General features: G+C 44.6%; 2 protein-coding genes and 1 long non-coding RNA gene across 3 annotated transcripts; 1 reads left to right on the top strand and 2 right to left on the bottom strand.

Moving 5' to 3' along the window:
• Positions 1 to 23182: 23182 nt before the first annotated feature.
• Positions 23183 to 24365, bottom strand: LOC113836998 (histone H1.10-like). The gene has a single exon (XM_027428692.2). It carries the CDS (start codon positions 24089 to 24091, stop codon positions 23531 to 23533), a length of 561 nt encoding a protein of 186 aa, XP_027284493.1. The 5' UTR covers positions 24092 to 24365; the 3' UTR covers positions 23183 to 23530.
• A 14687-nt stretch (positions 24366 to 39052) lies between these two features.
• On the top strand, positions 39053 to 54294 carry LOC118239272. Its single transcript, XR_004771108.1, has 2 exons — positions 39053 to 44989; positions 51909 to 54294. It is a non-coding gene; the product is annotated as an uncharacterized LOC118239272 (long non-coding RNA).
• Rab7a (RAB7A, member RAS oncogene family) lies at positions 46696 to 104370 on the bottom strand. Its single transcript, XM_027428691.2, has 6 exons — positions 104239 to 104370; positions 65776 to 65836; positions 62232 to 62358; positions 53221 to 53439; positions 52175 to 52303; positions 46696 to 48101 (listed from the first exon to the last, which is right to left on the bottom strand). The coding sequence occupies exons 2-6, from the start codon at positions 65826 to 65828 to the stop codon at positions 48006 to 48008; spliced, it is 624 nt and encodes a 207-aa protein (XP_027284492.1). The 5' UTR covers positions 65829 to 65836; positions 104239 to 104370; the 3' UTR covers positions 46696 to 48005.
• Positions 104371 to 119532: the final 15162 nt, after the last annotated feature.

Raw genomic sequence — 119532 nt, 5'->3', positions numbered from 1 at the left:
GCAGGTTGGCTCTCTGCAGCCTGGAATTCCCCTGTCTTTTCTATTACCTAAAAGATGGTCTATTATAGTTATTGATTTAAAAGACTGTTTCTTCACTAAACCTTTACAAGAAAAGGATAGAGAAAAAATTGCCTTCATGGTGCCTTATAATAACTCTCAGCCTGTTAAAAAGATATCAGTGAGGGGCTGGAGAGATGGCTCAGAGGTTAAGAGCACCGACTGCTCTTCCAGAGGTCCTGAGTTCAATTCCCAGCAACCACATGGTGGCTCACAACCATCCATTATAAGATCTTGTGCCCTCTTCTGGTGTGCAGATGTACATGGAAGCAGAATGTTGTATACATAATAAATAAATAAATAAAAAGATATCAGTGAAAGATTCTCCAACAAGGGACGTTAAACAGCCCCACCCTGTGCCAGTATTTTGAATGCCAGCTATTGGAAATAATTTGTGTATGGTGTCCTCATCTATAAGTTACCATTATATGGATGATATCTCACTTGCTGATTCAAATGTAGATACTTTAGAGAAAATGTTCGAAGAAGTAAAGAAAAAATTGCCTTGTTGGGAATTACAAGTTGCTCCTTAAAAAATACAAAGAGGAGATTCTATTAATTACCTAGGATATAAAATAGGTTTACAAAAAATTCAACCCCAAATGTCATAAATCAGGACTCTTAATGACTTTCAAAAATTGCTGGGAGACATTAACTGACTATGGCCCATAATTGTATTAACAACTCAAGATCTAAGTAATTTATTTCAAAGCTTACTAGGTGACAAGGACTTAAATAGTCCAAGAAAATTATCAGCTGAGGCTGAGAAAATTGACTTTGGTAGAAAAGAAATTACAGGATGCACATGTGGATCATTTGGATCCAGAACCAGATTGGACTCTGGTTATTTTACCTTCTGCACATTCCCCTACAGGAATTTTAAAGCTGAGAGAAGATAGTATTTTAGAATGGATATTTTTGCCACACAAACAGAATTAAAAGTTAAAGACCTATATATAAAAGGTTTCTGAGTTGATTCTAAAAGGAAAACTGAGACTTCATTAATTAGCAGGAATAGACCCAGTACCTTTTACTAATGCTGAAATTTCCTCTTTATAGGAGAATATAAACATTGGCAAAGAGCTTGCAGTAATTTTTTAGGAGAGATTAACAACAAATATTCCCAAAGCATGAGAATTTGATTTATAAAGAGAAATAACTAGATTCTTCCTCATATTGTATGGGAAACACCAATTTCTGGAGCCCCTAAATACTATACTGCTGCAAACAAATCAGGAAGACAGGATATAAGTCAGGTAATTTGAAAAAAGTGGCTCAAAGCCCTTACGATTCTGTTCAAAAGTCAGAATTATATGATATTCTCATGGTATTATTAGATTTTCCAGAACCTCTTAGTATAGTCACTGACTCTGTATATGCAGAAAGAGTTGTTTTATATATTGAAACTGCTGCATTTATTCCAGATGATACTGAATTGACTATTAGTTTTTCAGTTACAAGAAATAATCAGGCCGGGCGTTGGTGGTGCACACCTTTAGTCCCAGCACTTGGAAGGCAGAGGCAGGAGAATCTCTGTGAGCTAGAGACTAACCTGGTCTACAAGAGCTAGTGCCAGGATAGGCTTCAAAGCCACAGAGAAACCCTGACTCAAAAAAACTTAAAAAAAAAAAAAAAAAGAAAAAGAAAAATCAGAAATAGAAATCATCCCTTATATATAACACATATTAGGTCCCATACAGGTCTACCAGGCTCTCTAGCACAAGGTAATGATGAAATTTATCAGTTATTGGTAGGGAATGTACTAGAAGCCTCAAATTTCATAAAAAAAACCACCATGTCAATAGCAAGAATTTGAAAAGGTTTTTTTTCCATCATTTGGCAACAAGCCAAGGAAATTATAAAGAAATGTCCTACTTGTTCCTTGTATAACCAAACTCCACCACCTGCAGGAAGTAACCCAAAGGGTACTCAAAGAAATGAAATTGGCAGATGGGTGTGTTTCATTTTGCAGAATTTGGAAAATTAAAAAATGTGTACCATACCATAGAGACATTCAGGATTTCAATGGGCAACTGCCTTGAGTTCTAAAAAGGCTAATTCTGAAGTCACACATTTGTTAGAAGTCATGGCCATCATGGGGATAACTATACAAATTAGGCCTGACAATGCTCCAGCATATGTCTCCAGTAAAATCAAACAGTTTTTGTGTATTACAATATAAAGCATATTGCAGGCATACCACAAAATCCTACAGGGCAAACAGTGACAGAACTATCTAATCAAACTCAAAAGATACGCTTAAGAAACAGATATGAGTAATAAAGACCTCTAGAAATAGATTTCATAATGCTTTATTAACTTTAAAATTTAAACTTATTAACTTTAAAATTTCTAAATGCTAGTGAGAAGGGAACAGCAGCTGTGGACACAGTTTCTGTACTTTCTGGTCCTGGGGTCATATAATACACAATAAATAAATACACAGAGGCTTATATTAATTATAAACTGTTTGGCCAATGGTTCAGTCTTCTATTGGCTAGATCTCTTTCAATTATTAAACCATTTCCATTAATCTGTGTATCTCCATGTGGTCTTGGCTTACCAGAGAATGCCAAGGTAGCCTACCTTCCCGGTAGCTATGGTATCTCCCTGACTCCACCTATTACCTGTCTCTGTCCCTGTTTGAATTTCATGTCTGGCTAAATCCTGCATGTCTGTTGGCTGAAACAGCTTTATTCATCAACCAATAATAGCATACAATCACATCATACAGAAGGACACGCCCCATCAAACAGCTTCGGAGAGGCATGGAATAATAGAAAAAAAACTACTGAATTAAATCAGCCTGTATTCTTTAAAGATGTGTTGATCTCAGAATGGAAACGAGGATAGGTGTTACATTGGGGAAGGGGTTTTGCTGTTGTTTCCATGGGAGAAGAAAAGCTATGGATACCATCAAAATTGATAAAGATTCAATTTGAACAAGAGAGGCCTCTTAATTACAAGAAATGATAGTTCATCAAACAGTGTGACCATTTAAACTAACTTATAACACTAAAAAATGCTTTTCATTTGATCAGATATAACTTGCCAAAGGGGAAACTTCCCAAAGTTAGGTTTTGGGCAGGGTTTTATTTTTGTCTTTCTGGAGAATGAAGGCATCCAACTAAGGAATCTGAAGACCATTGAACAAATGAGACATCTAAAGAAAAAGGACGAATCATTCAGAAAACATGTCCCACTAAAAAGAGTAAATTGGGCTATTAATATATCACTTCTCCAACAGGATAAAATTTCATCAATCTAACCAAATGTTTGTTTCTGCTGTTCTCTATAGACATGTAATGCAAATCGTCTTGTAGTTCCAGTTCAATTAAAAATTAAAGCTGGCTTTGAAGTTGGAGCATGGCTCTCTTCTTCTCTAAACACAAGCATGCTTGTTAAAACACAATCCAAAATCTCTGTATCATGTTTGAAGAGTCATCTGATATGAGACAGAAGAAAAACCAAAATTAGGGATGATTCTATTGCCACTAATCTCATAATCCTTTGGTGTTATTTTGACGCTTTAAAACTTTTCTTAAGATAATTAGGAATTAAGTTTTTGTACTCTGGACATATATAACAATTTATGGTACTTTAACCTCTTTGAGATCTGCTGTGTATGACATTTAAAATGTTTAAGTTTCCTGCAGTGAACCATGACCATGACTAACAGTGACCTTTGAAGTCTCTAAAAGGAGGATGGGGCCCCACAATGACAATTCCACCAGGAGTATGGTAGTATCACTAAGCTGAATAACATTACCCAAAGATTGACTTTGGACTACAAACTGCTCAGGACAATTTCAAGGTGGCCAGCTGAGATGGTCCAGACTCAGACTGCTCAAACCAGGACTTGAGACAAGCTCTGCACTTTCCCATTACACAGAGACTGGACCACAAATGACACAGCTACCTCTTCCAGGACGTGACAATTATCTCAAAAATTTTTTCAGGGTCGTCTAAAGGTGCCATTGCCCTCAGACAATAGGAAGTAAATTTAAGAACACAACATCCACATTCCCAAGAGTTGGGTCACGCATTTTGTTGTTATTGTTGTTGTTACTCATTGTGTTTTGTATATTTGTCATAGTTTAGGGGGGTTGGTCACAAGTTGTTACTGGTAATTGTCAGGGAAAAAAGCTGAATAAAGGAGATTAGATTCAGGAGTTTTGTTCTAGAAAAGAAAAACGGGGATATTGATATGATAAGATACAAAGGCAGACTATTGAATCTACTTTTAAACCAAAAAAGTAAATACTAGTCTTAAATATTTTTACATTGGTATGGATTCTTGTATATTGATACAAAATTGAGGTTATTTTTGTTATAATGTATATATGTTTCTACTCTTGTTTAAGATATTTCTGTATTTTGATACAAATTTGAAGTTATTTGTTATAACATAATGAACATACATTTCTACTCTTCTTCAATGTATTGTACCTATACAGCTCATTTAGCTTTGTAATGCAAATTTCTAGTCCTTGAAAATTATTAATACAAACTATTTAGGATAATAAGGAAATGCAGGTTAGCCATAAGTCACTTATTACAACCAAACTTGTAGCTATATTAGGTATGTTTTCGAGGTAAACACTTCAAACACTTCAGAGATCTTCAGAATATAGTATTTAAGATATTTTCATAACAAAGGTGATATTTTTATGGCAATGATACATGTCTGCTCCTGGCAGCACCAATCTACTTCAGAGAAGATGATGGGCATCAAAGAAACTCCACATGGAGTTTACTTTCTTTGTGGCAAAAGTAAGCTACTGGGCAAGAAAGTACCTTTACCTTATCTGCTGATAGTGTGCTGTCCAAACTGGACAAGCAGGACACAAAAGACTGCCAAACTTTGCCAAGACATAGTAGGACAGCCCTTCAGAATATCCTCTTCACAGAAATGTTTGTCAGATATTCTAGGCCTGTATGCCAAAATTGGATGTCCCAACATTACAGAAGACCCTCGGGTGACTGTCCTGGCAGCCAGCGGTTTCTGTCATTTCTCACATTTTTGGGAAGTTGCTTGTTTCCGCCTTCTGCTTACTCAGGTTATTTATCTCCTCCTCATGTCTCTGATGGAGTTGAAGACCAGATAGTTATATAGTCTTCCTTGTTTACCAGACTCAGAAAAGAAACTCACTAAAGAGGTGTAAAGTGTATAAGGTTGAGAGATATGAAAAGATAGTTCAAGGTTGATGATAATACAAGTGAAGATAGAAAGTGAATTAGGTGTAACACTTTAGACTCAGCAAGATAGGATAGATCCTGGAATATTGTCCCTGAATTTGTCAAATGCAAATGTACTAGACATTGTTAATGTAATTACTGGTTATATATATTTATATATTTGCATATAGTTATTGTACCTATTATATATAGTTTTTCTATGTTAGTTAATATCTTTGCTTTTTATTTAGACAATGTGTGATATCTTGTTTGTGTTCTGATAAATAAAGCTTGCCTGGAGATCAGAGGCTGGAACTGGCCACTAGTTAACCATAGAAGATGGGCAGTGTTGGCTCACACTGTTAATCCCAACACTCTCCTGGTGCCTGTGCTTCCCCTCAGGGTCAGAGATGCATCAAACTCTATCCCTCATCTCCAGTCCACCCTTAACAGCTCCACCTTCCAGCTCACTGCTCACTCAGCACCCCATCCACCAGAGGCAATGAGGTAAGTTTCCCCTTTGGTCAGTGTAAACACTTCTCTGAGTCTGAGGAAGTGACTTTTGAGGGTCCAGCACTCCTCTGGTACTGTTGGAGGGGAAGGTACCCACCCCACCCCCACCCCTGCCACAGTCTTTAAGGCTGTAGCTGGCGCTCTTCACCTGACCCTGCCTCCCCCACACTCAGAGCTGTAACCCTACAGTTTCTTTAGGGTTCCATCTTATCTTCCCATAATCCCACAGTTACTCTAGACCTTTATGATCCCATTCCTAACCCCTTTCCGTGAATAAGATCCCCCACTCCTAAAGCATGGTTTTCATCCTTGCCTTCTGCCTCCACAAATGTCCTGATACAAGGTACTGAGTCTCATTACTGGCTTAACCAGACTAAGACACTGAACCCGCTAAGTGTGGTGATGATCCACTGATCAGCTTGGTCCTTGTTTGGTCCTCCCTGAGTCGAGGTCTGGCAATGCCCATGGGGATGCAACTACAGGTTGCAGTGACATTTTTCCTTCCCTTTCTTATCCATTGGATTGCTGTCTTCCATAGTCTCTCATTCCCACTTGGGATGCCTTTTAGAAAGCCTCCAGTCTCTACACCTGGCACCCTACCTGAAGGACCCTAAAGGCTTTTGCAATCGAATTTGGCCTCGATATATACTCCTTTTAGGCAATCAATCCAAACAGCCGCCTAAGGGCACCCTAGATGCAATATTATTTACAACTTTACAGCTACTGCCAGTAAATGGAAAGAGATTCCTTCCATTCGCTATGTTAAATCTTCTATTTTTCTCCACTCCAAGCCCCATTTGTTTTTGTCTGCTCTCCCCTGCTACACTGTGTAAATGTCCTACCTTTTAAGTTACAGTTGATGGGTCTGTATGTTTGCTGCAAAGTGGGAGCCAGAGCTGGCCAGCTGTAGCTTTTTTCTCAGCTTCCTGGATTCAGTGTCTTTTAGGTAAAAGTCCAATTAGACTGTTGTCCCACTTCAAACTATAAAATAATGTTTCTGAAAGAAATATTAAAAGGTATTATCAAGGACAGTCACAGATTGTTCAGGTTGTACAAAAGCAAAGCCACAACAGCTGGTGGTCTTTCAAAGGTAATAAACAACAGCCCTACCTTTGAAATGGTTAAATGACAAACCTGTCTGGGGGGAACAATGGCCTTTGACATCAGAAAAATTACAGGCACTGGAACAGCTAGTACAGGAGCTGTGCATATTGAAGAATCAACCAGTCCTTGACATTCTCCTATATTTGTCATTCAAAGAAATCCAGAAAATGGGAAATGTTAACGGATTTAAGAGCCTTATTTATATAAGGTGATTCAGCCAATGGGCTCTTTACAACCTGGAGTTCCCTTGCCTTCTCTGTTACCTAAAAGATCATCTACTCTAGTGATTGATTTTAAAAGACTGCTTTTTTACTATACCTTTACAAGAACAGGATAGAGAAAAATTTGCCTTCACGGTTCCTCTTATAATAGTTCTAAGCCTGTTATAAGGTATCAATGGAGCTGGGTTGTGGTGGCTCACGTCTCTAATCCCAGCACTTGGGAGGCAGAGGAAGGCAGATCTTTGAGAGTTCAAGGCCAGCCTGGTGTACAAAGTGAGTTCTAGGACAGCCAGGACTATACAAAGAAATCGTGTTTGAAAAACAAAACAACAAAAATATCAATGGAATATTCTTCCCCAAGGGATGTTAAACATCCCCACCTTGTGTCAATATTATGCACAACAACCGTTGGAAATAATTTGTAAATAGTTTAATCTATAAATTATAATTATACAGATGATCTCTTACTAGTTGAGTCAGACTCAGATACCTTAGAAAAATGTTTGAAGAGGTAAAGAAAATTTTGTCCTCTTGAGGATTATAAATTGCTCCTGAAAAAATACAGAGTGGAGATTCTGTTAATTACCTAGGATATAAAATGGATTTGCAAAAATGTCAACCACAGAAAGTACAAACCAGGAGACATTAATTACAAACTCGGAATTATTTTCAAAAATTGCTGGGAGACTTTAACTGGCTAATGCCCACAATTGGATTGACTCAAGATCTAAGTAATTTATTTCAAACCTTATAAGATAAGGCCCTAAATAGGACAAGAAATGTATCAGCTGGGCCTGAGAGAGAATTGGCTTTGGTAGAGAAGACATTACAAGATGTGCATGTCAATTGTCTGGTTCCAGAGTTTGATTGCATTTTGGTTATTTTACCTTCTATAGGAATTCTTATGCAGAGAGAAGACAATATTTTAGAATGGATGTTTTTGCCACACAGAGTTAAAAATTAAAGATCTATTTAGAAAAATTTTCTGAATTGACTCTGAAAGGAAAATTGAGACTTCATCAATCAATAGAAATAGACCCAGCAGAAATTGCGGTACCTTTTACTAATGCTTCAATTTTCCCTTTATGGGCAGAAAATGAACATTGACAAAGAGCTTGCAATAGTTTCTTGGGAGAGATTAGTGACAAATATCCCCAAAATAGGAGACTACAGTTTATAAAAAGAACTAATTGTATTCTTCCTTTATTGTACAAGGAACACCAGTTTCTAGAGTAGTTACATTCTATACTGATGCAAATAAATCAGGGAAGGCAAGTTATAAGTAAAAAAAAAATTAAGTAAAATGAGTAAAATGGCTCAAAGCCTTTATGATTCTGTTCAAAAGTCAAAATATGCTCTCTTCATGGTATTAGATATTTCAGAACCTCTTAATATAATTACTAACTCTCAATATATAGAAACTGCTGAACTTATTTCAGTTGATTAAAAATTAACTTTGTTATTTATTCAGTTATAAAAATAACGAGGTAGGAGAAAGAGGAGGGGAGAAGGAGAGAGTGGAAGAGAACATGAGGAATCAGGACGATTGAGTCAGGGGAAGAATAGAGGAGAAAAAGAAAAGAGATACCCTAATAGAGGAAGCCATTATAGGTTTAGAGAGAAATGTGTCATTAGGGAAATGTCCAGGGATCTACAAGGATGACCCCAACTAAGAATCTAAGCAGTAGTGGAGAGGCTACCTTAAATGCCCTTCGCCTATAATGAGATTGATGACTACCTTAAATGCCATCATAGAGCCTTCATCCATTAGCTGATGGAAGCAGAAGCAGAGATTGACAGCTAAGCACTGAGCCCAACACCTGGAATCCAGATGCAGAGAGGGAGGAGTGATGAGCAAAGGGGTCAAGACCATGCTGGGAAAACCCCAGAAACAGCCAACTGAGCAAGTGGAAGTCCACGGGGCTGAAACGTGGAACTGAGAACGGGGGACAGAAGTGATGGACACCACAGAGGAAAGACACCGCAGGTGTTGAAAAGTTAGCTTAGAGGTGAGTGGCATCGAGCTATGCTCCACCCCCTAACATTCTTCATTACAGAGGCTAATAGCCAAGGACAGAAAGAATCTTCTTGCCTCCAGGCAATCTAAAACAGGTCACACATGACGGAATGTGTGGTCCAAGGACGGGTAAGCACTGGTAGGTTGAAGGAGGTGACCTAAGACAGGTACAGTCATCTGTCCTGTTGCAGAAGCACAGGTATTATTTTATTAATTTAAGAAGAGGGAATTGTTGGGACCTGTATATGGAAGTCCATTCCATCTTGCCACGAGTTCAGAGAGTTCAAAATCACTTCTATTGTCTAAGATATTAGCTTAACGGCTACAGGATGCCCTGGCTCCTATCTAAATAGCAATAGACTTGGGCCCAGGTGAGTTTACACTCACCCTGAAGGCTGAGTGATATGTGCAGCTATGAAGCGCCTTATGGCCGAGTGATCTGTGCAGCTATGAAGCGCCTTATGGCCGAGTGATCTGTGCAGCTATGAAGCGCCTTATGGCAAAGTAGTACGTGCAGCTACGGAGTGTCTTTAGGATTAAGGGAAGTAATTGCTATTTGCCCTTTATACAAGATAATAGAAGTCTTCTGCCATTGCCCCCACCTTTGGTTGGTTACTTAAGATGATGTGTGAATAAACAGTATGGACTGAAACTGCCCTCCTGTCATTATCCTATGTCTCTGTTTTTCCTTTAATGTCTATAGCTAGCCTTCCCTCATCGGTACTCCCCCACTCAGTAATGGACCCGGGGCTGCTCGGCTAGTTCTGACGGCAGTCGCACAAACACCAGTCTGCAACAGCCTTATGTCAACCTGACAGGCTTGAGTCATTTAAGAGATGGGGACCTAAATTAAGAAAGTGCCTTCTGAGCTGTGGCAAGCTTGTAGGGCATTTCTTAGTGATTGATGTGGACGGTCAAGGACATTCTGTGTGGTGGTCCTAGGTTCTATAAGAAAGCAGGCTGAGCAAGCCATGAGAGTAAGCCAGTAAGCAGTAATACTCTTCCATGGCCTCTATCAGCTCTTCCATCCAGTTTCCTGACTGTTAGCTCCTGTCCTGACCTCCTTCAATAATGAGCAGTGATTTGGAAGCATAAGCCAAATGAGCCATTTCCTCCCCAAGTTGCTATTGGTCATGGTGTTTCATCCTAGCAGTGACAACCCTAACTAGGTTGTCCTCCACATGCACACGTTGGAGACTCTTGAAGAAATGTTCTAGCCCCTAACCATCCCCCTTTTGGGGATTTCAGAAGAGACCTAATTAATGGATGTTAGTGCAGTGAGGCTGGGGTTGCCCTTCATTCACTCACTAAGTGATACCATCTCCATCCTCTCCTCAGTTCCCATGGAGGCAAATTACTGTCTTGTCTTGGATTTAAAGGACACCTTTTTCTGTGTTCCCTGCATCCTAGCAGTCAGACCTTATTTGCCTTGGAAGATCCAACTTGAAGGCAGGACAAGCCCTTTAGACAGTCCTACCCTAGGGATTCAGAGACAGCCTCTGTCCATTTGGATTGGCATTAGCCTAGGACCTCATGAACTGGCCAAGCCTCCATGCGATCTTACTCCAGTGTGTTGATGACATTACTTTGTGAGCCATCTGAGTAAGGAAATTCCCAGGGAATTGAGTCCTTCTTCAACTTCTTATCTAAAAGGGGATATAAAGTCTCAGGAAAATAAACTCTGTTCAAATTGCACAGCTGGGGATTTTAGTGGCAAAACATAGCCTGAGTCTGAATGGATCCAGTCTATTCCAGTGCACACCCTTCCTCAGACTGTGAAGCAAGGGAGGGATTTCTTTGTGGTGACAGGGGAGCTGGATTCCTGGATTGTAGAGCTGTTATGCCCCTCTGCCACTACTTGGAGAGAGCTTGTACCCATGCCCAATATGGTCTACTAGACATCCTATTTGAGTGGAATCTTAGTTGTTCATGATGAACCCATGGCTTCCCTCCTGAAATCGGAGGCAAGGTCTCACCATGTTTTTGCTGGTGATGGTACCCCTCCCCTCTGGAAAACAGTAGTATGGCATCCAGTGTTCTAACTCTCCCTTGTTCCCGATGAAGTGAAATTAAGTTCTCAGTCATCAAGCTCACAGGATTATATTCTGTCATCCAGAATACTAGTCTTGTGCCCATGGGATATCACTGGGCAATTATATAAAATAAAACCCAAGGGAATTTTATTTCTGTCCTAGGCTGTAAGTTAGATAATGACATCTGACTTCTGCCCTTGATGAGAATGGGACCCAGACCTCACCCAGACATGGCCAATGGTGTCCATTCCCATTGAAGAGTCCACCTGATACTTGGAATGTGGCATTTACTGCTGGAGGGAAGGCTGGCGCTACCATTGCACTCACTGATCTCTCATGTGAGCACTAAGCATTTCCTGTGCACTACAGGGCCTTGGTGTATGGCTCAGCCTACTACACGGGTGCACTTCACCTCAGTGAGCAAGGTGTTAGCTGTGATCTCTCTCTCTCTCTCTCTCTCTCTCTCTCTCTCTCTCTCTCTCTCTGGTTTATCTATTATGTATACATTGTTCTGCCTGCATGTCTGCCTGCACACCAGAAGAGGGCATCTGATTTCATTATAGATGATTGTGAGCCACCATGTGGTTGCTGGGAATTGAACTCAGGACCTCGGAAAGGGCAGCCTGTGCTCTTAACCTCTGAGCCATCTCTCCAGCCCCTAATATTTCCCACCTTTCTGGTGGTGGGAGTTGACACAGGGTTTCTCTATGTAGCCTTGGCAGTCCTGAAACTTGCTCATTCTGTAAACCAGGCTGACCTAGAACTCACAGACATCCACCTGCCTCTGCCTCCTGAGTGCTGGGATTAAATGTGCATGATACCACTGTCTGGCCTAACCTTTTCTCTTAATGTCCCCCATGAGGTAGTGATTAAAGAGACATGGCGGCCCACCCCTAAACCTGAGCTGGCTGGTAAGCAGCTTCCCCTGGGTGTTCACCTTGCAATGAGCACAAGCATCTAGGAAACCACCAGCCTGGCTGACACTTGTGACAAAGCCCACATGCTGAGGAATAATCCTTCTGTTCACTGTGAGGACACTTGCTCTCATTGGTTAATTAAGAACTGACTGATAGCTAGGTAGGTTTTTCAGGACAGAGAGAAGGCTGGAGAGAAGGATAGAGTTGGAGGAGATGCCAACAGATGTAGAGAGAGCAGGACGGGAAGTACGTACATGAGGTAAACTGGCCTTGGGGAAGCACATAGATTAATACAAATGGGCTAATTTAAGTTATAAGAGCTAGCTAAAAACAACCCTAAGCTATCGACCAAGCATTTATAATTAATATTAAGTCTCTGTGTGGTTATTTGGGAGCTGGCTGGTGGGACAGAAACGTCTGCTACACTTACAGAAGGATTTGTTTTACATGGTTTTCTTGCTTGTCCTCCTCTAATAAGGGTGAAGTTACTGCACTTTAGGTTTTTTGTTTGTTTGGTTTGGTTTTGTTAAGACAGGGTCTCTCTACATAACCCTAGCTGTCCTGGAACTTACTATATAGACCAGGCTGGCCTCAAACTCACAGAGATCCACCTGCCTCTGCCTCCCAAGTGCTGGGATTAAACAACTGTGCTACCATGTTCCACTGTGACTGTTTTTAGTCACATTTTTGGTAGGATTATAGGGACTCTAACAGTTTCACTTTATATGTTACAAATGTCACTACACCTGCATAGCACCCTGTCACCAAAAGGCTGTCCTGCACCCTAGATCTACATAGTCAGCTGAGTTCTGTTGCAGCCCTCTGGATTTGTCCAAGAAACCCTTCCCTGAGAACCCTTCTCTCCAGCCAACAGCCTAAAACACTATCTCCTCTCATCAGGAAACAGCCAGAGTAGTCATCATCCCAATACTTCCATTCCCAAAGGCAGTCAGTCTTTGAAATAGGGGGTCAGGGGAATTTAGGCCAATCAGGAAAGTATGAACAGGTCCTGTAAGAGGGTGTGTTTCTTGCCGGGTATTGGTGGCGCACGTCTTTAATCCCAGCACTCGGGAGGCAGAGGCAGGCGCATCTCTGTGAGTTCAAGGTCAGCCTGGTCTACATAGCTACACAGAGAAACCCTGTCTCGAATTTCCCTCCATCATTCTCCTGGATGTTGTAATTGGCCAGCTGAAAGAAAAGCCTACAGGTGGGAGGAAAAGAACCTCCCCCTAAGGAAGGATATTCCAAGCCTAGACAAAAGAGAGAAAATGGGGCAGGATTCTATAAAACAGACTGAGTTTTCCCTGTAGACGCACATCTCTGGGGCCCCTCCTATCCCTGTGTTGTTAGTTTGCACATTTCCATACAGTTTGCTGGCCTTTGAGCTCCTTTCCCCTTCTCTGTGGCTGTTACTTCTCTGTTACCTGTCCCTCTGGACCTTGGACTCACACTATCATTTTTTCTTTCCCGGTCACAATTACTTTCGAATGCCTCTCATGTGGAGGCCTATCTTGGTTGCCAACTTGACTACATCTGGAATTAACTAAATGCCAAGCTTGCTGGGCATGCCTGTGAGGAGTTTTCTTGATCAGATTATTTGAAGCAGGAAGACAGACCTGAAGTCTGACCAGTACCATGTGTCAGCTCAGATAAAAGGACACAGAAGATGGCATTTGCCTGCTTGCCATCACTCACTGGCAAGTCCATCCTTCCTGCTGCTGCTGCAGGACCAGCTTCTCTGGGATTCTACTGTAGACTGAAGACCAACAGTTCTTCAGGCATCCCATAGGCTTCCAGTGCTAGTCTAGAATTGCTCAGACATCTAGCCTCACCGACTGAATAGCTGCTGGGTTACCGGTCTCTCCAGTGTGAGTCAGCTTTTGCTGGAAGTGCTGGCTACTTGTATGTGAATTTGACACAAGTTATTTTAGAAGGAGGAATTAAGAGAATACCCCCACTGGATTAGCCTGTGGAGTGTTTTCTTGATTGATGATTGATATGGGCCTTTGTTTCCACAGGACACAAAAAGTTATGGTTCTCTTCAAAATTGGAGAAGATCAGATTTGATCAGAAGGGACCTCCTAAAAATCTTGACTACAGATATGAAAAAAAGAAACCAAGAAAGACCACATGTCAAGTGACATATATGCTAATCCTTTGCCAATGGGAGCAGCTCTGAGACTGGATGAGACATGATAAATCTTGTTGGTTACAGAGTCCTCATGACTTATTATTATATGACATCCTTTCATATGGATGGATAGCGATTTATGTTACAGCTTGGTTATAAGTCTAAATGGATTTACAATGATGACAGGTGCGTTTTCCTGTTCAAACATAGGAAAAAATATCTTTAGCTTAGCCCAAGTGGTACAGGCTCAAAATGCCTCTGTTGCAGTTTTCTCAAAACACTGCGTCCAGAACAGCTTCGAAGCTGCTAGCTGAGATGGTCCAGCCTCACACATTACTCCAGCCAGGACTGTAGATAAGTCCTGCACTTTCCCCATTACACAGAGACTAGAGCAGAAATTGATATAGCTAGCTCTCCCAGGACTTGACCATTATCTCAATTTTCTTCAGGTCCCCTAAAGATGCCATTGCCCCGAAACTGCATGATGTAATTTTAAGAATACGATGCCCACATTCTCAAGATATAGGATTGGTGGTTTTTGGTTGTTTGGTGGGTTATGGACGTTTGTCATCATTTAGTAGGGTTGGTTACAAGTTGTTACTAGTTATGGTAAGAGAGGAAACTATTCAAGGGAGTGCTGTGGGGTGATCTTCCTGTACAATGTGAATATGTATTCCTCTCATTGGTTAATAAAGTGTTTGACCAAAAGCCAGGCAGGATAAGGCTAGGACGAACAATCAAATTGAGAACTCAGATGAGAAGGGATAAAGTTGAGAGATGCCAGCCAGCTGCTGAACAAGCAGGTGATATAGAAAATGAGGTAAAAAGCCTTGAGCCATATGGCTAAACATAGATAGAAATATGGGTTAACTTAAATGTAAGAGTTAGCTAGTAATAAGCCTGAGCTATTGGCTGAGCATTAATAATATAAGCCTCTGATTATTTAAAAACAGCTGTGGGATGGGGCAAGACAGAGAAACCTCTGATTACAAGAGTGGTTAAATTCAAAGATCTCTTTCTGAAAAGAAAAAAGGAGATATAGGAATTATAGGATAAATGGGTAGATATTGAATCTACTTTAAACTAAAAAGCAACTGTTAATTTCAAATATTTTACATTGGTATAGATTTTTGTATATTTATACAAATTTAAAGCATTGTACCTATGCAGTTCATTTAACAATATAATGTAAATTTCTATTCCTTGAAAGTTATTATTACAGATTGTTTAGGATAATTAAGGAATACAGGTTAGTGGTTAGTCATCTAACAATCAAATTTGTTGCCATGTTAGGTATGCTTTGAAGGTCAAACAGATATATTTGTAGAAAGACAGATGGTCTTCAAACACTTCAGAGACCTACAGAATATGGCATTTAAGATGTTTTAATAACCTGAGGCTTTTCATGACAGTGAGACATGTCTGTTCCTGGCAGCACCAATTTACTTTAAAAAAGGATGATGGGCATTGAACCATCCAAATGGAGTTTGCTTTCTTTGTGACAAAGTTAGCCACTGGACAGGAAACTGTTATTGTCCCAACTGCTGACAGAATGCTATCCAAACTGGACAAGCAGGACATAAAAGAAAGCAGTTGCCAAAATTTGCCAAGACAAAGTAGGACAGTCCTTTAAAATTGCTGCTTCACAGAAATGTCTGTCAGATATCCTCGCCCTGTAGGCCAAAGACGGTTGCCCCAACATTACAGAGGAACCTTAGGTGACTGTCCAGGCAGCCAGCGGTTTCTGTCATTTCTATAGTTTTGGAATTCTCTTGCTCTATACTTCTTGTTTACTCAGGTAATATTATATACTTCTTGACTCTCTTCTGGTGATTGAAAACTAGATAATATACAGGTTTTCTTGTTACCAAATTCAGAAAAAAAAACCTTACTTACGAGATATAAATTTATAAGGTTGAGAAACATAAAAGCTTAAGTTGTTTATCTAAAAAGATATTTTTAGGTCTAAAAAGATATTTTTAGGATGGCAATACAAGTTATGTTAGAAAGTGCTTTAGGTAAATAAAGTTTCAGACTCAATAAGGTAGGATAGATAATACAGTACTTTCTCCAAATCTGCCAAATACATATGGACTAAGCATTGTGAATGTAATTCTTACTTGATAATTGTTCTTATTGTATATAATTATAGTCAGAGTTAAGACCTTTCCTTTTTATTTAGACAAAAAGTGGGAAATGTTGTGGGATATTTGTACACTGTGTGAAGGTATATTGTGAGTGGTGCAATGAAAAGCCAAATGGCCAAAAGCTAAGCAGGGTTAAGCAGGCTTTCCAGGGAGAGAAAGGAAGAAAAGGAGGAATCTAGGCACCCAGGAGACACCAGGAGACATTGAGAGTCAACGGATGCAAAATGGAAGAGAGGAGTTACCACATGATAGAATGTAGATTAATATAAATGGGTTAATTTAAGTTATAAGAGCTAGTTAGGAACAAGCCTAAGATATAGGCCAAGCTTTAATAATTAAGAAGTCTCTGCATCGGCGGGTCTCTGTGAGTTTGAGGCCAGCCTGGTCTCCAGAGCGAGTGCCAGGATAGGCTCCAAAGCTACACAGAGAAACCCTGTCTCAAAAAACCAAAACCAACCCCCCCCCCCAAAAAAAGTCTCTGCATCATTATTTGGGAGCTGGCTGGTGGGTCAGAGAGAGACTTGTTACACAGTTTGTGGGTGCTCTCACTCTGTTTGTCCCACACCTTTAGAGAACCTGGATGAATGCACCATGCCTGCAGCTTGTGCAGCTTGTGGGTTCTTTGCCTCTGTCACTTTTCTTTCTTGGTACCTGCTGCTGTTGCTCCTTTCACAGCTCAGCCTCTGCCTTTCCTGGGCATCCCAAGACTTTGTCCCATGGAATGGACTCAGCAGATCTCCTGGACAACTATTCCTTACCCCAAGAACCCCCGAACAGAAGAAGACTAAGACGTTTTTAGGAGATGCTTCTAACATTTTTTTTAAATGGCCCACACCTGTAATTCCAGCATTAAGGCTGAGGCAGGAGGCTTGCTGTGAGTTTGAGGTCAACTTGGTCTACACAGTCAGTTCCAGACAAGTCAGAGCTACATAGTGACACTATATCTGAGGTGTGGGGTAGTGCAACATTGGCTGGCAGAGCTGGGCTATTTCATGGACTATAAGATAAGTCAGTTTGGTTGTACTATCTGGCCTACTGCCTGTGCAGACCACCTCTGTAATGGCTATTTTTGGTTGTCAACTCGACTACATCTGGAATTAACTAAAACCCAAATGGCTGGGCACACTTGTGAAAGGTTTTTGTTAAATTTAATCATTTGAAGTGGCAAGATCTACTTCCAATCTGGACTTTGGAGGTGAGAAGATCCACCTTACATATAGGCCACTGTAAGGTCACTCTCTTCTGCGGAGAGCCGTATGAATGAGATGAAGAATGAAACCTGCTCTATGCCTGCTTGTTTTTACTCTTGCTGGCCAGTCCACCCCTTCACTGGCTTTACAGCATACTGCAATATTCTAGCATATATTGGAGACCAGCTGAGACATCCAGCCTTGTGGACTGAACTACTACTAGATTCTTGGGCCTTCCATTGGTAGACGGCCATTGTTGGACTAGCTGGACCACAGCCTGAAAGTCATTTTAATAAATCTCCGTTCTCTCTCTATAGATTTATTCTATAAATTCTGTTGCTCTAGAGAATCCTCGCCTTCCCCTCATTCCACATCCTTTTTAGTCCCCAGAGCAACCATGTTTGCCTATTTCCTGTCTGGGTGGGCTAGTAGGCAGATTCCTGCCAGATTCAGAAGGAAGTAGCCATGTCATATGCTTATCTGCTTACTTGCCCGAGGTCCAGAGCCTGACACCATTCTCCCCAGTCTGTAACTAGGAATAGTCAACAAGGGTCTTAAACTTCTCCAACATGCTCTCATAACATGACAGGTTTCACTCTGTGCTGGAGACCCATCTCAGGGAATGGGATTGTTGCCTGCTGTGGCTTCAAGTTCCAGTTGTCATGAAAACATCCTTACAGAATGTCCATAATATGTCAGACTCCTACATTTGCTCCTGGATCCTCTCAGCTTCTACTGTTGAGCTCTGGTTGACTCAGGAACCTGGGTTCTGCTGGCTTCTGCTGTTGCTACTCACTCTCCAAAAGCATCTTCCAGACCTCAGGTCTGGGTTAGTCTTGAGTCTCTGGGCTTCACAGTCCCTATCAAGAAGTTGCTTGTTTCTCTGTCCCGTCCCCAGCCTCACACTGTCCAGAAGAGTCATCCAGTAAGTGCTGAGTGAGGGACTACAGATGAGGCTCTTGACACATGAGATCTTATTTTGTTTTTAAATACCTCTTCCAGCCTCCATCTTGAGGCAAGTGGCTAGAATGACAGTTGCTGTTAAGAATCAGAGCCACAGGCAGGCCTGTGGTGGCACAGGCCTTTAATTCTAGAACTTGGGAGACAGAGGCAGGCTGATCTCATTGAGTTCAAGGCCAGCCTGGTCTCCAAAGGGAGTTCCAGAACAGCCAGGATTATTACACAGAGAAATCCTGTCTCAAACAAACAAACAAACAAACAGACAAACAAACAGACAGACTTACAGCCACACTGTTGCCTCAGGAGTGGTGGGAAGGCCTGAATGTCTAATGTGCACTGGGCTACATCATACAGAATTCATTTTCTGGGCGTATGATACAAAGTCTTCAGCACCACCCCTCCCAAAGCCCATGTTCAGCTCTGAGACGTGGCAGAGGAACAAGTCTAGGCAGACTGGTCCAGACATGGAATGCTACAGGCTCATCACACAACGAGATCTCAGTGTACAAAATCACTAGGCTGAACCATTGGGATTGTGCATTCCTTTGCAGGAAACCCCATTTGCAAAGCCTTGGGGATACCTGCCTTTTGAATAGTCACTGTCATCTCTGTAGAACCTTTATGAAGTCACAGCACTTCCCTTTTCCATAGTGGGATTCCTCCCAAAAAACCCAGCAGTGTATTAATCAATTATCTACATTAAGCCATCTTCAGACTTTTATTTATCCAGTTTATGCTGCCCAAGGATAGAGATCTACACACTTTTTAGGAATAAACTAAAAAAGGCTGAGATGGTGAGAGCCTTTATCATTTATTACAGAAGGGGCAATTAATATTCTAGGTATCAACCCACCAGAATTAACTTCTGAGGGAGAAAATATACTGGGTAATTTAAATTTTCAAAAAGGCCCCAGAGAAAGGAAATTCCTTCTCACTGGGTGTCAGTGGTGAGAGCTGCAGCCTCTGATCTCACATAGCTCCTCCCTTTGATCTAGTGCTGGTAGAAAATGCTAATACAGATCAAGGGTCCATTTTCCTTCCACAGCTTGTGCAAGTTGCCATGACTACCTTGATGCTGTGTTTCCAGCTACCACAAAAGCAAAACAAAACCGAGTGCATAAATTTTTACATCTATCAATTATAGGCCGGGCGTTGGTGGCACACGCCTTTAATCCCAGCACTCAGGAGACAGAGGCAGGCGGATCTCTGTGAGTTCGAGGCCAGCCTGGTCTCCAGAGCGAGAGCCAGGATAGGCTCCAAAGCTACACAGAGAAACCCTGTCTCAAAAAACCAAAAAAAAAAACCAAAACAAAACAAAAACAAAAAACAAAAAAAAGCAAAACAACAACAACAACAAAAAAAACCAACCAACCAACAAAAAAAACATCTATCAATTATAAACTTCTAGTGTTTCTTCCTTTTTTTATGTTTATCAATTATTGGCTTCTAGTTTAACTAGCCACATAAATGTAGTTTTACGTACTAACCCCTTACTCCATTTAACCCTCCCCCACCTCCTAAGTTTGCCCACTTTTGAATAGTCACTGTATGATGTGTTTTACAAGTCATGTCCCCTCTAAGACTTAAGTGTGCCCAATGTTTTACAAGTTACATCTCCTCGCTTTCACCAAGACCTTATCTGCCTTCCTGGCTCTGAGAGATATGGATGCCTGGTATCTTTGCTATTGTCAGAGAATTGCTAATTATGTCTGTGGGTATATAAACTTGAAGCCTTGTGGGATAAAAAAGAACTTTTAGAGAATTTTTAAGGAGAACGTCTAAAAACTTTAAGAGACAGCTTTTAGAGAAAGAACTTTTGAGGTGAAGTCTTAGAGTCTTTTGAGAGAGAACTTTTGGGAAGAACCCCCATTCTTGAAGAATAGAAAGACATGAGGAGAAAGACAGGTGTATGAACTGATTCATTCACCCTCAGACCTTTTTAAGCCAAGCCCTACCCACCTGCTGTAAGCCTCCTGCCTGAACCCTGCTTAATGGAGACCCAGCCTGTAGTCACAATGGTTGCAGTACCCAGGATAAGGGTTTAGTAGTGTCTGCAGGGCTGGCACAAGGCCAGGAAAAAGGCAGACCTAGAGACCCCCAAAGCAGACCTGAGATCTGGGAGCTCAAAAGGTGGTAGCCTGTTTGCAGGGGCATGGTTACAAATAAATCAGGCTTAACTCAATAAGTTAGGAACTTTGGCTTGAATTGAATAATCTTTGTTCTTCAACCCAAAGCCCCAGGAAGTCAGGCCCAGCACCCTGATTCTCAGCTTCCACCCAGCGCTTCCCATTAGTAGGTGCAGAAAGGCAGCACTCAGACCTGGAGTGCTTTATGACTAAGTCCTCTGCCTCGTGGCTGTATTGGGCTACCTCTCCCAGAAAGCCCCTTTCCTTAGCCAACTGTCCTCGGAGTTCAACTAGAATCCAGGGTCATTGAGGCCAAGATCAGGATATAGATTCCTTAACTCAGTTCAGGAGCCGAATATAATGTCAAGAGGAACCAGGGTTCCAGCCTGGCCATTGGCTGGCTGTGTCACCTCCCAGTGGCTCAACTGTTGCATCAGTTAAGTTCTTTGCCCACATTCTTCTGAGATGGAGGAGACCAGAGAAGCCCTCCTCCCAGCTCCTGGCCCATGCAAATAGTCAAGAGTGGCTGACTAGGAAGGACCAGAAAGTCTTTTTTTTTTTTTTTTTTCAAGTTTACTTGGGTGAACTCACCATGGAGCTAACAAAGTCAGCAAGCCCAAGAGGTGACTCTGGATGATCAGGCAGGGAGGGATTAGGGATTCTGGGCAGATGGTTTGGAGGAACACCATTTGAAGAACAGACAAAGCCCAGGGATGCAGAAGGAAAGTGTAACCAAGGAGTTTGAAGGCCAGGATGCAGCTGACAGAGACCCAACTCCAATAGGCTTCTTCACTGAGCAATGCAGCAGCCCTAGGCTGTCAGGCCCCAGAGCTCCATCCAGGGCTTTAGGCAGGTACCCATTTTCTACCCCCCAACTCCTCAGTCTTGATTCCTTTCCAGGCAGCCTCTCCCACTAGCAACTCTGGCCTTTTATTCCTACCACTTAGTGATTCTGAGGAAAGAGCAGCTGTTCCTCAGTAGTGCCCAGAGAAGCCAAGTTGTTTGGCATTGAACCCATCTCTGTCTCAACCACTGAAGCTAACTTGCAAGTTAACTGACTTAAGCATTCATTGGCCAGTTCTTAGGTCATATGACTCCCCCAGCCCAGTAACCCAACAGTAGGGTGGGCTTGGTCCCCAAATGACAAAATGTACAGGGACCCTGACCTACTGTGCTGGATAGTTTTATATCAACTTGACAGGAACTAAAGTCATCAGAGAGGAGGACTCAAGGGAGGAAATGCCTCCATAAGATCAGGTTGTAGGCAGGCCTATAAGACATTTTCTTAATTATTAATTGATGGGGAAGGCCCAGCCCTTGAGAGTGGTATCATCCCTGGCTAGCAGTACTGGGTTCTATTAGAAAGCAGACTGAGCAAGCCATGAGGAGTAAGACAGAAAGCAGCACTCCTTCGTGGCCTCTGCATCTAGGTTCCTGCTCTAAGTTGCTGCCTTGACTTCCTTAATACATTGTGACTTAGGATATGGAAGTCAAATAAACCTTTTCCTCCCCAAATTGCTTTGATCATGGTGTTCATTACAGCAATAGAAAACCTAAGACACCTATTGAGTATTCTGTGTGCTTCAGCGTCTAGGGGGCCTACGCTTGGGCATGGGGTAGAAGTGATAAGCCAAGAACCAACATCTCCAAGGAAAGGGATGAGTTTACAGGGGATGGACAATAGGTAGCAGCATGTGAGGGGTAACACCCTGGAAGGCAGTTGTGCAGAGTTAGGAGGTATGGAAAGACAATGACAACTTGGAAGACACCAAGGGGCAGGCAGGAGACAGGCTAAAGATTTCACCAGGCATTTGGATAAAAGCTGGCTGTGGAGTACTGGGAACACTCAGGCAAGCAAGTCAATCCATAGCCTGCAGGAAACCTCAAAAATACCCATGGAGCTGGGCAGGGCGGCTGTTCCTGAGGCCTAGCCCCAGTCATGACCCTGTGGACAGGGGTTGTGCCATCTGGGAGTCATTACCTTAATTCACTGGCCAGCTTGGGGATAGTAGAGCCCAATTCAGCATGGTAGCCAGCCATGCCTTTTTCAGGGAACCTTCAGCCAGGTACTAGACTTCAAGAGGCAGTCAAGTGACCCCTTTTGTCAGGTGGCTGAGTCTGCCTCATGATCACACCTGCCAAGTAAAGCTGTTTCCTTCCCACCCTCAGCCACTGCCCCAAGGCCCTTCACTACTTTTAAAAAGTGATCCAGGGAAACAGCACCCTGTATCCCTCCACCTAACCCTGGCCCCAGCTCACCTCCGCCTTCTGTGTGTACATACTGTTCTAGAACTTTACAGGTCTTCCACTTGGCAAAATTGTCCTTTGTTAGACTACTAGATCTTGAGGTCTAATCCCCAACATGATGGACAGTGCAGTGACCCAAGGCTGAGAACCCATTCTCTTAACCTTTCTTGTAGGTGCTGTGCGCTTTCTGTACTGGCCAGCTGTCTCAGGACACACCTGTCCCACCACTTCTGCCAATCGCAGCCTGCGAGTTGCCTAGCGGAGATTAGGAACCTCGACTCCCCACGCAGCAGCCCCTCCCCTCCCCACAGCCTCAAGCGCCCACAAGACAACGACAGGGGTCTAGGTTGGAACCGTTTATTGCGCCCCAGGAGGGCGGCGGGCGGAGCAAAGCGCCGCGCAACCGGAGGAGCGCGGGGTGGCCAGCGGCGGGCATGGCAGGCAGGCGCCGCCAGGCCATTGGCGCCGCCGGGCCGGTAACCATGACGACGGCCGTTGCCAAGGGTGAGAGCCAATGGAGGCGTCGCCAGGGCCGTTTCAAAAACCTAAAGCAAACAGAACGCAGCATCGCTGGGGGAGGGGCGGGAAAGGGGCAGGGAGTGGGGACCTGGGCCAGGCCGAACCGTACGGAACCGGTACACCGCAGGGTTGAGATGGAAAATTTGACAACGTCGCCGGACCGTGGGGCGTCATTTGCGGCCCTTGAGCACCTTGGGCACGCTGGGTTTGGCCGCCTTCTTCACCTTCTTCGCGCCGGCAGCCGCCGCCGCCTTGGCCTTGTGCGCACGCCGCTCGGGCTGCGGCCTGGCCGGCGTCCTGTCCGCCGCCGTGCGCGCCTTGGGCGCGGGGCTGCAGGCCGCCGAGGCTCCGCGCCGCTCCGCGCCGCCCTCCAGTTTCTTGCGGTTCAGCTTGAAGGAGCCGTTGGCGCCGGTGCCCTTCACCTGCAGCAGCGTATCGTTCTGCACCAGCGCCCGGATCGAGTATTTGAGGTAGGTGCGCCCGTTCTGCTGGTCGAACCACGCCACCTTCCTGGCCTCGGCGTAGATGCGCGCCAAGGAGGAGCCGCCGCGCTCACCCAGCCTGCGGATGGTCTCCACCACCAGCTGGCTGTACTTGCCCGGCTGGTTCTTCTTGCGGTTCTTCCTTCTCTTGGGCTGCGCGGGCGCCGCAGGGCCGCTCGCCTTGGCCGTCTTGCGGGCCTTCCCGTCGGCGCTCGTCGGCGGCAGGGCCTCCTCAAGCTCCACAGACATGGTGGCCAGGGGGTTAGTGGCAGGCGGCGCGCGGTAGCCTGGGGGCCGCGCCGGGAAGAGGAAGGCGAGGGGCCTCGGCGGCGCCGGGGGCTGGGGGCGCGCGGCGGCTCCAGGCGGGAGCGGCCGCGGCCGGGTCTAGGACCGGGCGGCAGGGCTGGGGCGCGGGTGGGGCCGGGCCGGCCGCGGCGAGGCTCGGGGGTGGGATGCGGAGAGCCTGCGGGGAGCGCGGCGGGGCTACGCCGGCTCCGGAGCTCTGGGCGTGCGCGCTGCGCTCTGGCGGAGAGCGCGCCTCGCTCCTCTTTTATTTCCCCGCGGCGGACCACGTTGAGAACAACAACAGCCTGGGCCCAGGCCAGCGCCAACTTGTGCTTCTTGGAGTGCCTTCCGCGGCCGCTGGCTCCTCCGCCCGGGGCTTCCGGGCGCGGGTGCACCCTCAGCAGTGTACCCTGGCCGGGGTCCGAGCCCGCTGCGCGGCACAGAGGCAGCCTGCACCCAGGAGGGGCTCGGCGAAGGGGCACAGAAGTGTGTACCCCAGGCTACAGGAGCGTGGAGGAGGGGGGCGCCCGGTTTGGGAACGATTATCGCTGGCCCGGGGCGAGACCTCAAGGCCCAGAGCTTTGCAAACGACAGCCAAAGGTGCTCCTCAGGCACCCGAGTTAGGTCTGGGCCCAGGGGACCACAGGTCTACCCGCAGGAGGGGCTTTCATTTATCCGAACTAACACAGGGTACGCCCTCACGCGGCCGACAGAAGCAATGCGAAGAACTAGACGGTTCTGGGGTGAGGGTCTCCTGGATCCTGAGGGAATAGCAGAAGGGAGGTGCCCTGAGGTGGCATGCTCGGGCTTTGGGCGCCAGACATCCCAAGAATCTGTCAGCAGAGGCAAGACCATAGGGCCTCTCCCAGACATTGCCTCACTGCTCCCTGGCTCCAAGCACACCATTTTGTGTTGCCTAAGTAGCTGTCCCTGGTGCCCTAAAAACCAAATGGGGGGTCCAGGATAGGTAAGTGTGTGATTATGAGCCCATGGGGCATGTCCCTGAAAGGTGTGGCAGGGGAGTGGCTTTTGGGAGTCGAACACTGCAACACTTGGTAAGGGAGGGCTTGAAGGAGGTGAGGTGGCACTCAAGAGACAGAGGCAGGCAGATCTCTGCGAGTTCTAGCCCAGCCTGGTCTACAGAGCGAGTTCCAGGACAAGTTCCAAAGCTACACAGAGAAACCCTATCACGAAAAACAACAAACAAAAAAATCCCAAGGATGACAGTGGAGAAGGGGATCCGCTCAGGCAGTGGCCAGTCTGTGAAGGACACAGTAGATATCACTTAAGTCCATGCCAGCTTTTGGGACAGGTGTCTAGCAGTGCCCTAGCCTCCAGTGAAGGGAGCCTTTGCCTGTAGATCAGGAAGGCCCTGACTCACTCCACAGACCTCCTCACAAACGGGGAAGGGAGACCCAAGATTCCCAGCCATTAGAGATGCCTTTCAAATAACTGGGACCACCTGCCTCCCTCCCTCACCCCTGTAATCAGATCTTTTCTTTGGGCCTCCAGCTCACAAATAAAGACACAGAGACTTACTAAAAATGAAAGCTTGGCCTTAGCTTGGGCTTGTTATTAACTAGCTCTTATAACTTAAATTAACCCATTTCTACTCATCTACATTCTGTCACATACCACCCATCCTGCTTCCTGTGTATCTCACACCTCAATTCTCTCTACTTCCTCCCTCTCTCCTGAAGTCCCACCTCTATCCCCTGCCTAGCAATTGGATGTTCAGTTTTTAATTCACCAACCACAGCAATATACAAATGTACAAATATCCCACAACACACCTCATTCAAACGGGGAGTGGTAAGGAGCATCAGGAAGTTGGCAGGGGTTTAGCAGAGATCAGAGCCTGAGTTGCCCCACAGTCATTGAGGCACAGTCTCTGTGTGTGGGGAGCTCTCCTGGACTCACTACCTTATGTTTCCAAAGCAGCTCATCCTGGTGATGACACCCACTCCTATCTGCCCCCAAGCAGAAGTGCTTCCTGCACTCCTGTGTACTATCATGCTGCCCACAGGCTCACTTAGAGCTTCAGGCAGGACTGATTTGTCTTTCACCCCATCCCATCCAGTCTATTGGTTCCTGTCCATCTGAGGTAGGATAGGCAGGGAAAGGAAAGGTAACAGAGAAGAGCCCCTCACTCTTGTTTTTCTTTTTCCTTTTTTTTTTTTTAAATTTTATTTATTTATTATGCATGCAACATTCTGCTTCCATGTATATCTGCACACCAGAAGAGGGCACCAGATCTCATAATGGATGGTTGTGAGCCACCATGTGGTTGTTGGGAATTGAACTCAGGACCTCTGGAAGAGCAGTCAGTGCTCTTAACCTCTGAGCCATCTCTCCAGCCCTTTATTTGTTTTTCTTGCTAAGAGCCAAGAAACATCAACTGTTGAATCCAAAGTTGCTTACAGAAATACGGTTTTCATAAGACATCAGAACATGAAATGAACTGGAATTAGTTTGGGACAGGATGCTTGTAACTGAGTTCTTATCATGTTAGCGCTTCTCTCATCCCTAACATTTAAGAATGCACCTCATAAAAACACTATTTCTTTTACAAAAGGATTTTTGTTTGTTTGGTTTTTGAGACAGGGTTTCTCCTTGTAGCCCTGGCTGTCCTGGAACTCGCTTTGTAGACCAGGCTGGCCTTGAACTCACAGAAATCCACCTGCCTCTGCCTCCCAAGTACTGGGATTAAAGGCGTGTGCCACCTCCGCTTGGCACAAAAAGAAAATTATTTAAGATTTTAAAAAGTGAGCCAGATCATATATTTTTACCCCACTTTTAAACTTTACTTGCATTTTTATGCTTTGCTTAAATCTTTAAACTGTATTGTAAATTATATCCTCTGAGGGATGTAACTTAGTTGTTATAAAGATACTTTAGTGTGATTTCATGTGTGCGTGTACATGGCTTAGTCACTCTGTACCTTTTTTTCCTAGACATGGTCTCCCACTGAAACTTGAGCTCCCCAATTCAGCTAGCCTGGCTGGCCTGCAGGCCCCAGGCATCTGCTTTTCTTTCTGCCTTGGCAGTACTTGACTTACAGATGTGCACAGACAGACCCACCTGGGCACCAGAGATTCCCACTCAGCTACTCCTGCTTGAGTAGCAGAGGCCTCTCACCCAGACATCTCCCTCCCCTTTTCCTCCCCCCTTCCCCTTTCTTGTTCCTTTCCCTTCCCTCTTCTTTCCTTCACACACCCTTGTCGTGGAATTGTGTATTAATTACCCTTAGTTTAGTGGTGAAGGGACACAGACACAGCTCCACACCATCACACTCCTCTTAATTTTAGGGCCCTCTACTCAGGCCCAACTCATTTGTGGTTTTGATGTAAAAGAGAATTTCAAGATTAGCCACTGTGAAGTAGAATTGGAGATTGTTAGAAGAATGCTCAAGACAATGAAAACACGCCTGAGATTGGGATATGGGCTTCGGTAAGGGAGCCAAGATGAGTTCTCTTAGTAATCATTAGCTGGGTATATCATTTGGTGACTCTCAAGTTACATCTCAAAAGATTGCTAAGAAACCCTTTTCTTTCCCTTCCTCCATGCATAAAGTATATGAGAACACGCTCAGCCAGCCATGTGTCTGCAGAGGAAGAAGTGGGTATCTTCCTCGATCACTCTGCACCTTATTTTTTAAAGATATTTTACTTTGTGTATATCAGTGTTTGTAACACGAATAATAAAAACCCAGAGACAGATATTGGGGTTCAAACCTAAGATCAGAGACGCAAAGCAGCCAGTCACTAGCTCTTATCTCTACCTCAGACTGAAATGGGTGATTCTTTCTCCACCAATTCTCAGAGCGCAATGCAGACTGCACTGTTCACCACCAAACAAGCCTCAAACTGCAATCCTCTCAGACCCTGCCTCCTCCTCCTTATATTCCTATCTCCAGCAGCCATATCACTCCTGTCTTCACCCTCCTAGTGCCGGGACTAAAGGCATGTGATCCCAAGTGCTGAGATCACCTTTGTGTGAGCTGTTTCTCTTTTAGACTGGATCAATTTTGTGTAGCTCAGGATAGCCTTGAACTAACAGAGAACTGCCTCTGCCTCCTGAGTCCTGGCATTAAAGGTGTGTGCCACCACTGCCTGGCCTCTATGGCTAGCTAGTATGGATGCTGGGATTAAAGGTGTGTATCACCACTGCCTGGCTCTATGGCTGTGGCTAGCTTTGCATTTTGATCTCCAGTAGCTTTATTAAATCATAAATAATATATCACCACAAATGTTTTGCCTGCGTGTATGTTTGTGCACCACATGTGTGCAGACATCAGAAGAAAGTATTGGATCTCTAGGAACTGCAGTTACAGATGGCTGGGAGCCACCCTGTGGGTTCTGGGAACTAACTTGGGTTCTCTGCAAGAACTTAACTGAGTTAACTCAGTGCTCCTAACCAACTGAGCCATCTCTCCAGCACCACCATTTTTTGAGATGGTTTCTCACTGAACCTAGAGCTATTGCACTAGACTGGCTGGCCAGTGATAGTCCAGGGTCTGCCTGTTGCCATTATTGGGATTTTAGAGGCATGCTGTCTTACTGGGCTTATATGGGGGTGCTGGGCATTTGAACTCAGATCCTCATAATTTTCACAATAGGAAGCACTTTACCCACTGGGCCTTTTTTTTTTTTTTTTTTTTTAAAGTGAGATTATAGGGTGGCTCCAAAAGGGGTGCAGTGTGTGTTTTCCCTGTAAATGGGGTTTCTGGTAAGATTCCTAGAAAATTGCAGGCTTATGTAGCTGGGGAAAGAGAATTGCCATAATCAGTTACTTGTGTTGGAATTCTTGTTTCTCTGCTGATGAGAGGCTTCAACCAGTTTACGGGGAGAGGGGCTCCCCTCTTTTCTCATGTCCCACACTTTCCCCTGTCTTTGTCTCCTGCCTCACTTTTACTCTCTGAATATTGAAACTCACTAGCTTTGCTCCATTCTGACTTGTTCTGAAAGATTTTCTGAGAAGCAGATGAGGACCTTGCTTCACCTAAATAGAGGTCCAAGGGCAAAGGGAATCCCTTAGGTGGCTGGTATCTGTGTATTCCTGATGCTGCTGACAAGTCTACCCCCAAACTAACTAACCTGCCCCACATCTGTCCAAACCCCCACCATCACCCCACCCCACCCCTTGTCTGTGAGAGGGGCTTGGTGCCAGCCGCTGCTAATAGATTCCAGTACTGTTCAAAGGTAGAGTGAGCTCTGCAGCAGCTGAGTTCAGGCCTCACCCTGGCTCCAGCTTCAGCCACTGGCCATTTTCTTCCCTATACTCCTGGAGGGCTTCTGCCTCAAGGCCTCTGCTCCTCAGTCTTTGCTGCCTCCCAGTATTATTGCCTTCATAGCTCTTCCTCACCAGATGCCGCTTCTCTGTTTACTTGTGGGCTTGGCCCTGGCTAGTGTTTTTTGTTGTTGTTGCTGCTGCTTTTGCGTCTGTTTTTTTTTTTTTTTTCTAGACAGGGACTTGATGTTTAGTTTTTTAAAATTATATTTAGTGGGGTGGGAAGGGTGGGTCTACATGCTACCACATGCCTATGCAAAGGACAGCGGGTGAGAGCCAGTTCTTTCCTTCCACCATGTATGTCCTAGGGATCAGACTCAGTTCGGCAGGCTTGACAGCAATCCCAGGACCTGATATTTCTCCTGGTCTCTTCAGAGCAGAGCTATGACTGCAGCACCTCCCACGTCCAGTCAGATGGCATCTGAAAGTAACCCTTCTCTTTGGCATTCTTGTAACTGAAAGTTTTGGGGGACTGGGCACAAGGGAGACACTGAGTCAGATTGCCATTTGGGGTAGGGCATTTATTTGGATATTAACACCACGGAAAGAGCATGATGGGGGCTCTGAGCCCATGAGGCAGAGTGGGAGTCCCTTCTTAGGGGAGGTTTTCTACCTAACAGTTGAGTAGGCACATCAGCGGCTTGCACTCCAGGGAAGGAATGTTTGACTCCAAAGCTATAGGGAAAGTTGGAAGGGATGACCTATCTGATTGGGTGGAGCTCACTATACTCGGAGCGCTCTCATGTGCTGGAGGCGGCTGTCTGAGGTCTGTAAACCTCCTTCGGGGAATAATTAGTGTGCCTACATTCCCTTGGAAACAGGGCACCTGAGTCTACCCAAGGTCTACAGATATGCGGGCTCTTGTAGAGAGCTTGCTCTTCCTTCCCAGCAGCTGCAGCGGCTGCTGCAGGGGCACATCCTAATTGAAACCTAATAGTGCCATCATGGCAAGAGTGAAGCCGGTCTACAGCAGTGCTCTCCCCTCCTAACGCTGCAGCTCTTTAATACAGGCCTTCACTTTGTGGTGACCCCAGCCATAAAACTAGTTTCGTTGTTACTTCATAACTGTAATTTTGTGATGTAAATATCTGTGTTTTCCAATGGTGTTAGCCCATCCCTGAAAAAGAATTAATAAATCCTACAGGGGGTGCGGCCCACAGGTAGAGAACCACTCAGATGCCCCTGTTGCTAGCTCTCAACATGTTCTAATACACTGGAATGTTCCCAAGAGTCTCCTCTTCGGGCAAGGAAAAGGCTGAGGGCCGAAGGGGAGCTTGTTTTCTGGAACAAGATTTCACAGGGTTCTGACAACTTGTCTGACCTCCATGCTGGAGAAGATGACAGGGAGGTTAGTGCTGAGGGGTGGTCCTGAACCTCTTTATTGTTCCTGTTCCCTGTGTGGCCACTAAATCTTTTTTTCTCTACTTATTGTTTGATAGACCTGTTGAGGATTGGTGGCAGAACTTCTTGGGCTGCTAAGGCCCAGGCCCTGCTCCTAACAGCTGGAGTGCCACTCTCATTTTCATGTGAGAAAGTAGTTTCAGTGATTGACAGAAACCAAAGTGCAGCCTGGCTGAAGCAGCACACACAGACTCAGGGAAGAAGAACCAGCCTGGCTGAGTGGTGGGGACACCTGTTCCCTACAAGCTGAAAGGTCTCTAATAGTGGGGTTCAAGGAGGACAGTGAGATGGATTGTGGGGGTAAGGAGTTCATTAGAAGAGTTATTAATGCCATAGACAGACAGACAGACAGCAGCATGACTGTCTGTCTGAGGAGAGGTCAAGTCTGCAGACAGAGTCAGGGTCCCTTACATCTTCTGAAGGATGGATGGGGTTTCACAGCCTGAAGCCAGGCTTTCTCATTTTGCAGCAAGCAGCAGGGAAGGGGGGAAGAGGATGGGGGATATGTGACCTCAGTAGCCACAACTAGTTCTCCAAGTGAAAGTCTGGGCACTTGGAAGTCTGTTAGCTGAAGATTCACAGGCAGTGCCCTCAGTGGGATGCCCATCAGTATCTGGGGGGTGGGGGGTGGGAAGAGGGGAGCTGCTGCAGGTATGATGTCTGAGCAGCAGTCTGGTTTGGATTCTAACAGGCCTCCAGCCAGATACCTCACAGAGTCTGGCAAATGGTAAGAGGGCATTCAGTGTTCTGAAGTCCTGGGTCAGAGTCTGAGCTGGAGGCTGTGCCCTTGCCTTTGGGAGTGGCCAGCAAGATGGGTTGAGGGAAGGGAGCTCTCCCTTTAGGAAAGTCAAGTGGCTTTAGGCCTGGAAGGGAGCACAAAGGAAAAGTCTTAGCCGCTTGGATGGTGGGGGAAGGTGATTTAAGATGCAAATGAGTATTGCGGAGCCAGGATGAGGTGTTTTTATTGGGCTGGGACACCTTTTGTCTTCACCCTCCAGTTTGAGCAATGAGCTGTCAGGGGAGCCTAGCTGGTCAGTGGAGCCTGGGGGCCCCCAGTTACAGACAGTCCTGGCAGTGTTAGAACCTTGTAGAAGGCTTTGATGTCCTGAGAAAACATGTCCTCAAGAGGCCCCCGTGGAAAGGACTGAGCCAGCAGGCCAGGGGTTCACTTGGGAGACCCTTGCAGCCTAGGTATAGAGTTCTCATTCTAGGATGCTGGCTGTATCAGAGCAACTGCTCCACCCCCACCTGCCCTCCTCCAGAAGCTGTGCTGGGCCATGCAGAGATTTGAGGATGGACATGGAGGCACTCCTTTGCTATGCTTGATGTCTTGGACATCAACACACCACCACCTAGGCCAGGTCTCAGATTCCTTTTTCATCACCTTCTGGTTTTCTTTGTGTGCCTTGAGCCCCATTTTAGTTTCTGGTGTTGTAAAGTACACAGATCTGTTTGGAGGGCACCTGTGAACTGGGCTTAAGTAGAGAGGGAGGGACAAATGGTTAGGGGGGATTAGTGGCTGAAGAAGTGGACTCTAGAATTTGGAATCAAATTTGGTGGGTGACAGCAGCCAGCAGAAACAAATGATCCCTACAACACTTAGGAAAGTCAGATCAGCAGCTCGGTTCCGAGAGGCCGAGCTTCTTGGAAGGGAGCTCATTTATGCCACTCATTCAGCACCAAATGAATGAAAAAATAAGAGGAGGATGACACAACTATTCCTAAAGTATGAAGAAGATTTTTATTGTAGATATAAGGGAGAAAGCAGGCAGAGGGAAGGGTCCAGGCTGAGTATGGCCGGCAGACTAAACTGGGCTACAAGAGGAGAGGAGGAGAAGAGAGCAAGAGAGGAGCCACGAACCAAGAGGGGCAGCCAGAGCCAAGAGACCAAACGGCTACTGTAGCCAAAATGACGGGGGGGGTGGGGGGGTGGGGGCACAGGAGCACAGAAGCCAAGCCCCTGGGAGGGAGCCATTTAGGGTAGGGGGCGGGGTAAGAAGTGCTGGGAGGAGCCACAGGTACTGCATGATGATGGGGGAGGGGCCAGTGTCTGCTTTGATATGTTAATGGACACCTCAGCCATTCGTCTGGAGTGTGAGATAGTGATAGAAACAGAGGCAGTTTATTAAGAAAGAAAAGGGCACTCCTGAGGTTGTCACCACACACTTCTGAACCTTTATGTTATCGACATAGCAACTGCCTTCTGCACTTGTATATTGTGGGCTTTTCTTTAGCATGGCAGGGTAGGCTTTCCAGCTTTCTTGCTAAATGACTTACACACATCAGTCTTGATGCCTCTTTCTCCATCTTCCTACTGTACTGGCACAGCACCACCCATTTGCCACCCTCCTCGGGCTCTTGGGAAGAGTGAGCAGCTCTGCTGAACCCTGATGTAATTTCATTTCCTGTTTTCTGTTCTCACTGGAAGCTCCTGCTTCTTGCCTCTTGCTGTCCCTGCTGACTGCCTTGTGTGCCTGCTTTCTGCCCTGGGCCCTGCTACCTGCCCTATATGACCCTTAGCTAGGACTTGAATTACTGTTTCCTGTATTTTGGCTCAAAAAGGGCTGATCAGGGGTGTGTTAATGAAGACCTGTTGCTAGGCTTCATCCAGATGATCTGTGCTCAGTGACAGAGCTGGAAGCCCTCCAGCCTTCCTATTAAAGCCTTGGGACATCCAGTTGCTTCCAGGACAAGGGTCCCTCTTCACTTGGTGCCAGTTTCCAGTCTTGGTGGGGGCTGTTAGCCTTGCTTGGACTCTCCCAATGGACACCCCCCCAGTCACACCTTGTTTTTGTCCCTGAAGAAGTGGTGGCCCCTGAGGAGCTGGGATGGGCTGAGAGGCCACTGTGGAAGGGCCTAGGTATCAGAATGAAACAAGCAAGACCTGTCAGCTAGGTTCCCCATGTTGCTGGACCACTGACCTCACTTGAGTGGGGGAAGGAGTCAAAAACTTCAATCTAGGACAGCAGAGCAGGCCCTGGCAGGGGTTCCTGAGAACAGCATCAGAAGGCTGGGAGAAGGGGACTAAAGCTTGAGAGACTGGCTAGTGATAGATAGCAAATCTTTACTGTTGGGTCCATGTAAGCAGTTGCTCACTTGCCCACCACTTTCTGGGATCCTGTCATTAGCTAGAGGAAGACTCTGTAGCTCACTACTACACTGCCCGGCACATAGTAGGCCCTCAATAAATATTTGTTGAATGAATGAGATGCAATTCAAAGCCAAGAACAGATTTTGAGTGTCTCTGAATCTTTCATGTCACATCTCTGCAGGGGACCCAGGGCCAAGAGCTTTATGGGGTCTAAGCCACTTGACAGGGCAGGTGGTGGGACCTCACTCAAAGCCTAACAGAAAGCTAACAGTGTCTCTGTGAGGGACACAGAACTTCCCTGTAATACAGAGAGCTCCTTGTCCCATTAGATCCTGGGGATCCTGAGCTCCCCCACTCAGGAGCCAATCAGCAGCTACTGGGGCCCTTCCATTGCTTCTTTGCTGCCATCACAGACACAGACATGGGCAGTGTCCCAGACTTGGCACTCTGCAGCATCTGACTGTGCAAGGAGTCGGCCATGCTGCATTCTGTCTAGATGCCAGTGCTCTGGATCCTGGTCCCTGCTCACCGCTTGGACTTTATCTCCTGTCCCCATGCCCCTTCTTTGCCATTCCTCAACAGGCCATCCTGATTCCTTTTCATTTAAGCTTTTTCTGGCTAAATTATCTTTAATTGACTGCAGTACCCATGCCCCAGTCACAGAGACTTGGCCTTTACAACACCGAGTGATAGAAATCTAGAAATGCCATTCTGTCTTGGACTTATACTTATGAAAGATTAAAAAGCAAAGCAAACCTCACCAAGCCCGCCCCTCCTAGCACTGCTGGGAAGTTCCCCTAGGACACGAGTGTCATTCATGGACAGGTGGCCCTTAGGAGGTGGCCAGGGCCCTTAGCATGCCTGCACCTTGTCCCAGCCTCCATCATACATGAAGAAGCTGAGGTCCAGCAAAGAGACAGGGCCTGGGAGGCAGATATGGAATACAGTCCAAGCACATTGCCAGATCCTGCCCTCGCCCTTGCAGGGGTCAGATAGAAGCACTTGGTAGGTCACCTCATGGGGGATGCAAAGCTGCAGGGTTGGACAGGGGTTACAGAAGAGGTTCACTCAGCTTCCTGGGTCTCTGGCTCAAAGACACCCTTAGGTGTCCCAAGGGGGCTCAGCATATGTGCAACAGTCCCAGAAACTGTCTTGCCTCAGGGAGCCTGGGTGGGGGCGGTGCATGCTATTTGTTGGTTAAGGAACATACTGGCTCCAAACCCCTATGCACTGCCCATACTGTGAAAGGTTCATAAGGCTGCCAGACTCCCGCCCTCCAGCTTATCATTATTGACATAACAGAAAAATCAAATTAATTTTTCTGATAATTCTAGACTTTGGGTCTTTTCTATATAAGGTCAACTCCTATGTAAACATTGCCCAATAAAACCCAGCAAGTATTTGAGATGTGTCTACCATGAGAAACAAAAAGGCCATTTCTGTCCTTTTCTCAGTGAGGGCTGCATAAGGCATAAAGCATATTTGGTGGAAAACATTCATTCCACAAACATTTTGAATTCTGTGTGTCCCACCCTCCCCTACCCCCACCCTGGAAGTTTCAGGCCCTGACCTGGATAAAGAAAATTTCAGTTCTGTAACCCATACTTTTTACTCTAAAAACTGTACTATACATTGTCTTTACTTAAAGGGAACTGAACCAACTCAGCGGTGAGCGCTTGCCTAGTAGTCTTGAGGGCCTAGGTTCCATCCTGCCACCAAAAAAAGAAAAACTATCAAAATCAGTAGACTCGGTTTTTCTCCCTTAGAAGTTTTCAAATTAGATTTAGGCAAGTTTTATTTAGGCAAGTTTTATTTAAAGTTCAGGAAAGGATATATATATATATATTCCGCATGTAAAAGCAACAAACAGTACTAGCCAGAGCCATAATCTGGCTGTGGGGTCACCTAGTCCCTTAGACAGACCCAGAGAGTGAGGAGCCCCTAACTGACAAGGACAGAGCACAGCATGACACAGCAGAGAGGCGGGAGCATTCCTGTCTCTGGGTCATGCTGTTACTGAGCATGAGGCTTGTAGTTTCAGAGTAGTGTTAGCTATTCATCTGGAAGCAAGGACCAAAGTTCTTGTGTGGGATAAATGGTATAAGTAGTGAGTCCTCAAACTTTTAGGCAGTACAAGGACGTGCTTTTCACTAATGTTGCACACACACACACAAAATCAGTCCTGCCTCCCCACCCCAGCCTCAAATTAAAAGATGTTCTTGATTTTGTTGCTTTTTAATGGCATCATTCCCGTGCTATAGCTAACGACACGTGATCAGCAGAGCACAGAAAGCCAGTGACTGTTATAAGGATTCAGGCTTTATTCTGGCCTGCCCCATCACCTGGCAGAATGCACTCAGGCAGTACCCTGGTCAGCCCAGGGTTCCATGAAGGTGCAAAGGACCTTTAAGAGAAAGACCCCACCCACTTAATGGTCTTTCTGCCTGCTCGTCTCTTTCCCGCTCCTCCCTTTCCACTTTCTCTCCCGCTCTCCTCTCTTTCCTGCTGTTCCCCTAGGGCAGACCGGACTTTTCCTGTCTCCCTCTTCTCTCCTGTCCTGTCTGTCTCTGTCTCTGTGTCTCTTTAGCTCTTTTCTCTTCCCTTCCATCTCTGTTCCTGGTTGGCCAACACATAGCCCTCCCTTTGCTCCCTTTCCCAGTAAACTCCATGTGGGTTTGTTGAAGTTTTGTGTTTCATCCTGAAGCTGCAGCAAAACACCATTTTTGGTGATTTGGACAGGCTCTCCCAGTGCCTGCATTTCCCCTCACGGTCTAAGCTGCACTGGGCCCCTAGGCCTCATCTCTAGTCCACTCACAACAGACTCATCTTCCGGCTCACCATCACTCAGCACCCTGTTCACCACCAGCAATTAGCTGCTGTAGCAAAGCAACAACCGTGGGTTCTAGGTGGTGACTCCTTTTATTCTTGGGTGGCCTGGGCCAGGACCAGCACCATGGGCAAAGGCTTTGGGCACTATTGTAGGCATGAATGACAAGACCTCAAGAATCAGACTTCCGAGAGCCAGGCATGATGGCACTGGGGAGGCAGAGGCAGGAGGAGGCCAGCCTGGTCTACATAGTGAGTTCCAGGACAGCCAGGACTATGTAGAGAGACCCTCCACCCTCACCTGGGAAAAAGGGAGAGAATCAGACTCCTGGGAGTATCTTAGTTCACAGAGGCATTGATCCGATGAGTTTCCGGCCTTGCCCCATCCAAGTGGGTCTACTGCTACCAAATATAGAGGCCCTGTTTTTTTGTTTTTTGGTTTTTTTTTTGTTTGTTTGTTTTGTTTTTTCTTAAGCTTCCATAGGTCCTTCCCCCATGTGGGGATGAATCCAATGTCTCTGGAGCGAGGTGTCAGGGACCCCCGGTTTTCCTTGAACACCCATTTCTACTTGGGGGCCCCTTCCGTTGTTTCTGCTTTGCACTAGTGTTCCCAAACACTTCCCCCTGCCATGCCCCTCCACAGAAAGGCCCTCTCCAAACACCCCATCTGAAGTAGGGTTGCCCGGCCCCATTTCTGTGACTTTTACATGTCTTTCTTTCAGGGCACTTCAAATTTTCTACGTTTCTGTGCTAGCTAGTCTCTTCTGGTCCTATCCGCTAGTCTGTGTAACCAAGTCCTCTATAACATGCTCACAAATGTTCATTTGTTTAAGTGAGCTAGGAGGGGCCTTGGCCCTGGTGCTGGGTACCCTAGGTGCCACCAGGGGTGTGTCAGGCGACTCACAAGGCCCAGCCTAGGCTAGGGGACGAAGGAAGGGCTTGTTTCTAAGTTTATCCTGGCCTGCAGACGGCCCAGCTCTTAAAAAGGGGCAAGCCACCTCCCCAGCTCTCAGGCCCTGCTGCGGGAAGCAGGGGCACCCAGTGCCCGACTGCCTTGAAGCTCAGCAGTTGGCGGTTGGGGAAGCGTTGGAAGCGAAGTGCCCAGCCCCCCTCTCCACCCCATCTCCATGGATACCCATACTCCCCCACCCACCAGTAACGGAGGCGGCCTCTGGCGTCCTCCAGTGCAGACCGTGTGCAGCAGCCACTCACTAACCCACCCCACCCCACCCCACCGTGTCTACTCACAGACCCTTCTCCAGAGAAGCGGTCAGTAGGACTGGGGGGGCGGTATTGGGGGTTGGAATGTTTGCTGCCTGGTCAGCCCTGCCCTAGTATTTTTTTGCAGCCCCGCCCTCCTCCTCCAGTGGCTGCCTAGCAGAAGCCAGAGAGGGCCCAGAGGTTCCCCCTTGGACCATATTCCAGGTAACCTGAGGTCATTGCTTTGGGGACTGCTTCCCTCCCGCACATCAGGTTAAGGTGCCTCCTTTTACTCTTTGCCTAGAAAACTGAAAGAACATTGCACAGACCTCTACTTACCACCTACCGCAGGCTAGACCAGGCTTACGAGTGTCAGAGAGGCTGAGGGTGTGAGACCCGCTGTACAGGTCTGTAATTGTCCAGAGTCCCAGAGTCCCAGAGTCCCAGTGTCTTCGTGCTTAGGCTGACCAACCTGCAAGCAGACCTCCGGGGAGCCTGCCAGCTAAGACCACCCGGCAGAGCTGGCTTCTCCAGTGACCACAGGATGGGGGTGCATTCCTATTCCTGTGTCTTGTAGCATCCGTGGCTCATTATCTCAAATCCAGACCACTGATCCCTTCCAGGGACACTGGGACCAGTGGTTCTAATACTTGCCTGGGACACATAAGCAGCCACACTCACAACACTGGTCTGGAATATTGTATTTCTGATAAATTTTTGTCCCAGAAAAAAAATGATAAAACACGAAGACAACAAACCAAAAAACAAAGCAAAACACAGAGCACAGCTCAAATCCCTCGCAGGGCTGCTCAGATTCTCCGGCTGGGAGAGAATACAAGCGAATGAAAGCACTTCATGAGGGTTAGAGCTGGAGGGAACAAAGGTTCTACTGCTGTGTGAAGCACAGTGTGGACCCAGGCTACATGACACGCTCGAGTGTGTGTGTGTGTGTGTGTGTGAGAGAGAGAGAGAGAGAGAGAGAGAGAGAGAGAGGAGAGAGAGGGAGAGGAGAGAGAGGGAGGAGAGAGAGAGAGAGAGAGAGAGAGGAGAGAGAGAGAGAGAGGGAGGGAGGGAGGGAGAGAGGGAGGAAAGGAGGGAGGAGAGAGAGAGGGGGGGGGTGTCTTTTTTTTCCCTAAAGGGGAGCATGCCAGAAGAGGGCACCACACTGCCTGCCCCTGGAGTTATGGCAGTTGTGAACAGCCAGTGAAAATTAAACACTGAGCCTCTGGAAGAGCAGCAAGTGCAGTCATGCTTTAAAAAAAAACAACAACAAAAAAAAAAACCAAATCCACACTGATCCTTGCTCAGCCTGATAGATAGTACATGCTTGCCATTCTAACACCTAGGAGGCTAAGGCCTTGTTTCAAAACAAACTCCTCAGATGAAAGCACAACCGAAGACAGTCCTGTGGTGACAACCCGTGGCCCAGCGCTCAGGCAGATTTGCTATTCCCAGGTCAGAGGGTATCTAGACAGGATGGGCAGGGTAAGAGGAGGACCTAGGGGCTTATAACACACCTAAGCCAGTGTGAGTGTAGCAAACTGGGTCCCAGATGCTCCCTTATGAGTGTTTAAAGTTATTACTTTTCTTTTCTCAGGGCCTCATCTGCCTTTACCAGTTCAATGTTTTGTTTCTGTCAGAAGGAACTCAGCAACTTTCTAGACGCCTGCCTTCTCTGGTTCTATTTCTTAGGGGTTCACCAAGATTTGAGAAGGACCTACAAGATGTATTATATACTTGACTGAAAATCTCGAAATAGGTCTGAGTTGGCTGCAACCCAGCTGGTACTCCAAGGCCCCTACTGAGCAAGGGGACACAGCCAGCATAGCTAGCCTGGCGAAACCCCAGTGAGCTCCAGCCTCCATTAGGACTGGGGCTCTGATGGAGTGAGGTGATCTGACCTTTTGTTTTGTTTTGTTTTTTCGAGACAGGGTTTCTCTGTGTAGTTTTGGAGCCTATCCTGGCTCTCGCTCTGGAGACCAGGCTGGCCTCCAACTCACAGAGATCTGCCTGCCTCTGCTTCCCGAGTGCTGGGATTAAAGGTGTGCGCCACCAACGCCCGGCTTGATCTGACCTTTTATGACTGGAAGGAGATTGCTCCCTTGAGAACCAAGGTGGGCACTTAGGCTGCCATTCCTAAGCCAAGAGGCTGGGCAAACTGGACCTCAAGGAATGGACACCAAGGAATGGATAGTTTTCCCAATGAGGAAGAGGCAGAGAGGGCAGGTTCCCCACTCAGGTTCAGAGAGAGGTGCACTCCTCTGCCAGGGAGCTACCTCTCTCCGTGCCTGGCTCTGGGCCCTCCTGTGAGCTTTGAATAGCTAGGCGCAGGCACTTGGGGGTAGGAGGCTGTGGAAGACTTGCCCAGCTGCTGCTTGCATCTAGTATGCAGGCAAAAGCTGGAGTTGTCATCTTCCTATGTAGACGCCAGTGGAGTTCAGAGGCTGCTGACAGAGCTAGGAGGGAAAGTTCCATTTCCTTGTAAGGAATCACCCATGGGTGCTGGCAGTGCTGAAGGGCTGTCTGTCTGGAACCTATGTGGCTACCAGAGGCTTGGCCTTGGTCTTCCTTGTAACTCTCAAAAGAAGTATGAGTGATCCATATGTTAATTTTGAGACGGGGACTATGGTGGCAGGAACAGCATCAGGTTGACAAACTGCTGAGACCTTTATCATTTATTACAGAAGTAGTAATTAATATTCTAGGTATTAACCCACCAGAATTAACTTCTGATGGAGAAAATACTCTGGGTGCTTTATATTCTCAAGAAGGCCCCAGAGAAAGGAAATTTCTTGTCACTGGGTGTCAGTGGTGAGAGCTGCAGCCTCCAATCTCACATAGCCCCTGGCTCCATTAGCCCTCCCCCGCCCCCCACCTCTTGAGTTTGCTTCACAAGTCACATCTCCCCTCTGAGACATGAGGTGTCCCCGATTTTCTCAAGATCTTATCTGCCTTCCTGGCTCTGAGGGATATCCATGCCTGATACCCTTAATACTAGTAGAAAGTTAATTGTTTGTGTATTGGGTATATAAGCTGGAGGCCTTGTGGGAAAAAAATAACTTTTATTTATTTATTTATTTATTTTTCGAGACAGGGTTTCTCTGTGGCTTTGGAGGCTGTCCTGGAACTAGCTCTTGTAGACCAGGCTGGTCTCGAGCTCACAGAGATCCTTTTGGAGAGAACTTAAGGAGAATAGCCTTTTTGAAGAATGAAAAGCCATGAGAATAATACACGTATGAACTGATTCATTCACACTCAGATCTTATTAGTCAGCCTCAACCGGCCTGCTGTAAGCCTCCTGCTTGAACCCCTGCTAATCCCTCCCCCCAATCCCTTCCTCTACCTTGGGCCTCCCTTGTGTCTGCAGTATGAGTGAAGAGCTCTGTGCTGGCCTTGCAGCAGGCACTGGCTGTGGGGCTCAGAGGGAGAATGCTTTAGGAGCACACCTGAGTCCCTGGTTCCTATCCCCAGCACTTGGAACAGTCAGTCCGTGGGGAAAAGAAAAAGGACCTTTCATTCACATTCACAGTTTTCCAGATGCCAGTATCAGCTAATGGCGGTTGCCTGGGAAGGAGTCTGGAGGTAAAGGCTTTGCTGGCTCTTGATGCCTGTCCACACCGCCAAGCCTCATTGTCTCTTTCCTCCTTGCTGCTTGTTTTTCTTTTGCTTTGTCATGCTCTGGGCATCCATGCTTTCATATTTACTTTTCAATCACTGTGACATAAACAAGCTGAGGAAAAAGGGCATTGCCCGCTCTCTAAATACAGATACCTGTGGAAAGTTATTTCCTCTGGGTACTTACGCTTGCTTACAAACTTGAGAAGTGCATTTACTCCAGAGTTTTTCTTGAATGTTGGGTCTTATAAGATTAAGGATTCATTAAGGCCACGGGGCATATAAAAGGTCATACTTAGCAACGATTCTGAACAGGCTTGCCCTTCTTTTATGGAAGCTAAAGAGGAAGAGAGGCTACAGGTACCCACACCCAGAGGACGCCCTGCAGAGGGAGACAGGGATCTGGATGATGCTCCCATATGATGGGTAGTCACCAGCAAAGCCCAGACTGTGTCCTTCCCACTGGATCTCTCGATCATGGGCCTAGGAAGGGAATTCGGATACTTTTCTGCACACTGGTTAACTGAATCACTGCTGTGCGCAGACTCTGCATGGGTTCAGAGATCAGGCTGGTCTCTTAGTGGGGGGAGTTTTGGAGGCAGGTTCCTGTGCTGCTTAAGTACTTCACAGTTTCTGCCGAGAGCTGTCAATATAAGGATCTCAGGAGAGCCCCCAGAAGCCAAGAGTTTTACTAGGTGTAGCAGAAAACCCTTGCTGCTGTAGAGTCTAGAGAACAAGGGGTTAAACGTGAGGACTCTGAAGGCAGAGTGGCATGTCCTGAGTACCTGGGGTGATTGTCCTCGTTAGTCTGGCCTCCCATGGTTAAGGGTGACACTGCCATGGTTATGTCACAGGAACTTCTGCAGGACAGAAAATACTGCTCCCAATTAGATATCCCTACCCACCTGGGGTAGCTTTAGGCCATTAAAGAGTTGCCCTCTCTGTGAGGACACTGTCACGGGTGCTACTTGTTGCAACCTTGAGAGCTTGTCCTGATGGCTGTGTCGAGAAGTCCAAGAGGAGAGGTGATATGAAGAGCCACCGTTGGACAGTGGGCAGACTAGTTGGCAAATGGCAGGACAGCAGGTGTCTGGAGCCTTGCTGGCCAAGGCTGAAAGGAACCATGAGCTGTATGAAACCTGTTTCAGGAGCACACCTTTAATCCCTGCCATTCTCCTTTCCTCATCTGGCTGTGTCTCCAACTCTGCGACCAATCATGTGAGGCGGGGGTGGAGCAGCACCCATCAGATATGCAAATGGACCTTCTGGTTCCTCTCAGGCCTTCTGTGGTCTATTAAAGGAGGACACGACAGACAGTAGGGGAACTGAGCCATGGATAAGGTGTGGAAATCCTAGTTTAGTCTGGGGAGACCAGACTAGACCTCACTGGTCACTTGCTGCTCACAGACTTGACAAGCTCATCCGGGTGGACTGAGGAATTATGGAAGCAAGAAGGCAACTCGGACCCAAGACTTCTTCTCTGTCCTTCTCCATCTCCTTGCAAGGTTCCGGGAAAGGTACATTCAGCTAGCTGTCCCTCAAACATGTGGCACAATTAGATCCCTGTCTCTTTCCTGGTCAAGAGGCATAGCCCCAATATTCCCTGGGACCCACACATATACACAGTAGAGGGTATTATACTTCTCATCACTTGTCACCCCAAGTCTAGCCGAAGCTTCAGGTTGGACCACATGTCCCAGTAGGTAAGACACATCTGGACAAAATAAAGAGGTCAGGTACTCTAGTCTAACCAATTGTCCCTGGACTCAACAGTGTGTTTCTTGTTCAGTGCAAACCACTAGGTTCAGTGTTAGAGAGGAAGAAATGCTTTTGTGTATACATTACGTCACGTGCTGTTTGGGCTCACTGAGAAGTTGGCTTTGGAGGTGGGATTTGGCCCTCCTTCCCACCATGTTTTGTCTCAAAATGTCTTCCAATGTACTCTTTCCTAAGTCAGTCTGGCCCTGACACTGTGACAGGAAGAAAGGGCAGCAAAATGACCAGAGTAAAGGCCTCTATTATTCATCTCACAAATAATAAAGCTATGTCTCTGCTACATAATGTCCATTCAAAACCAAAAGCAGTTACAGGCGATCACTCCATGTACTATATGAAGTCTGTCCTGTGTATGTGGGAACCTACAAGCCCCATAGTTTACCAGCATGTACACAGGTAATGATTTATTATGTATGCAGTTTGGGTTTAATGTTATTTTATTAAGGTGTTGATGTTATTATGTTCCATAAGATGGCTAGATGTGTTTCCAAAAATGAAAAAGCTATAAAGTGACAAGGACCTGAGCAAGTTATATAAGATATGTAGGCCAGAGTTCAATATACTGATGTCAGACCTTGGCTTAAGTCGATGGTTACTGGTCTATTTTCTGTACAAGAACTGGCTTAAAAAACAAAAATGTACATATCTAATCAAAGAAGTGCTTGGATTTTGCACAAGCTGTATCTAATATTCCACAGTTGTTACAGTAGCAGATGCCTTCTGGGTGTTCAATAACCACATTCAGAGGCTATGCTAATGTGGTCAGAGGGATGAGATGGCCGAATCTCTCCACCTTGCCCTCCAAAGTCAATTAGGTTTTGGGGAACTGTAGGGCATCTCTCAAATGTTAACTGTGGGGGAATCTCCTATTCCTTTGTTCAGGGCCACAGATACACCACATGGTGAACTCTACCTAGTGTACAGTCTACAAAGCAAAGGGTCAATACAGAAGAAAAATGTGCTCCATGTTTCCAAGCAAAGCCCAGGTCAAGCAAGGCCTTTGACTTGTTCTCACTCAGGTGGAAAATCTGGTACAAGGAGTCTAGAGGAGCCCACGGTTCTCAAGTGTGTGACCCCTGAGGACCAGATCTTCAAATGGCCTTGACAGTGAAAAAACATAAGGCCACATCTATGGTCTTGAACACCCAGGAGGAAAGTATAGCCAAGCAGTTTAAGGCAGTGGTTCTCAACCTGTAGGTTGTAACCACTGGAAAACACTTATTTCTGATGGTCTTAGGCACTGAGACACCTCTCAGTAGCAAAATTAGTTATGAAGTAGTGATGAAAATAAATTTATGATTGGGGGTTCCTAAGACCATTGGGAATGGAATGTGTTTTCTGGTGTTTGAGATCCAGAGGTTGAGAACCACTGGTTTAAGGGCATCATATTCCCTGTACATTAGGCTTAGAACCATGAGATGTTTACACTGCCTCTAACAATTTTTTACTGAGAAAAATGCTGCCATGATAGGGCACTAAGCCCTTGCCTGAAGTTCTCCAACACTGCAGCACCCACCTGCAGCCAAAAGAGGCAGACTTAAAAAAAAACAAAAACCCAAAACTAGGAAAATGAAAGTTAAATTTCTTCTCTTTCTGCCTCTCTAGAAGCTGCCTGGGAGGGACCTCGAAGTGAGTCTATGCACTCCAACAGCCCTGAAATGCCTGTAAGCAGATCCCGAGCTTACCACTCAGAGCCAGCCGTGCATGTGGGACTTTCCTGGGAATGGTTACAAGTGCAGGGATGCTAGCCCCCCCTCCCCCCCGCCGCCCCCCCCCATTCCAATGCACACACTGATGAAACAGGGTCCTCTCCAGAACCACTGGACTGAAGGTAGGGCCTGGTATCAGAGGTGCTTTATGGACCAAGGTGCCCAAACCTTTCTGCCTCCACGTCCCAGGTTTTGGAATTAGAGGGGTAAAGTTATTCTGTCCAGCTATTTTAACTTCTGGAATTTTAATTTTTTTTTTTCTTTTTCGAGACAGGGTTTCTCTGTGTAGCTTTGGAGCCTATCCTCTATCCTGGCACTCGCTCTGGAGACCAGGCTGGCCTCGAACTCACAGAGATCTGCCTGCCTCTGCCTCCCGAGTGCTGGGATTAAAGGCGTGCGCCACCAACATCCGGCTCCATTTTCAGCTTTTCTATCATGGGGATGTGCTGTGTTTTAAACCTTTCTAAAGGAGAAACAGTTGAACTCCAGGTGGTGTGGTGCTCGGTCAGTGGTGCTTGCCTAGCAATGAGAACATTCTGAATCCTGTAAACTAAAGCATTTACGTTCCACTAGAGTGAAGGTACACAGAGGCAATGTGAAGGGACAGTGAGCCCCCCTAAAGGAGGGGGGCAGGAACAGACTCCCCAGTAACCTTCCAGCCCTCAGCATATCCTGCTTGGCAGAGGCCATACTCACAAACCAGGTTTTGGAAAACAGCGCTCACAGTTGCTGCTGGTGGTGGGTGTTTCTGTGTGCAATCCAGGGCCTCACCAGGCAAGTGTGAGCCTCCAAGTCAAATCCTAAGCCCTGGAATTTGGCTGAGGTGGGCCCTTATTCACTACTAGAAACTCAGGAATGTGTCATTGAAGTATTCCAGGTTTTTAAAAGGTAGAAAGCTGGATGTATGTAGGAGAATGTATTCAACTTTTTTTTGGAGACAGAGTCTCTCTGTAGCCCAGGCTGTCCCAGAGCGTCACCTACCTCTACCCCCCAGAGATTAAAAACATGTATCACCTTCCCCAGCTTTATATTTGAATTTTTTGACACAGGTTTCACAAAACTATGTAGCCCAGGCTACCCCTGAACTCTCATTCCTCCTGTCCTAGTCTCCCCGGTATATTGTCAAGTCTGTCTTGGGAATCAGATCTGGCTAGATTTCTGACAGAGGGCTGACCCTAAATGCCTAGGCTCAAGAGATACTCCTGCCTCAGCCTCCTTCTGTTTCATCTGCCTGCAAGTATATCACAATGCCCAGGAAAATGTAATTTTTAACAATGAAGCCTGTGCCAAGCGGCAGGAGAAGGAAGGAAAGCAACAGGAGCAGGTCAATAAAACCTCAGTGGACACACTAAATCATTACTGTTTAAAGTGGACAGTAGGGGGCAGTCTTTCAGGCTTATGTATGCTGGGTTAACACGTTCTGACACCAGAAGAGAAAAGCTGCGAAAAGTGATTTGGGCTGCTGCTCTTAGGGAACATGTTTTCCATTCCATGTCCACCTTTCCCAATACTGTGGTTAAGGAAAAGATCACACTAGGGCAGGTATTCTAGGGTTAGGCATGAAGGCACCCCTGCCTCTAAGTACCATGAGGGTCCAATGAACACAGAGAATATCCCCACACAGCCAAGGTCTGCAAGAAAAAGAAAAGACAGGGCAGCTGTTCTTTGTTCCTGTTAAATTTTATTGGCATCACGTTCGTCTCTTTACAGAAGAACTCGGCCTACACCCTAGAATGTAGACTTGTGGAGGGAAAGTGCTCTGGGAAGCAAGCCATGATGCAGGGCAGGACCTCGGGAGGGGACAGAACTGCCAGGGCTCAACCCAAGAGACGGGTGGGTTAGTGCTGGGCCACACTTGGGTGGAGTGGGGAAAGGAGGAGGGGTCTGCTAACTACAGGTACCACAACCCTGAAAGGAGCGCCTTCTAGAACAAAGGTAGAGTCACTAGGACAGGTCTGGTGGGGGTCTCCTTTTCTCTTAGAGTAGGATATCGATCTAAAGGGCATAGTGAACTGTAGAACGGAAGGGGGAAAAAACAAAAGGGAAAAAATTTAATTTTTGAAATAACAGCAATTTATCCATTGTACACACTACTGTATTATGCAAATCAACCTTTTGGAAAATTTAGACACAGAAGAGAACTGTCTAGTTCAGTTTTCCCTCTGGAGAGATGAAAAGCTTTTTGGCTCGTAAGTCTTTGATAAAAGGCGTACATAATTCTTTTGTCTACTGTACAGAATACTGCCGCTAGCTGGACTTCCAAATTTGAGTCTCTAACACTCTTGTAATCCAGACAGGGTTCAACCCTCCACCTTGCACGCCTGCATTAGAGGACTTAAACACACAATCCAGGAATTCCTTACACTAATTTATACATTTTAATTGGTTGCATATATTAACATGTACTATAAGATTCTTTTCTAAGAAGCATTACATAATAAATGGATACTGTAAAAAGATCTGATTAGTTAAAAGTAACAAGCATTAACAGATACATACAAAACAGCCTGTTCAGAATGGAGCGGGGGCACCAGCCTTCCCACAGGACCTTCAAGGTGGGGTAGGGGTAAAAGACCACAAGACCGTTAAAAAAAAAATCAGATAATTAGACACAGATGAACTGTGAACAGTTCTCTCACTCTCCAGTGGACAAAAAAAGTAAGCGTTCCATGCCCACTGTACCCCAGAGCACCCAGGGTCTCTGCCATATGCCATACACAGAGCTCATGGTGGGTAACTGCCCCAAGAGCCTATCAGGCACAGGCTAGAGTTTGCTTGCTGTGTGTTTGTGTGTGTGTGTGTGTGTGTGTACGCACGCACATGTGGTGGATAACTGTTTGGTGGAGTTTCTTTTGGCAGCTGGATGTGAGAGACCACGTTCTGTTCTGTTTAGAGGAGGAGGGACGCATGTTGAAGGCCTACGTGTGTTCTTGGTCTGTGAAGGACTCTGTGCTCTGTGCTCACTGCCCCTTCAACAACTGCAGCTCTCTGCAGAGGCCTTGACCCGGTCATTCTTGTCCAGTTTGATGGGTTCAGGGAATTCATTGTATAGCTCCACTTCTGTTTCCTGGTCAGGGGAAGAGAGAGAGAGGGTGACAGCGTGGGACATAAGGAAATTCCAGTCTTCAGATTTGTCCTATGTGTACACACAGAAGGGTGGCAGACTGTAAGGTGGTTTGGTCAGCAGGAGCCATCCCACACCATCAGCCAAGGGAGCACACTGATATTTTGAGCACATGGAGCACACGGCTACTGTGCTTCCTCTCCAGTGTCTCAGGATGCTTCCCATGCTACCACATCCCACAGAATTTTCCAAGGCTTGTTTCCCACATGTTGTGGCCTCAGGGGCAGAGCTGTGGGTAATGTCATCACCTATGCTGAGTGCCCACACACCAAGCCTTGGGGCCCACCTCTCAGCACTGTACCCAAGAAGGAAAGTTTAGTACCAGTGTGTAACACAGTAGTCAGTTTTAGTGTACTTACAAAACTGGACCACCATCACATCATCTCTGAACACTCATCACCCCAAAAGAAACTCTGTCCCCTCCAAATGTAGGAGTGGAAGCCAGGGCTTCACATATGCTAAGTAGGCACTCTTCCTATGAGCCATGTCTCCTTTCTGTAGTTATACACACAGGGCCATCCCTATCTTCTTTTTTTTCTTACTCTGTAGATTAGCCTGGCCCTGTATTTGTGTGCAATCTTCCTACTTCTATAAGGATAACAAGCAAGCATAATTTACTCCACTTTAGAAAAGTTCCCTTTTAACGGACTTCTAAGATACAGGGTCTTATTGAGACAGGCTTCATTTCAGCCTCTGTGTTAGAGCCTTGCTCCGCTCCACTGCTCTTGTGGCCGAATAGCATCCATCTGTACATTTGTGTTGTTTTGACTGTCAGTACTGATATGTGCATGGTGTCAGCCCAAAGTTTGTATGTAGAAACCCTAGCCTCCAGTGTGCCTATGCCTGGAGTATACAGATTAGACAAGGTTATCTATGGCATCTGGTCTCATAGAGCTTTCACGTTTCTTTTTCATCCAAGGCTGGCTTTGAACTCGCTATGTATCAGAACTTGAACTCTAAATCCTCCTGCCTCTACCTGGTACTGGGATTACAAGGCATGTATTACCATGCAGGTTTATGTCATACTGAAGCTGGATCCCAGGGTCTCATGAACTCAGGAGAGCACTCTATACCCACTGAGCTCAAGTTCCAGAGCTTACTAGAGATGTTGTTACTGAGACACCTCACAGGGCTTATCACTCTTGCTCCCTCAGCAAAGCAGCCCTGTTTGGACACAGCATGAAGACAGCCATCTGCATAACAGGAGAATCCCCTATCTGAAACCCAGTGAGTCAGCACCTTGGTCCCAGACTCTAAAATTGTGACAACAAAATAAAATGTCATATGTATAAGCTGTCCGATATGTGGTATTTTGTTATGGCCCACCCAAGTATTCCAACAAAAATCTCAACAGGCTTTCTCTTAGCTGGGAGAGAGTTGGAAGGTAGTTACAGGTAAGCAGAACCACATACTAAAGATAGTGAAATAGAGATGGTCCAGGTAAAGCAGTGGCCTCCAACATGTGGGCTGGGATCCCTTTTGGGGTCACACATCAGATATTTACAATTCGTGAAGCAGCAATGAAATACTTTTATGGTTGGGGGGGCAATGAAATACTTTTATGGTTGGGGGGTGTCACCACAATTTGAGGAACTATAATTAAAGGGCTGACGTAAAGGAACCCAGACACTGCCAAGACAGTCCAGGAATTCTGGAGGAAGAGCATGAGTGCTTTAACAACTGGTCACACTTCAAGGGGACAACAGCTATTTCCCAGCACTCACTCCCACTAGGAATGTGGGTTCTCAGGAGGGAAAAGTGACCAAAGCTGAGTTATACCCAGACCTTTAAAATGTATCTGACAGGAAGAGGACTTTTTCTTGTTGCTGAAGCTGGCCTTCAACTCCTGATCCTCCTGCCTCCACTTCCCAATGTTCTACCACATCTGGTCTCTACTTTCAATGCAGCCCAGGCAGTCCTGGATCTTGCCATCCTCCTCTCTTCTTATTTCAGCTCCCTAAGTGCTGAAATGCCAAGCAGACCCTACCACACCAGCTAAGAGCCCTTTTCCCCTAGGGCCAAAGTCTATCAAAAACAAGAGTTGGGAGATGGGACGGAAGATGGATGGAAGGTAGGCAGAGGTGTAGTATCTACTCACAAAGAGTTGATAAGGTCACTCTGGGCACATTCCCGAGGACCACCTGTGAAAGGACCATGTGTTGGTGTGGTCAGGACTCTTGGTGAGTCAGGGAACTAAAAAGCCCCATACTAAAGGTTTGGAGAATTCAAAAGGAGACCTAGGTTCCTCTTTCCAGGAAAGAGAAGATGAAATATTAAAAAGGATAACAAACCTCATGAGAAAGAGCAAGGGGTCAGCCAAGATTCTGTGCTGGCCATTCAAAGACCACTGTTGTGGGATATTTTGATAGCACTTACTGATTGGTTTGAGCTCTCTTGGTTCTGGAATAAGGGAAGAGACGTGTTTCTTAGGGTGTATCCAGCCAAAAAGGAAGGTCAGCTAGTTGCTACTCAACCTCTCTGAGCTAGCAGGTTTTCACCCCAGCCTTTGACTTCCTAGTCTTATTGGTAAATAGAATGATAGAGACTCAATTTAAAACTACTGGGGGGGGGGGCGCACTGACAGAGGGGCTGTGGGGTGGCATACAATGATGAGAGGCTCAGAGGGACAGTGCTATGAAGATGGCAACTGACAGAGCCAGCAGTTAAGTGTTGTGGTACCACCCACAGCTGGGGAGCTTCCCTAGGTGAACTACCCAGCCTCATCCAAACAGTGGGTCACCTCACAGAAAGAGGAGCGGCAGGTGGAGGGAGCCTGACAGTGGTGCCAGTCAACACAACAGAAACGGGAGACACTTCCATGTGTTTGGATTTCACATGGATACATGCATGCTAAGAAAAATCCAGGTGGGAGGGGAGATTGGGGTGGTGGTGGAGGACACCAGAAGAAAGCATATTTTTGGGGGGGGCTTTCTTGGCATTTGGATGAACTGTCCTACCTGGGTAGGCCCACCACTGTCATGAAGCACTTTGTATAGCCCCTCTAAGCCAGGACTCCCACCTCTGGAACAATTCATAGCAAATCTCTGCCACCCACACAGCCACTAGTTCTGGTCTGCTGGGAATCAATGCATTATCAACCCAGCTTCCTAGAGATGGGAGACCCTGTCTTGACTTTCAAATTACCACCTACCTCATGTATCACTGCAGACCCATGCTGTTTTCTATATCGTGCATGATGACACCTTGTGGCCTGCTTTAATTTTCCATGGCCCTCAAAAATGCTGGTAGCCCAAGCTTACATTTTTAAAAAACTTCCCCCATACTATAACAAGCCCCAGGATCTTGCATATGCTAAGCAAACTCTCTAGATTGGCCACACTTCCAGCACTACTATGTTGTCCTAGCTAGCCTTGAATTTGCCATGCTGTCTCAGCTTCCTCCCCTGGCACACAGTATCTTCTCTAGAGGAGGGTAGCTGAAAGCTCTGAGTTCCCTGACGGTTTTCTTTTTATTTCTTATTTGTGTATATAAGTAACTACTCTCAGGAAAGTGCCACTTCATGGTTTGAGAGCTGAGTCAGGGGACCACCATCACGCTACATATGGCCTTGCTTGAGGTGGGGGGCAGAAGCTCAGACACGGCTAGATGGCAGCTGGGATCTGACTGAAGTTCATCTCATTAACTAGAAGCATTGCTTGGCAAGAGGCCTCAGGTGGCTTGATCTCCTAAAAGTCCAGGAGCAAACAAGCCCACACCTCTTTCACCATGTGTCTGTTTTGTTCCCCCAAGGTCTTCCATGTCTGAGACCAGGCTGCCTGGAAGGCTCTGTATCTTAGGTAAGTGTTTTATCACCAAGCCATACCCTAGCTCTGCCCTGTCTTTTAGATGACTAACAAAGCTGTGATCTCCTAAGGACGGAGGCAGAATATGTTATGACCTACCCATCTGGAGAAGCACCTTACGTTTTCCCAGGTGCAGCTTGGGAAGAAAAACATCTAGGAAAGAACACAGGACATCACCAGAGTGTGCCTGCAGCTGCAGAGCCCTGCACCCACCTGTTTAAGGGCATTCCGAGCAATTGTCTGGAAGGCCTGCTCCACATTGATGGCTTCCTTGGCACTGGTCTCAAAGTAGGGAATGTTGTTTTTGCTGTAGCACCAAGCCTGTGCCCTCTTTGTGGCCACCTACAGGAGGGAGGACATTACTGCCATGAACAGCTCCAAGACAAGTACACTGGTGAGAACAGATCTGGGGGTGAGGATGAGTGTGGCCTATAGACCCAAAGGTCGGGTCACTCTGTTGTCCATGTGAGGGATCCAAGCTTGAGCTATTTTGGTCCACAGCCAGACCTTATGGCCCTTAGCAGTGTGCCACAGGCCAGGAGCCAATCCCAGGAGGTGGAAGGTGGGTCCATGACAATCTCTGGTATATACCCCTTTCCACTTGCTCATCTTGAGCCACCTAAAGAAATGGCAAGTGGCACGGATTTTGCAGCGCTCACCCTTAGATCTTTCCTTCCCTTGCCCCAGCCAAGAAACAGAGACAAAATCTGGAAAGGGGAAGAGATAGTCAGAAATAAGCTGACCTAAAAATTAACAAAACCGTGCCGGGTGTTGGTGGCGCATGCCTTTAATCCCAGCACTTGGGAGGCAGAGGCAGGAGGATCTCTGTGAGTTCAAGACCAGTCTGGTCTCCAGAGCGAGTGCCAGGATAGGCTCTAAAGCTTCACAGAGAAACCCTGTCTTGAAAAACCAAAAAAAAAAAAACAACAACAAAACAACAACAACAACAACAACAACAACAACACAACATGTTCCAACAGAAATGCTGTGTGAAATCACAGCTGAGCAACACGACTCAAGGCCCACAGCATTCTTCCATCCTGAAGTGAGAAAATCAATTCCTTCCTTTAAGGGACAGGAAGGGAATTGAGGCTCTGAGAAAAAGACAGCCCCACATCAAAGCTGGCTGGGGTCAGCTGGTGACAAGTACTCCCACCAGCACCTTCCCAAAGTATTCTGAGTCTGGAAGAGAACCCTCCAAACTCAAGGTACCAGAGGAGGAGGGGCCTGTGAATGTTAACTCCCATGTTAGCACTTACTTGTCTGTTTTCAAGGTCAATCTTGTTTCCCAATACAACAAAAGGAAAGTTCTCAGGATCCCGGGGGCTGGCTTGGATAAGAAACTCGTCTCTCCAGCTGTCAAGGGTTTTGAATGTGTTAGGGGCAGTCACATCAAACACCAGAACACAGCAATCTGCACCTCTGTAGAAGGCCACACCAAGAGACTGGAACCGTTCTTGACCAGCTGTGTCCCAGATCTGCAAGAAGAAAAACACCTAGTCTTCAGGAGGTGCTGGGCAGTGTGGGGTGTGTGTGGGGTGTTGTGTGCACATGTATGGGACTGTGGCAAGAAACGCCTCTATCTACTCCCAGGTATGTGCTCAGAACATGAAGAAGGTACACTTATGTATTCTGGGAACTTTCTAAGGGCTTGATTATTGTGCTTTATTTATTTGAGTGTTCTATGTAGCCACATAGGCCTTGGACTTGCAATCCTTCTGCCTCAGCTTGGTGTTGAGATTACAGGTATGCATTACCACAAGCTTTTCTAGAGGTAGTAGAAATAAAACATTAGTGACTAAAATGAGTATTTCTACCAATGGATTTTGAACAATGTCATTTCTTTAATTAAAAAAGTTGTTTTTGTTCTTAATTTAAAACAAAAGCAAAATTAATTAAAAACCCTTACAAAAAGATCTGGAGAGACAAGAACAACAGAGTAGAAGCTAGCAACAGGTCCCACTGGTTCAGAACAAATACTGTCCTATATGGCCATGTTTAATTTAGGTTCAAATGGTATAAGGAATTCAGAAAAAAAAGAACAAGAACTCAAGCTGAAAATTGGGGCATTATTCCCAGCAAGTTTCTAAATCGACCTTAGCTTCAAACTTACAAAAGTACATTTCATATTTGTCAACTATTAGAACAAAAAAATACAACCCTATGTCAAATGGTCCTTTTAAATTTTCTAACTGAATGTTTTTGGAAGGTAGTGGTAGGAGCAGCACACAGGGCATTTCGAACTCCGAGCAAGCTCTACTGCTCCTTTATATAGACTCCGAAATGAATCAATGTATTTGATTTAATGTGGTCTAATAAATCCTGATCTTTTATGATTTGTTCTTGCTTCACTTTAAATATCAAAGGTCAAAAACAGCCTCTACTTTCCATTTGAACATTTTTATATTTTATGTTTTTCTCATCTTACTCAGATCCTGAGTACACTAGCTACTCTACTTGAAAGTTCTGCTCCAGCCTCAGTAAGAACTCTGAGGGAGAGTTCCTAGTAAGGTCCTATGCTTATGTCCCTTGGGCCTTCTGTGTGTCTGTGCCAACACCACTGCTCCAGTGATTTCAGTTTACCAAGTTCCTGAATGTTCATGCACACCTGACTTGTAGCTTCTTCCTCAACAGTATCACAAATGTAAATGGTAAAACACAGCCACCACTACTCTTCCACGGGACATTACATTTCATAACTCCATGGTTATGAAACTGGTTTCTTATAGCAGAACTCAAAGTGGGCCACACCTGAGGATCCAACTAACAGCAGACCACAACTTTAGTAGGCATTTATGGACTTCCCTCCTCATCATTGTTCCTAGACATAGCCTTAATAACTCCTTACATGGAATTAGGTCTTGTAAGTAATTTGGAGATTATTTAAAGATATATGGGAGGGTATCCTGTGGTGATACGTTGTTTATGAGCTAATAAAGCCTGCCTGGAAATCAGAATGCAAAGCTAGCCTCAGCCATGGAAACTGGGCAGTGGTGGCACACACCTTTAATTCCAAGACTCAATACAGAGGCAGATGGATCTCTGTGAGTTCAAGGCCACCCTGGGCTACAAGAGAGTGAATCAGTCTAAAAGAGAAACAGAGCTCAGGCCTTTAATCCCGGCTCTAGAGAGACTCTAAGGAGCCCAGTGCAGTCTCAGGAGCAGTCTGAGATGTGGTGAGGAGCAGTGCAGCAGAGCTCTCTGTTGGCTTGGCTGCTTTGCTTCTCTGGGTTTTTATTATTCATGTTTCAGTATCCTTACATTCTATGTAGACATGACAACTCAAAAATCATTTTTATTATAAAATTTATTTCTAATTTCAAATTTCATTATTTTCTTATTCTATGAGTGTTTTGCCTGCATGTATGTCTATATACCTCACATATGCCTGGTGTCCAAAGAGGCCAAAAGAGAGTATCTGATTCCCCAAGACGGAATTCAGGTGGTTGTGAATACCACAGTGCATGTGGAGATTCAAACCTGGGTCCTTTGGAAAAGAGCCAATGCTCTTAAACATTTCACCATCGCACCAGCCCATACTGAACTTCAATTTACTCTGTAGGTGAAGGTGGCCTTAAACTTCTGATCCTCCTGCCTACAGCTGCCGAGTGCTGGGATGACAGGCAAGCACCAACACACTCAGTTTTATGTTGTGCTGGGGAATGAATCCAGGATTATATGCTATGTTGTGGACAATTAACATGTGTTACATGATTTAAGCATTGGAACATTTGTTTAATGAAGCAAAGATGTGTTGTATTCTCTCTTGTTTGTTTGTTTGTTTGTTTTTTGGTTTTTTGAGACAGGGTTTCTCTGTGGCTTTGGAGGCTGTCCTGGAACTAGCTCTTGTAGCCCAGGCAGGTCTCAAACTCAGAGATCCGCCTGCCTCTGCCTCCCGAATGTGTGTTGTATTCTTTTATGCTGCATTTGCTTAACTCTGTGAAGCTGTGTTACTTTGCTTATCCAAAACACCTGATTGGTCTAATTAAGAGCTGAATGGCCAACAGCAAGGCAGGAGGGAGAAATAAGCCAAGCTGGCAGGGGGAGAGAATAAAAAGAAGATTAGAGGAAGATCAAGGAACTAGAGAAGGGGAGAACAAAGAAGGTGCCAGCCATGGAGTGAAGCAAGAATACAGAAGAAAAGGAATAAGACCAGAGGCTTTGTGTGTGTGATTTATTTATGAGCTGGGTAGCGGCCCCCCAAAAGAGTAAAAACATCTAAAATGCAAGTACCTGACCATTTCAACTCCATAATACTGAAGGCCTGGACACAATATAAAAGTTGTATCTGGGTGAGGAAATATCTTGGACCAATTCTGAGTAGACACCAAGGGAAGCTAGCTACCTATGCTTCCTTGGCTCCACAGTGCTGGGGAGAGAACCCAGGGCCTCATGTGTCATAGCAAGCATTCTATCTTGCAATTACTCTAGCTCTATGCTTTTGGGTTTGTTTTATCCTTATTCTGTCTTTGGGGGGAGCCCATGGAGGCCAGAGGAGAAAGAACCCATGCTTTCAGTACCAAGAGTTCTAAATCTGAAAACAACCTACATGACTATGCCTTTTGGACTGTGGTGCTATGACTAGTTGGCAACCTCATGCTCCTTCCTTGGCTTCCATGGCCACACTTTTCTTGGCTCCTCTTTGATCTTTTGAGAGTGGGTATCATTATGTCATTCATGTACATTTTTTATTTATCCTTCCTGGGAAGTTGGTATTTCTGAATCCCTGAATTGGCGCAATGTCAGTTCTGGGAAATTCTTGTCAAATTTCATCTTTAATCTCTTATTTCTCCTGAAACTGATTAAAGGTGAGTCTGTGCTGGAAATACATACAGCTCAATGGGAGAGTGCTTGCTGGGCATGTATAGCCCTATAACAAAATAAAAACAGCAGGTGGATGTGCCCTCACAAAGCCAGTTTCCTTTGTTGTAGTTCCTTTCGGCTATGTCCAATCTACTGTTAAATTGAAATTTTCAAAGTTATACAAGTTCTACTAAGTTTTTTTTCTCCTTAAATCTATATTGCCTATTTGTCTGCTTCTCTGCAGATGTAAGAGTATTTTCTCTTTCAAATGAAAATCAGTGTACAGGGCTGTGGTCAGAGCTCTGTGGTCAAACACCTTCTTATCAAGCAGGAGGCTCTGTAGGCTCAGTCCCTAACACTGCCCAGCCCCCAAAGTGGGGAGTTCTAACATGTTAACCAGGTGTGATAGTTCATGCCCACACTTCTCGCCCTTGGGAAAACAAAAGAAAAAGACTTCCAGGAATTTAAGTACAGCCTGTGCTTAAATGAATCAATCGTCCTGGATGACCTTGAACTAGCTGGGGTTGTAGGCCTGTGAAACCAGACCCGGCTCCTTTTAAAATATAAAATGCACCCTCTAAGACCAAGGAGGTCATCATTGTTTTTTTTTTTTTTTTTTTTTTTTTTTTTTTTTTTGTGATGCCTTCTTTCCTTATTTATCTTTTACTACAAGCGGAGAAATATATGGAGCTTACTCCAGACTCTGCCCCAGAAGCTGCCGTCTAAACCCACCCTCTCCTGGACTCTTCTGCCCTGTGGGTCTCCAACTGTGGCCCTTCTGATGGGATGCATTGCAGCAGTGAGCGTGGCTGGGATCTCAATTGTCAACCCTGTGACCCACAGAACCATGGTGCAGTTCCTGCATTTTAGCTAGCACCCATTCCCTCCCTGCTCCGCTGCTGTGGAGAGCACCAGCCCCCCTGCCCTTCCTGCCAGCCACCCATTTTCTGAGAGCTCTGGGGTTGCCATTTGGTTTCCTGGAGTTTGTTCCTTTTGTTCTTCCAAGACAGGGTCTCACTAAGTAGCTCTGGATGTCTTTTACTCTGTAGACCAGGGTGGCCTCATAGAGATCCACAGAACTCAAAGAGATCCTCTTGCCTCTGCTTCCAGAGTGCTGGGATGAAGGACACAAGCCACCATGCCTAGCCAGTGTCAGGTTCTTTCTGAAACCTTGCCCAACCTCTGCAGCTTACTATGCTTCTACAGTTTAACAGTGTCTTTCATCTATTTTGATGTTGTTTCTTTACTTTTAGAAGTTGTAAATTTTCCATATCCTCATTTTTTATAGTAGTTTTTTTCCATTCTGGTTTCTATTCCCATTTTTTTAAAAATGACAGTCATTGTGAAGATTTTTTGTGGCATATGATTTCCTCATATGGCCAGGAGCTATCTTCTCACTCCAATTTTTTTGTTTATCTGTTTGTTTTCAAGACTGGTTTCTCTAATTAACAGCCCTAGCTCTTCTAGACCATGCTGGCCTTGATCTCGGAGATCCGCCTGCCTCTGCCTCCTGAGTGCTGGGATTAAAGGCGTGCACCACCACCGCCATGCTTTCTTTCTCCAATTTTAAGTGTCCCACAAACTAATCTTGGTTTTTGTCAAGAATGACACAAGTTTCTGTTAAATTCTTCAAGATAGACTCCTGTTCTTTGAAGAGTATAAACTTAAGATTCTACACATATGAATCTGGGTCTGGGAAGGAAAACCTTTAATTCCAGCTCATGGGGAGGCTGAGACAAGAGATCTGCAAGTTCAAGGTCAGTGCCTGGGCAGCAGCTACATGATACCTTGTCTCAAGACACTAGTTTAAAAAGGTCTGCAGACACAGCCCAACAGCAGAGCATTTGTCTAGCACTTAACAGAAATCCTAGGTTTAATTTCAAGTTCCCCATTCCCCAAACATACACCAAAAGCAACCACCACACATGTGGGCAGGTAGACAATGGGGGAATGCACTGGGACACCTTTGGCCTGTCTCCCTGTCCTGCTTTACATTCTTTCTGGGCCCTGGACTTGTGGTGTGGATTGTCTGCTTCTCAGCTTCAGCTTCCCACATGGGCAATAACTTACATCCCCTGCCGTTTTAGAGCTGAAATTTATAAATCACCCATCTGTTGAGGGATAATTCTTTTGTAAACTGTGAATATATCTCTATCTAACCTACCCCACCTAAGTAACCTTCTGAATGGTTTAATAAAGAGCTGAACAGCCAATAGCTAAGCAGGAGAGGATAGGCATGACTAGCAGAGAGAGATAGGAACTCTGGGAGGAATCTGAGATGAGAGGGATTCCCCAGGAGACTTGGAGGAAGTTGGACATACAGTATAGAGAAGTAATGAGCCATGTGGCACAATTTTAGTTGGGAACAATGGTAATCTAAGGCCAAGCTTTCATAATTAATTAAGTCAGCTACACCCATCCCATGGCAGGAGCCTCTGATCTGATTCACAGTTTCACTTTCTTCTTTTTTTCTATAATCTGGAAATTATCTTTTCTCAAATTTGGTTTTTTAAACTTTCACTCAGATATTTTGAAAACCTCTAGCTGTGTATGTGTGGGTGGCTTGGGAAGGCTGACTTCCATTACCTCCACTCTAAACTGTAAGCCAATAAAGAGTTCCTGACTTTGTGCTAGTTGTGGTAGCAGCAGCCCACAGTGCCAGCACTAAGGAGGCAGAGGCAGGGAGACCAGACAGTCCCAGCCATCATCTTCTGCTACAGTTTCAAGCCAGCCTGAACTCATATAAGATCCTGTTGTTCCCCAAAGCTCTTAAAAGGCTAAATGAAACACTATATCTACCAAAGAAAAGAAAGAGGGGCTGGAGAGATGGTTCAGCAGTTAAGAGCACTGGCTGCTTTTCCAGAAGACCCAGGTTCAATTCCCAGCACCTGCATGGCAACCTGTCTATAATTCCAATTCCAGAAGATCCAACACCCTCAAACATACATATATGCAGGCAAAACATTAATGCACATTGAAAATATATAATAAAAATTTTAAAGAAAATGGGGTTATAAATATGAGAGCCTGAATTCTGATCCTTATCACACACATAAAAGCCAGACATACATGGGGAACTTCTATTATAATACCAGCACTACTACAGGGAGATAAAAGATAGAGACAGAGGCAGGAACTCCTATAAGCTCAGAGAAAGCTACTCTGGCATATGTAGTGGGAAAATAAGAACAAAGACCCTGATTCAAAACAAGGTAGAAGCTGGATGTCATAGTGCACACCTTTAATCTTGCACTTAGGAAGCAAACACAGGTGACTATTTCTGAGTTCAAGGCCAGCCTGTTATATAAAGCCAGAGCTACCAAGTGAGATCCTGCTAAAAATAAAATAAAGAGGGAGGGGTAGAAGACAAAGATCAACACCGGAAGTTGTTGTCTAAGCTGCACACTCATGCCTTGGTACACATGCACCTGCATTCACACACATCAAAAAGTTAAAATACGGGGTGACAGCCCTCGGCTTTAATTTAAAACTCAAAGATCTAATGTGAAAGATTAATCTTCTCTTGTCTCTTTAGTTTGATGCTGCTATACCAACTACCTGAGTGGTCATTATGGACCAGAAGACAAAATAAAAAAATATTGGGATTCTTTTTCTAGACATGTTTATGCACAAAAACATGTACATACTACATAAAACACCTCAACAACACAAAGAGTACAGCCCACATGAAGATTTTTTAAAAGTGTTTTTCATTGGAACCACTAATACACTTGGGGTATTAAGCTAAGCAGACACATGAAAACACTAGACTGGCTTAACAGAACTCAATCTTATAAAAAAGGGTTTATTGCAGCTGGAGAGATGCTAGCTGCTCTTCCAGAGGTCCTGAGTTCCATTTCCAGCAACCACATGGTAGCTCACAACCATCTATGAGATCTGGTGCCGTCTGCCTGGCATACATCCAGGCAGAACAGTGTACACATAATAAATAAAACTTTAAAGGATTTATTTATGTGTTTGCCTGCACTGGTGCAGCAGGTTGCATGCCTGGTGCCTGGGGAGCAGAAAAGGGTAACAGATCCCTTAGAACTACCGTTATAAACCCTGGTGCTGGCCCCTGAACTGGGTCCTCTGCATCACTGCGCCATCTCTCCAGTCCCAAAGGCTATAAATAGAAGAGGCAACAAACAAACAAACAAACGAAAGCCACCTTAATATTTTCTGTGTAAGAAGTTAGGAAACACACAAAGATTTCTGACCTAAAGCACTAGACAAAGACACTAATAAGAGATAAGTGGCATGGTGGCTCAAGACTTTAATTCCAGCAGAGTCAAGTGCATCTTTCTGAGTTCACAGCCAGCCTAGTGTACAGTGTGAGTCCAAGGAAAGTCAGGGCTACATAGACAGACCCTACAACCACCAATCTCAAAAAAGAAAGAAATATGAAAACATTTTGGAAAACAGTAGGGATCCGTAGGTTGCTAAATTTAGGAAAAACAAAAACAAAACGCCAGCAAAACCAGACAACAAATAGCGGTGGCACACGCCTTTAATCCCAGTACTTGGGAGGCAGAGCCAGGTGATCTCTGTGAGTATGAGACCAGCTTGGTCTACAAGAGCTAGTTCCAGGACAGCCTTCAAAGCCACAGAGAAACCTGTCTTCAAAAACAAAAACGAAAGCAAAACAAACAACAAATAAACTTAACTAAAATAAACTTTATAAAAATTCCTAGTTGTCATGCAATATAAAATTCAAAGTTAGGGTTGGGGTCTAGCTTAGTGGTAGGAACATGTGCACTCAACATGCATGAGGCCCTGGATTCTATTCCTACCATGCCCCACTCAAGTTTAAAGTGGTTGCCTTTTATTTTATCTAACAATTCTATGAATACAATGGTAGGTTTGAGAAACAGGGTTTAAACACGTTGCTGGGAATAATAATTCTGTATACTGTGTAAACTACGCTGGTTGGTTTTATTCAGAAAAGAAGCTGACTGGGCAATAGCTGGACAGGATAAAGTAAGTGGGAAAACTAGACTAAAGACACTGGGGAGGAGGTCATAGTCAGAGGAGTCACCATGGAGACACAAAGAAGAACAGGAGGTACAAGATGAAAGAGGTAACACCACGTGGAAAAATGTAGGTTAATATAAATGGGTTAATTTAAGTTGTAAGAGCTAGTTAGTAATAAGCCTGAGCTATCGGCCAAGCAATTATAATTAATATTGAGTCTCCATGTCAGTTATTTGGGAACTGGTGGGTGGGAAACAAAAGTCTGCCTACAACAGGGACATGTTAAAATAATTTAGATTCAGTAAGCTGGACCTGCAAGAGGGCTCAGCAGGTAGTGTTTTTGGGTTTTTGGGCAGTCTCCAGAACACACATAAAGATAGAAAGAACCAGCTCCACAAAGTTGTCCTCTGACACACACACACACATAAGTAATACATTTTTAAAAAGATTCAGTAAGCTAACTAGTCAGGCTAGCAGCTCTGCAGTGGCTTACCTGCATGGTGACAAGTCTGTCGTCAACCATCACCTCCTTGGTCAGAAAGTCTGCTCCTATTGTGGCTTTGTATTGGTTACTAAACTTCTTATTCACATACTGGTTCATGAGGGATGTCTTTCCAACACTGAAATTGGAGAAAACCACAAGTCTAAGTCAAATTAGGGACTAAAACTAACTTGTGCTTTCAATTTAAAAAGCCACCTCTCTGGGCTAGAGATACCTGAGTTGGTAAAGTGTGTACCTGACACACACAAGGCCCTGCAAAACAAAACATTTTATCAAAGCAACCTACCTGTCACAACTGCAAACAGATGCCTTTCTCTCAGCCAAGGGGAGCACCAACAATCACCCTACCATCATATACTAGAAGGTTTGTGTTTTCCTAGGATAGTGCAGGGGGAGAGGCTGGCAGGATGGCTCAGTAGGTGTGGGGGTTTGAATGAGAAAGGCCCCCAAAGGCTCATATATTTGAATACTTGGTCTCTTGTTGGAGGATGTGTCACTGTGGATGGGCTTTAAGGATTCAAGATACCTCTATAATCTGCCTAGCAGCCGTGAATTTAAGACTAAAGAATTCAAGACTAAGTTCCTAGCTACTGCTCCAGTCCAGGCCAGCCTGCTGCCAATGCTCGCCACCATGATGGTCATGGACTCACCCTCTGAACTGTAAGCCCCCAAAATAAAACTCTTTCTTCTGTAAGTTGCCTTTGTCATTGTGTCTCATCACAACAATAGAAAAGTAACTAAAACATCAGGTAAAGGCACTGCCAAGTCCAGGATTCAGAGTGTGAGTGTGTGTGTGTGTGTGTGTGTGTGTGTGTGTGTGTGTGTGTGTGTGTGTGTGTGCAAATTATACTCTGACCTCCACGAGTACACCAGGACATGTGCAATCCACACACATATACAGACACAAAATGAACACCCCATACATATACAAAATAAATGTAATAAAAACAAACACAGGCAGAGCCCCTTTGTTTCTAGCACAGCAGAACAAAACAAAAACACAAAACCAGAAACCACAGTATAGGTGTCCATCACATATGGAACTGGGTTTATAAATTTCAGTACAGGCAGCTCAGATGGCAGAACGGAGTATTAATTTTTTTCCCTTCCAGAAGGCAGGCAAATATATACTCCCCCAAAATTTTCTCTAATAAGATCACTCTGCCATTGCAAAACCATCATTGTAATCTCAGGTGTTTAGTGTGTTACTAAGTTTGACCAAGTAATACCAGGAAGAAGTCACTGACTTCAGTTGATACACAGCAGAAAACATTAGTACACAGCCAGAAAAGAATGTTCCTCCAAGCCAGGTGGAGCAGCACATGCCTGGAATCCAGTGCCTGAGAGACTGAGGTAACAGGACTGGAAGCTTGAGGTCAGACTGGGCTGCATAGTGAGTTCAAGAGCAAGCTGAAACACTTTGTTGTTGTTGTTGTTTCAAAATTAAAGCCCAAGCAAAGCACAACAAAACAGAGCTCATGAGACGGCTCAGCAGATAAGGGTACCTGCTGGCAAGCTCGATGACCTAAATTCAATCCCAGGACTCCAGTGGTGAAAGGAAAAACAACTATTGCACATTATCTTCTGACCTCTATACACACATGTACACACAATAGTAATAATAAATAAAATAAATAGTAAAATAATAAAAATAAATAATAAATAAAATTAAAAAAACAAAACAAAACAAAACTCAAAGAACGTTCCTCCCAAGGAATTTTTCACCAAGAAAACTTACCAACTTAGTGTTTGGTTAGATACAGGTAGGGTTAAGGTAATGCAAAACTTTAGCTCTAAAGACAGAGCTAAAACATTTTTTGTCCATGGCTTTCCACAAAGTAAAAATCATATTCAGAGTACCTGGACGTACACACAGTCCAAGACAGCAGTGCTTGGCTGGGTGTAGCACAATGGCTGACCACTGACTTCATGTGTGAGGCCATGGGTTCCCTCCCTGGTACTGCAGCATAATAGAACTCACAGAGGAGAAGTGAGATCTGTAATGGATCAAAGTCCTGAGACTATGTTCAGTTAAGTCTGGGCAGCACAAATGTAAGGACAGTATCATTTCTGACACCCTAGGCAGGAGACACTCCACCCCACTGGTATACAGTTGCAGAATCAAGGGTTCCTCAAGCAATTCAAATAGGCCAAATGAGACAGAAAACTCCCCAACTTTTAAGGAAAGGAAGGAGCTTTGGAATAGAGGGGAACATCTGCTTTTTATATGTTCTTATTGTCTTCTTTTTCAGAGATAGAGTCTATGCTGCCCAGGCTGGCTCAACCTTTCAGGCTTAAGTGACCTTCCCATCTTAGCCTTCCAAGTAGCTCTTGTGACAGGCATGTGCCACAGTGCCAACTTACTATTTTTACACACAAACACTCAGTGAAGTAAGGTTGTCGTGAGTCACATAAGAAACCAAAGTCAGTCGGGCATTGGTGGCGCAGCCTTTAACCCCAGCACTCGGGAGGCAGAGGCAGGCGGATCTCTGTGAGTTTGACGTCAGCCTGGTCTCCAGAGCGAGTGCCAGGAAAGGCTCCAAAGCTACACAGAGAAACCCTGTCTCGAACCCCCCCCCCCAAAAAAAACCAAAACAAAAGAAAAAAAAAAAGAAACCAAAGTCTGGCTGGGCATTGGTGGCGAACACCTTTAATTCCAGCACTCGGGAGACAGAGGCAGGTGGGGAGACAGAGGCAGGTGGATCTCTGTGAGTTCGAGGCCAGCCTGGTCTCCAGAGGGAGTGCCAGGATAGGCTCCTAAGCTATACAGAGAAACCCTGTCTCTAAAAAACAAACAACAACAACCAAAACAACAACAACAACAAAAAAAAAACAGAGAAACCAAGTCTGAAAACTGAAATAAAAAACTGGGAGGCAGAGGCACACAGATGTCTTTGAGTTTGAGGCCAGCCTAGTCTACACAATGAGTTCCAGGATACCCAAGGCTATAGGATAAGACCCTGTTTCAACTCCCCACCACCACCCCTCAAAAAAAGGAAAAAAAATAAAAAGCCCACTAGACAATCTTAATAGACATTGAAGCATTCATTACTTGGTGAGTGGACAATTTAGGAACAAAATCCAGTCTTCTGGCCCTGGCTTGATGGAGGAAGGCATAGGCAAGGTGTTAACAACAAGAAACCATGAGATCAGCACTGCCTAGTCTGGCCAGATGACATAGAAGGGGATCCATAACAATGACTATCATTCATTGGATTCAGACTTCCCACTCCCACCTCCCAAACAAAACCCAAACCCAAACATGTTAAAGGAGACAGTGATACAGCTGTAGTAGAGTGCATACTTAACATGTTGAAGGCCCTGGGTTATGTTCCCAGGAAAACACAAGTCCACACACCCATGCTAAAAACCAAAGAACAAAAATACACACCAAAGGAACATTTAAATTTCTTCTATTATCCCAACAGTAAGACTACAGGACAGGCCCAGAGGAGAGTAGAACTGTCAGTCATGGCAACAGTGAAGAAGAAACTTGAAACCCATCTGTGAGCTCAAATTCGTGAGAAACACTTACCCAGAATCTCCCAGGATGATGACCTTCAGCAACACTTTCTTCCTAGAGGTCATCCTTTAAGCTGTAGGAAGGAGGAGAAAAGCACAGGTGAGCTGAGGAAAACACCAAAGAGGACATTATCTCCTGAATTACCACTCTACCCAGCCAGGAAAAGAGCCTCAGCCTTCACTCAGATTGCCCCTGGGTCCTGATAAAGAGAATCAGCATCCTTAGCAGAACAGTGAACCCTTGAGCTAGCCTAGACAGCAGGGCAGGAGCTGCAAAGGTGAAGCTGTTGCCCCCCTCTCCCCAATGCTGGATCCATTCCTGGCATCGGCAGTTGGGATTAATGCTCTAAACAGAGTCAAAAGTTCACACGTGAAGATTTGCCGCACTGCTTAAGCACTACTTTCTCAGCAAAGGAACCACTTTACTTACAGAACGCAGTACAGCAGGCAAAGAAAGAAGCAGGAGGCCACAGTGCCAGGGCCGGTTGCGGGACATCTGCTTTTTCAATGGGTGACAGTGCACCCCAGAGCACACAGTAACAGGAGATGCTGTACTGACTGGCCCATAGGGAAGTGGAATCCTATGCCTTTCTAAGTGTCTGTTTTCCAGTGTTTCTGGCTATAGGGACAGTGTGGAAATGGGAGTGGTATCCCATGAACTAATGAAAAGCTATTTGCTGTGACAAAAACGGAGAACCCTTTGAATGATTTATTCTGGATCACAGTTTTAAGGGAATCAGGGCAGCTGCCAGGACTGTGGGTCCACAGTGAGGTAGAAAACCATGGTAGGGAGGTCATGGAGTGAAAATGGTGACCTCATGACACCCAAGAAGCATACAGTAAGAAACCCTGTACCACTAGGCTTCCTCCTTGCCCTTTATTCCAACACACTCACCCCCCCACACCAGCAAGGTATGGGATGCTATCACCCACATTCAAAGACTGTCTCCCTACTTAATTGTCTCTGGGGTCAGTGAGATGGCTCAGCAGGTAAAGGGACTTGCCTCCAGGCCTAATGACCAGAGTTCAATCCCCAGTCCTACAGATTGGAAAGAGAGATCCATCTCCTCAAAGTTGTCCCCTGACTTCCACATGTATGCTGGGACATGCCTACACATATGCACACAATAAAATAAATGTAATAATGCCATCACAGACACACCCAAAGACAAGCCTTATAAATCTCCCAAGTACCTCTCAATCAAATATAGTTGGAAATTAGGATCAACCATCAGCCAGGCAGTGGTGGCACACCCCTTTAAACCTAGCACTTGGGAGACAGAGGCAGGCAGATCTCTGTGATTGGAGGCCAGCCTGGTCTATAGAAGGAGTTCCAGGACAGTCAAGGATACACAGAAAAAAGCTGTCTTAAAAAGCAAAACAAAACAAAAGATCAACCATCGGAGAAGGTCTGGCTATTCTCACTACCCAAACCCCATGCTCATGGATTGGGCTATGAAGACAGCACCTCTCAAGCTCAATTGCATTAGTTAGAAAACACCAGCCAGTACTGGGTACAGGCTGCATAAGAGACCTGAATCCTCAGAGACTGTTTCCTTTAGCCTCCTGTCATACCCTAAACCATTATATATGGAGCCATATCCCCCCACCCCGTTCCCCCAGGGACTGTCTTGACTTAACAAGGTTTTAGTCTCATATAAGGTCTAGGATCACTTTTTGAGATGGAGATTACACTATGCCAGTGGACAAGTTTTGAATCTAAAGGGCAGAGTTAAAGAGATAAAAAGAGAAGTTTTACAAAGACTTCCTTGGGAGGGGGGGAGCTTTAGACAGGTTCTCACCATGTAGCTCTGGCTATCCTGGAACTCGCTATGTAGACCAAGCTGGCCTCAAACTTACAAGAGACTTGTGGCCTGATTCTGCTTCCTGATTGCTGGGATTAGAGGCATGTGCTACATGTCCTGGTCATAGCTTAATTTCTTAGTAGCCTCTCTGAGTATCAGAAAGGAAGAACTACACTCAGTCACTGCTCATGCACACTCACCCATCTGTTTCCTTCCCACTGTGTCTCTGCCCACAGACAGTACCACAGAGAGCCTAACATGCCTACTCTGCAGCAGTAAAGTGAGTCACTTTTTTCATCTGAAACTATGGAAACTACACAGGGATGTTGCCCCAAAGCCACCAAATTACCACAACAGCAAGCAGTGTCTCCAGCATACAATTTACCTATGTTGTTAAAGTATGAAAAATGTGGAAGGAGAAACACTGTAAGGAATGTCCCTGGGGCTAAGGATGCTATTTTTTGGGTTTTGTTTTGTTTTGTTTTTTCTGTCCCCTCCAACTCCCCAGACAGGGTTTCTCTGTGGCTTTGGAGCCTATCCTGGCACTCGCTCTGTAGACTAGGCTGGCCTCAAACTCAGAGAGATCTTCCTGCGTCTGCCTCCAGAGTGCTAGGATTAAAGGCATGTGCCAACCCCAGGCAAGGATGCTATTTTGTTAAGAGGACCTGTCTAGCCCATGCAAGGCCCTAGGGTTTTATCCTCAGCACCAAAAGGAGAGGGAGACAGGGAATGAAGGAGAGGGAAGAGAGAAAGAAATATTTCTGAATCCTTTCTGTCTGTGGAATAATTTTCCTTGGAAGGCAGCAAGCGCTGGAGGAGGGTTCAGGGATGGAGAGATCTTCATTCAGACGTCCACAGCTTTCACAAGTGGTCAGCAGGAGCAGTGGGCATCCACAGTGGGTGTTCTTGCAAGAGTCCATTCAGCATCAGAGTCACTCTTGTCAAAGTGTGTTTACTCGTTAAAAGAAAAAGCTCCTTCCCAGCTGCTCAGGCTCCCTGGAATGAAGGACTCATATAGCACAAGTTGCTGTGCCCCAGGGGGCCATGGTGAGCTTCAACATCCCATGTAATTTACTAACCAGGGTATAGTTTGCTTTTACCAGCGAAGCCCAGGAAGCACAGGTAACACCACCCTTTATTAGCTCCCAGCAAAGCATGGAGCATATACTATCTAAAAAGATGTCTAAAGTGGTAATTTTTTTTTTGATTAAAAAAAAATTAGGTAGTTTCTAAGATCAGTTTGTGAACAAATAGGGGAAAGAGAAAATATAAATATGAATCTGGACTTTTAATTCAGAGGCGCTTAAGATGAAGACTTCAACAGCAGCCAGCTAATTCCATCCATGGGCAAAGCACTGCTAAGGAGTTGTGCAATAGCAGAAGCAACTGGGCCTGGGATCCCTTGACAGACCACTATTAAGAAGTCAAGTGGAGCAGGGCATAGTGACACATGCCTTTAATCTCAGAACCTGGGAGGCAAAGATGGGCAAATCTCTATGAATCAGAGGCCAGCCTGTTCTACATAATGAGTCTAGGACAGCCAGAGCTATATACTAAGACCCTGTCTTGATATCTTAAAAAAAAGCAAGTGGATAAAGGGTAACCTCAACAGCACCACCCTCTTCTGGCATGCAGACATACTGGCAGACAGAGCATTCATATATAAAATACATACAGAAATAATTTTTAAATAAAAAACAACTTATGTCTATCACCTGGTTTGGGAAGAATGATGTTAGGACAAGCAGATGTCAGTTGGCCCTTTGGGGGCAGGAATGAAGAATGGCCACTTTGAATAATAACCCAAGGGTTAGGAAAATCCAGGTAAGGCTACTTCCTCATGCTTGCTTGGGGGATGGGGGTGGGGAGGAAGGAGGACAGTGGCAGTGTTGGGTTACACAGGAGGATTAAGGAGACCAAGAAGCCACTCAATCTAGAGAAGACATGCCCACTGCTACTGCCAAGTCTTCACCATCAGTAATGGTCACTGCCACCGCCAAATGTTGAGTTCTCCCTCAGAAACGCCTACCTTACAGAGGGCTGCAGATCTACACTTGTGGACACAACCTTGAAAGAACTGTAGTGAAAGAAGTCCACCCTGAAGCTGGAAGAACAACACACACTTCATTCAATTTTGCAATTGTTTTTATGGATCCTAAAAGGCCTGGCTATGGAGTTAAGGAGACCAGAAACTTCATGTTTGGAGAAAGGGTCCTGATTAGCCTTAGCAATCACCGTTCCAGATCAAATACCACCTCCTTCAGGGCAGATGAGATCACATTAACGTCTGTTTACCATCTTGAATTTATCTTTCAAGTAGTTCTGTAAAATAAACTTGCACACAGGAAAACTGTACACAGAAAAGGAAAGGGAACAGAATGGCAGGCTAGGCTGGCAAGCCACCTCAGTGGATAAAAGTTTTTGCTGTCTGTCAAGTGTGACAACCTGAGCTCAATACCTGAGCCCCACATTGTGGAGTGAACTGACCCTGTACCCCAAGCTGTCCTATGACCTTCACAAGTACCTCAAGTCACACGAATGCCTCTCAGCCTCAAACATACACTCCAGACAATAAATATATACATGAAATAAAACTTGTAAGACAGAGAGAGCCCAGAAATACAGTATCATTACCTTAAACAACAGAAAGCTAAGGGACTGAAATTTAACAGAACTGCAAATGGTAGCAAAAACTTCTCACTGGTTAACAAACAAACAAAATAACTGGAAATGCTAGCAATTCCCAGGTCAGACAGTAAAAGTGCTGATGTCCTCTAGCAGAGTGGAGAGAGGAGGCAAGAAGTAGTGGGCTTTGGCTGGGTGGGTCACTGTTGTAAAATACTGAAGTCATTTTGTGAGGAGAGCTTGGAAGGTAGAATTCAGCAACAGGTCACACTGAATTTGTGTACCTCTCTCTGTGCAGCAGTGCCCTTGGCAATTTAGCTACTGATTCAAAATCCAGGCTCAGACTCCCAGGGCAGAGGGCCTGTCTGCAGTTCTCCTTCAGGTCAAATTGTGTCTTCAGTGACAATTGTCTACAAAGTAGCCTTTACTCTTCCTGCACTACCTGGCCAACTGAGGTTCTTCTACATGTGATCTGAGGCACTCTGCTAACTTGAGAGGGGAGTTGGGACAGCACAAAACTTGAGAGAGTGCCTGAAAGACAGCCATGTTGCCACTCCCGATGGGAACAGTTATCAACCACAGTCCTTCCTCTTAATGAAGCTGTTGCCTCCACCTACACGTTTTTGTGTGGGTTTCACTTGTTTTTGAGAAATGTATTAAGACTTGAAATATACAGCATAATTATTATGCCTAATTTGTATGTTCTAGGAATTTTATGCCAATCCTTTTGGTAAGTAGTTGCTAGTCTGTAGTTTAACTTAAAACTACCATCTCTGAAGAAATTCAAAAGGAAAATTCAAAATTCAAAAGGAACCTGTGAAAGAACCCTGACAGACAAAACATCTAGGATGAGAATAAAGAGCTCAAATGTCTTGCTTTTTCCTTGAATTTATTCATGTATACAAGTGTTTTGCTCACATGAATGTCTGTGTACCAAATGTGTACAAGATGCCTGCCTGTAGAAGTCAGAAGAAACTGTTGGATGCCCTGAAACTGAAGTTACAAACACTTGTGAGCCACTGTGTGTGCGTGCTGGAAATAAAACTTGAGTCCTCTGCAAAACCATCAAGTACTCTTAACCTCTGAGCCACCTCTCCAGCCCCATGTCTTACATTTTTAGTTCTGTCTCTCTCCTGTGGATTTTGGAAGCGCTACTCTTACATTTATTTTTTTCTGTGTATGAGTGTTTTGTCTACATGTGTATATGTGTACCATGTGGAAGTTCTAATATATGACATCTGAATTATGCTACTGACAGAACTAACTCTTCAGCCTCAGGACCATCCATCAGTCAGTGCCTTAATAACCTTACTACATTAGCTAAACAAATAAAAGTGGCACTAGACTCTAGGCAGAAATCATACCAAACACAGACATAATTGGGAGTGGGGAGGAGACACAAAACAAAACAGTGTAGCAAATGTCATAATGAAACCTGTTACTCTGTATGCTAACTTGATGTTCACATGTAGAATACTAAAAAATCAAGTTATGCTGAAGGCAGCCATGATAGCTTTGAGAATTGGGAACAGATTCCCATAGACCGGGTCTAAAGTAGAAAAAGACAGCAATGAGTCTTTCAGGCAGAGAGAAACAGCATGTTCATTGGTCTCATCAGAGAAAGAAACAAAAGTCAGCCAACCTATTAACCACATCATACGGGCGTTACAGGCCATGAGGAAGTCCTGAAACCACAGACTAGAGAAGCCCACCCCATGAAGGCCCAATGCTGGGGAAGGCTGCAGCCAACCACTTAAGAAAAGATGACACTAGAATGAAGGTGAGGCTAGGAGGAGATGGCATCCAGGAACAAACTCAGGGTCATCCTGTTTCACCTTCTCGCTTGTTTTTAACTACCTGAGTAGTTAAAAACTACTGATCCTGAGTTTGAAACTAGCATTGGAACATTGTAAGATCAAGGGTGTCTAGTCTGTCTTTTGAGACGGAAGGAAGGGAGGGAGGGGGAGGGATAATGTGTGATTATTTGGTATTTAAATTATACCCGAGGGAATGCTTGTTTGTGTTGGAGATTTTAATGTCTTATGCTAAGTTGGAAACACCTACAGAACGAATAATAAAAACCCAGAGATAGATATTAGGGTTAAAGCTGAAGATCAGACAAGCAAAGCAGCCAGCCACTAAAAGTTCTCACCTCTACCAAGGCTCACACAGAAAGGGTGATCCTGTCCAAAGATTGCATCTCCAGACTGCACTGCTCCTCACCTGTAGGGAGCCGGTTCCTGCATTATCCATTACAATAATGGTGCCTGAAGACACCAAGATGTAAATTACTTCACAGGCGCTGGGTAATCTCCATTCCTTTGATCTCTGCCTATCCCGTGGCTCATTTGGCCTGAGGAGCTGAAGCCATTCATAGGGTAACACGTCCCAGGCGGCTGGCCAGCCTTTATAAGGGATGGTTTTCTTGGTTCAGAGTCTCCGCTCTGGTAAGAAGATGCATTAAAGCTTGTCTGCAGAAGGATCCGAGTGTCCTGCGTGTATTTCTTGCGGGCGAGAAAATACAGCGCGCGCGGGACACTCACCAAACCTCAGACTCACTGAGACTGCTTTCTGCCTAGACTGCATCTTTCTCTTGTCTCCTCCCGCCTTCTAGTCCTCTCTTCGCCCAGCCACATCACTCCTGTCTCCACCTCCTGAGTGCTGGGATTACAGGCGTGTCACTTCAAGTGCTGGGATCATCTTTATGTGAGCTCTCTTTTAAGACAGATTCAGTCTCTTGTAGCCCAAGATGGTCTTGAATTCAGTCTGCCTCTGTCTCCTGAGTGCTGGGATTAAAGGTGTATACCACCACTGCCTGGCCTCTATGGTTAGCTAATGTGGCTGCTGGGATTAAAGAATGTGCCACCACTGCCTGATTTCTATGGTTAGTTAATGTGGCTAGCTTTGCACTCTGATCTTCAGGCAAGTTTTATTTGTTATTATCATAAACAAAATATCACCACAAACACCAGCATTACTCAAACATACAGTGCAATATAAAAGAAAACTGAGAGAAAGAGCTGCCTTTTAGAGGCTTGCTATGTGGGAAGTAAAGTGATACCATCGAGACAAGCAGAACATGGCAAAGGTGGGAGGACATGCCAGCGAGACACACAAATTCAGCACTGAATGTGCAATTCTGGAAAAGAAACATTCCTTCCTGGGCACTGTTAAGAAATGAGTTCCAGAGGCTCAGTGGCTAAGTGCTGTGCACCTGTGGGGGCCCGAGTACAAATCCTCAGGAGCCACAAGCAGCAGCTACCCCATGGTGAGATGGGGCAGTCTCTGAAGGGTCTTGGACAGGCTACCCTGACCTACGCAACAGGGACTATGACCAACACCCCAGGTTGTCCTCTGACCTCTCCATACATACACCATAGTTTAAGGAAGGGGGGAGCTTCAAGACATTTTACTTCAAGACATTTTACTTCCCATCTAAAGCATCAACAAATTTCCCAGAAAGCAGGACAGAAAATGAGAAGGAAAATAAAGAAAAAAGAAGCAGGGGTCTGGAATGAAAACAGGCAAGACTGACTGGTCAGATCCTGAGAGCTGATTGTCAGGAGGGTAAGGGAGACAGCTGGGAGGTGGAGACCAGCTCGGGGATGTAGGTTCAAAGCTGGCAGCTAGCCATGGCATAGGAAAGTGACCATGTCCAGAGAAATAGTTAAGCCTTACAAGTAACCCTTTTCTCAACTAAGCCTCACTCCCAACCTCCAGTACCTACTGTCCAGTAAGCATGCACACCTCCCTAGCCCCTGCTCACTATGTACCCTGGAGCAGATTTGCTCTCCTGAGAGTAGTGATGCTCTGGACACCATGCCACTCCACTTTTTATCATGTTGGATTCATGACCACATGTCTTGCCAGGAGAGAGGGGCAAGGGGAGGGCCCACACTATGCTAAAATAATTCATTCTTTTTTTTTTTTTTTTAACAGCAGTGGTATGATGGTGTCAGATCCCCCGGAACTGTAGATACAGACAGTTACAAGCTGCCATGTGGGTGCTGGGAATTGAACCCAGGTCCTCTGGAAGAGCAGCTAGTGCTCTTAACCACTGAGCCACCTCTCCAGCCCAATAATTCATTCTTTCAGGCTAACTTTCCAAAGCTTTCCAAAGTAAACACTGTAGATAGTGTACAGCCCTGCCCAGAACCTTCTTCCTTTAGACACCCATCTTTAGGTGGCTGCCCTGGGTGCTTCCAGCTCTCCCAGAGACTATGATGCTGTTTACTTACTTATTCAAATGAAGATCTTAAGCCTATTAGTCATTATGAAAAAAGGCTGGGTGGTAAGTCTGGACAAGAAAATAAAATGTGTGAAACAGCAGGATAATATTATGTTCCCTGTGCTCTCCCTTAAGAGTAGAACCAATTTTATTTTTTGAGATGCTAGTGCTCAGAATATGCTAACAGGGTCTCACACACAATAAGCGGTTGCTCCACCCATGACTAAAATCCCTCAGTTGGAAATACTGCTACTTTTTGCTCAGAGCCCCGTGAGCCTTAAAGGGCTGACTAAAGAAGGAGGCAAAAAAAATCCAGGAAGATTACATGAAACCTAAAAACTATCTGGCAACTCCCCTCTCCTCCCCTTCCAATTTCAATAAATTCTGTCCATGGTTCTCTACCTTACTGCCATGATGGACAACAGAGGGAAGCTGGCATGCATTTATTAGACAAGGGCTAAGTTGTAGAAGGCTTTTGCTGTTCATTTCCACAAGCCAGTCTTAGTGCCCTTAAACACTACTGTCCCTTTGTTCCACAAGCCAGTCTTAGTGCCCTTAAACACTACTGTCCCTTTGGCCTAAGGAACTTTCGTGGTGCTATCAGCGGTAACTGGTGGCACACTGCTTGTCAGGAAACTGAAAGGGAGCAGGAAGGTGGAAAGAAGCTTCCCAAGCCATGTGGAATCAGCCCACACCAGCAGAGAGAACTGCTATGACCCACACAGTACAGATCCTCTCAGTTATTGCCTAAGTGACAATTGGTTGCTTAGAATTTAAGGCCTACAGAGAACAGTAAGATTAAATGATCACACCTAGAGACTTCAGACAGCATAGTTTGGGTCCCCACTCCTCCATGACATCTTTCTACAAGAATCATCTTCTAGCACTCAAACATTCAATTTCCACAGGGATCAAAGTACCTAATACCAGGCTAGGTTCTGTATTATAGTCCTACTTTTTGTTTGTATTTTTTATTTTTGGCTGGGAATATTTGTGTATCCCAAGCTGACTTTAAATTCCGTATGAAACTGAAGCTAGAGGCCTTGAATTCATGTTTTGCTCCCACCTGCAAAGTGCTGGGAGGCACCCTCCACCACACCTGACTTTACAGTCTTCTTTGACTGTCCTGTTCAGCGAAGGTTCTTAAAAGAGCCTGAGATCATATCCCATTCTACAGACAAAGCAGAGACTCGAAAACTCTCAGGAGATGGGTACATGTTTAAATTGATCACTGGGGAAAGAGCAAGTGCTAGGACGTTCAACAGGTATGGAACTGTTACACTGTAAAGATGTGTCTTTGCCTAAGGCATTTCTGATTGGTTTTTAAGGAGCTAAATGGCCAATAGTTAGGCAGGGAAGATAGGTGGGATTTCTGAGGAGAGGAAGTGGAGGATGAATCTAGACATGCAGGATACACCTACAGGACATGGAACAAGTCGGGACATATGAAAGGTAACGAGCCACATGACAGAACGTAGACTAATAGACACAGGTTAATTAGGTTATAAGAGCTAGTTAGAAAAAAGCCTATGCTAAAGCCAAGCTTTCAAAATTAATATTAAGTCTCCAAATCATTATTTGTGGGCTTGTGGGCCTGACAAAAAAAGTACTGATACACTCAACAGATAAATATTTACTGCATAAGCCTGACAAATAGAAAGAGAATCTATTCCACATAGTTCCCCTCTGACTTCTACATGCATACCATGGCAAGCACATGCATGGGCATTCCAGCCTTGAGGAGAGACACAGCAGCAGTGGGAAAAAACCCAGGTTTAAATCTCACCCACTTTAACATATTCCACTGTATGAACTCAAACATGTCTCTGCTTTCATGTGAAAAACAAAAATCCTAAGTAAGATAATGCAGAGAATACTGATGCTATGTCACCTGACATAAGAAATATATCTGAATGGCCTCATCACATGAGAGCTTTAGTAATTTGGATAAAAAGCATTTACCTAATCAACAAATGTTATTCCATTCTCTAAATCCCACTACTGTGGTCTCCCATACCAGCTTTATGGTTTTTGCTCTATTCGCGTGTGCATTCACTGCTTGTGTCTGCTGACTGGCATCTTCATCCTAATGTGTATTATACATTCATCTGTCTGTATATTTCCCATTGTTTCAACATGCTTTTAACAAACATGTTCAGTGAAGGGTTCTTGTCCAGCAAAAAAACTAGAGGGAGCTTTATGAACTTAACTAGCTAACACCAACAGGAGAAAAAGAAAGCAGTACTGAAATCATGGGCCCTTGTCTCCAAGTGATTCACTCCCACAGACCAATCTGAATTCTTGCAATATGCTCCTGACTCCTTCAGGATAAGTTTACTATTGCTCACCTGGTCCTACTCACCCTAGGCTAAAAGATCCTATCCTCTGATTTTCTTCCTCTAGACACAACTGATCAGACTTCTGCTGTGGAATAATTCTCTTGTACACTGTAGAGATTTGTCACTTGAATCAGTTTAGTAAATAAAACACTGATTGGCCTGGAGCCAGGCAGAAAATATAAGTGCGGCCATCAAACTCAGGATTCTGGAATGAAGAAGGGCAGAGTCAGAGGAGTTACCAGTAGACAGAGAGACAGCAAGATGGGCGTGTGTGCTGAGAAAAAGATACCAAGCCACATGGCAAAGTACAGATAAGAAATATGGGTTAATTTAAGTATAAGAGTTAGCTAGTAACAAGCCTGAGCTATTGGCCAAGCGTTTACAATTAATATAAGCCTCTGTGTGATTATTTGGGAAGTGGTTTGCAGGACAGAAACTTCCACCTACAGACTTCAGATACCCAATCCCATCCCCCAATTATAAATTCTGGATAAGTGGTCAATGACCATGATCTAGCAGTAGTAAACACCTAGTTTAGTTCAGATGAGCCTGCAAGTCTAGTCCTGACATGGATCAAAAGGGGCCATCTGAGTTTCCTATCACATGGTAAGCAAAGTGCTGAGCTCTGTGCTTTCTGCAAAGTCAAACTAGAAACCAAAATGGCCAAACTTGGGAGTTACTGAACAGTTCCTTGCTGGATCAGGAAATCTAAGCAATTCCGTAAGTGAACAGGCCACTTATAAAACAAAACCACAGTACCTAAAACTTAGCCATAAAGGATCCTTAGAAGTCATTTTATCTTGCAACTGGAGAAATGGTTCAGTGAGTAAGAACACTTGTTGTGCAAACATGAGAACCTGAGTTCAGATTCTGGCACCCACATAGAAATCTAGGAGTAGCCAATGCACATGTCTATAACCTCAGTGCTGTTAGGGACATCAGCCTAGCTCTAGGAATGAGAGAGATCCTGTGTCATACAAGTAAGGTGGAGAGTGACAGAGCAGGACACCAATGTCCTCCTCGGGCCTCTGTGTGTGCACACTATACACCCACATAGCCCCCCTACCTCCACACACATTATTTTATCTAAATTCCTCACCAGTTTAAGACCCACAACACCCCACCACCTCCTGTGCAGTTTCTAATGAACTGAAACCACCTATTATTCTTTTAGTGCTTCTTTTGTGAGGCAGCTTGGTAACATGGCCATCCTTCACCACAAGACATCCTTTCAAGAGACAAGTCTCTCCAGAATCAAGTGGAACACTCTTGGTTCTTCCAACTCTTCATGAAAGGCAGTCTAGGTTCCTAAAGTCAAGGTGCCCCCTTTGATCAGATACGAATAGTATTAGTATGTCTCTTTAGAATTATATACACCACTATCTGCTTCTAGATGCACATACTTTCCACTATCAGAACAGACTGCTAGACATGGTGGCCCACGCCTTTAGTCCCAGCATCAAGGAGGCAGAGGCAGAGGCAGGTGGATCTCTTTGAGTTTGAGTACAGAAGGGTCCACATAGTGAGTTTCAAGCCAGCCAGGGCTACATAATGAGACTCTTCCTCAAAAAGCCAACAAACAAAACACAGGTTGATGGTATAAGAATGTTACCTGAAGACAGTATGAATGAGAGCTTTACAGGTCCTCTAAAACCTTCCTCAGCTTTCAAGTTCTGAACTATACAAGTCATGAAAATGATTACCTTAATGGTCACAGCAAAAACTACAATGACACTTGCTTAGCCTTCATTATGCTATCACCTTCCATAAGTCTTGACCATGCATTCCCCAAAATGTTGTGATCAATATCTGGTGGTATGAGATCTAATAGGCACAGTACACACATTAGGTGTTTTTTGTGTTTTTTTTTTTTTTGGGGGGGGGTTCAAGACAGGGTTTCTCTGTGGCTTTGAAGCCTGTCCTGGAAGTAGCTCTTGTAGACCAGGCTGGTCTCGAACTCACAGAGATCATCTGCTTCTGCCTCCCGAATGCTGGGACTAAAGGTGTGAACCACCACTGCACAGCCAGTACACACATTAGTACATCTATGGACTTAACATCTTCACTGGGTGCTGGGGAATACTGCTAGGTGGTAGAGTGCTGGACCTAGGGAGACACTGTGGGGAAATGTCTAGAGAGCCAAATAGGAGGGAAAAATAATGGAAAAAGCTTGAGGAACACTGGTTAAAATCTGAATCTACAATACAGTCATTACTATCCACAGTTGGCTGTATATAATAAAATCAATTCAATAAACACTTCTCTTCAGCAGCACTAGCCCATTTTAAGTGCTTAATAATCACCAGGAATTAAATGCAGATATGGACACTTCTACCATGCCAAAAATTTCTATTGCTCAGTGTGGATCTAAACATTTGAGGGCATTTTACTAAGATTAATATTTAGCTTGTCACCTCAAATCTCAACCTATAATCATGTTTCATTACCTGATATTTAACCCATTTCTCCTGATCCTGAAGGCACAGCATAAATCTTGGTTTTTCAATGGCAAACATTGAATAATATCTGATACGTGAATTCTTCATAAGAATAGTACACTGTACATTTCAAAATATTTGTTTTTATTTTTATTTTATGTGTATTTTATGTGTTTTGTCTGAATATATGTTGAAGCCCCTGGAACTGGAGTCACAGTTGTGAGCTGCCATGTGGGTGCTGGGAATTGAACCGGGGAACTTTTGGAAGAGCAACCAGCGCTCTTAACTGCTGAGCTGTCTCTTCAGCCCTTCAAAATGTTTGTGACCATTGTCTCAGCAGACTACTGTGCCCAAACCCTATCTGAAAGTCTCTGGAATCCACTGAGACTAAGCTTCAGTTAATGATCCTAACAATTAAGAATAACACTGTAGCAAAGGGAAATGCACCCACAGCACCTGGGGAACACCACATGCCAGACTGAAGCTTCAATGCATCTTTACAACCTGTACAAGCAGTTTCACCCTGCTTGAGTGAAGGTCTACACACACATTCTGGACAGATAAGAAAAAGGCCTCAAGGGATTTTATGCCATTTTGTAAGGCAATCACATGGATCACAAATAGTTTATTATCAAGTTCAAAACTAAGAATGTGAAACTATTAATAGAAAGAAACAGCCTACAGAATGGGAAAATATAGATATGCAAACCACACACCTCAATAAGGAATTAAGAGGCAAAACATATTAACAAAAACTCATAGGATGAGAATAGCCCAATCAAATGTAGGCAAAGATAGGCTGGACAAATGGTTCATCAGTTAAGAGCACTGCTCTTCCAGAGGACCCAGGTACAATTCCCAGCACTCACGTCAGGTAGTTCACAACCCCCTATAATTACAGTCCAGGGGGATCTGACATCTTTTGCCTCTGTTAACACCTGCATTCACTTGTGGGAGCTGGGACACATACACACACTTAGAAATAATATTTTTGTAAAAGTGAGCAAAGAATCTAACAAGCATTTCTCAAAAGAAGATACACACCACACCAGCACACCAAAGGGACACCTGCATACCCATGTTCACTATGGCACTATAGTTAGGACATGAAATCAGCCAGGTATCCACCAACAGATTAAAAATGTAATCCCAGCCCCTGGAAGTAGACACTTAAAGTCTGAAGCTCATGGAAACTCATCAGGAGCTTAAAGGCATTCTCAGCTACACTGTTTGAGTTTGGCATGAGACTGCATCAAAAGTTAAAAAACAAACAAAAACCCCCACAAAACAAACCAACACTAAAACAGGAGCCTATGAGATAGCTCAGTGTGTAAAAGAACTTGCAGAAAGCCTGATGACCTGAGTTCAATTCTTAAAACCCGTAAAAAGCAAGAATAACTAACTACAAAAGATATCCTTTGACCTCCAACAATGTGCATGGTATGTGCACATGCATACACAGTGTTTTTTTTTTTAAACCAGACAAAAGAAAAGGAGGAAAAATAATACATATATACCAGAGTATTATTTCACCATAAAGAAGGATGAAAACTGCCTGGCATTGGTGGCCCATGCTTTTAATCCCAGCACTTGGGAGGCAGATCTCTGTGAGTTCAAGGCCTGGTCTACAGAGCAAGTTCCAGGACAGACTCCAAAGCTACACAGAGAAGCCCTGCTTCGAAAAACCAAAACCAAAACAAAACAAACAAACAAACAAACAAAAAAGGTGAAAAGTGCTATTTGTTGCAAAGAGAGAACTTTAGGAAAATACATTAAGTGCAATAAATTAGACACAGACAATATACTATGTATATGTGAGGTTAAAAGTCTTTTCCAAAGTAGAATGTTCATTAGAGGCTGGGAACAATGTGGGGGAGAGTGGAAAAGGGAATCTGATTAGCATAAGCTTATCACACCAAAAATATCCTACTAGTCTAGGTGGTGGCTCATGCCTTCAGATTCAGCACTTGGGAGGCAGAGGCATAGGCAGAGAGGCAGAGAGAGGCAGAGAGAGGCAGAGAGAGGCAGAGAGGCAGAGAGGCAGAGGCAGAGGCAGAGGCAGAGGCAGGTAGATCTCTGAGTCAGCTTGGTCTACAAAGTGAACTCCAGGACCGCCAGGTCTGCAAAGAGAAACCCTGTCTTGAATAACTGAAAATAAAAATCTCACTAAATTCCAAACAACTAACACTATTAATGGACATTCTTAAAAAGAAGATACACAAAATAGGTAGCAAGTAGTAATGGCTGGTGAGAAATGCTCACTATTGTTAATATTCAGAGCATTTCAAATAAAGGCTACAATGAAACATCTCATGTTAAAATGACTGTTGTCAAAAAGATCAAAGCAAGGAGTGGCAATGATGTGCACAGAAAGGAACCCTCTGTACACTGCTGATATGGATCTGTTAGGAGCCATAAGGAGTATCATTTGGGGGTGATGCCCCCTCAAAATAAAAAGAACTAGAGGATGATCTATAAATCCCATCACTAGATACGGTACACATGAAAATAACATGAGTGTGTTAAACCTATTATTTGTATGTCTTGTCATTCCAGCAATACCCAAGATGTGGAAATCAAACTAAGTATATATATCACAGCAGGTTTAAAGGATATAGATGTGGTTTATATTTGCAATGGAATACTATTCAGCCTTAAAGGAAATTCTGTACTCTGAAGAAATACAGCTGAATCATAGAACACTGTATTACATGAAATAAACAAGATACAGCAAGATACTTTCAGCTTGATCTTGAACCCAAAGAAGCCGGATGCCAGGTGTCAGACACCAGAGGCTAGGTATGGACAAAGGGAATGTTGTACATTCTGGCGACTAGTTAGTAACAACACTATATACTGGAAAATTACTAAATAGATTTTAAGTGTTCTCACCACAAAAACACAGGTGTACATTAAATAGCTTGATGAGGGTATTCTACAATGTATTCATATATAACATGTACAGCATAATTAAATTCAGTTTTTACTTATTTTTAAAAGTTTAAAAAACTAAGCTAGGCAGTGGTGGCACACACCTTTAATGCCAGGATTTGGGAGGCAGAGGCAGGCGGATCTCTGTGAGTCTGAGGCCAGCCAGGTATATAGACATAGTACCAGGACAGCCAGGACTACACAGAGAAACCCAAACACCTCTTCCTCCTCCTCCTCCTCCACCACCACCACCACCACCACCACCACCACCACCACCACCACCACCACCACCTGTATTTGAAACTGGAAGTTTTAAAGTTCCAAAATCAGGGGAGAGTATGGTAACACACATCTCTATCAGGTAGGCAGGTGGAGTCAGGAGGATTAAGAGTTCAAGGCCAGCCTAAGGTTCATAGCAAATTTGAGGACAATCTGGGCAATATGAGCCTGCCTCAAAACAAAAACATATTTCATATCCCATGACCCAGAGTTCTCAGAAGTGTGAAGCTGAGAAGGAAGAATTAATCCTCAGTACCCACATGGTGGCTAGAGACCATCTGTAACTCCAGTTCCAGGGGATCCAATGCCCTCTTCCAGTCTCAAAAGGCATCATTCATGCATGTGGTGCATATACATTCATGCAGGCAAAACATCCATACATATAAAATAAAAATAAGCCAGGTGGTGGCTCACAATTTTAATCCCAGGCAGGTGGATCTCTGTGAATTCGTGGCCAGCCTGGTATACAAAGTGAGTTCCAGGACAGCCAGGGCTATTACAGAGAAACTTCATCTTAAAAAAGAAAAAGTTGTTACATTTATATATTATAACTTATTATGATAAAATATACATAAAAATTTCCAATAACCACTTTAGGTGTATAATTTATTTGCCTTAGGTAATACAAAGTTTATTTTTTACAACACACTCCAAAGCTCATTTTGACATGTATGGTTGTTCACACTTTAATCCCAGTACTTGGGAGGCAGAGACAGGTAGAACTGAGTTTAAATCCAGCCTGGTCTACTCAGTAAGACCCTGTACCAAAAATAAGCAAGTTCATTTTAAAGTAACTAGCAAAATGGGGTAGGGGAAACTTGAATTTAAAACTGCCTTTTACAGAATTCACCACCTCAACATACTGATCAGATCCTGTCCCTACAATTTAACTAAATTCCAAATATTTTTGATAATTTATAGAGCAGCAGTTCTTGCTACAGAGATGTGCCTAGTTTGTGCAGAAGAATCTGCCATTTATGGGCTGGAGAGATGGCTCAGAGGTTAAGAGCACCGACTGCTCTTCCAGAGGTCCTGAGTTCAATTCCCAGCAACCACACTGTGGCTCACAACCATCCGTTATGAGGTCTGGTGCCCTCTTCTGGTGTGCAGATATACATGGAAGCAGAATGTTGCATACAAAATAAATAAATAAGTAAATAAATAAGTACACTGATGCAAATAAGAATAAATATTTTACAAAAAAAAAGAATCTGCCATTTAGAATGAAGCATTAAGGGTTTAAAGAAAGGACTGCAACCCTTAGAGGTCATGCTAACTTCAAGAATCAAAATCTATCACACAAGGCCTGCACTGGAGGCTGGTAGCCTCAGAGTCTGCAGAGATCCTCCCTGCTATGAGCTCAGCTTATTTAATTATTTTTGGTTTTTGAAATGGGGACTCTCTATATTACCCAGGCTATCCTGGAACTCACTATGTAGACCTGGTTGGCCTTGAAGTCACAGAGATCTGCTTGCCTCTGCCTCCTCAGCAATGGTGTCAGCGATACATCTGTGATGTGAAGGAATACAGTCCAGGTTTTTCCCTAGGAGTAAGATGTCCAAACTATGGAGAACTGTTAAAGTTTTAGAACTTCAACTGTGCTGAGATGGCTAATCTCAATTCTCAATTTAATTGACCCAGTGGGATGACCTTGAAGACTGACCTCTGAATGGTCTGAGAGGGTGTTTCCAAACCCCAGCTGCTGTGTTCCTTACTTTCCCTAAGGAAGGAGTAACTAAACTATCTGGCTTATGGCTTGAAAGTAGTAAGTCCATGGTAGCTGCAGGAGTCAGTATGGGGTAGTTGGTCACAATGCATCCAGTCAGGAATGAGAGATGAACACTAGTGCTCCTTTTCTCCATGGGACGGACAGTGCTGCCCACATTCAGGGAGGGGCTTCACGCCTCAGCGCACCTCCAGAAATAGCCTCTGAGACACACTCAAAGGTGTGTCTCCTACGTGATTCTAACTGGTTAAATTGAGATTTAAGATAACCATCTCAGTACAGCTGAAAGTTCTAAAATAACAACCATGGTCAGTGCAGTGGCTCAGGAAATAATGGAGTTTGCTGTGCAAGCCCAGGGATCTGAGTTGCAGTCCTAGAATCCACAAAGTTGTGTAGCACTAGCCTGCTGGTCTGGCACTGGAGTGATAGAAATTAGCCCAAACTCCCTGCTGGGTGGCATCTGGCCTAGCTCCAGAGAGGTAGCACCTAGCCTAATCCATCCTTTCTTGACTGGTAACTTCTGTCTCCCTATGTGAACTTTGTTTGGGACTTTCCTAAGGATATAAAGGCCTAATGCAAAACTTGGTTCAGAAAACTATTATACCTAATAAACCAATACTTTGCACTTGGCATAGTCCCTCTGGAAGCCTCATTCAAGTTGTTCTGAGCATATGGTAATCAACTGGCTAAAGTGTAAATACAGAGAAAAATAAAAATGCCCTGAGGGTAGGGAAAGGACTTCGGTTCATTGAGGCTGGGCCCCTCTGCAGGCACAAAATAGGGCTAAATACCTTCCTCTTCCTCCTCCTCCTCCTCCTCCTCCTCCTCCTCCTCCTCCTCCTCCTCCTCCTCCTCCTCCTCCTCGTCCTTCTTCTTCTTTTTGATGTTTTTCCGAGACAGGGTTTCTCTGTAGCTTTTGGAGCATGTCCTGGAACTCACAGAGATCCACCTGCCTCTGCCTACCCAGTGCTGGGATTAAAGGCATATGCCATTACTGCCCAGCCTATTCTTAGTGTCTCTGAGTCTTCTTTCGACAACCGGAGTGAACTCACATCGGAGACAAAGTTGACCTCTGATCTCCACATACGTGGACCCAGGCAGGCAGGCAGGCAGGAAGGCAGGCAGGAAGGCAGGCAGGCAGGCAGGCACACACACTTTTCCAAGTAAAATAATGAACAGCTGCAATCAACATAACAGCCCCTCCACATAAAACAAGGGCTGTAGGTGAGTCTAATACCACCTTAGTTGAGGACTAAGAAAAAGCCTCCTAAAAACAAGGTATCTACTGGGGCTGGCAGCTCTTGCAGAGGACCTGGATTTAATTCTCAGCACCCACACAGTGGCTCACAACTGTCTGTAACTCCTGCTCCAGAGGATCTGATACATTCTTCTTACCTCCACAAGGACCAGACACACATGTGGCAAACATACATACATGCAAGCAAATATTCATACAATAAGTAAAGATACAACTTTTTTTTTTTAAGATACAACTTTTTAAAGAAGGTATCTACATGCTGAACCCTCAGCTGGATAGAAGTGGCATTCTGAGCAAAGTACTATATCACAAAGGCCACCACGAGTCCAGTTTGTTTTTGTTTTTCTGAGGTTGACTATTATACTGTGAAGCACTTGGGGGGCAAAGGCAGAGAGGGGTGGATCTCTTTGAGTTATAGGCCAGCCTGGGTGCTACAGTGAAAAGGTCTCAAAACAAACAAACAAACAAAAAGCACAGCATCAGGGAAGCAGAATGGTGTGCTGTGGTTGCTGAATAAATCTGTCCTGTTAGGAAAGTGAACCAACCTTTTGGCTGGAATACAGAAAGGATCTATGTAAGGGCACTCCAGACAAAACTGACCTGAGAAAAAAGAGCTCTATCAATGCTGAGTAGGTTCCAAAAAACAAATCAAGAGAAGATGACATAAAGAGTTTTGTTTTGAGATAATGTCTCGTGTATCCCAGGTAGGCCTCAAACTCACTCCATTGCAAAGAGTAACACTAAATTTCTGATCCTCCTGTCTCTACCTCCACAGTGCTAGGATTATAGAAATACATACCACCATACCTAGGTATGTGGTACTAAGGATAAAGCCTGGGGCCTTCTTCATGCTAATTAAGCACTTTACTACTGAACCACAGCTGCAGTCCAAGGGATTTATTTTAAGGGGTGGCTCACACAGTTATGAAGGCAAATAGGCTCCATGGCCTTACAGTTAGAATGTCTGAGAAAAGACAAGCACAGAGCAGATTTTCCTCCCTCACCTTACTGGTCAACACAGGACTCTAACTGACTCACTCAAGTGTCCCATTCAAATGCTTCTCTCATAAGCACCCTCACAGACACAGACAGTGAAGTACCTGGGCATTCAACATCCAATCAAGCCAACACATGAAATCAGTTATCACTCCTGAACAGACATAACACCTAACCAAGCATCCATTTGAGGTTTCAAGCAATATGGGTGCTGTGATGCTTGAGATCTTTTTCTTTCTTGTGTGTAGTGTATGTACATATTTTGTGTGGTGTGAATGCAGTGTGTTTGTGTACACGTGGAGGCCTAAGGCTGATGTGCAGAATCTAGTCTTGCTAGCCAGCTTGCTCTGTGAATCCTGTCTCTGCCTTCCAAGGCTAGGTTTGCAGGCCAGATGCCTCACTCATCTGATATTTTATGTGAGTTTCTAGGAGTCTGAACTCTGGTCTTCTTTTTTGAGACAAGGTCTTCATATGTATCCTAAGGTGGCCTAGATTTTCCTTTCTCCTTCCTCAGCCTAAGTACTGAAAACACAGCCATGCACAACTCCTAGCTCAGGTAGACAAGTTTCAGGAATAGGTAGTGGTGATTGCAGCACAACAATGGAATTGTTCCTAATGGTAACGGATGTATTCACCTAAGATAGAATACAATGAGCAGGGTATGGTGGCACACATCTGTAATCTCAACACCAGGGAATTGTGGGCGTCAGAGGATGCCCCGTGTGAATGTGTAAGGAGTGGATGAAGTCCTGAATGAATGTACTACTGACATGAGCATAGCCATATCTAGGACCCCAATGCCTCAGACTCATGAAAATAGCAAAGCTTTCCCCTGGGCCATATATAGATGTTGATAGTGTTTGTAAAATGTATAGACCAAAGTTTCCTCCTCCCTGATGTAGATTTTGTTTTGTTTTGTTTGGTTTTGTTTTTTTTTTTTTGAGACAGGGTTTCTCTGTGTAACTTTGGAGCCTATCCTGGCACTCACTCTGGAGACCAGGCTGGTCTCGAACTCAGAGATCCACCTGCCTCTGCCTCCCGAGTGCTGGGATTAAAGGTGTGCGCTACCAACGCCCGCTGTAGAATATTATTTTAACTATGCAAAGATGTGTTACATTTGTTTATGCTGTGGAATATTTTGTAAAGGTGTGTTACGTTTGTTTAGTTGCATTTGTTTCACCTTGCCTGCCTAAGGCACCTGATTTGATCTAATAGAGTTGAACAGCCAATAGCTAAGCAGAGAAAGAATAGACTGGGCTAGCAAGGAGAGAAAACAAATAGGAGGAGAAATCTAGGGAGAAAGAACAAGAGAAGGAGAAAAGAGGAGAAAGAGGGGGAAATACTCCCAGGGCAAGAAGACAGGCAGCCACCAGCCAGCTAGACAAAAGAAACAATGAAAATAAGATAAACAGAAGGAGGAAAAAAAGTAAAAAGCCCCGAGGCAAAAGGTAAACAGGTTAATTTAGGTTAAAAGAACTAGCCAGAAACAAGCCTAAGATAGGCTGAACATTCCTAATAAGACATCTCCATGTCATAATTTGGAAGCAGGTTGGTGGCCCCCAAAAGAAAAAAGCCTGGTACACCTCCCAGTTATTTTACAGTCTAAAATTGCTTCCCTCCGAGACCACCTATCAAGATTAACTAAATCTATGTCCTCATCCAAAAGTATAAATACTTTCCGGGCTGTTGACATGGTTCCATCAGAGGGCATGGCTCACCCCTACCCGATCCCAGCTTTTGTGTATCTATGTGTCTGTTCTTTCTTCATTCCCTCACCCCAAGTCATGTCAATCCCAAAGCCATATAAGACAAGGCAGGGAATCTGAGACAGGAAAACCTTAAGTTCAAAGTTAACCAGGGTTACTCAAAACTAAATAAAAATAAAACTATACTCCACTAGGGAGTTGGCTACATAGGTAAGCACTTACCAAGCAAGCATGAGTACTGGAGTTTGGGATCCCCGCAGTCATTTAAATAACAGCTGGGCACACAGGCAGGAGACAGAGACAAGAGATCCCTGGAGCAAGCTGGCAACCTAGAATGGTTGAATCAGCCAAGCCTACCATGCTCTCTCTGCCATGATGATACATGGACTAAGCCACTGAAACTGTAAGCAAGCCCCCAGTAAAATGCTTTCTCTTGTAAGAGTTGTTGTGGTCATGGAATTGTTTTAACTTCCTTTTGAGATTATTAGTAAGCCAGGCTGGAATCTAAGGAATTCAATAACAAGAAAGCTTACATCTGATAAAGTAACTCAGCAAAACTGCAGGAACTAAACCTAAAGTTAAATCACAGTTCTATACACTAATAATCTCAAAAGGAAGTTAATAAAACAATTTGTAAAAGTATGGAAAATAATTTAATTTAACCAGGTTAGATTAAACAAAACCACAAACAACTGATGAAAAAGAACTGAAGTGTCAGAGAGATAGCTAAAGGAGTAAAGTGTCTCAGTCACTGTCCCAGTGCTGTGAAAAGACAATGAGCATGAGAAGGGCTGGTCTAAGTCCTTCACTTCAGTGGGATTCACAATTAAGTTACCAGGTCCAGGCTTTCCACTGTAAAGAGTCTAGAGACACCTGATTCAACTTCTTTACTGGCTATTAGTCTATTCACATTTCCTTTTTCTTCGTAATTCAGCCTTAGGTTTGGTATTTCTAGGAATTTGTCCAGTCACCTAGGTTATCTGAGTAACAGGTATACAACTGTTCACAGGACTCCCTTTGATTTCTACAGTTAGTAGTAATATCCTCAAAGTAGAATCGCCCAACGATGAATGACCATGTGGGGCCAAGGACCGCTCCACATCATGGTCACCAAGACCCTGCCAGCTGTTGGACAGACTCTGCAGAGCTCTAAGTGCAGACACTGTCCAGAATGTACAAACTTCCATTCATTTTCTTTAGTGGTGGCTACCTAGCCACATGAGGGCTATGAACTCTGCCATTAACACAAGTTAAGAGTTAGAGCAACACTTCTTCCTTCCCTGGATATATTCACTCAGTCAAGAAAATGCAGGTGGAAGAGAAATACCTATTTAGATACATTATTAGCTAATACTCTATTTCGTGAACACACACACCACTATATGCACATATACATATTACTTCAGTAAATAACCTCATCTGTGTTATTACCCAATAAAGCCATCATTCTGCAGGCAAGAAACCCATAACTGTATACAGCTCAACACTGTGTTGTGAAATATTACTTTAACTAGGCAAAGATGTGTTATATTTGTTTATGCTGCATTTGTTTAATAATGTAAAGATGTGTTGCTGTTTCGTCTTGCCTACCTAAGGTACCTGATTGGGCTAATAAAGTTGAACAGCCAATAGTGATGCAAAGGAGGGATAGGCAGTGCTGGCAGGCAGAGAGAATAAGTAAGAGGAAGCTAGAGATAACGAGAGCAAAGAATGAGGGAGAAAGAAAGGGCCTGCCAGGCAGATGTGGAGGAGGACATACAGAATAAAAGAAAAGTAAAAAGCCAAGGCAACATGTAGATGAAGAGAAACAGGTTAGCTTAAGTTATAAGAACTAGTGGGACAAGCATAAGACCAAGCATTCATAACAAGTAATAAGTCTCCGTGTCATGATTTGGGGGCTGACAGACAAAGAAAACCTGCTACAACATTGTTTCTTTTTGCTTTTTGAGATAGTCTTATCTACACTGTCCTGGCTGCCTTCAAACTTAGGAGTGTCACCTGCCTCTGCCTCCGGAGTGCTAGGATTAAAGGCCTGGGCCACTACATCTGGCTCAACATTGTTTCTTAATAGAATCTCAGCTGAAGGGGGACAAAGACTTTACTTTCAAGATTTCCCCGCTTCCCACCTCGCCCCCCAGACAGGGTTTTTCTGTGCAGCTCTATAGACCAGGCTGGCCTCAAACTCACAGAGATTCACCTGACTCTGCCTCCTGAGCGCTGGGATTAAAGGTGGGATGCCACCTTCTGGATTTCCTTTTGTGTTACATCAGCTCATGCCTGTAATACCAGCACTCCCAAGTTGAGGCAGGAGGATTGCAGCAAGGTGGAGGTCAACCTAGGATATGAAGTGAGTGCCAAGCCAGGTTACGTTACAAAAACAAACAAACAAAACAAGGGGCTAGAGAGATGGCTTAGCAGTTAAGAGCACTGACTGCTTTTCCAAAGGACCCAGATTCAATCCCAGCACCAATATGGCAGCTCACAACCATCTGTAACTCCAGTTTCAGGGAATCCAATCCACTCTTCTGGCCTTTGCAGGTACTGCACAGACAGACAGACAGACAGACAGACAAACAGACAGACACACAGACAGACAGACAGACAGACAGACACACACCCCACACACACACACACACACACACACACACACACACACACACACACACCACCCCCCCCTCAAAACCTCAAACCAAGACTCTTAGGCAATCTTGCCCCCACCCACTGCTCCCCTGTTCTGTACCTTGAATTTTCTCATCTAAATGAATCTCTTGTATTTTGTGGGGATGGGGGAATTCTGTTTGTACAGCTAGTTCTATAAAAATAAGCACTGTTGGCCAGGCATTGTAGCACACGCCTCTGGAGGCAGAGGCAGGAGGATCTACAAAGAGATCTTGTGTCACAAAACAGTAACTAACAACAAAAAACATTGTACACAAAGGTAGAGCTGAGGTTGTGGCTCAGTGGTAGATGCTGGTCAGAGCCATGGGTTGAGCAGCCCCAAACTGCAAAATAATACAAAAAATTATTATAAAGCCACTGCAATTTTAGCTTTTAGCATAGCATATCATTATCTTCATATTATCCTCTTGTTGATGGCCCCTCACATCCTTAAAATTCTTCAGTGCAGGAAAACTGACTCCCTCCACAGGCCCTTCTCTAGCAGAGTACACAGCATGACACATCCTAAGACTGCCTATATGCTGACTACACTTTCACTTCCCCTGAACCCTAAGGATAGAACTCAGTGTTCTCCACGGCACCAACTCACTTCTCGGTTTCCGACCAGCACTGTTTAAACAGGTGAAGTTAATAATTAACTTCATCTACCCATCATATACATACACACTCCTAACTACACACACTTATTAATAAGAGTAAGTAAGTGGAATCTTTCTAACCCTGCTTGCTTTAAAAACCCTTCTTGGCTTAAAAAAAAAAAAAAGTCTCTGTGAAGGCTCCATCCTTCACAGACACAACAAGCAGACTGTGGACGCTTTGCAACTTCAGACAACCTCATGGGTTCATAGAACTGCAAGCCAAAAAGGCAGTCATTTGGCAGGAGCAGCTGGGTAGGTGAGAGAGACAGACTTTACATGACATGTACAGATGATTAACTCAGGCTCCAAAAGATAGCAACGAAAAATGGGAAGACTTGGCTGACCCATGAACTTTCTCTTCCTGGTTAGAAGGTGATCATTTTCCTCAATTCTGATGGCTAACATTCCTTTAAAAATTCTGAAAAGAAAAACTGGCCCATTGGTAAACTCTGTAAGGACTAATTAACTCTTGATCTGCCAAAACAAGAGGTGGCTCAGCAGCTAAGTGCCCTGACTGCTACTCCAAAGGACCGGAGTTTGAATCCCAGCATCCACATGCTGGCTCACAGTCATCTGTAAACCCAATTCCATCACACATCTGCTTCAGGTCTCCTTGAGGAATCGGGCACAGAAGTAATTGCACAGACATACAAACACATAAATATCAAGTTTTTTTGTTTTTTTTTTTGTTTTTTTGTTTTTTTTGTTTTTTCGAGACAGTGTTTCTCTGTGGCCTTGGAGGCTGTCCTGGAACTAGCTCTTGTAGACCAGGCTAGCCTCAAACTCACAGAGATCCTCCTGCCTCTGCCTCTGCCTCATGAGTGCTGGGATTAAAGGCATGCGCCACCAACACCCGGCAAAAATCAAGATTTTTTAAGTTAATAAAACAGAAAATCCACAATTAACAACTCCCCACAGGAATAGTATTAACAAACAGCAAATAATCTACAATGTAGATTATGAAGTAACCTGTACTTGTGAAATTTTTTTGTTGTTGCTGTTCAACAGTGCAAGAGCATGCTCCCATGTAGGTGTGTGAGTAGGTGTGTAAGTCAGAGGTTGACACTAGGGTGTCTTCCTCTATTGCTCTCCAACATGCATTTTAAAACACAGTCTATCACTAATCCTATGACTCACCATTTCAGCAACAATGGATGACCACCAAGTCCCTGGGATCCACCTATCTTTCCCCCACCCCAACTTCACAGAAGTGTGCCACCATATCCAGCTTTTTTGTAGGTACTAGGGATACAAAATCAGGTCCTCAAGCTTGCAGCCAGCAGTTTACAGACAGAGCCACCCCACCCCACCCAAGACTGTTTCAAATGCAGCAGGAAAAGACCAGAGAAGACAGAGTAGGAAATACTTAGGAGTTTCACGAACATAACTTAAATCTAAAATTTGCTTCTTCAAAGGGTAATCCTCATTACTACTGCCCCAGCAAACCCAGGGCTCTAGGGGTCAAAAACAGGTCTTCTACCATGGTACATCTGTAAAACCAGACAACTACACAGCATTTGTCCCAGATACACTAACAGGGAAATTATTTAGCTTCTTCACTCTTTGGGGGCACCTTAGGAAAAGCTTCCTCTCAATATCTAGATGACTGATTCTGCTGGTCAAACTGATCAAAGGAGCAACTTCAATGGAGTTCTTTGAAGGACAGAAAAATGACTGACTTACCAAAACAGCACAAAGCAGTGGGAAATTGCCCAAAGACAGAGAAAAAAAGGCATAGAGGAGGGGAGGGGAGGGGTGGGGAGGGGAGGGAAAGGGAAGGGAGAAAAGGGGAGAGTAGGGAGGGGAGAGGAGGGGAGGATTGGTTCGTGTAGGTAGGGAATTCATGTGATAAGGAAGTTCCTTGTGAATGAGGAACAGACAATATACTTAAGCACTAAAACAACAGGCATCTGGAAAAAGATCCTGGCCAAAAAACAAAACAACAACAACAAAAAAAACAAAAAAGGAAAAGATAAATCATATATGGGCCAAGGGCTAGATGAACAGCTGTTTTTGTCCTGTACAGAAATGACATAACCCAGAGAAGAAAACAAAGTGGCAGATCTGACACAGAAAAGTTTGTTTCTACAAAAACATATCACCCGCCAAATTTCATCAAGAAAACAAGCCAAGAAAAAGAATCAAAACTCTGTTATCTGAGCCATTTATAGATGGAGGAAAGGAGGGGCTCACTTGAGCTTTGGCACAGAAGAGCAAATTCACAGAACATGAATGTATTTTTAAAACTAATAGCTACTTTTCCAACTGCTATGATAAAATGTCATGACCAAGACAACTAATACAAGGAAGGGTTTGTTTGGGCTTACAGTTCCAGAGGGATAAAAGCCCATCACTATCAAGGCAGGGAACCGTGGTGTCAGGCTGGCATGGCAACTGGAACAGCAAACAGAGCTCACAAGCAGGAAGCCTAATGACCCTATTTCCTCCAACAAAGCCACACCTCTAAGTCTCCCCAAACAGCACCAACTGGGGACCACCCATTCAAATGCCTGACACTATGGGGGACATCTCATTTAAACTACTACACTTAATCTATCAAAACTCAAAGCTTAAACAAAGTATCATTTAACTTTTTCCCATTTGCTAAGTGGACAAAATTAAGAAAATTGACAGCTGACACCTATATAAGCACAACCTTTCACTGCCCCTTGGCAAGGAAATTTTAAGTGTGTGTGACCACCATATCTTAAGGAAATGATTGATAGGTGGCAAAAAGTAAACACGGAATTCTTTCAATTTATTTACGTGTATGGGTGTGTTTTGTCTGCATGAATGTCTGCATACCACATTTATGCCCGGTGCCTGCAGAGGCCAGAAGAGGGCATCAGATTCTTGGAACTGGAGTTACAGGTCATGGTGAGTGACCATATGGGTGCTGGGAATTAAACCTGAGACCTCTAGAAGATCCCCCCCCCCCCCGTGGTCTTAACCCCTAAATTCTTTCCCTGCAGGGTTAGAAATAAAATGATCTTTAGAAGGCCAGGCGTTGGTGGCACATGCCTTTAATCCCAGCACTCGGGAGGCAGAGGCAGAGGCAGAGGCAGGCGGATCAAGGCCAGCATGGTCTCCAGAGGGAGTGCCAGGATAGGCTCCAAAGCTACACAGAGAAACATTGTCTCGAAAAAAACAAAAAACAAAAAAAAAAAAAAAAGAAAGAAAAAAGAAAAAAAAATCTTTAGAGAACGGTAAGTGCAGTCATCACAAGTCACTAAAAAACAGCATGTAATAAATAGATGAGGGATGTGGGTCAGAGATACACCACCTACCTAGCATGCATGGGGTCCTGGGTTTGCTCACCAGCACAGCAAAAACAAAAGCCAGAATATATTACAAGGAAGAGTTTCTACTACACATGACAGAAGTTTACAAAGCTACAGTGTGTGTGCTATGTGGTCCCACTTTAAAAGTGTTTGGAATAACCACCACATTGTCTAAATGGACTCCTATACTAGCAAGGCAGAGTGGGCCTGTAACCCTAGCACTTGGGTAGCAGAGTTGGGATTACAATTTAAGGCCAGCCAAGGCTACAGAATGAGATCCTACCTCTGAAAAAGACTTCTATACTGCTTTTGTAATAGATAAACAATCCGAAAGGACAAATCTCAGATCATGAGGTCATGTACCTATCTCAAAAAAAAAAAAAAAATCAAAAAGGTCAATAAGTTTCTATGACTTAGAGCCAGAGAGTATTGAAAATACTAAAGGATTTTAAGAACAGGTAATTGTTTTTGTTGTTGTTTGTTTTGGTTTCTCTGTGTAGTTCCTGGCTATCCTGGAACTTTGCCTCATGAAGATGGGCTAGCACCATCAGTAAAAGGATACTTAGAAGGTCTAGGATGTCAGTGCTGAAAATATGGGAGGCAAAGATGGGAAGTCTGATTGGATGTTTCTTGCATCCTCGTTGTGTACAGAGAACATCTCCAGGTACCTAGCAAAGGCTATTACACTTATCCCTTAGAATAAATCTATTTTGGAGAGTGAGTCCTTGAATCAAGGTGACAAGCTACTTCATAAACAGAGCTAAACTCCCAAACCAGGCCTGGTGGCACCTACAATTCCAACAATGAGGAGGCTGAAGCATGAGGACTGCCAAACCTGGGACACACAAGGAGACCAAGGTTCAAACAAGCCACACATATATACTGCAGAACTAAGCTCCTTTCAGCTTTTAAGTTAACCACCTGTCTGGAACAGGAATCTCTAAAAAGGCTTGTTTCGTTCTGCCACTCCAACTGACATGAGTGCTTCCAGCCCTGGACCTACTGCATACACAGTAGGATCACTCTTAGGATGCCTTCTACGTTGTGACTTATTCTAGCCAATGAGCCATAAGCATAAGTGATGAGTCATTTTTGGCCTGGAACAATTCCCTCTAGGCCCAACAGAGTTTGCTTTTTCTTTGCCCTGTCATGGATGCTCCTTCAGGAGTAGGAAGGACGCAGGGCTGGAGTTGAGCTCAGTGTGGAACCCTTGCTGAGTATGTACAAGGCCCTGGGTTCCACCTGAAGAACAAAAGGGAAAGGGAAGCATGGAAAGGGGTGGGCCTATTATTTCAAGTGCAAGGCCAGTCTAAGCTAACAAGGCAAGGATCCTCTCAAAACAAAATATAACAACAGAAAGCCCAGCAGCAAGCCAAGAACCTGTGCTACTGTGCCCAGTCAGAGGCTGCTAAAAGCACAGCCTCACCTGTTATGTCTGATGTTTTAAAGGTCACTACCTGGAAACTTTCATATCACAGAAACAGAACAGCAAGTATAACTGCCTTATTTTGTTTTGTTTTTGAGACAGGGTTTCTCTGTGTAGCCCTGGCTATCTTGGAACTCAATCTGTAGACCAGGCTTGGCCTTGAATTCACATAGATCCACCTGCTTCTGTCTCCTGATGCTGGGACTAAAAGTGTACACCACCACACCCAGTCAGTACAACTGGCTTTTAAAATGCTGAAACACAAAGCATAATATTAAGGAAGGCAGATCTTCACTGAAGATGCTATTCCCACATTAGGGTCATAGAGCCTTCTGCAAACCTAGCACTAGGTGCCAGTCCCAAACCCTCTATATAGTGGCTTCACAATACTGAAGATCTTCTTGGATGAAGAAAGTGACATGTCAGCAAGTTTAATTTGAATTTGTGAGGCTTAAACGATGCAATGTACAGACTGTTCATATTCCAGGTATCACATTCCCACATGGAGGAAAAAAACAAAGGTAACTTTCAAACAGCAAGTTTCAAGGAAAGCAATTCTTGCTAAGAGGGCTTTGCTCCACCTACAGCTCTCAGGTTGTTTGCTTGCTTGCTTGCTTGTTTGTTTTTTGGGGGGTGAGCAGGGAAAGGAGGAGCTTGAAACTTGTATTTGCTGGTCTACCATGCAGATATATCCGGAAAGTTGTCTTAAACTAAATTTTTAAACCTAGGACTAAATAAGAGGCAAAAGTGACAGTGTCTTTTTTGCTTTTAGGTTGGGCAGGCAGGCTGAAAAGCAGACAGCTAGTGACACAGGCAGTTATGTAAGAACTGTTTTCAACATCTCCGGAAGTTTTGATTCCAACTCCAGATATCATAGACACTTTGATCAATGACTGCCTAGCCATAAGCTCCTAAAAGGAACCTACAAGGCTGGTTGGTTGAAGAGGAAAATCAAATTAAGTCTCTTCTTCCACCCCTAATCTTCCCATTTTTAACCTACTATTAAAGGCAATTCTGGGGTGGGATTATAGCTTAATGGTAGAGTGCTTGCCTAGCTCCTATGAGGCCCTAAATTCAACTGTGATAATAAATTATCACAAGAAAATCATTCCTCTCCCAGATCTAGGGCATATCCAGCTACTGCTTCTCTCTCTTCTCTCCCCCCTCCCCCCAAGATAGGGTTTCTCTGTGTAACAGTCCTGGCTGTCCTGGAACTTACTTTGTAGACCAGGCTAGCATCAAACTTAGAGATCCGCCTGCCTCCGCCTCCAAGTGATGAGATTAAAAGTGTGCACCACAACAGCCCAGCTATCCAGATTATTCAATATATGAGGCTATGAGGTTCAACAGAAAATGTCTACCTGGTACAGCATTAAACAACAGTGGCATCTTAGCCACTATGCCGGTCTTCCCAGTAAGTCACACTTCATGAAGGCCCTCTTCTCCCTACCTTAGTCATCAAATGACTTTAACATTTTCTTTAAGCTATGTTTTAGGACTCTCACCTTCCTGGCTCTACAATTATTCCTGAATCTCTAGGACTCTTAATTTTACATTCCCACAGCTGCTGGCAGCCTTTTCTTATAGTAGACAATAAATATCTAGTAAATTAACTACTGGTCCAGAAACTACTCACATGCTACCAAAAGTTACTTTGCAGAGTTACAGGTGCAGACTATTAAAGCTTTAAAGGGAGCTGAGATTTGGGAAGAAGCAAAGCCATGTAACACTTCAAACTAAGATCTGATGTTCAAAGCTCAAGATCATTCAGCCAAAAAATCAGCAGTCTGATGCCAGTGAACACCTACCTGAACACCAGCCGCTAACATGTGCATGAGGGACTGACTCCAGCACTTTAAGGACGAAGCATCAGATGCACAGAGTCTGAATGCAAGCACTCTCTGATATGACCAAGATGTACTCTTCAGGCCAAGCTCATCAGAGATGGGTCAAGATCAAAGATCACAAAAGCAAAGAGACCATAAAGGTGGCCATGGAAGGCTTCTCTTGACCCACCATACTGAAGTCATTCTGTTTTTCTAACCTCAGAACATTCATCATTTGATTACTTGTTTTCCTTTCTGAGGTGATCAAGCCCAGGGCCCTGCATATGCTAATCGAGGATTTCTCAGCCTTCACCTCTAACAAGTAAGTAACACTGTTAATAGCCTCAAACTAGGGCACACTTTGATCTAGGACCTCTCTGGCCCACTCCAGGTCTCCCTGCACTGGTAAGGGAAAAGAGGGCCACAAAGGGTCAGATTTTGTGAGCAGGGGCCCTGCCCATTAAGTGAAACAGACAGATAAAACTGCGACCCACCCTCAACCCTCCAAGCTTGCCCATTCATTCATTCCAAGCTTAGCCCCAATTCAGAACGGACTTACTGCAGGATAGGATCTTTAAGGGGTTACAGGTTAAATAAAGTCATTAGAGTTGGCCCTTATTCAGTATAAGTAAAAGGAGATCAGATGAGGAAGATGATGAGAAGGGCAGGGAAGAGGCTTCAGAAACCCCTTCTGTCCATCTGCAGCTCAGGTGCATAACCTCCAGAGCCTTGAAAGAATACACTGCCGCTGTTTAGACTACTGGATTCATGGCATATGAATAGCCACATAACCTAAAACCTAGCCTTTCTACTTTTTATCTTTTCATTTCTATTTTGAAATAGAGTTATTCTTATGTTATCCAAGCTCATCTTGAACTCCTGGGCTCAAGAGATTATTCTGCGTCAGCCTCCAGAGTAAATGGAACTACAGATGCACACCACACCACCTACTCTACTTAATTTTAAACATTTTAATCATATAATGGAATATTATGGTACAATGAAAATGGAATTAAAACCACACATTACATGAGGTTTCATAAAAGTCAAGGAAACCAGATATAGAGGAATGACTGCACAGTGGATAATTCCATTTACACAAAGGAGTCCAAACCAAGCAAAATTAGTCACAGTGTTAGAAATCAGCTGCAGCTGGCTTCATGTTCTGAGCGTGGGAGTGGGATAGGACTGGGGCTGGAGGAGATGTTCAATAAATAGCTTTACAAAAATGAAAAAAAAAAAAAGAAAGAGAGAAAAGAAAATCCTCATTTGAGTTAACAGCAGTAAGGAGCTAATGACTAGAAAGAGACACAAAGAGTCCTTTAAATTTGTGAAAATTCTTTACACTCCTCATCTACATTTATTTCCATTTAGATATGTGCCTGTTTAAAAAGTGGCCCATACATGATAGCACTTGCCTTTAATCCCATCACTAGAGAGACAGAGGCAGGAAGATCTCTGAGTTTTAGGCCAGCTTGGCCTTGAGTGAATTCCAGAACAGCCAGGGCTACACAAAGAAACCCTGTCTGGAAAAAAGTAAATAAATAAATAATAAAATTAAAGTATGTACTTGCAGGAAGAAACTAGTAGGTAGAAAAATCACAAACTTTTGTTCTTTCTACTTCCTACCTTTTTAAACATCTGATTAGTTTAATAATAAGCAAAAAACACGCGACTTTAAGTAAGTTAGTAGAAGAATGATACATGTGCACAAGGGGTCAACTACTGAGACCTTCAGGGAACATGTGTGATGGAAAAGGCAAGATGGCACTCCACTCTAGCTGAGCCATCCAACCAGTCCCAACCATCTCAACAAGAAACACTGGGCTGTGAGCACAAAATTACATTCCCTGAAACCCATAAGTAACTGACAAATACTAGATGCATTTACAGGAAATGTGGGTTGGAGGGTTTCTACAAGTCAACAATGTTCTTCCTGCAGTCACTGAATGAATGACACTTGTCAAAGCATTTTTCTCCCCAGACAGGGTCTATGTAACTCTGGTTGTCCTGGAACTACGCAGACCAGGCTCTCCTCACTCACAGAGATCCACCAACTGTGATTAAAGGTGTGTGCCAACCTACCTGGACTACTGTAAAAAAAAAAGGGGGGGGGGCTCACTGTGTTACCCTGGCTGGCCTGTAACTCACTATGTAGATCAGGCTGGCCTCAAACTCAAAGCTTTATTTGTCTCTACCTCCCAAAAGGTGTATGCCACCACACTCTACAAAGTTCTACTAGGAACTGCAAAGATGATCTAGAGCTACTTCAAGGTCCCCAGATCTGGTAAGCATGTGGAGAATTGTTGGCAGACTGACCAATCATTCTAAGACATGCAGTAATGGATGACTTAGGAGGTGAAAGAAGGATCAGTTTAGTTATCTTGAGCAGTTTAAGGTTTCCAGAAGACCCTATTTCAAAAGTGGTGGCTATGTGTGGGTATGCATGAACATCAGTCCACTATTGTTCATAAAGTCCAGGCTGAGATTTTTAAAGATGAACTAACAGTAGCTTTGTCATTGTGTGCTCAACTCAAACAAAAGTTTACTAAATTGAAGTCAATCTTTTTTTTTTTTTTTGGGGGGGGGGGTCCAGACAGGGTTTCCCTATGTAGTTTTGGAGCCTATCCTGGAACTCACTCTGTATACCAGGCTGGCCTCAAACTCACACAGATCTGCCTGCCTCAGCCTTGCCAGTGCTGGGATTAAAGGTGTGTGCCATCGCAGCCCTGCACCATTTTAATTTTTATTAGCATAAATTTTGACCTCATTTTCATACATGTATACAGTGCATTTCAGTTGTGTGCAGTAACTGTTATAGGCTCCTGAAGTCACATGAGTTAACATCCTGAAGAAGCCATCTTCACCTGATGCTAGGGAGCATTAAGAATCGCCTTTACTCTGCCTGGCAGCATCGTAAGCAAGGGTGACTGAGAAGCAGGTCAGGCTGTGCAATCCCTACAGACCGCTCAGGTCCTCAGGCTGCCTCAGATCTGCTCTGTGCCAACACAGGCAATCCTAGGAGACCAGGAAATGGACAACAGAATCAAACATCTCCAAAGCAGTGATGATATCACCAAAGCAGAGCTCTGGCTGGACTCCCACCCTGTGCATTAATTACTGCATCTTCAAGCAGATGAACAAGGCCAATACTGCATGTCACGTCACCACCGGAACCAAATCCCAAGCTTCCTTCCTTCCCTAAGGGGACATTTTGCAAGTAGCTATTCTTACATTTGGTTTTGGAATCTGAGTCTGAAGTACTAAAACTGAAACTGGTCAGAGAGACTCCTAAAGCCGCATTTGATTTTAACCATCATGTTAGTTTTACCTTTGGTTTACAAATCACAACTCACAACCACTATTTAAAGTTTGGCTTTGTTTTTGTTTATTATTTAAACTTTAAAACATAAATGCAAATAAGCTCTAGTCTGTAATGTAGTCTAAAAGGTGAATGATGTGAGAACAAATAACTCAAAAAAACTCTGCAAAACGTCTCTGCAGCAACTGCAGGCAGTGAAGCACCCAGGTACCACGGAGTAAAAGCACAGGCCAGCACAGGTGAGAGTCTAGTAAGGCAAGGGGAGCACAACAGTGACCCCAGTGGAGCAGAAAGGAGGAGCCAAAACATAAGGGAGCTTCAGAACCCTTCCAAAGAGGACCCAGCTCTAAGAGGAGTTGCTGGTAAGCCCAGATCAGCAGGTCACCTCCTCGTTACTTCCCCAGGGAAACTGTCATCTGTCTCCACCATATCTGCTCACTTGGATGGAGATATCATTGAAAAAAATGAAAGACTGATGTCAGATCCAGGGTCTGGGTTTGCATCATATTTTCATAGAAAGGTTAATGGCAAATATACAGTAAAAGTATTAGTGTGGATCTCTTTGAAGATGGAGTAACAGTAAATCCAACAACCAAACTTTCTTGCCTCACTTGATGGTGGAGCCAGAAACTGATTCACAGCCCCTTTCCTACAAGGACTGTTCTCTTAGAGGGTAAGGACCTCTGATTATGAGGCACAGTTGGCGCCAAAAAAAGAAAACCAGAAAAGTCACCCATGTAGTTGCCAACAATTACCTGGAAGATTACACAAATAAACTATTTTTAGAGCAACTTCTCAGTTCCATCCTCCTGTATTTACTCATGCAGTTCTACCTTCAGAGTAAAAACTGGGCCCTTTAAAGGAGGGAACCAGAAAGCCTTGGGGAACAGGGGGGCACAGGTTTATTTTAATCCAGAATGCATCACCAAATGTGGCAGGAGCTACATTAAACTTTCTTGTCAGCTGAAAAGAAAATCCAGCATATCCAATGTGCCTTTGCTCACGCATTACAGTGTACTGTACCAAGTGGCATCCATTTCCCCTGGAGGGAGGACAAAAATATCACTTACAACAAAAAGGGAATCAAGCTTAGTGTTGATGGTTACTCTTCAAAAGAGGTGATCAGTCATAAACCGTAATATGATCCTCTCTTTCAGGAATAAACCATACAAATGCTGTTCCTAAAGTTCAAATAGCAGGGGGCTCAGTCACTGTACTAGCATGAGGACTTGAGTTCAGATCCCCAGGACTCACATTTCAATCAAGAAAAATAAAAGGGTAGGAGCTCATTAGCTAGCCTGCTTAGGAGTGGATGAGCTCCCGGTTCAGTAAAGAGACCCAGTCTCAAAAAGAAAAAAAAAAAAAGTTGAACAATTAAGTAAGACACCCAATATCAACCTCTGGCCTACATACATATGCATGTGGATACACCACATACAAAAAGTTGGCAAATATTTCAAGTTGTTAACCACAACACTAAAGTTTTGGATGTCTGATTCACCTAAGAAGATTAAAAACAAAAACAAAAACTATTTTTGCAAAAGCCCCCACATTCTTCCTATAACACAGTCATTTCAAAACATAGTTCCTAGTTGTGAGGCTCACCATTTTACAATTCCTTGAAGACAGACTCATGCCTGTCTCCCTGAGTCAGGACCCAGTAATGCCTGACACATACATGATAGAAGAAAAACATTTCCTAAATGAAGCTGCCAGTCTGCTCTAAACTCACACGTTACACAAAGTTATAGCCCTTAAGTGTATCAGTGGGGTAGCAAAGTAAATGCCAGGCACTCCCAGATACCAAACTTCAGCTTGGTCAGCTTCAGAAGCAGCTATAACTCACTTTTCAGCTCTTACACTCAATTCTGAACCAATCCTCCCAAGCTACAAAAGCAACATATTAACAGGAGATTTTCTTAACCCAAACATGCGGGCAATCAGCTGCTGAAGTCACAAGGAAGAGACAAGAGTCTGTTCTTTGGTAAGCCAAAAGACAGTATTTTCAACAGTGAAGAATCAATAAGCTAGGCACCCGCCAACTCTTGTAGAAAGGAAGGTGCACACGGTAGGCATGCCACAACTGAATCAAAGAAAAGATCTAGATACCAAAACTATTCAAATCCAAAACTTATCTTGCCAGAATTCAAGATCTTCTGATTCAGCGACACTACACTACAAGTAATATACCTTGAAAGTCACAACTCCAAATGCAGCATGGCTTTAAGGTAGAACCAAGAGGCTCTCAAATGACATCACCAGACAGGAGGTGGAGGGGGGGGTGGTGGGTGCTGATGGACAGATAACAGGTGGCAAGCTTTCGGGGCATCTAAAGCAGAAGAGGCCAGAGGCCAGCAGATTGCTAAGTAGCCTGAGCGCCTACGCTTCAATCTTTCACTCTGTAACTTATCAGCGGTGTGACCTTGGACCACTGACTTAACCTCTCTGTTCTTTGATTTCTCTGTAAGTGGACACTTCCTCGGTGCTTCGGAAGACTGCTGGGAGAATAGGACAACCTGTGCGGTCTCTGCCACGCAGCCCAGCAAACGAGAAACCTGAAATCTTCACGGCGTTACTCCCAACATCCGCACGATTACCAGCCAGGAGGACACCGGGCCTTTTGAAAGACACTCGGGAGGTCCTTCCCCCTGAACTTCGGAAAGAGGATTTACCGTGCAGGACCCCAAGAGCTCCTGTCTTCCAGGGTCCGCGGCGGCCGGGACACGGGACGCGCCAGGCAGCGCTGCCTCGGTGGCCGGCCGGTACCCTTCCCACCCAGCAGGGCTGCCGCCGAGGAACGCGCCTGGCCGAGGATCCCGGTACCCGCCGCCCGCCGGGTCACCCCGCGCCCTCCGACCTCCGCCCGCCGGGCGCCGCCCCGCCTGGCCCGGCCCGGCCCGGCTCTCGCCGAGGACGCCAGGCCCGGAGGCCGGGACCGCGGCGGGGGAAGGGCGGCCCAGGTCCGCCGCTCACCGCGGGGTCCGCCGACAAGGAGACACAACGCAGGCCGCGACAGAGAGGTCCGACTCCGGCTCCAGCAGGCTCCCCGGAGCTGCCCAGCCCCAAACACCGTAATCAACGCCGCCGCCTCGGGCTTTATGGCCAAAGCTCCGGCCTTGCACCCACTTCCGCCACCGCCGCCGCCCCGAGCGGAAGTGCCTGTCACGAGACACTCGACGCCAGGGTTGGGGGGGGAGGAGCCCCGCCTCCACTCTGCGTCACGTTCCGGTCGCGTCAGGCCCCGGCCCCGCAGCTCGTGGGGTAAATATGGCGGCCTCCAGGTGGAGGCTGCCATCTTTGAGGATCGTGCGGAAGCCGGAGCACGCCATATTGGACCGTCGTCCCCCGATTACACCCCTATCCCGTTCCCATAAAGAACGCTGAAGGAGAGAAAGCCATTTGGCCTTTCCGGAAGATGCTGGCCAGTCAGCCATGGGGCAGGCAGGGTGTGACTCAGGGTCTTCTGATCCCACCGGGTGCAACAAATAAGGTGGATGGAAGCGACCAGTTACAGGGTCCTCAGTGATGGAGACCGAGAGGTGAACTAGACGCAGGATAGATGATGCAAGAAAACAGAAAAAGAGCTAAGGGGTTACTGAACTGAAAAGCGACACAAAAGGATGCTGGTGGAGGCACAGACTTGGGACTCACCCCAGGGAGGTAGAGGCAAGAGAATGGAAAGGCTAGATCTAAAATTCAGTCAATTAAAGAGGTTCAAAAAAAGCCGGGCGTTGGTGGCGCCCTAATCCCAGCACTCGCGAGGCAAAGGCAGGTGGATCTCTGAGTTCGAGGCCAGCCTGGTCTACAAAGCGAGTGCTCCAAAGCTACACAGGGAAACCCTGTCTCGAAACCCCCCCCCCAAAAAAAAAGAGAGAGAAAACGAAAAGATAATAATAATAAGTTCACAAAGACGGACTAAACATATCTCTGGCTAGTACCAAATCCCCTCCCAAGCCCTACTTACTTTCTTTCTCATTCCTTTCTCTCTCTTTTTCTCTCCCAACCTCCCTCCCTCCCTCTCTCCCTCTTTCTGTCTCTTTCTTTGACAGGAACTCACCTAAAAGTCTTGATTGAACTCCAATTAACCTCAAGCCTTCAGAATTCTAAGGTTACCTGTCTCAAAAAAACAAAAAAGAACTCTGGGGCTATAGGCTCTGTTACTATAATTTTCTAGTAGCTTATATAATAATTTGATTTCTAAGGGACTACCAACTCATTTTCCAGGACTGGTACCAATGAATCCCTTTGTGCTAAGCTAACCTGTCAAAGGTTCTGTGGTTTTCCAGCATCTCCAGGCTGAGGAGAGAGCCTCCAACACATGAATTCTAAGGGGAGTCACTCAAGCCATACCCAAGCCACACCAGCTGCCTGGTTAGGTACCAACAGACAAATGGGACAAGACCTGCATACAGGAAGGGAAGCGTGGTATAAAAGAGTCCTAGAACAGACTGAGGTGGGACCACACCTCATAGTTATTAGGGAATTACAATATCACAGCAACTTTAGAAGTTCTCTAAGCTGGGCAGTGGTGGCACACCCCTTTAATTCCAGCAACGAGAGGCAAAGACAGGTGAATCTCTGAGTTTGAGGCCAGCCTGGTCTCCGGAATTGGTTTCCATCCCTAACAACACTGTATACACACACACACACACACACACACACACACACACACACACACACGTTACAGGAATTCTGTTCCCAGTAGGGAGTATTTTGGTCCAAAAGGTGAGGTTTTCATTGGGAATGGACATGATTGTGGAACAGGCAGCCATTTTGGTTGAGGAATGAGTGACTCAGTGACAGCGGGTCTAAGTGATAACTTCTGACTCAGTTCAGGTTCCCCATATGTCCTTTAATATTTGTGCTTGGATTTTGCTTGCTAATAATTGGTAAAGAAATCATTTATCATCTGGCTCCCAATGTGGCCTTGCTAGAAATTGCTAGAGTAAGTCCTTCCCACACAGCTAATGTAGCTGTGTTGGTTGAACAGGATACACAGGCTCTTGTCTGTAATCCAGAAGTTGGGAGGTATTACCTTAAGTTTAAGGCCAGCCTGGGCTACAAAGTGAAAGCCTGTCTAAAAATAAAAATCTAGGCAGCATGACACACTTCTTTAATCCACAGAGCTGTGAATCTCAGAGTCCAAGGTCAGCCTGATCTACACAAACAGGCCGGTCAAGATTACATAATGACACTGTATCTCAAAAAAAAGTGATAGAAAGAAAGAATAAGATAAAATCTCTATGAAGATGTCTGGACACTTAGAAATCCAGGGAGTCAGGTGGGGGGGTTGAGTTGGGAGAGATAAGTAGAGACTATTGATCCATGCAGGGAACCCATTCAAGGAAGTTTGTTTTGGGATGTGGTCCACTGGTAGAGCACTTGTCTTGTGCATGCTAATCCCTAGGTCCAATCCACAGCACTGAAAAAGAGAAAAAGAGAGAAGAGAAGCTAGGCACAGAGATGGGTCATGACTGAGTCTTCTGGTCTCTGCAGTGCCACTGAAGGAGCTGGGGAGGTCAGAGATGAAAAGAGGCTGAAGCCCAGAAGTAGCAATAACTTAGAATAAGTTCAGATTATAGAAACACTGAGATGGAAGTTCCCATGAGATGTGGGAGTTACAGATGGTTTGGACTGAGGCAGAGATGGGGTGACTTTGATGAAAATAGAGATTTAAGAGTACAATAAAATCACTCATGAAGAACATATACAAGTGTGTCCTTCCAGAAAGCTGTTGTCTAGAATGTACTAAGTTCATGCTAGACATTTGTAGGTCCTAAGGAATAGGGAAAAACAAGACCTTCATGCCAAGATCCTCACCACTTGATATAACAGTGCTGAGGAAGGGCAGAGTCAGAGGGGTTGACAGTCAGACAAAGAACGAGTAGAACACATGAAATGTGATAGAGGTAAAAGCCACAAGTCTGGAGGCAGCACATAGATTAATAGGAATGGGTTAAGTTGTAAGAGTAACAAGCCTGAGCTATTGGTCACGTATTTATAATTTATATTAAGTCTCAGAGTCAGTTACTTGGGAAGTGGCTGCCAGTTATTTGTAAACAGGCAGTCAGGACAGGATAACTCTGCCTATATTACAGGGTACAAAAAATATATGTGACCTTTCTTGTGGGGGGAAGATCTGTAACAAGTCTTTCTCTGTCCCAGTCAGCTTTCAAATAATGACATGGAGACTTCTTATTAATTATGAAAGCTCAACCTTAGCTTAGGCTTGTTTCTAACTAGCTCTTATAACTTAAATTAACCCATTTCATTCATCTACCTGCTGCCAAGTGGCTCATGTGTTGTTTCCTCTGTGTCTGGCTGGTGACTCTTCCCTTCTTATTCCCAGAGCTCTCTCTGTCTGGAATTCTTGCCTATACCTCCTGCTTAGCTGTTGACTGTTTAGCTTTTTATTTAACCAATCACAGTGCCATATTTTACACAGTGTAAACAAATACCTCACAACAAAAAAGCCAGGGTGAATAAGCACAAACATAAGCAACTAGTAAAAGTGGTTATTTGGATTACCTATTAAAATTTGTCAGGGATGTAGGACTTTTTGAATGACTGAAATAAAGAACTGGGAGTAGAGTCAGACTTTCCACAACTGTAGGGACATGGGAAGTTGGTGCAGACTTTGTTTCTCCATCTTGTCTTGGGTATAGCATCAAACTCTATATGGCAGGTAGAGCAGCAAGCAGGAAGCAAAGATGGATGTGGCTAAGACCACTGACACACATGAGCCATGAAAGACACTGGGAGGCAACCACGAGGCCCAACAGGAATTGCTCAAACATAAAACAAAATCATCTTTGGGTAACTGTGTACAGCACACAATCTATACTTGTATAAATACAGGCATGTATGTTATCTTTAAAAGTTTATGTATTTTCAGAACAAGAGAACCAGATACCAACAAAAATGGATAGCCCGGGTGATCCAGCATCTCATTCTGCATTCAGAACAGCTTCAAGTCTGCTGGCTGAGACAGTCCAGCCTCACAAACTACTCCAACCAAGACTTTACAATTGTAAAAGAACCCTGATTTTCTCAAGGTTCCCCCTAAAATACCAGTGACCACAGACAACAGGAAATCATCTCAAGAACGATGCCCACATTCCAAGAGACAGGATATGTGTGGGGTTTGGTCATTCAATGGATTATAAATGTTTGTCACTATTTAGGGAGGATTGGTTAAAAGTTGTTATTGTTCATAGGGGAAAAAAAGCTAAACAAAAGAATTAAATTCAAAGATCTCTTTCTAAAGGAAAAAAGGGGATATGATATGGAAATGATGAGATAAAAGGGTAGATTATTGAATCATTTTAATCCAAAAAATAACTATTAATCTCAAAATATTTTACATTGGTATGGATTTTGGTTTATTGATACAAATTTAAAGTTAATTTTGTTGTACTGTATGTGTGTTTCTACTCTTGTTTGGGGTATTGTGTTTATGTGACTCATTTAATATGTAATATATAATTAAGAAATACAGATTAATAGTCATCTATAATCAAATTTATATTCATGTTAGGTATATTTTCAAGGTTAAACATACATTTAAATAGATAGATGGTCTTCAAACACTTCAAAGATCTGTAGAATATGGCATTTAATATATTTAATAACCTAAGACTTTTCATGATAGTAAGACACATCTGCTCCTGGTAGTACCAATTTACTACACACACACACACACACACACACACACACACACACACACACACGATGATGGGCATGGAAGAAATTCAATAGGGAGTTTGCTTTATGGAAAAAAAAAACTAGTCATTTTGGCAAAGAAACTGCCCTTGCCTCAGTTGCTGACAGTATAGTATCCAAACTGGACCAGCAGGATGCAAAAGAAAGCAATTGCCAAACTTTGCCAAAACAAAGTAATACAGGTCTTCAAAATTCCATGCTTCTCAAAAATGTCTGTCAGATGTCCTAGGCCTGTAGGTCAAAGTTGGATGCCCCAACATTACAGAAGAACTTTGGGTGACTGTCCAGGCAGCCAGATGTCCCTGCTGTTAGGTAACATTACACCATTCTGGAGTCTTTGATGGAGTTAAAGACTAAATAATTAGACTTAAAGTTTTCCTTAGTTATGGTAAAAGATAAATTAGGCAGCGGGCATTGCTAGCACATGCCTTTAATCCCAACACTCAGGAGGCAGAGGCAGGCAGATCTCTGTGAGTTCGAGGCCAGCCTGGTCTACATGGCGAGTTCCAGGACAGGCTCCAAAACAATACAGAGAAACCCTGTCTCAAAACAACAACAACAAAATTCTTACTTGATAACTGTTTTGTATATAATTTTTCTATGTTAAAGTTAAAAAACTTCCTTTTTATTTAGATAAAAAGGGGGAAATGTGGAATGAAGCATTTATCTAATTCTTTTATCAATAAAAAATCGGGAGTCAGATAAAATATCACACAACAGTGGAATATTCTTTTACACTGTGTGAATATATGTGATTGTGATTGGTTTAATAAAGAAGACCTATAGCTAGGCAGGATAAAGTTAAGCAGGAGAACCAGACTAAGAGGACACTGGGAAGAAGAGGGTGGAGTTGTGGGGTCGCCAGGAGAGGCAGAGGAACTGAGAAAAGGTACTTATTCATGTGGCAGAATGTAGATAAGAAATATTGGTTAATTTAAGCTATAAGAGCTAGTTAATAACAACCTTAAGTTATCAACTGAGCATTTATAATTAACAATAAGCCTCTAAGTGGTTATTTAGGAACTGGTTGGTGGGACAGAAAAGTCTGCTTACAGACCTCCCTATATAGGCACACACATACACCATTCACCTACCCCTACACGAGCATTTGAAAAAAATAAACAATGAAATTCATTAAGTGATTAGTGAGATGCAGTTGATAAAAATGTTGTGGGATAATCTTTTTGTACACCGTGAAGATGTGTCTCTGCTAAGGTACCTTCTGATTGGTTTTATAAAGAGCTGAACCAACCAATAGCTAGGCATGAGGGGATAGGCGGGACTTCCCAGAAGAGATAGGAACTCTGGGAAGAAGACTAGATTCAGAGAGAGACACAGAGGAAGTCAAACATAGTTTGGAGGAAAGGTAAAAAGCCATGTTACAGAACATAGATGAATAGAAATGGGTTAATTTAAGTTATAAGGGCTATTTGTGGAAAAAGCCTAAGCTAAAGGCCTAGCTTTCATAATTCATAATACGTCTACCTGCCATTATCTGGGGGCTGGTGGTCCAAAGAAAGTCCAACAAGAAAGACTGAGCTACAAATGTCTGATGTTGTCTGAGCTCCTCCTGCCTCCACCTCTGCAATGCACCACCATCTCTGTGTTATGCAGTGCTGTGGATTACATTCAGGCAAGTGTTCAGTCAACCGAGTTACACCCTAGCCTCTGACTTGGAGTTTTTAAATCTTCTCTTACATAATACATCCCAACTGCATTTCCTCTCCTTCCACTCCTCCCAGTCCCCCCCCACACACACACATACTTCCCTTCTCCCCCAGATCCCCTGCTCCTCCTCTTCCCTTCAGAAAAGAGCAGGCCTCCTAGGGATATCAACTGAGCACAGCATAATAAAATGATATAAGACTAGGAACAAACATTCATTTCAAGGCTGGTTGAGGCAACCCAGTAGGAGGAAAAGAGTCTGTAGGGTAGACATTTTCTTTCTTTTTTTTTTTTCCTTTTCTTTTTTTTCTTTTTGAAACCTGGTCTCTGTACATAGTCCTCACTGTCCTAGAATTTTCTATGTTAGCAGTGCTCAACCTGTGGGTCACAACACTTTTTGAGACGGAATCAGTTACCATTCCTATCATATATTTATATAATGATTCATAAAAGTAGCAAAATCACAGTTATGAAGTAGCAACATAATAATTTTATGGTTAGGAGTCACCGAAGCATGAGGAACTGTATGGGGTGGGTGGGGGTCCCAGCATTAGGAAGACTGAGAACCGCTGCTTTATGTAGACCAGGCTGGCCTTGAACTTTCCCAGCTCCCAAGTCATGACACAGAGCCTGACTACTAATTATGAAAGCTCAGCTGATCGCTTAGGCTTGTTTCTAACTAGCTCATAACTTAAACTAACCCATATCTTTTAATCCATTTTCTTTCATGTGGCCCAATTACCTTTATTCTGTATTGCCCTTGCTCTTTCCTCCATCTGTCTGGTGCCTCCCTCTTCTTCTTCCCAATGTCCTTTGTGCCTAGAAACCTTGCTTAGCTATTGAGCATTCAGCCTTTTATTAAACCAATCAGTGACATATCTTTACACAATGTAATCAAATATCTCGAAACATTGGACTCGAAGCCAGCCTATATACTGAGAGATTGTCAAAAATAAAAATAAAAATGAAACATCAATTTTAGCCTAGTATATTGACACATGCCTATAATCCCAGCTCTTAGGGAACATGACAATTTGCTTCAAATAAATTAAATAAATACACAATGATGAAAAAATCAAAGGAGAGAGAATTACTCTATTATCATAGCCATGTTTTGTTTTTTGTTGTTGTTGTTGTTTTTGCCCAAGATTCTTCTTAGAAAGTTCTTATTGGTCTAGCGTCTTGGGCAGGCTGTATCCACATGCTCAGCTGCACCCTTCTCTTCCATCCTTGGTTGCCCCAAACAATCCCCAGCTTCCATGACACCTGTTTCTTGTAGCCTTTCTCAGGATTTCTCTGAGCCTCTGCACGATCGTTTACCACCTACAAAGTGGTGGGTAATAAGTCTCCCATCACTGGAAGAGATTGTGTGAATGTATTGAGCACACTCCATCTCATAACCTGGAGGGACTGAAGCTCTTGTCAGTTGCCAGGTAAGGCAACTTGTGGGCAGTGGCTTAAGGTAATTTTGTTGGCTCGGTACTATGGAAACGAAGGTTCGCTCATTCATTCATTTAAAAGCTGACAATCTATCCATGGTCCAGTGGGTCCCATGCACATAGGAGCAGCACTAGTTGGACACGATGGGTTAAAAATTAAACAGCAGTAGGGGCCAGGGGGCACATGCCTTTAATTCCAATACTCGGGAGGCAGAGGCAGGCAGATCTATGAGTTAAGGCCAGCCTGGTCTACAAAGTAAGTTCCAGGACAGCCAAGGCTACACAGAGAAACCCTGTGTTGAAAAGCAAAATAAAAAAAAAATTAAATAACAAACTAATTAAAGGAGGGTGTTAAGTTGAGAGATGTGTTGGGAAGTGGGGTCCAGGATTTGACCCTTAGTGCCACATAAACTGATTTTGGTATTTTAAATGATCACATCTGCAATCCCAGCATTCAGGAGGTAGCTATAGGAAGATCAAAAGTTCAAGGCCACCCTCATCCTCAGCTACATAGAGAGTTCAAAGAGTCTGTGCTACAGAAGACCCCATCTTGAAAACAGCAACAAACAAAACTACACACATACAACACAAGCCCTTACATAGGGAAATGTATGACAGTAAAATTTTACTTCTTGGAGATCCGAGGTTGGGTAGTCTGAGGTCAGGGCACCAGGACAGGCAGTGATGAGGGAGGGTTATTGCCTTCTGCCTCCAACATGGAGCCTTCTTGCTGTGTCCTCACATGGTAGAAGCAGACAAAAAGAATGAACAGATTCCATGAGCCCTGTTCTAAGGCCACTAATGCCATTCATGACTGTAGGTTTCGAGGTTCCTGTCTGTGCTTCACTTTCCAAAGCCACAGCTCTTAAAAACCACAATCTTGGAGGTTATATTTCTTTCTTTTGATTTTCCAACTCTGTGCTTTTTAATTTTTGTTTTGGTTGGTTTTTTTCTTTTATTTATTTTATTCTGGTTTTTCGAGACAGGGTTTCTCTGTGTAGCTTTGGAGGCTGTCCTGGAACTAACTAGCTCTTGTAGACCAGGCTGGTCTCAAACTCACAGAGATTCACTTGCCTCTGCATCCTGAGTGTTGGTATTAAAGGCACAAACTACCCCCTGCCTCCAGGTGTTATTTTTAAATTTAAATTTTTATTTTACATGTATGGATGTGTTTTACCCCTGCATGTATGTCTGAGTACCATTTGTGTGCCTGGTGCTCTTAGAGACCAGAAGAGGACATCAGATCCCCTAAAACAGGAAGTAGAGGTGGTTGTGAGCAGCCACATGGGTGCTGGGAATCTAACTCAGGTCCTTAGGCTTGCTCCAAGCTCACATTCAGCTTTCTAATACTTCCCAGGACTATCTGCCCAGGTGGCACTGCCTACAGTGGGATGGGCCCTCCCACATCAATCATTTATCAAGAAAATGTTTCCACAGACTTGCCTACACATCAGTCTGATGGAAGCATTTTTCTCAGTTGACATCCCCCCTTCTCAGATGGCCCTAACTTGTGTCAAGGTGACAAAAATTTAATCACCACAGACAGGAACCTCCAAAGTTGTTTTCTGGTGGTGGTGGTGGTGGTGGTGGTGGTGGTGGTGGTGTGTGTGTGTGTGTGTGTGTGTGTGTGTGTGTGTGTGTGTGTACAGGCTTAGAACCTACAAAGTCATGAACCAAAATAAGCCTTTTCTCTTTAAACTGCACTTGATCTTAGCAAAAGACCAAGAGACAATTCTATTTTCTTCATAAATTATTCAGGCATCTGGTACAATGATCTTGCTAACACAGTTCCCCAGGTTAAACTGAGGAACTAGACTAAGAATTTGGGGAGGTGCTGAGAGGTAGAGCCTTCATATGACCTCCCTAGAGAGAATAGTGGGGACCAGGGCTGTCAGAATTGGCAAATGTGAATGTTTGTGCTAGAACACTAGCCATAGCCATCTGCAATCATGCTAACCTGTGCATCGTGAATTTGCTCTGGCAGCGTCTGTGGGACAGATGGAATAGATGGAGCACTGTGCTGCTGTGGACAATTTATGAACACGCCTCTCTCCTCTCTTCTCTTTCTGCAAAGCTCTTGCTGCCCTGCACTGAATGCCACAGTCAGCAACATCAGGTTGGACTTTGCTCTCAGGTTCTGTTCTAGGCTGCCAGGAAGCACAAGCCACTTCAAACGGGATTTCCACCTCTTGCCTCTAAGAGTCCTGAACATGGTGCCTAACCCCATTTCCCTCTTTTATGGGATGAGAATGGCAATTCCCACCCCACAGGCAGGGTGTCAAATCTAGAGTCACTAGGCTACTGAATTCATGTGTGTTAGTCCCTTTCTAGTAACTAAGTACCTGAGATAAATAACATAAAGGCAGAAGAATCATTTTAGCTGGGAAGTCTCTGTCCAATCTGTTGAAACATTATGGCAAAACGGCATGGTGGAAGAAAGTTGCTCACCTGATGGTTGGCAGGAAGCAAGAGGGGTCACAGACAAGGAGACCCTTCCACCACATATGCGCGCAGTGATCCTTTCAACAAGGCCATACTTCTTGCCTGACAGCCTGACACTTACATTCATCCCTAACAGCCCCCTGAAGATGAGCTATCCAAAGGCCCAACCCACTGAACCCAGCTGTGACCTAACCACCTCTGCTGAGTCACCAGCTGGGAACCAAACCTTTACCACATGAGCCTTCCACCCTCAGTATCCCCACTGAAGGCAGGAGCATGAGCCCCAGAGCTGCCTCTGCAGCACCGAGCTAAGAGACACCTTGACTGTGGATTCCCTTCAGCAACTCACACAGCTGACACCCTCTTAACAATACTTTATCTGACCTCTGCATCCACTTGTTTCCAGCCTTCGCTTCAGATTTATAAACAACAGAGTTGCTTCCATTTATTCAGTATGTCTACATTGTGGGTTGAAGCCCTGCTCTGGCCGTATCCTGACTAGGCTGAGGGTGGCTTGCCTTGATCTATCTGTGTGCATCCCAGATGTTCTTTGCCTAGAAAGACCCTGAAGCCTTGAAGACACTATTTCAACCCAGCTTGTGAGCATCATTCATTTATTCTCTCCTCCAACACAGCTTGAACATTACTGCTTGGCAGGCCCAGACAGCTCTAGGTAAGATATGATAGGAGAACTCAGTGAATAAGACCAACAAAAATCTCTGCCCTGCTGGAATGTATGCTCTTGTGGAAGAGACAAAAAACCAAACAGGTTATGTGTACATATATAGCCCTACCTAACATACAGGGAATTCAGAGTTCAATTTCCAGTAGTGCCAAATAAAAATTAAACTGAAATCAGGCAAATGAGGGAAATGTATACATATTAGACTGATGGGGGCGGTCCTTTGTGTATATGTTTGTCATATTGGTTGATAAATAAAGCACTGTTGGCCAATAGGGAAGCAAGTTAGGCAGGACTAGGAGAGAAGGAGGATTCTGGGAAATGTAGGAAAGAGGTGGAGGCGCCATGTGATCCCAGGGAAGAGAGGATGCATGCCACTGGCATCCTTGATAAGTCTTTTTTTTGGGGGGGGGGTTCTCTGTGTGGCTTTGGAGCCTATCCTGACACTCACTCTGTAGACCAGGCTGGCCTCGAACTCACAGAGATCGGCCTGCCTCTGCCTCTCGAGTGCTGGGATTAAAGGTGTGCGCCACCAACGTCCGTCTCTTGATAAGTCTTTATAAAATATATAGATTAATGGTTATGGTTGATACTTAAGACAGAACTAGCAAATTAGAAATCCTAGTCATTGGCCAGCAGCATTGTAACTAATATAAGACTCCGTGTACTATTTGGGGCCCTAAAGTGGCGGCAGAACCCAGGCAGCTGGTGGAAAGAGTTATGGTTACATTAGACAGTGGTGAGTGTGACAGAGTAAGTCAAACAAGGATGCAGAGGAGCTTCCTGCCCCGTCCAGCTTCACTTCCACCCTCCTCATGATGCTGCCTCTTCCCCCATCACCACTCAGAAATAACTCTCTACACTGAAGGGTTCACATCGCCAGTGATTCTCCCTCTAATGCTCATGCCTTGTCTGTCTCATTTAATGGCATATCTCCCATGCCTGGGGCAGTGTCTGGGATCTTCCTGCCCTCCGTGAGATTCATTTTTTGTCTCTGCCATTGGTCCAACAGAATAAATGCTATCCAAAGAAAGGAAAGAAGCTGGAGTGGCCCAGGAGACACACTTATGTCACCAGGGAGGTAGGACACTCAAAGAGCTCTTCCCAGAGGAAGCAGCAGTCAGGTGAGCCAGGAAGGTAAAACTCATGGTGCCAGCATTACATATATGTAATGCTCCTTTGTCCCCCTTCCCTTCACTGAGAAAAAAAATCCTCATTTTCCTTTAAGGCCAGTCTAACAAAGAATTCGTCCAGAAAGGAGTAAACAGAAATTAAGGTATGTTCTAAGAAGATAACGCTATATGCTATAACAATATATCTGGTCTATGGCCATACCACCCCTGATGCCATGCACCCCACCTGGTCTGGAAGCTAAGTACGTAGGACTGGCTAGTACTTGGCTATGAGACAAATATGCCTCCATAGAAATTCCATATCAAACAAAATAACAGCAGGTGTCTCCCCTCCATCAACAGGTCCCAGGTACCATGCCAGCCCCATTCCATAGCACCATTCCAAAGGGGCTTGTCATTGTCTAGAGACAGCTGATCACAGGACAAGTGTGTCAAGAGGCACTCCCACTTAAAAGCATCTGAGCAGTTGTGACTCATTGCTTGTGCTTCATACCTCTTCATACCTGTGGCAGGAGCAACTTGTGTGGCCACGCCTACAAGCCAGAGGGCTGGGACTTGGCCTCCAGTTTGGAAAGCTGCTTTCTAGCAGCAGACATACATGGTGGAAGGGAACAGTAGTTGATGGAGAACTTTTTGTGTCTGCCATTCACGCAGTGGAACAAATGCTGTCTGAAGGCAGCCAAGAAGCTGGAGTGACCCAAGAGAGGCCCTTGATGTCGCCAAGGAGGTGGGACACTCAAGGAGGACTTCCTAGAGGAGACAGCAGCCGGATGACTCAGCACAGAGACAAGCACAGGCAAGGTATGGACAGGAGACGGTGTCACGACTCACCCTGGAAACTGCTGGGTGAAGCATTGCTCAGCTACAATGTCAGAGAGAAGGAAACTGGACACAGGAACCCAGGCAGAGAGCCGATTGTGGTGGATCCCTGGCTCTAACGTGGATGGGGACTTTCCCCAGTTTCCTGGTCGACAACTGAGAGCCATAATTGAAGACAGAGTTCAGTGGACCTCACATGTGAGGAGGATTTCAGGAAGTCTGCTAAGAATGGAGAAGAACAGGTTCTGGGAGTTCACTAGCAGGTGGCAGAGCCAGACCACCACAGTCCCCTCCCTCAGCACACCCAGGGGAGCAGCTAGGAAGAAAGAGAGGGAGTCCACACAAATTGCTCTTTGCTGTGGGGTTTTGGCTTATGGGTTTTCCTTCCCCACCATTGCCAAAAGGGGTCCTAAGAGATTGGCTTTTGAGGTTTGGGATATGACACAGCCAGGCACACAGTTGTCTCTTTTTCTGAGGCAACCTGTAAGGAGGAGCACATGGCTTGGTATTGTCCTCTGTCTTCCAAGAGCTGGAAAGGAGAGCAAGGAAGTGGTAGGGGTGGGGGTGGAGATTTCAGGGGATGTTGCTTGCTAGCCACCTCTGGAGGATAGAGTATCGCACTTTCCAACCATTAGTTCAGGGGACACTGGGCCAAATTATTGTATTAGTCATCTATTGCTGCAAAACAAAATCCTCCTCATGCTTAATGCCTCCCCCCAGCAAGGTGGCTAGTTAGATTAGCAAAACCAGAGGGCTCTGGATTCAGTGAGGAACCTTCCCTCCGTTAATACAGAGACACTGGGGAGTACTCTGGACATCAACATCTGTCCTCCACAGGCATACAAGGGAACACACACACACACACACACACACACACACACACACACACACACACACGGCAGGGGTAGAAGAAGAAGTAATACTCAAACCAGGCTGTGTGTGGTAGCTCAGGCCTGTAATCCCAGCATTTAGGAGGCTGAGACACAAGTCTGAGGCCAGTCTGGGTTATAAAGTGAGACTCTAGCCAGGGGTGGTGGCGCACACCTTCAATTCCAGCACTTGGGAGGCAGAGGCAAAAGGATCCCTGTGAGATTGAGGCCAGACTGTCTACATAATGAGTTCCAGGACATCCCAGACTACATAGACAGACTGTCCTCCCCAATAATACCCCCCCAAACCACCACAACAAAGTGAGACTCTCACTGTTTTTGTTTTTGAAGCAAAGCTTGGTGGCTCACACCTGTGGTAATTCCTACACCGAGGAATCAGAGACAGGCAGGTCGCTGGTCCCACTGGGCAGACAGCTACTGGGAGACAGTGTTTCAAAGACAAGGTGACACCTGAAGAGCTAAACTGAGGTTTCCTCTGACCTTCACATGCACATGTACACACACACACACACACACACACACACATACACACACACACACACACACACACACACACCTGAGAAGGGATGCTTATAGAAAAAGCCTACTGTTAACTTGAACAATTCTCTACCTGCTTAACTCTTATCCCAGTGTATATAGGAAGAGGACCTGACTGTGTCAAGCCATCAGGTATATACCACCACATGTAGCCTTGCAATTTGACTTCTAAAAATAACATTAAAACTTTTAAATTTAGAATTGGGTGGTGGTGGCAAACGCCACTAATCCCAGCACTCAGGAGGAAGAGGCAGGCAGATCTCTGTGAGCTTGAGGCCAGCCCGGTCTACAGAGTGAGTGCCAGGACATGCTCCAAAGCTACACAGAGAAACCCTGTCTTGGGAAAAACAACAACAACAACAAAACTCCAACATTTGGCTCCTGATATGGAGGGACTGAAGTAGCTGCAGAGGTGGCAGCAGTGGCTTCGGAGGCACAGTTTAGCTGAGAAAGCAATAGAGTCAGATGCAACCACTGTGCAGCAGATTAAAAAAACAACAACAAATTATAATTAAAAAAACTTGTTACTGAACTATTTTGAGTAGTGCTCCATAAAGTTCTGTACTGTTAAAGTGTGCCATTTTAAAGTGTCATTCAAAGGCATCATGAAATATAAGAAATGTACATATTGTGGCCTCAGAAGATAGCTCATTAGTTAAGAGTATTTGTTGTTGTAACTTTGGCACAGTGGCTGCACCCTAATCTACAGCTAGTTCAGCCAGCAATTGCAACTCTGCAGTTACCTGCCTGCTTCTCTAGCAGTGGCTTGGCAGCTCAGGCTGCAGCCTGATGGGAATTCTGCTCCCTCAGGTACTGGCTCTGTTGATGTCGCTAAAAGTAGCTTTAACTAAATCTATATCATTCTATTTATAAATAAATAGATTTATTTATTTATAAATTCAAAGGCTGGGGTGAAAAGTGAGCTTAGAGAGGTTGCA

Source organism: Cricetulus griseus, chromosome 8 (assembly GCF_003668045.3).
Source record: "Cricetulus griseus strain 17A/GY chromosome 8, alternate assembly CriGri-PICRH-1.0, whole genome shotgun sequence".
NCBI classification, from domain to species: Eukaryota; Metazoa; Chordata; class Mammalia; order Rodentia; family Cricetidae; genus Cricetulus; species Cricetulus griseus.
Note: the sequence above shows the minus strand (reverse complement) of the source record. Positions and strands in the feature narration are given on the sequence as shown.

Coding starts and splice junctions, on each gene's coding strand:
- LOC113836998 (XM_027428692.2), bottom strand. CDS start 24,091: ATGTCTGTGGAGCTTGAGGAGGCCCTGCCGCCGACGAGCGCCGACGGG.
- Rab7a (XM_027428691.2), bottom strand. CDS start 65,828: ATGACCTCTAGGAAGAAAGTGTTGCTGAAGGTCATCATCCTGGGAGAT. Junction 53,440..62,231: donor ACAGACTTGTCACCATGCAG/GTAAGCCACTGC, acceptor TTCTTCTTGCAG/ATCTGGGACACAGCTGGTCA. Junction 48,102..52,174: donor CTCGGAATGCCCTTAAACAG/GTGGGTGCAGGG, acceptor TCCCCTGACCAG/GAAACAGAAGTGGAGCTATA.